The sequence below is a fragment of the Rosa chinensis genome, chromosome 2 (genome assembly GCF_002994745.2).
Source record: "Rosa chinensis cultivar Old Blush chromosome 2, RchiOBHm-V2, whole genome shotgun sequence".
NCBI classification, from domain to species: domain Eukaryota; kingdom Viridiplantae; phylum Streptophyta; class Magnoliopsida; order Rosales; family Rosaceae; genus Rosa; species Rosa chinensis.
The window spans coordinates 60,419,511-60,563,689 of record NC_037089.1 but is presented as its reverse complement, the minus strand read 5'-3'; the positions used below and the strand labels follow the sequence as shown (position 1 = coordinate 60,563,689).

The 144,179-nt window shown below is 38.6% G+C and overlaps 8 protein-coding genes across 16 annotated transcripts; 5 read left to right on the top strand and 3 right to left on the bottom strand.

Annotated features, from left to right (window-relative positions):
* Positions 1 to 2,851: 2,851 nt before the first annotated feature.
* LOC112187972 lies at positions 2,852 to 6,683 on the top strand. Its single transcript, XM_024326958.2, has 3 exons — positions 2,852 to 3,002; positions 3,084 to 3,266; positions 6,183 to 6,683. The coding sequence occupies exons 1-3, from the start codon at positions 2,960 to 2,962 to the stop codon at positions 6,482 to 6,484; spliced, it is 528 nt and encodes a 175-aa protein (XP_024182726.1). The 5' UTR covers positions 2,852 to 2,959; the 3' UTR covers positions 6,485 to 6,683.
* A 1,601-nt stretch (positions 6,684 to 8,284) lies between these two features.
* Positions 8,285 to 14,879, top strand: LOC112187971 (3-epi-6-deoxocathasterone 23-monooxygenase CYP90D1). Of its 2 annotated transcripts, XM_040514029.1 has the most exons (9): positions 8,285 to 8,307; positions 9,312 to 9,470; positions 9,717 to 10,041; positions 10,564 to 10,713; positions 10,890 to 11,135; positions 11,753 to 11,842; positions 11,946 to 12,131; positions 12,242 to 12,363; positions 14,461 to 14,879. In XM_040514029.1, the coding sequence occupies exons 1-9, from the start codon at positions 8,300 to 8,302 to the stop codon at positions 14,558 to 14,560; spliced, it is 1,386 nt and encodes a 461-aa protein (XP_040369963.1). In that variant the 5' UTR covers positions 8,285 to 8,299; the 3' UTR covers positions 14,561 to 14,879. The 2 variants fall into 2 exon arrangements, with proteins under 2 accessions (XP_040369963.1, XP_024182725.1); XM_024326957.2 differs by lacking the exon at positions 8,285 to 8,307 and having other exon boundaries at positions 9,022 to 9,470.
* A 21,738-nt stretch (positions 14,880 to 36,617) lies between these two features.
* Positions 36,618 to 43,066, top strand: LOC112187217 (protein FLX-like 3). Of its 3 annotated transcripts, none has more exons than XR_002931021.2 (6): positions 36,618 to 36,773; positions 37,267 to 37,810; positions 37,939 to 38,084; positions 38,286 to 38,365; positions 38,567 to 38,747; positions 42,331 to 43,066. XR_002931021.2 is itself a non-coding variant. In XM_024325914.2 (5 exons), the coding sequence occupies exons 2-5, from the start codon at positions 37,281 to 37,283 to the stop codon at positions 38,660 to 38,662; spliced, it is 852 nt and encodes a 283-aa protein (XP_024181682.1). In that variant the 5' UTR covers positions 36,618 to 36,773; positions 37,267 to 37,280; the 3' UTR covers positions 38,663 to 38,941. The 3 variants fall into 3 exon arrangements, 1 of the variants encoding a protein (XP_024181682.1); XR_002931020.2 differs by having other exon boundaries at positions 38,567 to 38,830; XM_024325914.2 differs by lacking the exon at positions 42,331 to 43,066 and having other exon boundaries at positions 38,567 to 38,941.
* Positions 43,067 to 44,910: 1,844 nt separating this feature from the next.
* Positions 44,911 to 53,712, bottom strand: LOC112187322 (calcineurin B-like protein 10). 5 transcript variants are annotated; one of them, XM_040514920.1, is made up of 9 exons: positions 53,407 to 53,689; positions 47,822 to 47,862; positions 47,554 to 47,737; positions 47,376 to 47,458; positions 47,217 to 47,276; positions 46,194 to 46,302; positions 46,055 to 46,107; positions 45,551 to 45,855; positions 44,911 to 45,441 (listed from the first exon to the last, which is right to left on the bottom strand). In XM_040514920.1, the coding sequence occupies exons 1-9, from the start codon at positions 53,441 to 53,443 to the stop codon at positions 45,387 to 45,389; spliced, it is 927 nt and encodes a 308-aa protein (XP_040370854.1). In that variant the 5' UTR covers positions 53,444 to 53,689; the 3' UTR covers positions 44,911 to 45,386. The 5 variants fall into 5 exon arrangements, with proteins under 5 accessions (XP_040370854.1, XP_024181840.1, XP_024181839.1 ...); XM_024326072.2 differs by lacking the exon at positions 53,407 to 53,689 and having other exon boundaries at positions 45,551 to 45,663; positions 45,775 to 45,855; positions 47,822 to 48,024; XM_040514921.1 differs by lacking the exons at positions 44,911 to 45,441; positions 45,551 to 45,855; positions 46,055 to 46,107; ... (3 more) ...; positions 47,554 to 47,737; positions 47,822 to 47,862 and adding exons at positions 50,442 to 51,014; positions 51,106 to 51,236; positions 51,351 to 51,431; ... (3 more) ...; positions 52,910 to 52,992; positions 53,093 to 53,276 and having other exon boundaries at positions 53,351 to 53,712.
* An 11,412-nt stretch (positions 53,713 to 65,124) lies between these two features.
* LOC112189772 (phospholipase D alpha 4) lies at positions 65,125 to 68,423 on the bottom strand. Its single transcript, XM_024329123.2, has 4 exons — positions 68,073 to 68,423; positions 67,389 to 67,949; positions 66,105 to 67,299; positions 65,125 to 65,837 (listed from the first exon to the last, which is right to left on the bottom strand). The coding sequence occupies exons 1-4, from the start codon at positions 68,163 to 68,165 to the stop codon at positions 65,383 to 65,385; spliced, it is 2,304 nt and encodes a 767-aa protein (XP_024184891.1). The 5' UTR covers positions 68,166 to 68,423; the 3' UTR covers positions 65,125 to 65,382.
* A 14,609-nt stretch (positions 68,424 to 83,032) lies between these two features.
* Positions 83,033 to 84,054, top strand: LOC112187709 (PRA1 family protein F2). The gene has a single exon (XM_024326599.2). It carries the CDS (start codon positions 83,132 to 83,134, stop codon positions 83,687 to 83,689), a length of 558 nt encoding a protein of 185 aa, XP_024182367.1. The 5' UTR covers positions 83,033 to 83,131; the 3' UTR covers positions 83,690 to 84,054.
* Positions 84,055 to 86,421: 2,367 nt separating this feature from the next.
* LOC112187881 (protein WHI4) lies at positions 86,422 to 89,703 on the top strand. Its single transcript, XM_024326844.2, has 10 exons — positions 86,422 to 86,805; positions 86,905 to 86,967; positions 87,413 to 87,494; positions 87,604 to 87,678; positions 87,913 to 87,991; positions 88,129 to 88,174; positions 88,734 to 88,837; positions 89,012 to 89,081; positions 89,208 to 89,290; positions 89,394 to 89,703. The coding sequence occupies exons 1-10, from the start codon at positions 86,599 to 86,601 to the stop codon at positions 89,422 to 89,424; spliced, it is 840 nt and encodes a 279-aa protein (XP_024182612.1). The 5' UTR covers positions 86,422 to 86,598; the 3' UTR covers positions 89,425 to 89,703.
* Positions 89,704 to 91,816: 2,113 nt separating this feature from the next.
* On the bottom strand, positions 91,817 to 97,517 carry LOC112188684 (inactive protein kinase SELMODRAFT_444075). Of its 2 annotated transcripts, none has more exons than XM_024327853.2 (10): positions 97,364 to 97,517; positions 95,894 to 96,907; positions 95,165 to 95,319; positions 94,981 to 95,075; positions 93,767 to 94,800; positions 93,445 to 93,605; positions 93,101 to 93,177; positions 92,851 to 92,998; positions 92,500 to 92,646; positions 91,817 to 92,250 (listed from the first exon to the last, which is right to left on the bottom strand). In XM_024327853.2, exons 2-10 carry the CDS (start codon positions 96,072 to 96,074, stop codon positions 92,011 to 92,013), a joined length of 2,238 nt encoding a protein of 745 aa, XP_024183621.1. In that variant the 5' UTR covers positions 96,075 to 96,907; positions 97,364 to 97,517; the 3' UTR covers positions 91,817 to 92,010. The 2 variants fall into 2 exon arrangements, with proteins under 2 accessions (XP_024183621.1, XP_024183622.1); XM_024327854.2 differs by having other exon boundaries at positions 95,894 to 96,900; positions 97,364 to 97,483.
* Between the last annotated feature and the right edge of the window lie 46,662 nt (positions 97,518 to 144,179).

Below are 144,179 nucleotides of genomic sequence, written 5' to 3'. Positions count from 1 at the left end.
TTGGATCTTCATCCTGCTGTTTCTTATAATTGGAACTCTTTTTGAATTTCCAATCTTTTTTCTGATTACTCTTTTTGAAATTTTTAGAGTAATATTTTTCTTTCTTCTTTCTGTGGAATTTGGATTCATGACATCCCCAGTTTGTGGGCATATCCAGTATTCCATAACAGAAATTCTCAACTCATTTGAGTTGTTTCTTGGCCATCTTAGCTCTAAGATTGGCTTTGCATTGCTCTTTTAGTAATTGCCTGATTCTGTCGGCAATTCCTCCAACTGAAAATCTTTCAATTGGTTTTTCAGTTATACTTTCTCTCACAACTGTTCTCCATGCATGGTTCAGGGAGTTTTCTGTGCAACAAGTTAACTAGATCAGTATTCTCTAGTTCACCAATTGTACAGTAGTATTCTTGAAATTCATTCAAGTATTCTTCGAAGTATCTCATGTCACAGATTTTGAGAGCATATATATTCGATTTGGCCGTTTCTTTAGCCTTTTCACTCAGATTTGAAATATCTCCATAGAACTTATCGTACAGTGGTACTGCAAAATCATACGAAGACATTGAATTTTTGATTTCTTCTAACCAGTCTCTTCCTCTGGCAGTTTCTTTGAAAGATAGGTAGTACTTTTTTGCTACTCCAGTAAGAGTAGTTTCATAGTACACCTGCAAATGTGGTGCTTCAAATTTTCCAAGGGTAAGTGCAGAAGCCATCATCAGGCTATCTACCAATTGGTCAATGATTTTTCTTTTATCTAGACTCTTGTCTAGATTTAGCCAGATGCCATAGTTCGTGATAGGAACTCTGGGCAAATTGTCCTCTGGGACAAATCTTTGGGAATTTCTTTCCCCTTTTTTACCCCTAGGGGCTTTCTGAACTGGGAGTTTTGTTTCCCTTTTTTCTCTGCTAATGAAAGTTCTGGAGCTATCTCCTTCTTCCATTTCAACATCTTGGTAGGGAAAGACTTTTCTCGTCTTTCTGATTTTGAATTCTTTCATTTCTTCGATTAGTTTTTCTAATCGATCAGGATCTTCACAATTCTCGGCTTCTTCATAAAGATCATAGAGCTTTTCTGCTCTGAACATATTAACTGGTCTGTTCAGATCAGCTTCTAATTCTTCTTCAGATATTGATTCTTCAATAGTGGGTTTTGCACCACTGACACTAGCTTCTCTAGTGTTGTAGCTTCTTCTGAGAAGACTCTTGTTTATCCTGAGGTTCTCAGGACAGACATCACTTTTTCTGTGATTGTCAAAATTGAGACTGATTTCTCCAGTCTTTCTACTTTCATAAATTTTTGCTTTCGCTCTTTCCGGTGACTTTTGTGGACCGGATAATTTCCATTCAAGTGGAAAAGTCACTTCATTCCAAGTAACTTTATGAATCTGTTGTGAATGGTTCTTCTGATTGGTGAGAAAACCAGTAGTAAGACCCGGAATATTTGTTATTCTAGTCTTGGGGGCTACTGTAGTGCTCATCAATTTATAGTATATTCTATATACTATTGCGAGTTCTTGCATATCTTTTTTCATGGATATGCCATCTGTCTTGACTCTCAGTCGTAGACAGTGAGCTGCATCTTTCAAGCTGGTGGTGAAATTTGGGAAGCAGTTGAAATATGTCACTTGATCACATAAAGATGCTTCAAGGGTTCCCAACAGACTAACTTGGAAGTCTGTTAACTTGTTGTCCTGTAGAACACACATAACCGAACAGTTTATGCCTTCACGAGCAAGCAGATTTATGCCTACTTGGACTGCTCCAATATGCATAAATTGATATTTTTTTGCTTGAGCTCTGGCAACTTCTGAAGGAGTGACAAATAGAAGATCAGTCTCTCCTTCTGCTGTAGCGGGGGTTGTAATTTCCTGTAGTTTAAAATAATGGCTATCCATTAAATCAAACTTTCCCCTCTTGTAGATTTGCTTGAAATCTAATTTTGGAATTGAGGAATTTTTTACCTCTTGTTCGATTTCGTTGAATTCGAACTCTTCAGCATTTAGGAGTTGTACTCCTTTTTTTCTTTCCAAAGATGCTTAACATCTTGATATCTCTTCTTTCCGGGTTTTCATACCGGATACTAGTCTGACTAGTAGATGGTTCCAGAAAAATCATGTTTGGAACAAGATTCTTATCTGGTTTTTCTAATGGTTTGAATCCATTAGCTTTCTTTGTTTTTACTGTAGGCACTTTCTTGTCATTCAGTATAGTTTTCATAGAATCTAGAGTTTTTTGCTGTTCATTGATTTTTCTACTGACGACTGTCAGCTTTTCTTCTTCCGTTTTTGGAAGTTCCTTGATATAATCCAGTTTGTTTTCCAATATTTCCAATTGGTGGATTATAGCAGGTAATTTTTCTAGATGATTTTGACATTTAGATAATTCTAGTAACAGCCTTTGATATTTCTCATCAGATGAATTAATATAAAATTTATTTTCTCTAATAACAATTCTGACATTGTCCCCATTAAGGAGGTGTTCTCCTTTGAGCTATTCTTCAAATTTACCTGCCGAGTTCTCTGAACTGATGACTTGATGCACCCAGCGTCCGCAGTCATGTCTAATCCTTGCGCACTATACACCAATGAGGTCTAATTAATGAATAATATTTACCATCCCAACGATGTGTAACAACCAGATTCAAGCAAAATTATTGGTGAAAAATAACTCACCCACTCGTGTGACCTAATTAACTGTCCTACAAATTTTTATTCAATGCTAAAAGAACATAAAAACATCCGCAACAAAGTTGCGAATGACACTCTCTTGGGTGGGCCTTTGATACATGACTAAATTTTTTTTAGAATATAGACCCGGGAAATGAACTAAAACCGGAACCGTTTCCAACCCGGCCCGTTCATAAGTAATAACCCGATTGCCCAGAAAAGTTACTAGACTACAGTAACCAGCAAATAATGTAAATCCAAGTCGGAGTTAACGCAAAGGAGTAGCAGCGACGATGAGCGAAGGTCCGAAGCTCTACACCAACAAACCCAAGAAAGGTACCTCAATTGCAGAATTTTTTTTTTTTTGTTAAATTCCCATCATCTATTCATTGTTTAATTGGGTTTTGGTGGAGACAGCACACCTGAAACAGTTTCAAGATCAACAGATTTTTGCTTCATCACCATCATCAACAATGCCCTCTTCTCAGTCCTCCACTCCACCACCACCGCCTCCGCCGCCGCAGCTCCCCAAAGAGTCGTTTGCTCGCCGCTACAAGTTTCTCTGGCCTTTGCTCTTGACTGTCAATCTCGGCGTCGGAGGTACGTATGTTTCTCTATATTTTACTCAACAGCTGTTTTTGTTCCTTCTTCTGGTATAAGCTTTGATTATCTGTGTTGCTCATGATCCAATTGTTTCGCATGGAAAAGCTTAAATCTTTTGGTGTAGTTTCTTTTTTTATAGGGCCAATTTCTTAGAGCTGTATGTGTGGGATTATAGACAGTTCACTTGTATTAAGTGGTCACCAAACACTAATTACAATCAAAATGTGTAACTACTCTACTGACATTGTTGGTTACGCAGTATTTCCTAGTTCCTACAATGACTTATAGTAGTAAGCAGTTTCTCAATCTAATAGAAAAAGTAAATGAAGAAGAAAACCACTATAAAATGTTTCACCCTATAACGGAGTATATCTACCATTGTAGGCAAGTGCCTCTCGATTGTATTAAGTAAATGGTGTATAAGCATAAACTTCAAATAGCTTAGGCGAATCTGACTTTTCTTAAACCTCTTCCCCTTTTCACATTTTGTACTATATGATAAGAGATGTTTTCAGTACCGTAGTTTATCTTTAACTTGGTATAAATAGGTTACTTTTGGATGTTAAATTTTTTATAATAAACTCTGTACAGTTCCCCCCCTGTATAGTTATTAATGCTCAAAGGGGACTGGGGCTGTTAAAGGGTCTACTTAGATTGTTGCTTATGTGGACAGAACAAAGTGGGCATGATGTTATTGTGTTGCAGTAGGAGTTTAACTTCTCTAGTTCACTACAAGAATTCTTCAAAATTTTTTATTTTTGAAAATATTCTGGAGGGTGAAGTTTAAAATGCCCATACTTGATACTGTGGTAGCTTCCCACTTAAGCTTCAAATTTTCAATAGGAAAAAAGTTATCATTATATGATGGATGATTAATGTTGAACTTATTGGGAAAATGCTACATAAATATATAAACAATTTAAAAGTTGCAAGGTACATATGATACTTGTGGTTGTACTGTTACTGTTGTGCTAGAGATCTCATCATCAATACTCTCTCTCTCTCTCTCTCTCTCTCTCTCTCTCTCTCTCTCTATATATATATATATATATATATATATATATATATATATTTGTGTGTGTGTAAGGGGACAGACTTGAAAGGGAGTGGTAAGAGATATGAGAGAAGTGTCACAGCAAATAAATATGTCAGATCAATTGTTGTGTCCAAAAAGAATACACTAGGTTGTGGAACTAATGTTGGGATTTTGCAAGGGTTAGTTCAAGGAGTTATATTTTGAGTTAGTGCTGGATGTCTATTTTTGTTTTGGAAAAGGGAGGGCTTTCTGTGCCATCCCTGACTTTCACATATGCTCAAGTTTTGTAGATATTACAGCTTCATCCTTTGGCTTTGGGCATCAATTTCTCTTGGGTTCGAGATAATTCTTTGTATGCTATTTCATTGGACTGGATGGCTGTTGCCTCTTAGTTGTCTGTATCCTCTTTTTCAAAGTTTTCTTATGAGATGTTTTGTTTAGCTGTTCTATTGATGAAGCATCAGTGGACACCCCTACTTTGTACCGTCCTACTTGTGTAAGTTGTGTTTAATAAAATTTTGTTTATTTGAAAAAAAAGAATCCAAATATCTTTGTTTGCTCGACCAGCACAGAAGGTCTTGTTGTTAGATCGTAATCTCTGTTGACTTCAAACAAATGTTGAGTTACAGTTCCTTATCTGCTTTTATTCGCAACAGGTTAGGGATGATTGTTTTAACCCTAGAGCTAACAATCTAAATGGGTATATAGAATGTGCATTACCCTAAAACTTGGGGGTTAGGGATTTGTTCCTGGTATTGATGTTAAGGGACATATTCCAAACAAACATTATGACGACAGCTTAGAGAGGAAGATACCTCATCAAAACACGATTGCTGCTTTCCCATTGTTCCTTTTGTATTCAGAAATGTGTATTTGTGTATCAATATGTACACAGAGTAAATGAATGTATTCAGTTCAATATCAGTAGCTTGAAACCGACTTTGATGTTTGTTATGGAAGAATTATTTGGACAATACATTGTTTAATTAAGCCCAACACATTACTTGCAGAGTAAGTAGTGTAATGTGAGTCCGGTAATCCTAATCTAACAATGAATTGTTGTTGAAAGTGGATTGGATGCCTATCTACTTGGCTACCAAGTAAAGCTAGTCTTAGGTCTGCTTTGTCAATCACCAAGCTATCTTGGTTCCATAAAGAGGTTGCATCCATAGATTGATCAAGGGGAAGATCTATAATTACTTCTTAAGGTTAGTCCTTTGGGGTTTATTGTTTATGGTTAAGCATGTTTATGTTGACAAATCAATCATTCTTTGTATCCTTATTTCGAGTATGTATAAGAATTAAGTTTCCAGGCTTCCTATTTCCTGCATTAATTGATATGTGTGGAGGTATACTAGGGAGAATCTTTCTCAATCTGTTCCCCCACTAAACAAGGAAAGAAAGTAGAAGAAAACAACCTGCATCATGAATTTTATCTAAAGGAACCAGTATGAGTGTAGACTTATAATAAATTGGATGAGTATAACTTCTCTTTTCCCCTTTTCATATGTTGTACCATATGACAAAGACGTTGTGATTTGCCAGTATGTTCATGTTTCAGTTGGTAAAATTCTGAACCTGCTGCATTCTCTGCTCCTGTTTGCAACAAATTAGGGATGGTTATCTCGTTTTCTTATAAGTGGGGTTAAGTGGGTACATAGAATTTGCATTACACCAGCACTTGTAGGTATGGACACAGGATGTGTGTCTGGCATAGTTGTTAATGAACAAGTTCAAAAGAAGCATATTTAAGATTTTGTTTAGAAGAATGCTGCCATACCTTATTTGCTTTTTTCTTGCATAATTATAGTAATCAGTGATGGACTCCATCCTGGACAATTTGATTCTTAGTTTGATGTAGTGCACTTAATTTGCAGCTTACTTGTTCATGCGGACGAAAAAGAAAGAGATAGACGTGGAGGAAGAAGTTACTACTGCAGTTTCAACTGTTGCCCAAACAACTCCTACTACTGAGAAACCCCTACCCCTGCCAACCATCACAGAGCCTGTGAAATTGCGAGAACCAATCTCAGAGGATCAACAACGCGAAGTTTTCAAGTGGATTCTGGAAGAAAAAAGAAAGGTTAAACCAAAGGATCCTGAAGAGAAGAAGCAGATTGATGAGGAGAAAGCCCTTCTGAAACAGTTTATCAGAGCAAAATCTCTTCCAAGAATCTAATTGTTAAAGCTTTGTTTTCAAAAAGGAAAACTACCACAAAACAAGGGTTCTCAAGTCATTCTTTGTTTCTACTCATTTTGTGGGATTGTCTTAAAATGGATCATGTCTGCACAAGTTTAGTAGTCGTTATCATTTGATGAAAGTTTGAAACTCTTATTGACCTGGCTATGTGATATTGAAGTCCTCTGATATGCAACTATACTGTTCTCCTTCTGAACCTTGAATGTACAAATATGACTTTCAGATTTGAGACTCGACCATAACAAAATGAGCCAAGAACATTTTAGGAAACCAATTCACTATGATAGAAAGGTGAAGGTAAACAAAACAAACTTATAGTATGCATATACTGTATAGGAAATGAACTATTTTTTTCACTTTGGCAAGTCTTCTTCTGAAGTGAAGCTTACTGCATAATTCTCCCTTCCTTTCTAACAAGGTCAGCTATGGTGACAAATACCATCTCTCTCCTTGTCATTTTTGTTCGTCTCTCATGCTATACAATATTTTCACTGGAGCAAAAGTATAGCATTTTTCTCTGGCCTTTTTTGGTTCTTATTTTTTTCCTTTACAAACATTGGATGCGAACGTCTTTATAACTTAAGGTCGCCTAATGCGTATGAAGACCTTCCAGAAAAGGAGATGGAACCACTAAATGTGCATGGTACGAAAGTAGCCATACAATGCAAGCCTTTCTATACCCAACCAAGTAAATCAAGGATTAAGTTAATACAGTACTTTTCAATCTCCAATCAAATTTTGTTTGCTAGAGGCATACACGTAGACTACTGCAGAATATACAACATACTTCAAAAGATCCCTAAACTGCAAAGCTTTAGAGGATAAACAAACATATCTAAAATATCCTCTTAGATTCTGAAAGATAGAGTGGAAAATTAATGAGGGAGCGGATTATTAGCAGAACAATTTGATCAAATGATTGTCTGTGGCTAAAGTATGCATTAGTTTACATACAGAATGATGATTGAAACCTTACTAAAATATTGAATCTGCAAGATAATCACAAGTTAGGTAGTTTGGACATGGGAAATAAAGCAAGGCTGCATAGAAAACAAGGGCGAGAATAGCCATCATTAGAATTTGATATCGTTAAGCAACAGTCAAGGGAGATTTAGAAAGCTAAAGCCTAAAAGGATGGGTTCATACCAAAAAATGCTTAACAATCCAACTATTATTGAACAATTTTGAAGGTTAGCAGAAAAAAGTAACACCGACAAAACGACTGTTCTATGCATGCATCCTTCAACAAGAGTCATGTACACCTCAAGAAATGCAAGAGAGTTGGAAAAACAATATAGTATCGTATAGCATTTTTTTCCCCTTATGGTCACATGGTTATATGGCTTGTTTGTTCATAAGTTCTGCACCAAAAATAGAGGTCCATCAGCTTTTACTCTCTCATTTTCATCACATTTGAGGACCCTTTCTTGTGTTTAAGACAGTTTAGTCATTACAGAAAAAGACAGCATTGCCTATACTGGCATACTCAACATCTTTCATGAAGAGGCTAGGGATTTATATAATGATTAATGAAAGATTATTTTTGTTAAAGAGACGAGGGCAAAGCACATGTGGCTTCTAGGCCCCTACCATATAAAATGAGAGGAAGGATGGGAATGAATGGGACTTGAGAGGTTGGCCTAGCTAGTTTGTAGTTTTACACAGAGAGAGAATGATGATGATGATGATGGAGTAGTGTGGTTGGAGTTACTAAAGAGTCTCACATGAGCGCACGAGGCCACCCAGCTGAGCCTTCTGCATAGGGGGGCCTGTCTCAAATCTACAAGATCAATCATGGACTTGTGGGGACTTCTCTCCTACTTGATTTCTATATGTACATATATTGTAAGCTTATCATGATAGTCATGAAACAATTTTGAGTTCTTTCTGCTACTTGTGCATCACAGAGAAAACTACTGGTAGAATAAAATAAAGATAAAAATATTTTCTGCTGGCTCCTTGCGTTGGCACCTTGTAAGCCAACCTATAACATTAATGTTCAAGTGGTTCAATCAAAATTGACCACAGCTTAAAGCACTTGGATTAGTTTGAATTAGTGAGGGAGGGTAAGGAAATGAGTTAAGATTGACATAGATTATGAGTCAAAGCTCTATAGGACTTCTCGCATAGTGAGACCTTTCTGATTTAAACAAGTTTGCAACTCTAGTGGTTATGAACTTTTTTTTTTTTTGGTGAAAGGGCGGTGCACAGCCCTCGAGCCTGGGTGGCTTAAATTGAAACTTAAGTGCATTTACATTCCAAGTCTTGAGTTTGAATTTTCCCCATTTTAATATCTTCTTTTAATATCACTAAATATGAAATAGATGTACTTAGAAATAAAAAAATCAAAGCACTTGCTATGATTAGTCAGACCAACTCAGAAAGCTGGCCTGGATAAACTTTCTAACTGGGTGAAGTCTAAAATCAACTCGTGTGAGAAGTCTCCAGGTAACTTTAACAACTTATATAGTTGCCAGAGAAAATCCGTCTTAATTCTTATAGGTTCAAAGCCTAGATTATGCATATCTCCCAAAACAATTTTATTCTTTGTTAAACATTCTCTCTCTCTCTCTCTCTCTCTCTCTCTCCAGCACACGCGTGCACCGTTGCACGTACACATGCACATTCATTCTTCTGCAATCACAACCATGATTAGGAATATTATTTAAGGCAGCAAAGCTAGCTTATATATAGAGAAAAGAGCGTACTTCATTTCCAAAATGGACATTTTGTTGCTGATTGTACTAGTCTGTAGTACTACCATATTCTTGTCCACAGTACTAATTCTCTCCAGGAACTACTTCAGGTTTAGCCCAGTCTGTTTCAATATCAGATCATCAAAACACAGAAGACTCTCACTTCCATTAGGCACTCTTGGATGGCCGTTTCTCGGCGAAACCATTGAGTTTGTGTCTTGTGCTTACTCTGATTGCCCCGAGAGCTTCGTCAATAAACGTCGCCATAGGTAAGTTCTCAAATTATTGATAAAAGCAATTTTACTTTCTCTGTTTCTCATGCAGAGCATATAGCTGAGTTAGCTTCTTTTATTAGCATGCAACTCATGTTTATGGTTGAACTAATGAATATGCTTTATTGGTTTGTTGTATACATAGCAAAGAACAAACCCAATAAGCATTTTTCAGTGATGATTAAATTATCAGCTTCATGTTTCAGCTACTTTACTTTTTGAGCTTATTTCGAGTGTTTCTAGGTATGGAAAGGTGTTTAAATCACACATATTTGGGAGTCCAACTATTGTTTCAACAGATGCAGAAGTGAGTAAGTTTGTTCTGCAAAGTGATGCCAAGGCTTTTGTTCCATCTTACCCAAAATCTCTCACAGAGTTGATGGGGAAGTCTTCTATATTGCTCATCAATGGAAGCTTGCAAAGAAGAATCCATGGACTCATAGGAGCTTTCTTTAAGTCTCCACACCTCAAAGCTCAAATCACCAGAGACATGCAGAAGTATGTCCAAGAATCAATGGCAACTTGGAGAGATGACCTTCCCATTTTCATTCAAGATGAAACCAAAAATGTAAGTACCTCATCTCTCTCTTTCCCAGCTCTACTGGAGAGAATTTTATCTTGAAAGTCTGAAATTTGTTTCATTCATCCAAGTTCAAGTTGACTTTTTGAGAAGAGTTTCAATAGACAGAAGAAAAATCAAAAGATGCCATCTCTCTTGTATGTATGTGGCTTCTTCTATTCTTTTTTTTTTTTTTTTTTTAAAGGATGGCTTCTTCTCTTCTATCTCAAAAAGTTTTATGGTTAAGTAAGTGCTCCATTAAACACTTGGGTTAAAATTTGGACAAGTCTCTTTCTCTCTCTTCCTCTCTTTGTGATCAAAGGAATCATTGATGTTTGAATTTTATCTGTGGCTTATACTTTGGTTAATTATTTGAAGAATATGATTTGCTAATGAGAAAGCTAACCAGTTGTCAAGGGGGTTCATAGTAATTTTGCTTGAATCATATTGTCTGCAGAATGAGATTCATAATCATGATGTTTTTACTTCCTTTACAAAAGTTACCAAGACTCATGTCCTTTTTATCCCCAGATTGCATTTCAAGTACTTGTCAAAGCATTGATTAGTCTGGATCCTGGTGAGGACATGGAGTTTCTAAAGAAACAGTTCCAAGAATTCATTGCTGGCCTCATGTCTATACCCATCAATATTCCTGGAAGTAGACTTTACAGATCATTACAGGCAAGTAAACTATCAACAGGGTCGTTTTTATTCACTCTCTCAAAAAGTCATTACGCACTCCAAATTCTGGATTTTATTATTTTGTATATTTGAGTGTGAATAACATTGCCTGTGGTTAAACTTCTTACTAATTTATAACATTGTTGTAATGATGATTTTTGCCATCCTAATTTCAGGCCAAGAAGAAAATGGTCAAGCTAGTCCAGAAAATTATACAAGCTAAAAAGGAGAGTGGGATCTCCAATGTTTCCCAAGATGTGGTGGATGTTTTGCTCAATGACACAAGTGATCAATTAACAGATGATCTTATAGCAGATAACATGATTGATATGATGATACCAGGAGAGGATTCAGTACCACTTCTTATGACTCTTGCAATCAAATACCTTTCAGATTCCCCCACTGCTCTTCAACAGTTAACGGTACACGAACATCCAGAAGTACTAGTACTTAAAGTTGATTTTCGAACTTTTAGGCCTTACTTAAGTACCATAGATCTTCCCAGTGCATTACATATATCAGATTCAGGAATATCACACTGATACTTTTCAAATGAAATTACAAATTCATGGTCATGAATCAAATATCCTAGTGGTACATTAGTATAAACTTATTTGGGTTGATCAGCCGCATGAATACTACTAAATAAACCAGCCCACTTTTGAACTTTTTGGAACTTTGTGACATTCAAGTCCAACTCTTTGACTACTTTTATCTGTGCCAATTTTGTTTTCGTTGTCGTTTTAGTATATTTACGTTCCACTTGTGGCTGTCATAGCCTCATAGGTTTCTAGGGGAAAGTAGAATTCTAAGATATGTGCTGCTCCATTTTGGTTCGTTTGTCCTCACTATGGTATATGTCTTCATCATGATGATGAAATTAAGAAGCACATATGACAATAATAGTATGCAGAATCATACTTTATGTTCTAATCTGCTAGAGGAAAAATACTAAACAATTCCATACTGATTAGTACCCCAAATTTTGATGATCAAATTGGCTGTGGTCTTTTAACAATTGAAATCTTGATGAACTCAGAAGGAGAACATGGAGTTAAAAACACTCAAAGAGCAGCTTGGAGAGCCATTGTTTTGGAGTGATTACTTATCCTTACCATTTACACATAATGTAAGTAAATTATTTATACACACACCTCAAATGAACAGTCTTCAAAAACTTATCAGAGTCTATTTATGTAATCTGTTCTTTACACTTGTAATTCTGTATTCAGGTGATTACAGAAACTCTAAGGATGGGAAACATCATAAATGGGGTGATGAGGAAGGCCATGAAAGATGTTGAGATAAAAGGCTATCAAATACCAAAGGGGTGGTGTGTCTTCACATACTTTAGATCAGTTCATCTTGATGAGAATAACTATGATGGGGCTTATGACTTCAATCCATGGAGATGGCAAGTAAGGATTAATTGATCACCAGTTCACCGTACTATATATCTTCAACTTGTTCTTACTTTTTTCTCTTTGATTTTTGAGTAATGGATTAATTTGAGGGTACTGATCTTTAGGACAAAGACATAAGCAGCTGTAACTTCACTCCGTTTGGAGGTGGACAAAGACTTTGTCCTGGGCTTGACTTGGCTAGGCTGGAAGCTTCCATCTTCCTACACCACTTTATCACTCAGTTCAGGTATATACAAATGGGAAACTTTTGCAAACAGTACACAAAATAAATGCCACTAATAATTCGTATACATAATGTTTCAAACCGATCATTTTGGTACATGGACTCTCGATACTGACCCACTATGTAGACACGACGTCAATGACGCCGTTAACTCTAATATCATTATGCATTTGTCAAAGGGTAATTTAGTACTATCACACTCTGGCTCATTTTTCTCTCTCTCTCTCTCTCTCTCTCTCTCTCTCCCCCCCCCCCCCCACATGGCCAAACCCAGAAACCTCGACCCCGGCGACGACCGCATCTCCTCCACCCTCCAAATCCATACCCACGAAACTTAACTTCTAATCTCAGCCCCATCCCCACCACCGATCACCACCACAATACCTATGCCCATCTCCGGATCCACCACATCTGCCTTTGTCAACCCAACAGTTCTCACTCCTTGCCTGGCCTTCAACCTCGCCTTCTCTATCACCGGAAACTGATTCCACTATGGTTTTATGTCATGTATGACCAACATATTATCTCCTCTTATTCTTCGAGCAAAGCTTTGGTGCTCTCTTCCCGCACTCTCATCACAACCTCTTAGGACTTTCTAGCAAATTGAGATGTAGAGAGAGAGAGAGAGAGAGAGAGAGAGAGAGAGAGAGAGAGAGAGAGAGAGAGAGAGAGAGAGAGAGAGAGAGAGAGAGAGAGAGAGAATCACTGAGATGAAGGTGAGGAGAGAGAAATTGGGTCTGAGAAGATGGGTATGCGTGTGATTGATTGGTTTTGATGATGAAGAAGAAAGATTCAATTGGAATTGGGGTTTTGGATGATGAGCTACGAGATGGATTACAATCTATTCAGTCGAGGTCTTGGGCGGCTTGGTGGCGGAGCAAGTCGGGTTCTGGTCGGGGAGGACCGGAAGAGGCGGTGAGAACCCAGAGTTGTTGTAGTTGTTGTTGAACACTGGGATTAGGATTATGAAAATGGTTGTTGATTCAACATAGGTCAAAAGTTGTGGTTGTTGATTCAGTAGAGGTGAAAAGTTGTGGATTGATTAGATTGGAATTGCAGAGGTGATCGGGATTGGGAGGGAAGAAGAGAGATGGGTGCCCTTAGTGTGAGAGAGAGAGAGAGAGAGAGAGAGAGAGAGAGCTGGGTGCCCATAGAAAGAAAGCCGGGTGCTTAGAGTAAAAATAAATAAATGAAAAGACCATATTACCCCTCAAATTAACGACGTCATTATTGTCGTGTACTGATAATGGGTCGAGTTTCAGATTTCATGTACCGAAATGCTTGATTTGGAACTTTATGTATAAGAATTATTAGTGACATTTACTTGGTGTACTGTTTGTGAAATTTTCCCTATACAAATATCAGAGTCACTCTTCTAGTCTTCTTGAGTAGTGCCATTAACTAAATTTTAGATGTTTTTGCATCTATGGGAAATTTATTTTCAGCCTTTTTAGTCTTCTTGAGTAGTGCCATTAACTAAATTTTAGATGTTTTTGCATCTATGGGAAATTTATTTTCAGCCTTTTTCTGTCATTCACCTTTACATACTAAAGATACTTCCAACCCTTCTTTGCTATCAGCAAAATGTGATTGGCTTCACATGGGTATCCATGTGTGAGAAAAAGACAGAATGCAGGTGCCCTAATTCTGAGGGAACAGATGATGTTCCCTAGACCTAACTCCCAAGTTTTAGTGCACATGTGATTCACCAGATTGATTAATTTTCAGTCACTCAATTTGAGGTCACCTCTTCCTATGCATAATATATCAAATTCCCCATACCCAAGGGAACTGAGAGATTTCTTATCCCTCAATTTGTCTAGTTCTTTTATCCACCCACTTCACTAGGCTTTGAATTTTGCAAGATTTCTCTACATAAGACTAGTACTTGTTTCCCATATTAATCGTAATAATCAAGGCTTAATTACAGCACCAAGTTTTCTAGTTTCAACATTGCTCTTCTCCCATGAATACCAAGAAAAATCACTTGCTGTTATTTAAATCTGTTCCTTTTTCTTTTCTTCTTTTCCTGCTTCTCACAATATTTTACAAGAGTCAAGAGGCTGGAATATTAAATTTTGTTCTATAATTTATATGCAGTTGGGTGGCTGAGGATGACACAATTGTAAACTTCCCCACTGTAAGAATGAAGAGGAGGATGCCAATCTGGGTCAAAAGGAGAAGGGCCGACCAGTACTAAACAAACAAAAGTTTAGGTAACTTGTACACAAAGGTACAAAACAACCGGACATGAAAAGACAGAAAAAGATCCTTTGTTTGGCCCTAGCTTGTGCCCTCGTGTGGGAGGGCATCACAAGGCCACAAGCTGACTCATTTTTGTCCTCTTCGATAGTGTTGTTACACATGTAGACCAAAATATAAAGCAATATATGACATTTGAAACCCACTTGATTTTTGCACCATTCATTTCCTCTAGCTAGGCAGCTAGCTTTATCACTTTCCTTGTACAATGTGATAAATGAGTTTGATAATTCTGAGGGCTAAATTGCTTGTTTATACATAGTTGAACCAATGACTCTCAACAAGTTCAATTTTCTTGGTGATAGGAGAGTCAGATAAGACGAGATATAGAGAATAAATATTCTGATAATCTATTCATCTTAGAATACAATCGACTTCATTCTTAAAAAAAAAAGAATACAATCGACTTACGTCTCTACTCTCTACCACAAAAAAAATAGGTAAGTATATATAATGGTGGACTACGGGTTACGCTTGTTGCTGTTTAACATGGTATCAGAGCGGGTCTCTCTCCAATTGTGTCTCCAATTGTCATGGGCCGGAATTTGAGTTCCTTATATTGCCATCAGAATATTCCGATTTGATTGTTACCAAGTGTCCAATGTGGGCATTAGATTGTTATATTGGCCAAGTCTTTGATATGAGACTTGTGTCCTAATTTCCAATGTGGGAATTGGATTGTTAATTAATTTCGCACGCAGACCTAGAGTTAGGTTGCACGTGAGGGGGCGTGTTGGAGAAGAAAGATCCCACATTGGAAAAGTGACAAATAAAATATAACTTATAAGTGGGTGGATCACACCCAATTGTACCGAGACATTTTGTAATTAAAACCCAACACCTAACAGGTGGTTAAGTTGAGACAGTATCGGTACAATGGTGGACCAAGGGCCACACTTGTTGCTATTTAACACTAACTACAATATAATTACAATATATTTCATTCCTAATATTATGCAATGACTCACGCTAACACTCTCTTTCAAGTTGGCGCATACACATCAACCATGCCCAACTTGCTTAGTGAGTCATAAAATGCCTTCTTGGAAACTCATTTGGTAAGCATATCTGCAAGTTGCTCTTCAGTTGGGATGAAAGGAAAGCTAATAATTTTGGCATCTAGCTTCTCCTTTATAAAGTGACGATCAATCTCCACATGCTTAGTACGATCATGTTGTACTAGATTTTGTGATATGTCATTGGATGTCTTGTTGTCATAATACAACTGCATAGTACTTTTGAGTTTGAAACTCAAATCACCTAACAGATTTCTCAGCCACAGCAATTCACACACTCTGTGAGCCATACCTCTATACTCAGCCTTAGCACTAGATCGTGCCACAATTTTCTGTTTCTTACTCTTCTATGTAACCAAATTACCTCCCACAAATGTAAAGTAACCCGATGTTGACCTCTTGTCTGTAATATTTCCAGCCCAATATGCATCTGTGAAGCCACAAACCTCAAGAATGTTGTTGGTTTTAGAAAATAACACTCTTCTTCCTGGAGCTGACTTCAAGTACTTCAAAATTCGCATAACAGCATCCATATGACTCTCACTCGGGTTATGCATGAACTGACTCACCACACTCACTGCATATGCAATATTTGGTCTAGTATGAGCCAAATAAATCAAACGCCCAACCAACCTCTGATAGCGAGTTTGATCAGTAGGTACCTGATCTGGATACTCAGCTAAACAATGGTTTTGCTCAGTAGAAGTATCAATAGGTCTGCAATCCAACAAACTTGTCTCTGTCAGAAAGTCAAGAACGTACTTCCTTTGGCACAGGTAGATCCCTTCTCTCCCCCTGGCTACCTCAATTCCTAAGAAGTACTTAAGTTCACCCAAGTCCTCCATCTCAAACTCAGAAGCTAGCTATCTCTGTAGTCTATCTATCTCAACAGTATTATTGCCAATTATTACCATGTCATCCACATAATAATTAGAGATGTTACCTTCCTTGGTTGATACTTGAGGAACAAGGTATCGTCTGAGTTGCTCTGTCTGTAACCTACCTTTCGCATGAACTGTGAAAATCTTCCAAACCAAGCACGAGGTGACTATTTGAGACCATAAAGTGACTTTCTCAATTTGCATACAAAATCACTAGGAGAAATAACTACATACCTAGGTGGAAGGCTCATGTACACCTCCTCAACTAACTCTCCATGAAGGAATGCATTCTTGACATCAAACTGTCGGAGTGGCCAGTTTAAACTAGTAGCAAACGAGAGCAGAACCCAAATAGTGTTCATCTTGGCAACATGAGCAAATGTTTCATCGTAGTCTATACCATACGTCTGAGTAAACCCCTTTGCTACAAGGCGTACTTTGTAGATACTCACTGATCCATCTATATTATGCTTCACAGTATACACCCAATGACAACCTACAGCCTTCTTGCCTTATGGTGGAGGCGCAAGTTGCCAAGTATTGTTCTTCTTCAACGCTTCCATCTCTTCCTCCATTTTGGATCCCCCAATGCATCCTACACTTTGTTAGGAACTGATATAGCAGATAGTTGATTCATATGACTTAGACAACCTCCTAGTGGACATATAATTGGTTATTGGGCACCTTGATTTGGCAGTAAGAGTAGGTTCAAATCTTTTGGCTAGTTGACCCCTAGTAGTCCTATTTGGTAACACATATTACCCAACATTAGACTCACTACTGTTAGTACAAGTGGGCGGACAAACCTTAGATGAATGATCTTCAGTACTAGGAAGCTGTGGGTCAGGGGTAAGAGCCATAACCAGAGGGGTAGTTGTGTCTTCAACTTCATTCTCAGTGATTGAAACTGGTGCCTGGATGTCTGAAGCTTCTACTTCTGGAGGTGACGGGTTAATGGTCTAAACTAGATCCGTTAAAAAACCTCCTACCTGCATGACTTCTCCTCCTCCTTTGGATTCCTCCCCCTCTCCATGATATATCTCTTCAAAATATGAATTCTCCTCCTGAAGAACTGTATCTGAAGAGGAAAAATAGCTCATGTCCTCAAAGAAAGTAACATCCATAGTAACAGAGTATTTTCTTGTAGGTGGATGATAGCACTTGTACCCTTCTGATAGCCTCCGTAGCCAACAAACACACACTTAAGTGCCCTAGCATCCAACTTAGACCTCTGATTTTTAGGGATATGGACAAAACCAACACAACCAAAGACATGAGCTAGAAGATTATGTAGTGAAGGTAAGGAGACAAGAGTTGCAAGAACCTCAAATGGATTTTTTTTCCTTGAAGAACGCTAGATGGAAGATGATTGATAAGATGGGAGGGTGGAAGCATGTACAACATCGCCTCAAAGATACCCAGGCATATGAGCACTAAAGAGAAGGGCACAAGCCATATCAAGTAAATGACGATTTTTCCTTTTAGACACTCCATTTTGTTCTGTTGTTTGTGGATATGTAGTTTGGTGAACAATCCCATGGATTTTGAAAAACTCTTGGACATGATTAACATATTCTCCCCCATTGTTAGAACGAAGGATTTTAATGGGGCTATGGTATTGTGTTTGAACAAGAGTACGAAAAGTTTGAAAAGATGGAAATACTTCATCTTTGGTTTTAAGAAAATCAACCCATGACAATCTCGTACAATCATCAACAAAAAACACAAACTATCTCATACCCTATACAGTAGGCTCTCTAGAAGGTTCCCAAACATCAGAATGAATCAATTCAAAAGGAATAACACTTTTATTAGAAGCACTAGAAGAATAAGTAGAACAATGACTCTTGGCCAAAACACATGTTTCACAATGTAAAACAAACTCATCCACACCAGTAAACAGAGTAGGCATGGTTTTTTCTCATAAGACTAAAAGAGGGATGCCCTAAATAGCGATGCCATAACCAAATTTCACTTAGCTTATCAGAACTCGAAGTCAAAGCGGCCCAGGACTGTGCTTCTAGTTTCTCCCTTGCGTATGTCTGATCCAGATGGAACAATCTGCCCCTCAGATACACCCGACCAATTATCTCCCTGGTGAGAAGATCCTGAAAAATCACATACATATATAGGATAAAATGTTACAGAGCATTTAGACTCAGTATTCAACTGTGGAATAGATATCAAATGATGAGACAAGTTATACACATATAGTACATTATGAAGTTCTAAGGTGGGAGTAATACGAACTGATCTTGACCCTAACATAGGAAGGGCCTCACCATTGGCATTGGTTACATAAGACACTGGTGGGGAAGACAATTCAGTAAAATATGATTTATCATAAGTCATATGATCGAAAGCACCAGAATCAATAATCCATGTATCAGAACCAACAAAGTTAGAAACCTTTAAAGCCATACTAATCTTACGTCGACCAGCTATATAGGCTGTAGGAGTAGCCCCACCTGCCGTACGATGATCTTGTCTCGTCACACCATAGAAGTCTGGTTCTTGGACCAACTGAACCGCAGCTGCCACTACTAGAAAAAATCCATTTGGAGACAAATCATTTCGGGACGGACCAATTTTTCATCCCCTAAACACATAAAAGTTTTGTTTTTCAAAACCCTCCATTTGACGCTACTTAGAGACAAATAAGTTTCAATTAGAGACAAAAAATATTTGTCCCAAAATTTAATTGGGGACGAAATTTAATTTAGTCTCCTAAGTGTTTTAGATTTTTCAAATAATTGATAAAATTTAAATGGTTAGTTGAACTAAATTTCAAATTTTGGAAGAAAAGAATTAGGGACAAAAAATTTAGTCTCTAATTTTGTTGGCAGTATTTTTCTTTTTCAAACTTTTCATCTGGAAGGGATTTGGCAAAAATAAATAGTGTGTAGTAGTAACTTATTGGGATTGAAACGATGTAGTTTCAATTTGCTTCCATTATTTGTTCAAACTATTTGATGATCACTACTCTACGACTTCCCATACAAACCTCCGAACACCAATACCTCCGAACACCAATGTCTTTATCATGCAATCCCTCTCATTTATCTCGTCTCTCTTAGTTTTTTTTCTCCTCATTTAGTACCATAAATCTCAAATTAGGGCTTTGCAATGTTGTATAATTTCAGTTCTTTTTTTTAATTTTGGTACTGCTAATCTTTGATTGTTGATGTCGTAGACTCATGGTAAGGTTAGAGACTCAACTAGAAAACAATTGCATTGCTAACTACTACTAAGAACCTAAGAGAACTTTTTTGAAAATCCGAATTCCAGATCATCTTCTATATGGAAAGAGTTTAGTGTATTAGGATTCTTTTGTTTTGATTATTCTTAATCTTAATAGCTTTTTAGGATTCTTTTATTTAATTATTAAAAGTATTTGTTATCCAAAACATAATTTTTGACATAAATACCCCTTCTATAGATACTAGGAAAACCACGTTAATAGTAAAGGATAAACAAGTAAATTTACAATTAACAAAAAATAAAAAAATAAAGATATATTTGGATTTCTTATAATAAGGCTAGAAATCCGTACAGGGTGCATGCGCTCATAGTCAAGGAACTAGGGAAAATTGGGGCATAGGGTTTTTGATCAAAATCTTCTGGATCTCGTGGGTAGTTAGGTGGCGATCCTTTTGGTCTCATGCTCTCTCTCACAGTGAATAGTATGTAATATCAAAATCTTCTAACCCTTTACCCCTAAATTTCTTTCGTATTTTTCTCAGGGCAAGAAAAAAGAAAGGAAACACCGCCAGGTTCATCACCAGGTCCCAAGCCGTCAAGCAACTTCAAGTCAATCTTCCCCTCTTCATGTATTCAACTATTCGAATTGTTATGGTTCAGTTTGATAGTTGATATTAAATTATTTTTCTTAGAAAGAAGAGTTGTTCATTTTTTTTGTTATTGTTAGATTGTTGCTTTGTTCTCTATTTTGTTGTGCTCTAATGAAGCATTTTGCATAATACAAACGAAGGAATTTTGCTATGCTTTGAGTGTTGTGATATTACTTTAATGGGAAAAATGCACCAACAGTGTCTGGACTCAAAGAGGACTGTCAAAGTGATACCCGGACTTTAAAAAGTATCAATGTGATACCTGAACTTATATTTTCTTGTCAACGTGATACCTATGTCAAATTTCCGTCACAGCACCGTCAAGTCTAACCACGTGTGATGCACGTGACGCCTAAATTAAGGGCAAAAAAGACTTTTTACTCCATCAAACCCTAAATATTGAAAATTAAAAATAAAAATTGAATAAAAATCTTTTTTTATTACAAAAAATTAAATAAATTATTATAATGAAAATAAAAGTTGAATTCTTGAACAACAAAACCGCCGGCATGATCTCCCCTCCTCCGCCCCCACAGCCTCAGTGTTCTCCTCCTCCGCCACCACCATCACGTTAGTAACAACAGCAGCAGCAGCACGAATGAGCAAAATACGAGAGCCCAGATCTGTTCAAAATACCCACCTGATATGGAATTAATCCTCCATCCATAATTTTGAAATCTGAAGATTAAAGACAAGCTTTGATCTTGAGTTTGCTTACCTAGTTCAGATCAGAACAACATACGAAGCAAATTAAGCAAAGATTAAAGTTCAAATCAACTGTTCATCTTTCCTTTATCTGAGTTTCTCTTACAACTTCCAAGTTAGAGCAAACCCATTGATGACATGAACCCAACCAAAGAAAACCCGTTATGTGTTTCATGAGTCAAAACTCAACAAGAAGAAGCTACGAACCCTTGGCATGAACAAACTCACACTATGCTTCATAAGCCCAACTAAGCAGAACAGGTTCAAAAAAGAGAAAAGAACAAAGGGATTCAGAGAATTTATTTTCTTGAAGACCAACTTTTTCTTTCAGGAAACCAAACAAGCAATTGATAGGAAACCAAACAAACAATTATAAACCACACAAACTACACATATGCCAATCACTGTGATCAAGTTTCGATGATGAAGGCGACTCAGCATCTTAATATCTGCCAAAAAATTGATGACCTCGAAGAAAAAATTTCTAAAAAAAAATCTAAGCAACTCTCATCCCCCAAACTTTACCACCACCGCCACCACAACCCAACCTAGTTCCGACTCTGACCAAACCAATTGCCTCAACCCCTACCAAAAACCAACGGCGACTTCATCTCACTATCCTGCAGATCGCCATGGGCTTATTCGTGCTTCGTCGTACCTGCCTTGATCCTCCGCGGTGATCTTAGTAAGATCCCGTTGGCTTTTGCTCATCACGAGTGGGTATTTTGAACAGATCTGGGCTCTCGTATGGGTTGGTACTAACGTATTTTGCTCATCCCCGCCGCTGCCGACGACGACTTAGCCTCCACCATTCTCGTTCTCTCCTTCGACCCCTTCGTATACACCACTGATCAGAACCTCAAGACCCGCCAACCCTCCACTCTCAAATCACAGCTCCAATCCCACCCCACCATCCTCTCCATCGTTCCCGACATGCAACACCACCCGCATCTGCAAGTTCATCGGTCTGGCCGACAGCTTCGGCCTCTGGCCTAACATTAAGAGTAGAGTCGGAGGAGGATCTATTCTGGGTAACTGATGATGAACAGAAAAGAAGAAGAAATTTGTTTAATTCTCTCTCTCTATAAAATCCATTTAAATTAATTATTTTATTTATATTAAATCATAAATCAGATAAAAAAAACAATTTGAGGGGTACATCAGTCATTTAGCTCTTTTTTTCAGCGTCATGTGCATCACACGTGGTCAACTTAACGGCACCATGACGGAAAGTTGATATAGGTACTACGTTGATAAGAAAATATAAGTCTAGGTATCACATTGATACATTTTAAAGTTCAGGTATCATTTTGACAGTCCTCTTTAAGTCCAGACACTGTTGGTGCATTTTTCCCTACTTTAATTCACTTTGATAAGCTGTCTGTAGCAATTTCATGTGCATTTGAATTACAAGCGAAATCAGTTGATGCTACATATTTGTTTATTTTGTTCTCTTGTTCCTTGTATCTTTATTTTCCGAGTGCATATAAGAAACTGATGGTTTGCATGCTTCAGTTACCAAGGTTTTTATGATTTCACCAAATCCCAAGGAATAGACCTTGGTGAACTGGTTGGACGTAAAGTTCTTGTTGATGGAGCATTTCCTATAGGTGAAGTGAAACTATATGCATTATCAATTAAGCTTAATGAGATTTGCTATTGTTTTATCATGTAGAGAGGCAACTGTTTTCTCATGTGGAGGAGTAAACTCCAAGACATTGTTTATTGATTATCTTTGTTTTGTATAGGGTCTGGACTATCAAGCTCTGCAGCATTAGTTTGTTTTGTTATTATGACTGCTTTGAGGAGAATTTTTCTTATTACAAACTATAGACAATGTACTAGGGGTAGCTCCTGAGTCACAATGTAAGTTGTGCTAACATTATATCCTTGTGAACAAAATGGAATTATGCTCAACTTACATGTGCTTGTGAGCGCAACATTGGTACACAATCTGGTAAAATGGATCAGGTGATTGATGATTTGTTTATTTCCAATTATGACTTTCAAATTGGATATCCTTGTATATGTAGTTGTCCTACCTTTTTGTCAAAAATAAGTTCTACTCACAATGTGAGATCTTGTAATTAATTTTAGATTTTGCTTCCTATAAAGTTAGGACAAGACACAATTTCAAATGTCAACAATCTTTTTGATGTTGAAGGGTTGTGCATATCATATGCTAGTACCTGTGGGTCTTCAGATCATCCTAACCTTAAGGTATGTTCTTTTATTTTATGCTCACATTTTTCTTTTTCAACTCGTGGTTGATGCATGTAGATTTGTCACATGCAATTCATAATATCCCTTTTGGCTTTGTTATGGGAATTATTGAAGGAATTAAGAACCTTATACAGTTGACGAAATTGACACTTGTACGTACTTCTGCCAATTCTTCAAGGACAAATGAGTACAAAACAGAGGAGTTGTTGAGCGCAATGGGGAAGACAACATTAGAAGATAGAGGACTGAAAGCCAAGTTTGCGGTCTATGCAGAAGTAAATATGTGTTGTTATGATGGTATTGGTGAGAGTGACCAAGAAATGGATGCTGAAGATGAGGAGGATCATGGTTATATGCATTAAGCTTATTAGGCTTTCGTAAATTAACTACTCAGTAGGATGCTGTTTATCTTATATTAACACATGGATGTTCTTTGTTGTAGAATTTATTTTCAGTTAAAAACCTATGAAGCATATTTATGAAAATGTTTAGTTTGTTTATATTAGTTGGTGTAGTTGGGAAAAAAGAAGTTGATAATATGTCTTTGTTTATCACTAGATTATCCATAATAATAACGTAAAAAAATTGAATTTGTCAAAAACAAATATTCTATTTAATACCTATTATCATTGATGCATTATTGAAAATTAAAATTAAATTTGAAAAAAATTAAAATCTGAAAATAAAATGAGATAGAGTGAGTTCATCCCCTATTTCTCAAATTGGCGCTATTTGTAGTTAATTTTCCCGCCAATCTCAAAAAATAGGGGATGAAATTTCATTGAATATGGGACAATTCTAATTTGTTCTCCAAGTGTATTAGGAGACAGAATTTATCAACTGTTGCCTTTGATAATTGGGGACAATGATTAGGAAACGACTTTAGCCACAAAACGGTTCTGTCTCGAATTTTTTTGGGGGACAAATTTTTAGCTTTTGGAGACAAACTGATTTCGTCCCTGAATGACTTTTCTCTAGTAGTGTGTCTTCGCCTTAGGACGATAACCCTTCTTTTTAGGGTACCCATTCAGTTTCCAACAAGTCTCTCGAACATGTCCAACGTCGTTGCAATAAGAGCATTGAGGACGAGGACGGTTAGTGAAGCCTGGTTGGAAACCTTGATGATGAAGTGAGGCTGAACTCTGCTGCAGAAGGAAAGGTGCTGGTGACTTGGCCTGAATGGCTAGGCTAGATACTTCAACCTATGCATGTTTGACACTTTCCTGCTGAGCCTCATCCTTGCGAATGTATGTAAAAGATGTGTTCAAACTAGGATGGTCTATCATTCTAAGCAATTCTCCCTTGGCACTACTATGCTTCTCATCAAGCCCTCTCAAGAATACATGACCCCTTTCAAGTTCCTTCTCCTTCTAGTACCACACAAGATCTTCTTGATTCTTGATCTTGTAAGGATGCTTCTGATCAATTTCAGCCCATATATTCTTCAGCTTGGAATACACAACTACTGGTTGCCCATTCTGCTGCATACTAGCAGCTTTACACATCAACTCATGAACCTGTATAAAATCAATCTCATTTATATACAGATCCCCCAATGTCTTCCATATTGCTCCAGCAGTCTCACACTCTTCCAGCAACTGTAGCACATCTTCAGTCATGGCTTTGAATAAGATTGCCATCACAGATCCATCATCATCTTCCCACTTAGTGTAGGCATCCACATCCTCCTCACTAGAAGCTTTAGTTGTTCCAGTCACATGCCCCATCTTGTGCATGCCATGAAGATGGACAAACATAATCTTCTTCCATGTTCGAAAATTGGCACCATTGAGTTTCGTACCTCCAAAAGAACCACTATCTGAGTTTCGAACAAAAACCTCAACTTTTTGGACCTCATTGATCTTGGAATTTTCACCTTCATCACCATCCATCGTAACAATATATATAGTAGCAAAATCACAAAATCATAGAGTATGTAGAGGAATAAAAAAGACAAGAGATTCCCAAAAATAACCAAATAGAACAAAACAGACTGTGCAACAATATATATATTTTTTTCCTTTTTTCTTTTTAGATAGGCACGGGTTGAGATGTTGACCTGAGAACTGAAGGTCTGATCTGGGTTCTCCCTAACTGAGAGAAATTAATGGCCTGAAGAGGGACCGAATGGGTTGAGGTTGACGGGTCTGGGCAAAGATGACCGAATGGGGCTGAGTTCGACGGGAAGAGGAACTCGATAACAAGATGCGCGAGACAGGCTAAGGAACTGGATGACACACTACTACAAAAATTGAATCAGACGACGGCTAAAAATCGTCGTCTGATATGGAGTCAAAGCGTCGTCTATCAAGGCGCCGTCTGATGAAGATCGATTGTAGGGAACCGTCGTGTGAAGGGCTCGGCAGCATGGTGCGCAGCATGTCGGCAGCCTGTCGACAGCATTAGCTGTTGCGTGACTATTCTTCAGACGACGGGCGACTTTAGAAACTGTTGTGTGAATGCAATTCAGAGGTCGCTTTATTTTATGCCCGTTGTGTGACTTTCATTCAGACGACAGTTTTTCAAAGTATCCATTATCTATTTTACATTCAGACGACAGTTTTTATTTTTGGGTCATTGTGACTATTGTGCACATACGACAGTTTTTTTGTGGTTATTATTGTCCTAATAGAATGATTCAATGCATTATATTTGCTGGATGTGGAATTTAAAAAGACCAAATTAACTGATCAATATATATATAGAAGAAATTGTTATAATTCACATCATGCACCAAAATGAATTGTGCAAAGTTAATCTTTTATCCCCAAAAGGAGTACATCTAATAGTACTCTCATAGCAAAATACATCTAGAAATTTACTTGTGTCTAGCTTTGCAAGCTTTGCTACTCTCATGGCCTCATTGGAGTCTAGCTTTGGAAGTTTCCAAGCACTAACTCTGTAGGATTGCGAGTAATACCCTAATCCTCTGAGATATCCATAACCCAACGTCTTTAAGTTTCTTGTTTCTTGAAGCATCTTGCTGGTTCACGGATTACAAGCTCTCTAAAAGAAGATCATGTCCTGCTTTCTCAGCAATGTCCATTTTCTGAGTCGTTTTTCAAAGAACTCAAAAAGTCCACCTCGTCCTTTTAAGAAAGAAAGGGGGAATCTGGAATCAAACAATAGTCCACATCGCAACTGGCAAGTGTAGCATACATAGCTATGAAACCTGCAACATGAATATATAGGTTCTATGTACAACTGCGTGCAGTCAACAACAAAATCAGCATGACAGAACCAAATTCATTTAGCATCTAATGTTGTACAAAAATATATTGACGAAGCTGCATACGTACTCTAGTTACTCTAGTTGATAATCCACAAGTTAACAACATATGAGGTTGATATGATTGTCAATTCAATGACATTAAAGCAGCAACTGTGTATTTATAACTAAAGATGTACAGGCCACAACAATTGAAAGACCAAAGAGACAGAAAACTACCATTGCATTTGAAGGAAGTACAAGACCTCCGGGTTTTAGCCAGCGATCTATGGCTGTAATGACACTTCCAACCACACTGTTGAAAAGTAAGCATGTCAACAAAATAATTTCGAACCATATATGCCCATGTATATATTCAGAGACACGGTTATAAACTAGCAGTAATTATACAATCCAATAACCAACATTTTAAGAATATAATATACAAAAATTTTGATAGCTACCTTATACAGAAGCATGTATCCCATCCACTCTGAAATTATAACATCAAAATAGGCTGAAACTATCTTGCCTTGAAACTCATTTTATAATGTGATGAAACAAAAATGGAATGACAATATAACAGTACAGAACCTATTACAGGTTACCACTCATCGATGGTTATTCCAGATGTTCATAAATCATAACATAATTCGAGAGAGAAACAACATTATTAGTTTACTTGATCAAAAAAAGAAAATAAGAAAATGTTGAGTAATATAATCAGGGGCTTCTAGCCATGTGATGCCCACATATCATGGTCAGTAATAGAAAATTATGTGGCAATAGAACATAGCTTGAGCACTATAAGACCATACTATTATCATGGCTGAACGTTAATATTATGCATCAAGCATGATGGTCAGATATGATCAAAGCCTTGCAAAGTTATCAGTTATTTGCTGATATTCTTGAAAGATTTCATAATTCAAAGGATATGCTAGCTGTCAAGTGGCACTCTATATCAACTATCTTAGGCAAAGTAAAGCATATTGAGTAGAATGTAACCAATACTTACCCAACTAAATTAGCTGCAAGAACTGAGCGCAGAAGCTCTGATCATGATGGCAGTGTCCTATGAATTTCAGAGGAAGGATAGGGAGTGTGGAGAAACCAACCGACTTCCATTTTACTGTTATATTCCTTCAAGCATTTTGGAAGAAATATAAGATGGTAGTCATGGCACCAAACAACATCACCCTCTTCATAGTGTGCATTAACTATTGATTTTGTTATAACATCATGCTGTTCTTGTTTCCTATGATCACAAATTACATTAATTATTAAGCAACTGTATGTTTAATCATCACTAAGCACTTTGAATATACTTATTTATTTCAGTTCTTGAGGCAAGGAAGTTCAAACCTTTAATCGGAAACCAAACTTTGATGAATTCCCAAGTGCTGTGAAATCCAAATCACATTTCTTTCAGTTCCAATAGGAAACTGAAATTTCAAGCACACTACTAACTTTTGTGTAGAAGTCTGGCGGGGAGAACAAAGCTAAGTTTGTTTGAACAAAATCCATGTGGCATCTATTCTCCAATTTGAGCAAACCTGTTAGTGTTGCAGGGACTGTAAATTGCATTAAAATCAGAGAATGCAGCATGAACTGAATATCAATCACATACAACAATTATGGGAACAATTATGCCCATGTATATATTCTGAGGCACAATTATAAACTAGCAGTAATTGTACAATCCAATAACTACATATTATAAATTAATGATAAACATAAACCTTGATGAATTCAGCATAATCAAAGTAGACAAAAGGTAGAGTTTGTGTCGGGGGAACAATGAAAATCGAAAACAAAAGCCAGTTGTCTTTTCTACTTCTAACTACATTGGAGAGCTTAAAATTAAATTTTATCTTTTCTAAATGGCCTATAGTATCTCACATAAGCTCCAGCTAGTTATCTCACATATTAAGCTTCAAGAACTAAATCACAAACACCCACACAGAGCAATTACATGCAGTGTCCCACAATCTAAGGTTAACTGTGCATCCGCCACCAAATTAGCACTGATGTTGTCAAACACTGTAGGCACATAATCCTATAACAAAATTTGGAGAAAGAAAACAGAATAAATTTGTCATAAATTAATGAAACAAACTGAATATAATAGTTATCAATTATGACAAAATCAACACCTTGCTTTTTACAGTGGGGACGCTATTGCTGGTATAAGAGATTAGCATGGAATTTTTTCCAATAGCTTCATCCCAATAGTTACACACTTTATGAATCTATCTCTGCAACTTTGCTTCCTTTTACGTTCACCCTTTTAGCTAACTAAGCTCCTCTATGCTCATTCCATGATCTAGTTTGACCCAATTTGCTCTCCCTCCCTCCCTTAGTTTTCTACTCAAATTAGAGCCAAGACAAACACAGTAAGAGCAAACACTAAGTGCTTCAATTACAAATACAAAACCACACACAGACACAGCTAACTGAACTTAAGTAATTCTCAAATGCACAAAACAACATGACAGTTTATCAAAGCTAGCACCTTTGGATAGTGTAGAGGTCCAACTGCTTTTGCCACCCATCAAAGGAACCACCACGATATGAAACCACAATCTCAAATGTCAATCTTGTCCACCTCCAACCCATATTTTGAGAACCTGCAATATTACCATGAAATGAAACAACAATTAAACAATGAAACACTAATACCAGTATTTCTAATGTTCCTTAATACATACGAACCTCATCTTTATAAAGTTGCTTCCTCAACACAACCTGTGTTAAACAATGCACCAATTATACCCCAAGTTTGAGGTGAAGATTCTCAAGATCAAAAGACGTTACACACCATATTCATCAGATTAAGGGACAGATGTGGAGGGGAGCATGTTGCAACTGCTGCTTCAATCAGGTGCTTCCCATGCCATAGGACTAGCCTAACACCAATGAGCCGGCCATTGAATCGGGTTCAACAATAGAGAAGACTGAATTGAGATACCAAAAAGAAAGAAAAATTCCTAACCCAGGTCAACCAAGTGACCACCAAGTTCTTTGAAATGCAATTTGGTGTGTGACATCGAGATCGAAGAAAGAGAGAAAGGGGTTGCGGGAGAAAACAATGGTTTGGGTGAAATAGGGCATTTCAATTAGAAAACAGAGTTAGTACAAGGATGTAGAGGCAGCAGCAATCTTTCATTAATTTAGAATACTAGTGAAAGCAAGCCAACAGAGAATTATGAACCGGTGCCAACAACTGTTTTACCCAGAATCAAAAGCATATAAATCTGGGCAAAAACAAAAAGTGATAGACATATCGAGAACGAGAGAGAATTACCCATAGGTAGTGAATGAATTTGTTTTACCAAAGCTAAAGAATGTGAGCTTCAATATGGATCAGTTCATTCGATGAGGTACAGACGCAGATGAGAGGGGTTTCGCAGAAGGGGGATGGAGGAAGGAGAGGGGTTGCTCCGGCGCGTTTGGGGAGTGCTTGTAGTGCTAAAATCCCTCTTGGTCCCCTTACTACAACAAAGAAAACAATCGCATCAGAAATCAAAATCCCCAAAATTCATAAAATCAAAAAGTTAGGTCAAAATCGAAAGGAAGAGAAATTGGATAAACTGTTTACCCATCGGTGCTGGAAAGTGAGGGCTTAATTTGAGCCAAGAGAGTCATCTTTAGGGTTGGAGAAGCTCCTTGCAGATGTGGAAACTGGTTTGGTTGTTGGAGAGAGGTCTAGGGTTTCAATATGATGGATTTGGGGAATAGGTGTAGAAGATAGAGGGAGAGAGGAGAGAGGTCCAAGTTTGGGATCTGATGGAGAACAGAGAGATGTGGTTGAAGCGAGGCGGTCATGGTTGTAGGATCTGGTTTTGGAGGACGCAGAGAGAGAGAGAGAGAGAGAGAAAGAGAGAGAAAGAGAGTGTGTGTGAGAGAGTTTGGGAGAGTGAGGTCTAGGCTACAGAGTGAGGAATTTCCTTTGGCTTTGGGTATGTTGAGATAGAGAGGATTCCGGTTTTGGATTAGGTGTGTCGAGAGTGAGGCCACTGGGCGATAGCTAGCTAGGTCTTGTTTTTGGATCTGTCGACAGTGAGGTGAGTCAATTAACATAGAGCAAGGGCTAGCTGTCGAAAGAGGGGTACGTTTTGCTATTATTTAGTTTTTTTTGTTATGTTTTTTTCTCCAAGTGTTGGGGTTTCAGCCGGATTTGTGAGGCCCTATCAATTTGGACAAGGAATCACACAATGGGTTTACGTAAGAACGTCGTCTGAATACAACCATTTAAATTTGAGCCTCGTCTCTTATTAATTGGACTTCCCGCCTTGAGGAGCTGGAGAAAGATGGAGGAGGGAACCCTTCTGTCAGACATATTTATTAGACGACAGGTTTTTTGTTTATCGTCGTATGACTGACACATGTTGGGGAAAATTTAGGGCTTCAGATGGGTTTGGCACCACATAACTTGGTGGCAAACTTGGCGCTCAAATTTTTTTAGGGTCATACAACGGTTCTGTCCTTATACGTCTTCTGAATTGATTCATAATTCCATATCAGACGACGGATTTTCTAAAAACAACGTCTAAAAAAATAAAAATCAATCACACGACGGAAAACTCTAATGTGTCGTCTGAGTGGCGTCGTCTGATTCAATTTTTCTAGTAGTGACAGGATGATCGCGACGGGGTTGAGGAACTCGACGACTGGGTGTTGCGAGTCTGACAAAGGTGATTGGGTCTGAGCCGACTAGTCTGATCCCAAATTGCTGATGATGTCACGAGACAGAATAAATGGTCGGACGATGCGATGGAGGAAACTGATCTAAAGAAGATGGAGGTGTTGATTTTCTGGTGCTGGTGCCCAAGCAAAACGTTGGGTCTGAACGAGGAAGACGAGGCCGACCTGGACAGATGATGAAGGCGGCAGGTCTGATGACGTCGAAGTCCAAGAAGAAGACGATCTAGTCATTCTTGGACGGATGTCAACACAAGAGGGATAACGATGAGAGAGTAATGCTGTTAAGGAAACAATAACCCTAATAATAGGGTTTTTTTAATTAATTCCTCGAACTAGGAAAATTAAAAGTAGAAAATAAGAGACAAAGTCTTCTTGGATCTTTGCTCTAATACCAAGTCAGATAAGACGAGATATAGAGAATGAATAGGTAAGAACTAATTACAATATAATTACAATATATTTCATTCCTAATATTATGCAATGACTCACACTAACAAGGAGTTGGCGTGAGCAATGATGATCATCTTTAAGTTTATGTGGATATTTCAAAAGATAAATTAACAATTAGTATATATCTATAAATTTCAGTAGTATGTAACTGCAATGTTCCAAACATTTTGCCCCCTCACTCTTATTTTTATTAATGCTCAATTAATCATCGGTTTCTATTATCTTATCTTTTTTTTTTTGTTTGAAAGGGGTTTGGAACCCAACCTAGCTAGGAGGCTCAGCCCCACGCCCGGTTCCATTTATTATATTAATAGTAGAATTTTGCATCAAAGGGGACATATAACCTAAACCCCGAGCTACATAAAAATACCCACAATAATCCTTGTATCCTGAATGATTTCAGGTGTCTAATCTAACCAAACATCGTCAATAGAACCACTACTAGCAAGGTGAGCAAGCCTATCTGCTACACAATTTGCTTCACGGTAAATATGCCGAATTCTAACTGATTAAAAAGCATCCAAATACTCCTTATAATCATCTAAAACTCGACTTACCTCCAAAAAATTCTTCTCCCTACTATCAAATAGGCATTTACCTGCCTAGTGTATTCTTTAAAAGAAGAATAACACACACACACACACACAGAGAGAGAGAGAGAGAGAGAGAGAGAGAGAGAGAGAGAGAGAGAGAGAGAGAGAGAGAGGGATGGGGTGAAGATTTTGTCTTCCTCAACATTTTCCTTTCATTTCTTAAATTAACTACTTAGTTTCATTTTGAGCTTTATAGAAGCATTTTAACTGCAGGATAGCGAAGATTTCTTGTTGAAAAATAGGAAGTAGTACCAACTAATAATGCAAACCTCCTAATTTGCTTTTTAGACCTCTTTTAATTTTTATAAAAATTTAATTCCCATTATCTCCCTCTCTAACAAACAAAAAAAAAAAAACTGAAGACTAATGGAAGAGGCGCACCACAACAATCTTCCTTCTCTTCCCATTCTCTTTTTGAAACTTAATTTTTCATTGAAAGGTGGAAGTTGATCGGTTGCTAAATACCATTCTTTATGGGATTTCAAACTCAGTGGAAGAAATTTACTATTTTCTTCTTGTTGAAGAGCTTGCATATAAAGTTATAGGCTTCTAGTGCTTAATTGACCTTTGCTAATCATGAGAGGAACTGGGAAAACTTGGCATCTGAGGGTGACTTTGTATGATTAAAGAAGTTTTAGCTTCAGCCTTGAAGAAATAGTTTGCTCGTATGGATTAATATTTCTCTCTTACTTTATTTTTCTTTTGTCTGGGTGGTAGGTTGCAGTGGAATAAATTGAGCTCTTCCATCTATTGATTAAGAATTTACCATCCTCGTTGTTGTTGAAGGTGAGAATTGATTCTTCAGCTCCTACTGTATCAAAGAAATTAACCGGTAAATTGATAGTGGATGGTGAATGGTGTGGGCGTTTGATCGTATGCAGATGTAAATGGTAATATGCATACAAGGGCAAAATAAGAAATTCAATGATTTAAATTAAGAGAGGGGGTCCAAATATAGCAATTCAAGAGATATGAATAGAACTACTCATGCAACAATGTTTAACAGAAAGAAAAGAAAAAAAAAAAAAAAACTTCATAGGGATTTATTTCCTCCTTTGATTGATACTTGTGGTTAGCTAGTACTTATTACGTCCTCCTTAAATTATCACGATGATCCATCTATCAACCAATTTCTGGTAACATTGTACTTTTCTGGTGACTAAATTTAATGTTCTTTCCCTAATAAACAGTGCTTTTAGGGAATGAGCCCAGTATTCATTAACCATGAAAAACAAAGAAATTTAAAAAGTGAGGTCAGTCAATATGTTTCTCTTTTTAGGTGATGAGCCTGGCTGAGAGTCGATCTGAGACCACCGGCCTCAATCATCTGGGAATACTGGTGGCTCATTATTCACATTGCATTGTCAGATTAGTTATATATGGTTGTAGTTAGTCAGTTACTCCAACGATCCGTACTATATATAGACTGATCATGCATGCATGCAGAGAACTCCATAATTGCCTACCCAGATCCTTGTGCATGTATCATCACACCACATGCATGGATTATTATTGCTTTACTTTCTTCCTGTGTCAGCCATGCAGTCACCGTTTTACTATTATGTCTCCACCAGATCGACCAAGTATCATATCATTTACGCCATTCATTGTTTTAGATTTCAGTAAGATCGATGCCAACTTTTTTGCTCTTAATTCTTTCCAGAAATGGATCATTAATTTTGTATAGTCATAACTGAGATTCTTCAGTTGTCGTGTCACCCATATGATATATACTTTTTTTTTTCATGCAACTCACTTTGTTTACATTGTAATTCTTTTTATTATCAACATAAATTGTCAGCCAATCATCGTCCATTCAAAGAAAATATTATGGCAAATGAATAAAATTTATTAGATAAAACAAATAACACTTAAAGGGGACATAAAGCCAAGACTCCGTAGAATAAACAATAAAATCAAAAGGCAACCAAAATCATAAGCAAGATTAAGCATAGCTAAACTAATAAACAAATTAAGATCAAGACACACAATATCAATCTCAATTTTAATTGGATTATTTGTCATTGCCTTACCAATAGACTAAATGCTGACAAAATCTATTGAATTTTTATTTATTTCACTTTTAATAACAAAAGATCCCTCCGTAGCACGGAGATTTATAAAGCTTTTCGTTTCTTCTGAATTTCAGTTGGGAGCTTCACGTCTGTTGCCAAACCAACAACTTCAAGAAACGTAATTATGTATCATAAAATATGAATTTGCCACCACTCCAGGCCTTGCTGAGCTGAGTGTTGAAAAGCATGGTGGTTATTGGCCGGGCCAACCTTCTCCAAATGCTAGCAAACCCAACAACCTAGCAATATAAACCCATTAGTCGATGTAGAAATCTGAAATCATTCTCCTTCAAATAGACATCAATATATTTACATACCAGTTTTCTAGATTGATCACCAATATCCCAAACTTGCTTCCCCCATTTGTGGCAAACCCAGTTTACTGAAAAAGTTGTGTGCAAATAAATACTAGCCGCACACCCTGCCAAGATAAAAAGCTACTTAAGATGAAAAAAAAATATTCCATCAACAGTAATTAAAGAGCAAACAATATTGTCAATTACCAGTCCCCAAACTAGAAAGGGTAATCCTCCTACTACATACAGTACAACTCCATGCAAGAGTAACCGAGTGAAAGAGGTACGTATAATCAAGAAACCTATAGTACCACTGCTTCTTTAACAATATTTTGGGGGAGAGAGAGAGAGAGAGAGAGAGAGAGAGAGAGAGAGAGAGAGAGAGTTGCAAACCGAGAATGATCGATATGCAAAGATCCAACCAATATAACTAAACCAATATCCCCTAATGGGGCTATGAGGGTCGCTCCATGTGTCGCTGACCTGATGATGGATTCTGTGTGTGCTCACCCATTCAAGTGGACTTCCCTACAAACCAAAAACAATATGCATGCTAGATGCATATCAATACGTACAAACGTCCTGCTGGGAAATTATATATAAACTGCCTAGTTGACCTTGTATATATAATAGAGGTGAACTAATTTCTAGTAATTGGATCGATCACAAACCTGAAGGGAGAGAACGGCACAATAGGCAAAAGAGTATTCGAGCCATTTTGGAAGCTTGACGCTTCGGTGAGCAAGTTTCCTATGCAAGGAGAGAGTTACACCCACACCTGTGACATAATAGAGTGCTACGGTCACCCAAAACGCAGACCAGTTGAAATGAAACAGCGCTAGAAGAACAAGGCAATGGATAGCTAGGAGGACAACGATACTAAGTATATCGATGCCATCCCATTTCCTGCCACCAAGACATTGTGCCCGCCACTGCAAGACCCTAACAAGCTCATCAGCTGCCATAATGTTCGAGCTTGTGTATATGGAAATGAATTAATCGAGTTCAATATAAGCTTGTGTTTGGAAAAATGAAAACCTATTGGTGTGTGTGTGCACGCGCGCGATATTATGAAAAGAAATAAGTATATTAAGATATGGATGTACTCATGTTCGTAAGATGCTTATGGTTGAAGCTAGCTAGTATATTAGCAAACGTACTTTCGTACGTGTTACTGATTTTTGGTCTAAATGTAGATATGTGCCTCAATATAAAAATTAAAAAAAAATGAGAAGGGACATAGTTGTTGCGACGAAACTAATTAAGTATCGTTACCGTGATGCTGTTGTCGAATAAATTTCTTCATATGAAAGTCTTTTAGAAAAATAAAAAGAGACATAATTTATCGGCAATGCTTTTGGTGACTAAATTTCATTGTTTTATGGGAGGTTTCATTGTTTGAAAGCCTCTCATAAAATAATAAAATTGGACATTGCTTTAATTTGCCGACAAAAAAAGCTTATACCAACGAAATCGTCGGCAAACATGCTAGACTATAGCCGTGCCGATGAAATAAAAAGGGTCATATATGGCCGTGTCGATGAAAATTTTGTCGCCAGAAAACTCCCATGAGAAATAGAATGTAAACACACATCTCTTTGCTGATGACCATATTGTCCTTAAATGCTACGTATAAATATGTTTAAACACTTTTTGGTATGAAACCTTTAACTAAAAATTGGGAATGGGATGCATGTTTGCCTAGCAATTGTCATCAAAAGCCCCATAAAAACTATTTTAAAAAAAAATGCCAGACTCTTGCTATCTAGGGTGCAAGTGTGCAACACTTTGTATTTTTTTTTTTTTTTGTTGAGAATTCAACACTTTGTGAATACAAAGCTTTATATTGCTAGAATTGTCCAATTAAGTTCCAACTCCCAAAGCTTTATCTATATATATATACTACGAATACGATACATACGTGATACGAAGAGGGTGTGAATTAAAAATGGGGATATTGGTGCAAATAAGCTAAAGCCTGAGGTGGTCACCAGAAACATTAACAGAATCTAACTGCCACGAATACGACGTCGCACTAGGGCTACAAAGCCTCATTAGGCAAAGAAAGACCTTGATAAACAAATCACACACACTCAATTTTGTTCAAGCCCTCAGCTCTTCTTCAAAATTTCGATCCAAGAACAAGGTCTGCATCCTGGTTTTACCCTTTTACGCTCGTTTAGACCAATCAAGTATCGTGCTTTTGGATTTTATTTTATTTTTTGTCGTTTTTAATTTCAGAGAAGATGAATGAAGGAAAATTAAATTAGGGGTTTCCTCTTATCGAATTATATTTCTAATTGATTATAAAACAGTGAAGAGTTGGCTAAAGTACGGTTCTTTGGCCCTGAGAAGTTGAAAATACGATAAAAGAAGTTGTCTTTTGTCCAATTTTTGCTTCAGTTTCTAGAAATTCAAACTAACCCATAAAGATATTGAGTGGGGATTATTAGTTGAATTGAATTGTATGATAGAAACCAAGAATTTGGGTTTGAATTGTGTAGTTGATTAAAACCCCCACTGTGCACATTCTTTGCTGATTTGCAATTGCTATATATGCAGAACTGTTCAGTACTTGATTACTTGCATGCTCAATCTGGAGGGTTGTTTTTTTGGTCTAAAGTTTTGTGGGTTTTCAGGGAAAACATCTCTGATGGCAGGGAGGCACCGCATTCCGCGTGAAGCCATGATTGACCGGCGTGGCTACCCTCTTGAAGGACCTTATGGTAGAGCCCCTCCTGTGCCCCGGCAGCTGCCCCATCCTGCATTGTTGGAGGAAGAACTTGAAATGCAGCATGCTGAGATTCGGAGGCTCTTAGCTGATAACCGGAGGCTGGTGGAGGACCGAATGGCATTGCAGCATGATCTTGGCGCTGCCAAGGAGGAAATTCATCGCATGAATGTTGCCTTTTCTGATATTCGCGCCGAGGAAGAACTGCAGTCGAGGGAGCTCTTTGAGAAAGCAAGAAAATTGGAAGCTGATCTTCGGGGAGCTGAGCCGTTTAAAAATGAGGCTAAACAACTACGCGGTGAAATTCAGAAGCTGAATGGTGTTAGGAAGGAACTTTCCACACAAGTGCAGACTCTCACACAGGACCTCGTAAAGTTGCAATCTGATAATCAACAGATTCCTTTGCTAAAGTCTGAGATTGATGGTCTGCACCAGGAGCTTATGCATGCTAGGTATGCACCTGAATATCTTTGATTTTCTTTATTTCCTTTGTCTTTAAGCAACTTTTTTGGCGCATATATCTATCAGAATTGTATTAGATCAACCTTTAATAGACAAAGGTATCACTTTTGTTTTGTAGAAGTGCAATTGATTATGAAAAGAAGGCAAATATTGAGCTTATGGAACAGAGACAGGCAATGGAGAATAACCTAGTTTCTATGGCTCGTGAAGTTGAGAAACTTCGTGCAGAACTTGCTAGAGTTGATGGTAGACCGTGGAGTGCAGGTAGTCTCCTGTTGTTAACCAGATTATGAAATTGATCTGTACTCCCATCTTTAGGAATTGGGGTTGATATCTTACTTTTCGTATCTATCTAGTACTTTACAATGGAGGAAAAACAGAGTTGTGTTTTCCTTATTTGGGTTACGTTGTTCCATTTTGTTCTATTCATTCATATCTCACTGTTTTCATACTTGTTGTTTTAAGGTGGACAATACGGGATGAGTTTCAGCAGCCCAGATGGAAGCTTTCCTGCTCCATATGGAGATGGATATGGGATGCATATGGTATTTTTCTTGTATAATTGGACTTTTGATTGGGATTTTTGTAATTACTAAATTTCCATGTTTATCTTTTCTCGATAATGTTGTTATCTCACCTTTTCCTTTTCATAAAATGGTTTCCATGGTTTACTTATGAGGGTGATTCTATTTTCATTATATTTCCTTGTTCTCTGAAATGTTATTTATTATTTTTTTCCTTATTAGGGTATGCCTGATAAAGGACCGATGTATGGGCAAGGCCCAGGCCCAGGCCCAACTTTGTGGGGAGGTTCGGAAAAGCTGCGCATGCCTCGTCGTTGAAATGCGGAAGAGTTTATTTGAATGACACAGTTACATGTTACTTTTGATTGCTCGTCGTCTGGAGATTATGGCCAAGAATTTATAGGTTCATCTATGAGCACACTCCTGATCAGTAGCCTTTATATTTATCTTGATACATTGTTAGTCATCATAAACTGATGAATATAGGTAATATGGTTTTACTTGATTGCTATAATATATCCCATGTCTGTGATAGTAATATGGAATTTTCTGTTCTTACATTTGCATCAGCTATGTCTTACATAGGTTGTGACCACATGACTTATAATGAGTTGTCTTGTCTTTCGTAACCGTCTCTTGAGTTCTTCATTGCGGTTATTCCTTTCTTTTCCTGGTGGCTAGAAGTAAACAGCTTTAGGATTATGTGGTTTTTTTATTTATGAACTTGGTATTTTGTCTAAATTTGTCCACGTAATATATATTTCGATACGTTTTGCGGAAGAGCTGGAGCAGGTGTGTTGTGCCGTAGAACTGAAGCAATTTGATGATGCGGGATTGTAATCATTGTATGATTCTAATGTGATCTGCATTGTTGTAGCTGATGTAATTGTTGGAATTTAAGCTATGTGGCTGTTTCTTGCCTCCTGTACAATTTTTTTTTTGAGAATATATCAACGTATGGCATTCAGAATTGGGCATGTGGATTCTTTGTTATGGAATTCCTTGTTGCCGGTTTCGGTCTCTGGATATTATTGGAGATTAAGAGTTAGGCTGGCAGTTCATTTCACAGTATAGGATTTTACGTTAGTAAGATCAGCTGAAATATATTTTGTGATTTTAGATCTGACTTCCATCTTCTGGATACTAGTTAGTATTTAGCTTTTATGGAAGTTTGAGGAAATAGGTCGAGCTGTTGATCAATTTAGAAAATTGCATAAATGAACATATTGTTATAACTAGGAGTCCTGAAAATCTTTTGCTAGGAAGATGTTATGCTTTAGAAGTAAGTTTCAGGCCTTTATATAGGTAGGTATTTTACTAGAAGTTATCTTTCCAGGTAAGATTTGCAGCTGGAATTAGTTTTACAATTTTCTGAAAAGTTCTTGGTAGTACCAATTGCTTTGGATGGCATTAGAAGAATGGATTGTAGAAGTGTTGCCAGCTCAGGCCTTGATTTCATTGAGCAGTACAGCTTGTATCTGTTGCTTTTGTTTGCAATATGTATATGTCTACATGGGACCCTGTTACAATGTTCTTATATGGAGACGATACCGGCAAGTGGTTGGTTAAGCTGAAGTTTTCTGGGTCTTGCTTGAAGATGTTTCATATTCAGAAGTTGATGTATCTTGATGTACTTTAAACCACACTGCTCCTTGTGCTCTAAATGGCCAAGTGAGATTTTTGCAGCCGTTATGTATTAGCCAATACTAGGAATGTGATTGAGTGGGGTGATTGGGAGTTGCTATTTTCGGTGGAACTTCTTCCAAATGCAAGGCTGGAAGTGGAAGCTTTTCTTCCTCTTTTTAGCTTGTTTCTTGGAATTGAGTTGAAGTGTTTGTGTTTCTTTCACCTATATGATTTTTGGTTGGGTTTTGCTGATGTGGAGCTGAGGTGTGAGGCCAGAGGTAAATAGATCGTATTCAAAGAAGAGGAGATGGAAATTCATGGATTAGGAATAACCTTGTATCTATTCAACGTAGTGTATAAAATGCCGGGATTCATCAGAATGCCATCTTGCTACTTCTCATGTCTGCTGGTGTAGTTGTTGTTCCTCTTTGTGAGCTGTGAGTTTGCTGTCTCTGTCACCAAGATATCTCTAGCCATCCGCATAACCTGATAAGGTTGCTCCTTTTGTTGAAATGACACTGGAATATCTCATGAAAGGAATGGTGGCATGCCATTGGACCAGAGGTCAGCTACTGGTTTGGTGTTATAGGCAAGTATCCTGTCTCATTTTTTATGGGTTTCATAGTTTTGGAATTTTCTGTCTTTCTCTAGCTAGACATAGTAGCTTATTTTCTGCTCTTTCATGTTGCCTCTTTAATACCCTTGCCTCTGGTTTAAATTGCTTCTGTTTAAACTAATTGTCTTTTACATCTGGATTCTTACCTATTTCAACTAGTTTACTTTATCAACCATTAGTGAATTATTAATCCGTTACAATGCTGAGCTTATTTCATTATCTTCCTTTTTCTAGGCTTACAGGGTTTTTAGTCTTAGATTATATAGAGAAAACACTCTAGTTGATTGGTCCGTAATTTAGCAGGTCATGTTGAAATTTCTACAGTTTGATTTACTGAAAAAAAGTTGTCAGATAAGCAACCAGAATATCTCAAGGCTAGGATGAGATGAGATCTTGATCTGCTCTCTTTAAAGGATTAGTTGTCAGATAAAGATGCTTATGCAGTTGAGTGAAGGTGAGCATAGTCAAAAGGGCAATAGCAGTATTTCCTTTAGGCGATTCGAGCAGCCTTTGTGCCGGCCTATAAAACTGATAATTTTGCCTATTAGTGGGACAGAGGACCTAGCTTGTTTGGACGGTGTATGGTCTGCTTTATTATTTTGTTACTTTGTCTTCTTTTGGTTAGAATATAGAACAAGAGATGTCTGTAGGTAGACAGAAGACACACCTTCTGTATAACAAGAGATGAGTAATATAACGAGATGTCTGAATGAGAAAAATCTTTCCATTTACCTGCTTCCGTCCAACAGTTAGATCATCAAGGATGTGTAGAGTGCTATCTGAATATATTGACAGACCTGTTCCGGAAGTTTGGTGGATTGTTTAGTTGAAGGTTAAGTGGGATCTGAAAGTGGTAGCTGATTTTGTTGTTTATGTTGGGATAGTAGGATGTAGGATAGAGCTTAACTGAGTTTTTCTACTTCTATTGAAATTATCATTGGGCTAGTTTTGCTTTTTTACCCCAAGTTCCATAAAAGGTCTGAAAAGAATACCTTGTGCAAGGATCCATCAGTTGGGACTGGTTTCATGTACAGCATTGGAATAGAAGTTTCACTTACTGTGTAAGAAGTCGCAGTTCACAAGGAAGAGGAGCAGAATTTACCATCACTTCATACTTAATGGATCCCTGAGTGGTCTTGTTGTGGACTGCTGTGTTTTATTTCATCAAAATAGAAGATGTTGACTATGAGCCTCTCTTTTTTCTATGGTGAGGGGGTAATTGGCTGCTACCTATTCTGTCTATAGACTACTGTAGCTATGTCGTCGATATCAATTAGGATCAGTATATGGTTCAGGCTTATCAAACTTATATTGAAGTTGCTGATTTCTTGTTTGTTTCTTTGTCTGATTTCACACTATCATGGAGAACACTGGTAGATGAACTCATTTCATGTAACTACATCTAAAATACATGATGTGGCAGTTAAACATTGATATGATATGATTTATTATTAGTCTATAGTTCTGCATGCGTATCAAAATTATATTTTTGAAGTTGCTGATTTCTTGTTGTTTTATTATTGTTATTCTTCTAAGCACATGATGTCGACAGTTGATGTGGCAGCCAAGCATTTCTGTGATATGATTTGGTATTTAAAGCACTATCTAATGCTTAACTGCCGTATCATGTGGTTTGATAACTTTGATTATCTTCATTTGATTGTTTTATCTGCCTTGTGTCATTGTTTACACAAAGTATATTTCTATTAACTGTTACCTGATTTTTCATCATATTTTGCTGCAGATGGAAGGCCTGATTTTTCAAGGATGTCTTGTGCAATCTACCGAAAGGAATACATGCCTGATTTGTTTTGCTATTCCAAACAAGAATACGTAACTTTTACAAGAAGTTTATTCAACTTGATTTGTCTTGGTGATTGATAAAAGACGACATCTTACCCAGTTGTTGGAAGTAGTGATTGTGGCGGAGTCCATGAAACATATTAAGTAACTGGACGTGTAAGTAGCTACTTGAATTGGGACTTCTGGACCTCACTTTTAGCAAGCCAAATGAGCTAGTCAAGGATCCACCCTGCAGCTTGTCATTTCCTCTAGTTAGTGTTTGTTGCCATTTCCTTTGCTTTAGTCGAGCTCCACATGCAAGGTAATTGTTACAATGGCAAGCTTCTTTAGATGAAAAATTTGCATTCGACTGACTAGATTCATTGATGTAGCCAAAGTACAGGAATATTATCTCTAGTTGTAGGCTGTGAATATGGAACGCGCCTTTCTTTAACATTCACTTGTTAAATAGGAGAGAGATTGCATCGGTTGTTTATTTGGTGCATCTCACAACCAGAGTAAAATGTTAAAGTTGAAGGGCTTGTATAGCAGAATCAGTGATTACAAAAGAACTGTTGTCACGGAGGGATTTATTGGTGCCACATTATTGAGGTACAGAGGTACTCTTGTATTTTGCTATACAAAAAGAAAAAATGATAGCATGAGTGGCTTTTCACACATGAACTCATCACATATAATTTTCAGATTAGTCTCTTGCTGTTTAAGTCTCGCATTAGTTTGGAAGTAGTTAGAAGGTATCCGTGAGTACATTCAACAGATCATATCTGCAGGTTAAATTACTCTCAAATTTGGCAGTAGTGTTTAAATTCTGTTATTTTTGGTATTGATTTTGGCACTCCATTTCAACACAAGTTAACACTTTACGTAGTGAAAAGTGGATGCTAAAATTCCTCTTTTATTTTTTTTATTTGCCCGGTTGGCAGTCCTGGTTTGCTCTCCTGGTTAGGACCGAAAATGATGAACTCTTGTCTGGTGGCTTTGCCTCCTCAGTCAAGACCTTGTTGTAGAGTCTGTCTCTCTTGAACATCAGCCAAATTAAAAGGTGACAACTTGGCTCAAATAGAGTTCATTTCCTGAAGCCTAGACCTTAACACTTTGCTCTTCCAATTCAACAAGCCAAGCCGTGTACTAGCAATCTTATTCATAAACCGGGACTAATGCAGCCCTGAACGATCCGTAGACCAAGATTGACGCATCACCTCCTCACAAGAAGTCTCCTCGAACCTAAAACACACTCTTTGAACTGGAAAAACCACCGGAGTACAAACTCTAGCCTGGTTACACTACAAATCATAACAGTACTGCTACGTTTGCTAATTAGAAAAGGTCTGATCCGATGCTTGGAATTTTGTATCGAGTAGTGTATGGTTTTTGTAACATAACTTGATCAACTTGGTGATTGATGAAAGAGGATTCATGGAATTGGTAGTGGAGTCCAGGAATTATGGTGTAGATTACCTGGGATGTAAATCATGACTTCTAGATCTCACTTCTCGCAGGTTAAATAATCTAGTACTCAAAGATGACTCTGCAGTTTGTCACTTCCTCTAGTGGCTGTCTATTCTTTGCTTGATTCCAGATGCATATGCAATGTAAATGTTAGGATGGTAAAGCCTGTATAAAAGAACTGGCCATTTTCAGTGAACAAAGTGCTGGAACTTGTCTCCAATTGCAGCTTGTACGGATTTCAACTTCCTTTTACATTCACTTCCTTGCTTCTTTTTTTTCTCTTTCTGAGAAGAGCTTCCTTGTTGAATAGGAGATTGCATAGTCCATTTTTTTTTTGGGTGCATCTTACTGCAACAATGAAGTTTAGGACTCATTGAATCAGTGATGCAGAAACAGAAGGGACCGTGGTATGTATCCACTTTCTATAATTTGCTCAATCTCAAATATGCCTGTGCCACGTTTCAAAAAAAAAAAAATTGCTTGTGCCAGTTGTACTGGGGAATTTTAAGGCTCTACAAATCATAAAAAAGCACAGCTTGTTTGCAAGATACTACCATAGGCATAGCTTAAATTGACAACATCTACAGTCGTCAACTTCAGTGTTTTAGATAAAACTTGGGAAGACGGGTGATGTCCCTGGCATGCATACATTTACAGAGAGTTTATCAACTACTGTGTGAGATTGTTTGAAACCAGAGCAAAGGTGGTCTATCCAACATTAACTACTAAACTAGGTGATTGATGAATACAGATTTGTTAAAATTGGTGATTCTGGCAGTCTCCTTGGAACCTACATGACTTTTAGCATGTCAAATAATCCAGTCAAGGATGCACCCCAAAGCTTGTCATTTCCTCTAGTGAGTGTGTGCATTGCCAATTACTTTACTCCACTCCAGATACGTATGCAAGATAAATTTTAGGATGGTAAATTGCATATATATGCCTCTTTTTTGTTTTTTAGGTGTATATTCTGATATTACAACCGTAGTTAATTTGAGAGTTAAAAGGGCATGTACAGAATCGGTGATTAGTCAAGGAGACGTTGGTAGAACCTTTTATGTTGCTAAACAAATAATAAAATGAACGGGTTCTTCGCTATCCCTTTCGATAGTCTTACAAATTACTCGAACAGATTATATGTGCAAGATAGCATTCAAAATTGACAGTAGCGTACAATCAACCAGTTGATCAGATCGAGATTTTGGAACTGAAATAGAGGTTGACCGATCATTAAAAGAATTTGAGCTGATTTTGATCGATCAGCAGAAATAGAGGTTGATCGATCATTAAAAGAATCAGGCCAAAAACTGAAACACTCTGGAGTAGGGATGCTGTATTTTTCCAGTTGCTAAGGTTGCGGCTGGTTTTCACTAGCTCAATCTCAAAATTGCCTGTGCCAGTTGTACTGGGGAACCTTCAATGCTGTACAAATCAGAACAACACAGCTCTCTTGGTAGCTCAGTCTCATGAAGAATCCTACACTCCAACACAGCATCTGATTTCAGCATCCAGGATGAAATCATAGGCATGGCTTAACTTGCCAGCATTTCAGTCCTCGACTTCAGTGTTGAAAATAAAACTTGGGAAGACTGTGGTGATGTTCCTGGAACAGATACCGTTGGAGTTAATTGCCAGTCAATTACTGAATGAAACAGATTGGAAGCAATAATAAACATAGTATGAGTGCAAATGACAATGATCAAGTAAGGTACTTTAAATATGGAAGTGTCATGTTCTTTACGAGTGTAGGCCGCTGAAATACAAAAGCCTTCCATTCATCGTTGCTAATTTTGCCATCCTTATCAGCATCAGCATCTTCAAATGTCTGAAGAAAAGAAAGATGCCTTTCAGAGTATAAAATTTCAGGGGAAGTTTGGCAAGCACACAGAAAGAAAAACTGAAAAAATAAAAAAGATTGAACACTCATGAGCCTTGCCTTATCCACAATTGTTTCTAGAGTTTCATCTGGCACCTGTATGCCGGATTCCAACAAAGTGGCGACTACCATTTGCCTAACCTGCAAGCAAAAACATATACAAGGAAGAAGAAATACAATTTATAAATTAATAGTGAGCAAAATGATGAAATGAATGAAATCAAACAGTCCCATCTACAAAACGTATCAACACCACCTTCTTAAGTCCTTTTTGTTTATTACGAATCCAGGCAAGAACTTGTTCACAATCTGAAATATAACAAGGATAGGATATACTTACTTCTTCCCGCTCAATATATCCAGTCTGTCTCAAATCATACAACCTGAATGCAACTGCATGAAACCCAGGAATGTCTTTTAACACGAAATGCTTTGAACATAAAGTTAAGCTAACTGAAGTTGGCTTCTTGAGTACTTACAGTCAATCTTCTGTTCAAGAGGAGTGCAGGGATGAAATACACTTAATGCATGGATAAACTCCTCAAATTCAATGACTCCATTTTTCTTTTCGTCAAAAACATCAAATACCTACACCCCCCATTGTGTCATAGAACATTGAAAAGAAACAAATTATGTCTTGGGTCACATCCATGTAGCACATATTGAGCTGAAATATAGGTGGCGTTTAGTCACATGAATCTGGCATTACAGCTATCGAATATTTCCAAAGCCCATAAAATTAAAGTAAAACAGAAAACCAGAAACAAAGAGAAGGCTGTTGCATAAAGGCTATAACTTTAAGAACCCACAAAGAGGATTTGTGTACATACTACATCAGCAATCCTAAACCCTATGAAGCAATCAGCAAACTAGAACATCTCCAAATTCCATTAAAGCTTCAAAACATAAATTTGAGAAAGGAAGGTAAAAATACCAGCAACGAAAAGGAAGGCTATGGTACAAAGGTTATAACTTTGAAGTACCCAGAAAGAGATTTGTTCATGTACTCACTCTGGCAATCCTAAATCTCATCAAGCAATCAAGAAAATAAACTATCTCCAAAATCCATTACGGCTTCAACACGTAAATTTGAGGAAAACAACTAGCAACAAAAAGAAGGGTATGCCAGAAAGAAATTTGTGACATACTCCGAATGGCAGTCCTAAATCACATCAAGCAATCAAGGACCAAGAATATCACATAAAGAGTTTTACTTTACCTAATTCAATTTAGAATCAGACACTAGTTGTCTGAAGGAAAACAGATTGTTTGCACTGTCAAGTTGAGACAAACAAATTAAATATATAGGAGCATCAAAGAGAAGGTTGTGTTATAAAGACTACAACTTGAACTACCCATAAACAGATTTGTTGAGATTCTCACATTGGAAATTCTAAATCCCTTGAAGCAATCAAGATGAGCTAGAATGTCAAATACAAAAGTACACGATAAAATAAATGATTCAACACAGAACTAAGCGTAAATTATGTGAATGAACTCACCCTATCAAGAAAAATATTTTCGCCTGCTTGAGTTTTGAACAGAGCCAACTGAAGCTCCTCCTGAAAATTACAAACCAATTAAGGTAGATAAGTGAAGAATGAATAACCAAATTATAATGATAAACAATAGTTGATATGAACACACATAATTGGACTAACCTTGTGAATTAAGCCATCATCTAGAATCGAACTGCTCAACTTGTTGAACAATTCACGCAATGCTTCCACGTCATTTACACTAACTAACAAACATTATCAAAATTCCATCAATGCTAATATATAAACAATTAATTAATTAATTAATTACATTTCAAACAAACAAATGAATGAGACAAACATGGGGAGGTGGCAGCGAGGCGAACGACGTCGTCGTGGGTGAAAGCGGCTCGGTGGTGACGACGTGGACGGTGTTGTTCGAAGCAGCCGGCTAAGCTGAAGATGAAAGCCTCGATCAGACCAACCACTGGTATGCACAACGCACACAGCTTCTCGCCGATTTGGAGCGAGCTCGTGCTCGAATCCTTGCATTTGCGAAACCAACAACATATTTTCAGGATTGTAATTCGATCCGATAATTGAAATCAAATATGGGAGTGATGAGTTACCAGAAAGCTGAGCCTGGCGTCCATGTCCCTGCGCAACAGAACATCGCGGAGAAGAAGAGCTCTCTGCCTCTCTGTGTTCGTCGTCGTCATTAGCTTTTTCCGGAGAATCAATCGAAGCTCTAATGGATTTTACTCCAGAGAGGAAAGGGAGAGCTGGAAGAAAGACCAGACTACTGAAGGAGAAAAAAGGAGGGAATTATTTATTGTTAATGTTTTATATTACATAAATGACTCAGACAATCAATAGTGTTATAGTGACAAGAACGAGGGTCGGATAACATTAAATATATATTTTGATTTTTTTTTAAATTTAATATAAATATTAAGGGTTGAAATTATCTAATAAGTTATGTATTATTTATACTGTCAGTATATAAAAAAAAGTTTGTATTTAAATAAATTAAAGAATATACAGTAATTTGAGCTTTACTGTTTAGTGTGGAATTTCGACGAATTAAGATGATCACGGAAAGAGATTCAAATCACAGATATGTACTTTGAAGTATAAACTTAGTTTATACTTTATAGAGAAAGAAACATAGGTCAATTTGTACTGATTAACTAGGAGAAGCAATTCTGTGGGTTCCTAATTACCTAATAATAACTTAGGTATGAATATATGTGGCCACTGAACGACCCACAAGTCATTATCCTAGGCACAATTATTGTATGGGACCATAAAATGCCCTAGTACGCATTTGAATAATTAGACTAAGGAACGTAACTATAATTGAATATTTTGTCCTATGATCCATAACTGTGAGCAACATTTTAAGATAAGGATAAGAGAGAGAAAAAATTAGAAAAGGCTCTAGATACTTTAGATTGGCATTTTTCACTCTCAGTTAGTCTTCCATTATCGTGCATGGTTGACTAATTAGTTTAAATCTGAATTACGCATATTGTGTAGAGATAAAATCTTGTAAGTTTCGATTATTAAATTTTTAAGTCCCAATCATTTTTCACTGTCATCTGACTCATCTCGTACTATGGCCGCGTTTGTTTCATTGGATAAGGAGGTTGGATAGGAAAATTTAAATCTAATCTGGTAAGCAATTATGTTTGGCAATCCAGATAACTAACAGACACATTTTTTAAATCTTATCAAATATGGATAACTAATCTTGTTAGAGAGGTGAGATATAATTTATCAAACCAGAAAGCCTCCAAATCTACATCTCCAGCTTTCACCACGATAAAACTCAACCTCTGCCTTCCCCTCCAATTCTCATTGCAACCTCTCACGATCTTCCTCCATCGTCTTCTTCTTCTATTTTTGCAGTTCTCCACCAATTTACCCAGTCTCCTAAATATTCCACCGCCATTATGCAAATTATTCCGATCATCAGAATTATCGAATTTGTGCTGCTCAAATGCTCATGAGTTGGGATTTACCACTGTACGTGGATTTTAGAGCTCTAATTCCGTCGAAGCTTCTATCTAATGGGTCGTGCCTGATGGGTAGATATATCTTCAAGTTCTTGGACTTGAAGATGAATGGAGATGGCCAACGATGGATAAGCACCGACTATGAATAGGATGGCTAGCGGTGAGTCCGAGGCCGAGTAACAGCATTGAGGTCTGAGGCGATGATCGGCGATGATGGGTCTTGAAGCTTCATGGAGATCAATCCACTGAATTTCATCTACTGTTAAATTTCAGATCTATCTAATTTTTTTTATTGTTATTTATTTTTAAATTGAGTTTACCAAATATCCAGTTTGTTACCCAATCTTGTATCAAACAACCAATAAAATTAGGATTAGTTATCTTAACCTGTTGCAATCCAATCCTATTAAGATAGGTTAACCAATCCAATCTTGGCATGTGTACCAAACGTGGTCTATATGTGTAGTGTAGAATGTAGCACGTTTACCTACTTCAAGTGGAGTAAAACAATTACACTAATCGAAGAAATGAATGAAACTCAAAGGATCTGTTGGAAATAAAAGAAATACTAGAATTACACATGTACATTTATCTCCGGAAAAAAAAAAAAAAAGAATCACATTTACATCAAACTATTAATGAAAATGAACATATTTCTGCATGTCGACCACTTGTTCACCGCTGTAAGTCTTCCACATCCTCCCACAGTCTTCTTGGAGCCCCACAAAACTCAGGCGAAGGCTTGAAACTTGAGCAATGAGCATCTTGATAAAGAGTGACATGACTATTAGATCTCTGTGGAAATGTTGCATTCCTCAGCTCTTCGTATTCACCATAACTAATCATTTTGCCCCAAGTTGGTTCAAATTCTGCCGGCTTAAACCATAACATGAACCGGAGCTCAAGTTCTGGATTTGGCTTCCCACTTTCTATTAGGAGAGGGAGATTACCATTAATAAAACTTGCCCAAAGCTAGTCCTTTCCTCTAGTAAGTGTACGTATGTATTGCCAATTACTCTACTCGAACTCCAGAAACGTATGCAAGGTAAATGTTAGGATGGTAAATTGCATATATATGCCTTTTTTTTTTCTTTTTTTTTTTTCTGTTTTGGGTGCATATTCTGATATTACAACAATAGTTCATTTGAGAGTTAAAAGGGCATGTACAGAATCAGTGATTAAAAAAGAAAATTGCTGTCACGGAGACCGGTGGTGCACTATTCAAGTACCATTTTATGTCGCTAAAAAAAAAAACAATAAAATGAATGGGTTCTTCACAATCCCTTTCAATAGTCTTACAATTGTTTCTCATTCAGTCACCTTATTCATAAATGCTCGAACAGATTATATGTGCAAGATGGCATTCAAAATTGACAGTAGTGTACAATCAACCAGTTGATCAGATCCAGCTTTTGGAACTGAAATACACTGGTCAAAGAATTTAAACTGATTTTGATCAATCTGCAGAAATAGAGGTTGATCGATCATTAAAAAAATCAGGCCAAAAACTGAAACACTCTGGAGTAGGGATGCTGTATTTTTCCAGTTGCTTAGGTTGCAACTGATTTTCACTTGCTCAATCTCAAAATTGCCTGTGCCAGTTGTACTGGGAAACCTTCAATGCTGTACAAATTAGAACAACACAGCTCTCTTGGTAGCTCAGTCTCATAAAGAATCCTACACTGCAACACAACATCTGATTTCAGCATCCAGGATGAAATCATAGGCATGGCTTAACTTGCCAGCATTTCAGTCCTCGACTTCAGTGTTGAAAATAAAACTTGGGAAGACTGTGGTGATGTCCCTGGAACAGATACCCTTGGAGTTAATTGCCAGTCAATTACTGAAAGAAATAGATTGGAAGCAATAATAAACATAGTATAAGTGCAGATCACAGTGATCAAGTAAGGTACTTTAAATATGGAAGTGTCATGTTCTTTACGAGTGTAGGCTGCCGAAATACAAAAGCCTTCCATTCATCATTGCTAATTTTGCCATCCTTATCGGCATCAGCGTCTTCAAATGTCTGAAGAATGGAAACATGCCTTCTTTCAGAGTATAAAATTTCAGGAGAAGTTTGGCAAGCACACATAAAGAAAAATAGAACAAATACAAAAGATTGAACGCTCATGAGTCTTGCCTTATCCACAATTGTTTCAAGAGTTTCATCCGGCACCTGTATGCCGGATTCCAACAAAGTGGCGACTACCATTTTCCTAACCTGCAAGCAAAAACAGATACAAGGAAGAATATTCAAAATTATCATCACCACCTTCTCAAGTCCTTTTTGTTTATTTAAGAATCCAGGCAAGAACTTGTTCACAATCAGAATTATCGATCTCAAGGATATACTTACTTCTTCCCACTCAATATATCCAGTCTGTCTCAAATCATACAACCTGAATGCAACTGCATGAAACCCAGAAATGTCTTTTTACACGAAATGCTTCCAACATAAAGTTAAGCTAACTGAAATTGGCTTCTTGAGTACTTACAGTCAATCTTCTGTTCAATAGGAGTGCAGGGATGAAATACACTTAATGCATGGATAAACTCCTCAAATTCAATGACGCCATCTTTCTTTTCGTCAAAAACATCAAATACCTACACCCCCATTGTGTCATAGAACATTGAAAAGAAACAAATTATGTCTTGGGTCACATCCATGTTCCATGGTCACCCATGTAGCACATATTGAGCAGATGAATCTGGCATTACACCTACTGAATATTTCCAAATCCCATGAAATTAAAGTAAAACAGAAAACCAGCAACAAAGAGAAGGCTGTTGAATAAAGGCTATATATAACTTTGTTTTTTTTTTTTAATGGAAAAAATGAAGGCTATAACTTTAAGAACCCACAAAGAGGATTTGTGTACATACTACATCATCAATCCTAAATCCTATGTAGCAAGCAGCAAACTAGAATATCTCCAAATTCCATTAAAGCTTCAAAACATAGGTAAAAAGAATTTGAGAAAGAAAGTTAAAAAGACCGGCTATAACTTTGATACAAAGGCTATAACTTTGAAGTACACAGAAAGAGATTTGTTCATGTACTTACTCTGGCAATCCTAAATCTCAACAAGCAATCAAGAAAATAAAATATCTCCAAAATGCATTACAGCTTCAACACATACATTTGAGTAAAACAAGTAGCACAAAAAGAAGGGTATGCCAGAAAGAAATTTGTCACATACTCCCATTGGCAATCCTAGATCACATCAAGCAATCAAGGACCAAGAATATCGCATAAAACTCTTTACTTTACCTAACTCAATTTAGAATTATACACAAGTTGTCTGAACGAAAACACATTGCCGCACTCTCAAGTTGAGACAAACAAATTAAATAGGAGCATCAAAGAGAAGGTTGTGTTATAAAGACTACAACTTGAACTACCCATAATCAGATCTGTTGACATTCTCACATTGGCAATCCTAAATCCCTTGAAGCAATAAGCAATCAGGATGAGCTAGAATGTCAAATAGAAAAACACACGATAAATTAATGATTCAACATAGAACTAAGCACAAATTATGTGAATGAACTCACCCTATCAAGAAAAAGATTTTCGCCTGATTGAGTTTTGAACAGAGCCAATCTAAGATCCTCCTGAAAATTTAGAAACTAAGGTAGATATATGAAGAATGAATAAACGAATAGTTGATATATATAAACACACATAATTGGACTAACCTTGTGAATTAAGCCATCATCTAGAATCGAACTGCTCAACTTGTTGAACAATTCACGCAATGCTTCCACCTCATTTACACCAACTGATCGAGAGAAACACTATCAATTCCATCAATGCTAAATTGCTAACAAACAGTTAATTACATTTCAAACAAACAAAAATTCCAAATCAAGGAGACAGACATGGGGAGGTGGCAGCGAGGCGAACGACGTCGTCGTGGGTGAAAGCGGCTCGGTGTTGATGACGTGGAAGGTGGTGATCGAAGCACCCAACTAAGCTGAAGATGAAAGCCTGAATGAGACCAACCACTGGTACGCACAACGCACACAGCTTCTCGCGGATTCGGAGCGAGCTCGTGCTCGAATTCTTCGGTTTGCAAAAAACAACATTTTCATTTTGGTAATTCGATCCGAAAATTGAGAACAAATATGAGACGTTACCTGTAGAAAGGTGAGGCTGGCATCCATGTCCCTGCGCAACAGAACATCGCGGAGAAGAAGAGCTCTCTGCCTCTCTGTGTTCGTCGTCGTCATTAGCTTTTTCAGGAGAATCAATCTGCTCTCCGACTCAAATGGATTTTACTCCACACAGGGAAAGGGAGAGTTGGAAGATAGACCAGATCGACGTACTATACTGGAGGAAGGAGGGAGGGCATGCATTGGCGCCTGCCTATAAACCTAGTTTGTACTTTATAGAGAGAAAGAAACATTGAGGTTGTACTGATTAACTAAAGAAGGATTCATTTGATTTGTTGGTTCCTAATTTACCTAATTTGAACTTGAGTATGAAATATATGTAGCCATGGTATTATGGTAGCTAGGTAATGAACATGAACGGCCCACATATCATTATCCTTATCCTAGCTAGGCAGAATTATTGTATGGGATCATATAATGCTCGATGACGCATTTGAATGATTACACTAAGGGACGTAATTATAATTGAATAATTCGTCCTGTAATCAATAATTGTGAGCAACAAAATATATATATATATATATATTTTTTAGAGGGAGGGTGTCAATCCATTATAATGAAACGGTAAGCAACATTACACAATGATCCACTCCAGGAGAGCTACGTCAATATTGAATCATTGCCTAGACTAGCCTAGATGAATGTCACTTTAAGAATAAGCACAAATAAAGTAACCAAACCAATAGAGTTGCAATCCAAAGACAATGCACCCTACATTATTCTACAAGAAGAAAGTAGAAAACTTAGTTGGGGGAAGACCCCATCTCCACCCCAGCATTTAACACAGCCTCTTGATGTCCATCCTTTCCTTCGGTATCCATAATCTCCTCAACTGGGATCGAGGTCATCATCGACCAGCTCCAAAGCTCGCTTCACCTCACCCCCCAAAGGTTTGGGCACCCTCTTCTTTCGTGGTGGTTTATCAGACCCCAAGCTAGCCCAAACTCTAAGTTATTTGACCTAGTGGTAATAGGATTTAATTAGAAGGATCTAGAATCCTAATCAATGTAGAATTACTTTCCTTGTATGATTGAGATTCTATGCATTGTAATCCTCTATATAAAGAGGCCCCTATTATCAATGAGAATACACAGAAAATTCCTCTCAAATTCAGTTCCTCTACAACATATATATATATATATATATATATATATTTTTTTTTTGAGAGGGAGGGCATCAATCCATTCTAATGAAACGGTAAGCGACATTACATAATAACCCACTCCAGGAGGGCTACGTCAATATTGAATCATTGCCAAGACTAGACTAGCCTAGATGAATGTCACTTTAAGAATAAGCACAAATAAAGTAACCAAACTAATAGAGTTGCAATCCAAAGACAATGCATCCTACATTATTCTACATGAAGAAAGTAGAAAACTTAGTCGGGGGAAGAACCCATCTCCACCCCAGCATTTAACATAGCCTCTTGTTGTCCATCCTTTCCTTCGGTATCTATAATCTCCTCAACTGGGAGGTCATCATCGACCAGCTCCAAAGCTCGCTTCACCTCACCCCCCAAAGGTTTGGGCACCCTCTTCTTTCGTGGTGGTTTATCAGACCCCAAGCTAGCTTTGATCATCTTCCAAGGTTTCACGTCTTCTAAACGGGTTTTGTTACAACTCCCAGCCAGCCAGCCTACCTTCCTCTTCTTCGAAGGCGACACCAACAAAGTTCCTTCCTTTTGGGGAAGATCTAAGAGCGGCTCAAAGTCCAGTGCAACAGGAGCCATAGTAGGAGCTAGTTGTTTGGTCCGCTTACTGTAAGTCACCATAGCCATAGACGCAAAACGCTTCACTTCCATAATGTTAGACTCCAGGAGTTGTGAGCCAATAGTCACTCCCTTCGCCGCTGCCCCTATAGGACGCTCGACCTAGCGCACAATGCCTTAGCATGGAAACTAGTGAGAGAACCCAGCAGAGAGGATGGCTTAAGCATGAAAGGTACTTGTCCCACACCCGAGCTACTCCCCACACCAAAAACAAGACTCGGACCCGCACCATGATACAAAAGAGAGATCCCTGGAGTCAAAGGGCTAGGGTTAGGGTTAGCCTAACCATCCATGAAAGCTACCGCAGCAGAGAAATCCGGAGGCCCAGCACAACCCTCTTTTGGGTGTTCTAACAAACCACAAACCGTACAGAAACCCACCACACGTTCATATTTGAACCTGAGCGTTGCCGAAACCCTTTCATCAAAGTCGAAGACCAGCGGAGGGTAGGCTTGCTTGATGGGATTAGCGAGCATATGTGTGATCCGGACCCGAGCTTTCGTCCCACGTCCGATTCCCATCTTATCAAGCTACATAATTTTTCCCAGCGTCGCACCCACCATAGCCATCGCCTTCTCAGTTATTAAGGCCAGCGGAAGTCCAAGAATCTCCACCCAGGTAGGGAACGAAAGAATAGGAACCTGGATAGCATCCTCCAACCCATCATAGTCTGACATAGCAAACATCACTTTGCCAAAAAACCATGGGCCGCCGGAGATGATCTTGTTTTTCTCTTCCATCATAGTAAAACGCAAGACAAAGTGGTTGGCATGCTCCTTGATAGACAAGCGTTGTTTGAGACCCCATACAGTGGATATGGTTCCCATGAAAGCCTTTGGATCAACCCTCTTCATACCCAAAAGACTACCATCATCATAGTGGTGGGATGATATGGCCGATTTTTCGACCTCCCCAAATGACACCCAACCCTTATCGGAGATAGCAAGAGCAGCAGAAACGTCGTTGACCATCGTTGGGCGGCGAGGGTGCTGAGAAAGTGTGGGGAAAAACCTAGGGTTTCTACGGTTTGCTCCTGTTTTCTCTCTTTGAAGCAGTTATTCTACATGAATAGAATGTTAGATACTTTGGTGAGCAACGATATTTAAGATAAGGATAAGAGAGAGAAAATTAGAAAAGGCTTTTCTCACATAGATACTTTAGATTGGCTTTTTTCATTCTCAATCTTCTATTAATTAGTCTTTACCTAACATATTAACTCGGGAGACCAACTCAAGCTTAGCTTAAATCTGAATGCATATTAGAACAAAATTTGTGATATATGGATTATGAGAGAGTTTATGCTTCTAAGGCACATTGTAGCAATGCTTTCCTTAAGAATTTATTTGCCCCACTATTAAGTGTGCAAAGGAGTTGGATCAAATAAGCCTTTAGGATACAATGAAACCTATGAATTCTGCTATTGTTGATCGGCGTCTTGCGCGCTCTTGAGAAGATCAACCCAACACTCGATCAAAGGTTTTCAAGAGGCTCAAGGTTGTTAGAAACTATATCTGTAGTTTTATAATTTCTAGATTTTATTTGTGTAAGAGGGAGGAAGATTGATTGAATGGCTTGAAAGAAAGAAGTAGAGAAGAGAGAAAACAAGGTTGCTTGATATGCAAATCTACAGAGAACTATCCCCTATATATAGGAGTAGTCATGCCTTTTGAAATGATATCATATCTCTTCACCAAAAATTATGTATAATTGCCAACATATATATTTTGCATTGAGTTCAAAATCAGCATATACAATAATTAATCTGAAACACCTTCTCAATATACACACACCTCTTGGTTGTATATATATCATACTACTTCTCTTTTCTTTAATAATTGAGTGCTTCTCTTCATACATCTAACATTGGCAATTAGACCTCCTCTTATTTTTAAACATTAATTTTAAAATCTTATTTTACCCCTCCTATAAATTTGTTTTTTTTTTTAAAGGGTTCTTTCTAGTTTCTCCACTCTTCCTGTGCGAGTTTGCAATATCATATATATCCACCCTTATTGAGCATTTACATCTTCGAAGACTCATTCTCATTGTCGTCATTGAGAGAGATGAATTGCATCTTATAGATCTCCATCAATACATAAATGATTTATTGAATCTCAATTTCTTAAATTAATATTAATTGATGAAATGCAGTCATCAAACTTATGATAAAGGTTTTCTCTTTAGTGTAGATCTTCAATACTTGTCTTAATAAATGAATAGATAGTAAGATTTATGGAGGTGACTTTAATTGCCAGGCGATTGATGCTCATCTAGTTATGAGTGCATGCTAATGGTTATAATGATTCGAAGATTTGAAGCTTTTTGTGGAGATGAGAGATCGACATGAAAGAAGAGGTAGAGAAGATGTGTGAAGTTAAAAAAGGAAGGTGAGAGAAAATAATTATAGGGGCGAAATTGGAAGTTGGATGGTTAAAAATATGGTAGGAGGTTCAAATGACAATTTGAAAATCTTTCTAACGATGCATACTGTGTAGAGATAAAAAAAATTTAAGTTTCTATTACTAAAACTATGAGTACCGATATTTTCCAATATCCTCCCTTACTATATATGCACTGTAGAATGTGATACTTCAAGTGGAGTAAAACAAACTAATCAAAGAAACCAACGAAACTCGAAGGACCTGTTTGGAAATAAAAGAAGTATTATATAGAATTGCATTTACATTTTCACCCGAAAAAAAAAATTCAAAAAATAAAAAACAAGACAATGTTGTAGAGAAACTGAATTTGGGAGAAATTTTCTGTGTATTCTCATTGATAATAGGGGCCTCTTTATATAGAGGATTACAATGCATAGAATCTCAATCATACAAGGAAAGTAATTCTACATTGATTAGGATTCTAGATCCTTCTAATTAAATCCTATTACCACTAGGTCAAGTAACCTAGAGTTTGGGCTAAACACAAATTAGGTTTTCCTTCAACACTCCCCCTTGTGTTGCCCAAATGCGGTGCTTCTCTCGTTGCCTCGTTAAAAACCTTGCCGAGTAACAAAAACCCAGTGGGACAAAAATAACCTCGGTCGAAGGGGAAAAAGAGCACAACACACCCTTCATGATTCGAGACGAACATGTAGACATCTCCCCCTGATGTCTGCACCTCCCCCTGATGACTACGATCATGGGAGTTCATATAATTTCCGCAAGCCAATTCTTGCCACATGTTTCTCGAACGTGGATTTGGGCAATGACTTAGTAAACAAGTCTGCCACATTGTCCTCAGATCGAACCTGGTTCACCTTGATCTTGAGGAGCTTCTGTTGTTGCTGATTGTAGAAGAATTTTGGCGATATATGCTTGGTGTTGTTGCCTTTGATGTAGCCTTGCTTCATTTGTTCAATGCAAGCAGCATTATCCTCATAAATGCTCGTTGGCTCATCTGTGGTAGACTTCAAACCACAATTGCTTCGAACATGCGTAACTATGGATCGAAGCCATATACATTCACGGACTGCTTCGTGAAGAGCAATAATCTCTGCATGATTCGAAGAAGTAGCGACTAAGGTCTGCTTTGTAGACCTCCAAGATATTGCGGTATTTCCCATGGTGAAAACATAACCAGTTTGGGAGCGACCTTTGTGTGGGTCAGAGAGGTACCCAGCATCAGCAAAACCTTCCAAAACACTTATATTGTTTTGGGTTGGGGATAGGGAACGCGGTCCACCGTGTGTGGCGTTCCTGGCACTTGATGGGTCCGAATCCATCATTTCTCTATAGGGATAGAACAAGCCCATATCGATCGTACCACTTAGGTATCGAAAGATATCTTTAACACCAGTCCAATGACGTCGTGTTGGCGCAGAGCTGTATCTAGCTAGCAAGTTCACTGCGAATGAGATATCCGGTCTTGTGCATTGTGCCAAGTACAATAATGCGCCTATTGCACTTAGGTAGGGCACTTCCGCCTCTAGCACATCTTCATCGTCATCTTTTGGACGAAATTGATCCTTCTTTGGATCAAGACTACGGACGACCATTGGGGTGCTTGAAGGCTTAATCTTATCAGTGTTGAAACGCCTAAGCATCTTTTGGGTATAAGCTGATTGATGAACCAGGATACCATCTCTACGGTGCTCTAGTTCCAAACCGAGGCAAAACCGTGTTTTCCCAAGATCTTTCATCTCAAACTCGGATTTCAAGTGTTCAGCGGTTTCCCTTAACTCTTTAAGGGTGCCAATTATGTTCATGTCATCAACATAAACCGCTACTATTGCAAATCCGGAACTTGTCCTTTTTATGAACACACATGGGCATAGTTCATTGTTGACATATCCCTTTCCAATCAAGTAGTCACTTAGACGGTTATACCACATCCGTCCGGATTGTTTCAATCCATATAGTGAGCGTCTCAATCTAATCGCAAACGCGCTCCGTGGTTTAGAGCCACTTGATTTGGGTAATTGAATTCCGTCTGGAATCTTCATGTATATCTCTGTATCTAGATCCCCATATAGATACGCAGTAACCACATCCATAAGCTGCATATTCAGTTTTTCGGAAACTACCAAACTGACAAGGTAGCGAAACGTAATGACGTCCATTACGGGAGAATAGGTCTCCTCGTAGTCGATTCCAGGGCGTTGTGAGAAACCTTGTGCCACAAGGCGAGCTTTGTACCTTACAATCTCGTTTTTCTCATTACGCTTTCTAACGAATACCCATTTATGGCCAACTGGTTTGGTGTTGGGTGGTATTGGCACAACTGGTCCGAATACCTTTCTTTTCGCTAGAGAATCAAGTTCTGCCTGGATCGCATCTTTCCACTTTGGCCAATTGGCTCTACGTTGGCATTCATAACGAAGCATGGTTCGATGTCATCGGTCTCAATAATCTCACGCGCCACTAAATACGCGAATACATCATCTATGATGATGGAGTTTCTTTCCCACTTTCCATGTACACTAGTGTAATTAACAGAGATCTCTACGTTCTTAGGGATAGGTTCTGACATTGAGGCGTCCCCCAATGATGTCTCATGGACATAACCATAATCCGAAACATTCTCATGGGACGGATTTTGAGTATCGATGATCAAAGGATTTGTTTGTGCCTCATTCGCTTTCTTTCTAGGGCGAGTATCCTTCGAACCAATTGGTCTACTGCTCTTTCTTGCGGGACCTGCGGCCATAGATGCCACATCATTTCCATGTTGGGCAATGGCGCCATCTCCTGGTGTGACAGGAGTGGCGTGATGTCCAGTATTTGAGACATCGATCCTTGCAGGCACGTTTGCAGCAGGTATGTGTGATCTCGTCACTTTGGCAACATCAGAAAACGCATCAGGCATTGTGTCTGCTACGTTCTGGAGCTCGATTATTCTTCGCACTTCAAGTTCGGACTGTGCGGTACGGGGATCGAGATGAGACATAGTGGGGACAAACCACGACAATTCCTGTCGTTCCTGTTGAACATCTGTGTTCTTATCTCCCCCTAACGACGGGAAGACTGTCTCATCAAAGTGACAATCCGCAAATCTAGCGGTAAAGATATCGCCTGTCAAGGGTTCAAGGTAGCGGACGATCGTTGGAGATTCATATCCAACATAAATGCCCATTCGTCATTGTGGACGCTGTGGCGGCGTAATAGGCACATAAATGGCACACCCAAAAATGAGTAAGTGCGAGATATCAGGCTCGTACCCAGTCACTAGCTGTAACGCAGAGTAAGATTGAGTGGCAGTGGGTCGTAGACGAATTAGCGTCGCTGCATGCAATATTGCATATCCCCAAGCAGAAACAGGGAGATTGGTGCGCATAACCAATGTCCGTGCTATCATCTGTAGTCGTTTGATAGCGGCTTCTGCGAGACCATTTTGGGTATGAACATGGGGAACTGGATGCTCTACATCAATCCCCAGTGACATGCAATAGTCATCGAATGTTTTCGATGTAAACTCCCCAGCATTATCAAGTCGAATCGACTTAATAGGGTGGTCTGGGTAATGAGCCCGTAGACGGATAATCTGGGCGAGGAGTTTAGCATAAGCAGCATTCCGAGTGGACAGTAACGCGACATGTGACCAGCGTGTCGACGCATCAACCAATACCATAAAGTATTTAAAAGGTCCGCATGATGGTTGAATTGGTCCACACATATCCCCTTGGATTCTTTGTAAGAACGGAATAAGTATTTTGGGATCCTTTGCGTAGGACGGTCTCGGTCCTAATTTCCCGAAGGAACAGGCTTTGCAGAAAGAGCGAGGGGCCTTAGAAGCAACCAATGAGGATTTTGGTTGGGCCTGAGCGTCCGTAGCGCTATTAGAAGCAAAGTGTGTGACTACATCTCCCATTATGGCGTTAGAGTCATGGAAAGCGGTGTGTGTAACGTCATGGCTACTAGGAGGAACAACCATGGCGTCATGCTCATGGTTGGAGCCATTAATGGCGTCATCACATGGGACGTGGGCGGTCTTGTGGCGCCCCAAGACAGCTGCAGTTCCAGATGCTGTAATGGTTGCAGTCTTGCTAAGTCCTGGAATCAATTTTCGATTCTTGCTTCTTCTCACTCTGAAGAATGGATGTCCGTGTGAAGTCTTTAGTATACGGAGCATCATATCACGACCAGGATGTCCTAGTCGGTCATGCCAAAGCCAATATACGGAGCATCATATCACGACCAAGATATTATTGGATTCAATAGGTCGAATTGTAGTGACATAAAGTCCACTAGATTGACACATAAGCTTCTCTAAGATGCGCTTTCTTCCGCAATGATTAGAGGTAATGCAAAGGAATTCTATTCCGTTCTCACTATGCGTTTCCGCATGGAATCCGTTGGCTCTAATATCTTTAAAACTCAATAAGGTCTGATTTGCCTTAGAAGCGTAGAGAGCTTCAGTGACTTTAATCAAGGTGCCATTAGGCAAAAGGAATTGGGCCATTCCATGTCCTTGAACTAAACTTGATGGCCCAGCCATCGTAGTCAGAGATGAATATGTAGGCAACATCTCTAAGAATAGTTGCCTATGTCGTAGAATGGTGTGCGTAGTTGCACTATCCGCAAGACATTGAAGTTCATCCATTCCTAAAAGACAAAGCTCGTAATTAAAAAGGAGTCATAAAGAAAAGAACTCAACTTTTATTAATAAGCCAAACGGAATTACATCAACGTTTCTCATAACCAAAGGAAATCTAATCCAATAAACTAGTTAATGCAAAACAATGGTAGTTGCCTATCTTCTTTCGGTAAGTTCAATGTAAAAGTGACCAGTTAAGTAGAGAGATGTCGGTGGAGCAAAGCTCGCTTAAGGACCACTTATCTCAAAACCTTTCTAGACATCACTTTTACATTAAGTACGCCTACTTTGAAGAAAGACTAATATCATTGGCATCTACTATAAAAGTAATATGGCAATTGCCTACATCTCTTGGAAAATAAAAAGACTTAATCAAAATCGCCAGTTTCTGGTTCTTGATCCTTGTAGTCTTCCACCCTTAGATCGAGATCTCCATCTTGATCTTCTTGTTCCATGTAATGTGCCTCCCTTGCTTCACGATACATCTTGTATGTGTTTGCAACATTCTGGGATGCAGTACACTTCTTTGCCCAATGTCCATTTAATCCACATCTAAGACAAGCATCATTATGGTCAGATTCCCTTGATCGAGACGCTCTGGGGGCGTTTGGTAGACGGTTATTACCTTTGGTGGCGTTACCACCATAACCAGAGGCTTGGCCTCTCTCTCTCTTCACACGTTTACCTCCACGGTCCGGTGTAGGCCTATCTTGGCGATTTCCTTCCTCTTTAGGACGAGAATATGGACCAGAACGTCCAGAATTATCCCTACTCTTAGGGTTTCGCTCCTTGCGTCCTCCCTTGGGGGCGCGACTATAATTAGACTCCGGAATTGACTTGGTTCCCACGGGTCTACAGTTATAGTTCTTCACAAGTATGTTGTCGTGCTTTTCAGCTACATTCATGGCACCAATGAGCTCATGAAATCTTGTGATGCGTCTAGCATTGACATCAATCCGATAGTTTTTGGCTATCATCAACGCAGAGACGGGGAAGGTGGAGAGAGTCTTCTCGATCAACATCGTATCAGTGATGTTTTGTCCACAAAATTCCATCATAGACTTGATACGAAGTGCTTCCGAATTGTAGTCAAGTACAGACTTGAAATCACAGAAGCGAAGGCTATGCCATTTCACTTCTAAGTCTGGAAGCAGGGAATCACGGACGTTGCCAAAACGCTGCTCGAGTTCCACCCATAGCCTTCTTGGGTCTTCCTCATTGAGGTACTCATTTTGGAGCGCGTCATTCATGTGCCTTGTCATGAGAATGATGGCTTTTGCTTCATTAGCCTCTCTCGTAGATCTATTTGCTTCAAAAGCAGCAGCTTGTTGAGGAGTAAGCACGTCCTCACTTGGCTCTTGGATCGTACTCAGGATCCCATCAGCCTTCAGATGCTGGCGCACATCACGGACCCACTTATGGTATCCTGCGCCTGTTGTCTCAAGTGGAGTGAAGCTCAACTTGTTCAGGTTACTCATCCTGAAAAACAACAAGAAAATAGGGTTAGTTTCGGAGCGAAGAAGGCTACCACGAAAAACTATATAATTTCTGAGCGTAGTCGCTTCCAAGAAATTAGGGATTTTTCTGAGCGTAGTCGCTTCCAAGAAAATCCAGTTCCAAGAGGGGTTTTGAATTAGATCGAAACGACGATGTATGTGGTCGATCGTTTTCTTCTCAACAAACTCTAAGTTTGGAGGACTCTACAAGCTCCAAGCTTGGAGTGAGCACGAACCCCCACAGTTCGGCTATTGGTCTCCCCTATGAATAAGAAAGGGGGGTAGAAGAAGGGATGTTGGAAGTCCCTGAGAAAAGAAGAAGAAATTGAAAAAAAACTTCAAAAACGGGAACTTTTAGAAAAAAAATACCTTAAAAGATGGTCGGAAAAGTCGTCGCTGGAAAATTACTGTAGCTGCCGGAGTTATTGTAGCTGACCGGAAGTCGCCGGAAAGTCGCCTGAAAAATGGCCGGAAAAGTCGCCGGAAGTTGGATGGAAAGTTGCCAGAAGTCGGCCGGAAAAGTCGCCGGAAGTCGGCCGGAAAAGTCGCCGGAAGTCGGCCGGAAAAGTTGCCGGAAGTCGGCCGGAAAGTGGCCGGCGGTGGTTTACCGGCGTTGACTCAGGTTGACCGGTCTGCTGACGTGGCACAGGTGGCTGACGTGGCTAGCTGACTGGTGCTGACTGGATGCCTGCGTGGTGCTGACGTGGCAGAATGATTATGGCTTGGCGACTAGGTGGCTCGGCTTGGTCTTCTCCCTTTTTTTTTTTTTTTTTTTCTCTCTGCCGGTTCGGTTTTAACCTTTTCTGGTGGCCGGTTCGGGTGATTTTTGGCTGGTTCCGGTTCCGGGTTTCTGTGGTGGAGATGCTGCAGGAGGTCAAGTATGGCTGCAGGAGGTGTTGAGGAAGGCTTTGAACCGGACAGGAGAACTTTTTGCTTCTTCCGGTGGCCGGTTTGGTGGTTTTCCGGCCGGTTCTGGGGATGGGGCCGCCGGTTTCGGACTCCTGGGGTTGAGATCTTCGAGTTTGGCGGCTGAGGTTTCTGGGATTTGAAGGCTACGAATTTAGGGTTTCAGAGTTAGGGCTCGTGCTGATAACGTGTTGTAGAGAAACTGAATTTGGGAGAAATTTTCTGTGTATTCTCATTGATAATAGGGGCCTCTTTATATAGAGGATTACAATGCATAGAATCTCAATCATACAAGGAAAGTAATTCTACATTGATTAGGATTCTAGATCCTTCTAATTAAATCCTATTACCACTAGGTCAAGTAACCTAGAGTTTGGGCTAAACACAAATTAGGTTTTCCTTCAACAGACAAAAAATAACATTTATGTTGAAGGATGTCGACACCATGTGTGCCTCTACAAACTAGGGTTTAGAGTTGTAATAGGAGAAGGTTCTAGATATTCAATGTATTCGGATTGTATTGCTTTTTGTGTACTTTGTAACTCCCTATATAAAGGACTCTTATTATCAATAATAAACATATAATTACAATTCTCTACAACAATTTACATCAAACAGTTAATGAAAATGAACACATTTCTCCTTGTTGGTTTTTCTACCTTAAGTAAGTCAAGGTTAAAAAAGAATTAATTGTTACATCAACTAATTTGACCAAAATATAAATTTGGAGTGCATCGGAAACGTTAGCTTCGTACAGCCGGTGTACTTTGTCAGTAAACAGTACCTGACTAGGTAGTAAATATTGGCAGTAGAACTTTTGATCTCTTGCCCTTAACCAAACTCTTTGTATCAGGAAAAAGACCACCTCCTTCCACAAGCTCCTCAACAAAACCATCCTCTGTTACACTCACAGGGTATGTCACAAGGTGAACACCTTCCATGTCGACCACTTCTTCACCGCTGTAAGTTTTCCACATCTGGTCTCCGATATAACGCACCGTCTTCACGCATTCTAAGCTTTCGGGGTGTTCGTACAACTCTTCAGCGCGGCCTGTGTGCTCGTACCATAATGACATTCGGTATGCTCCAATGTCCCCTGTAGAGCTCATCCTTAAAGTCTTGCTGTTATGATCATCGTCTCTGATTGTCTGGTAGCATCCGATGGCAATCTCGGTGTCTCGTTTTCCATCCATTGATCTTTGGTTTATGTTTGCAGATCCTATGATAAGGTATGCATCGTCCACTGAAAGGAGAAGACGCCAAAACAAAGAGAAACCACATTAATGGAGGAAAATAAAAGGAGATATTGCAATGTAACATTTACCATATGAGGTAATGATGACAATATTGTGATTACATCTCTCACGCGATGTCTTATGTAGCGGGACGTACTCAATTTTACTAGACATATGATCTATAATTTAAAATAAAAGTAATTTTGCTAATGTTGAGTAGTTTAAAGTTGAGACACATACTATTCTCAAAAAAAAAAAAAAGTTGAGACACATACCTATCATGAGCTTGGAGTGAACATACACCATGAACCTCCTATGCTTCTGTGCATTCCAGTATTGTGTTCCACTGTGAGGAGAATGTGGAGGGACAAAGTCTCCTTGTGTCTCTACTTCTCTATTGGCAAGGCAATAGAAGTTCAAATAGTCTCTTGGGTGCTGCTGAGTCCCACTTTCTTTTATAGCTTCTCCAATCATCTTGTACATCATTGACATTGTTTCCCTAGTCAAATGAAGTATATCCTGAACTGATTCACTCTCAGGTAGACCTTCTGGCCACATTGGTATTACTATGTACACTCCAAACCGCTCCTTTGCTTTTATCTTATTGGCCACCTTGAGTGCAATCTCAATTGGAATCAAGTTTATACACCCACAATGTTGGTCCCTCGCCCACAAATGACACCCTCCTATGAAATATTGGTTCTCAATGTAGATAAACCTATCCGCACCTCTAATTGCTTTCACATAAGCCTCGTGAATGCTTTGCTCCACAGTCAAGTTTCGGAACAATTGGGATGCCGAAACGTGGTCAATTGATCTGAGCACTTGAACATTCCAACCCCGTTCAGAGGGTTTACTTGCATAAGTCTGCCGAATCAAGCTTGTTAAGGTGCTAGCAGGAACCAATACAGAAGGATCACATTGTTTACTCCATCGTTGCTCGAAATTCGTTAGCACATCCCAAGCAGCCTCCCCGGTTATACAAGCATGAACATCGTGCCATGGTGTTCTTGGCCCTCCTTTTTGGAGGCTAGACCCCGCAATGTTCGTCTGGTAGAAATCATAGCAATGTGATTCTGTGTTGAGTGTGTGGAACAATGAATGTTGCTCGGTGTCATAGCGGCCATCACATAGATCCAGCCCACCAATGAAGCTCATAATTTCTCTCTCCCTTGGACAAATGCAACATTTAGTGTCTACGGTTATTGTTTTCTGATGGTGAGAGAAGATTGTGGGGAACTTACGGTGCAACCTTGGGCACAATTTGCACACTACTTGGGTGTGTGAAAAGTAGGCAAATGCATCTTCATCATGTGTTCTCATAATTCCTTCATTCTTGATAAGTGGTAAAGATGTTTCATCATCCCAAAGCATAATTCTCACCGCCACGCCTTCCTCAGCTTTCTGTTTCAAAAGTTCACCAAGCTTCACTCCTCTTGCATGTGGGATTGCTGTTTGAGGATCCCTGACCTGGTTAAGATCATGCAAATTAGGTTCCGAAAACAATATAAATGAGACTATTTTGTAGCTAAGAAATAGTAGGGTTGCGAATTCATTACCAGGACCATTTTTGGATTAAAAGACCAGCCTGCAATGTAAATCAAATGTTCTGCACCCTCAATAGCTTTGTATACATCCTCCCATAGTCTTCTTGGAGTCCCACAAAACTCAGGCGAAGGCTTGAAACTTGAGCAATGATGAGCATCTTGATAAAGAATGACATGACTATTGGATCTCTGTGGAAATGTTGCATTCCTCAGCCCTTGGAATTCACCATAGCTAATCATTTTCCCCCAACTTGGTTCAAATTCCGCCGGCTTAAACCATAACATGAACCGGAGCTTAAGTTCTGGATTTGGCTTCCCACTTTCTGTTAGGAGAGGGAGATTACCATTAATAAAGCTTGCTTTACTTAGTATCTGATGAGCATGGATTTGAAATTTCCCCAAGATGGTGCATTTTGTTTTCATTGTAATGGTAATGGTTGAATCTGATGAATGAGCACATAGGATTTGAAAGGTTTGGTTCCAAACGCGGTCGCGTTCTTGGGTTGTTTTTGCTACTTTCTTGTTGTCTATCTTGATGGTCACATACGCTGGCTTCCCATTTCCAAATATACACTGCAAATTAAAATACAAGTTTTTGTTAATTAGAACAAAAATTGAATCCTTTTACGCAATATTCGAGTTTGATCAAAATCGTTTACTTCAATATTTCTAATTCATAGATCAATTAGTACTTACATTGAAGGGGAATGGTGGTGGTATGTAAGGTGTGGCATGGAAGATGGTAGCTTCAAGTGTTCCATGGAGAAACCTATGTACTTTTCCCTCCATAGCTCAAACCTTCAAATTCTGAACAAAAAACAAAAATCTGTAGCCTTCAAATAACTAATCCAAGCAGACACAGACAGGTATGATATGGATTTCGTTTTGTCTTGGATTGGCTCATCGTTCATGCTATATAAAGGTGTTTTGCTATGTTTGATGTTTTAATTGAAAATTGGGAAGGGAAACTTAAAATGCAAAAGAAAAGGTAGGCAGTAGGAAAAACTTATGAAACTATCAATGTCTAGTCTTAGAGGCAACCTTCAACTCCATCACAAGTTTTCACGTCAAGTTGAAGTGTCTTAAACTCAAATGAACATACTTCCTTGCCCTAAAAACCTAAATTCAAAGAGTACCATTTGTTTGTTCTTCTTTAAAATTATGAGTCATCCAAAAATAAGCTGACCTTTACAGTGATTAACTAAGATAAACTTGACAAACCAACAAGCAAGAGAGCTTTAGGAATTAGATATTGACCAATTTGGGTTTGACTTGCTAAACAAAATTTGCCAAACTCAAAAGTCATTAGTTTTCAATACATTTCTGGGTAGCCCCAAGTTGAACAATTGGAAAAGAAGCTCAGAAATGTCTACTGGAACGATTAGGCACAACTCATCTTTGGATCACTAACAGTCGTCTCCCTACTATGTGATGTCAACAAAATGGGAGATTTATATGTCACAGAAACAAGGCTGTAAAGCAATCTCCATATAATAGATACTGGAGAGAAACTTTTTGTTGAAGAATCTGGTTTAGATAATGATGTAGATAATGATGTATGACACGTTGTTGTACTTATCAATGTCAACATTGCAGGCCCAATTCAAAAGTGAAAAGAACATTTTTGAACAAGAAAGGTTCCTAGAAAGGGCAATTACAAAGCTAAGTGCCAACTAGTGGGATTTAGTTTGGAAAAGGAAATTCCTTAGGTAATGATCAAATAATAATGTAAGATATAAAAAAATTCTCATGCAATGTACTTGCGTAGTTTATGATTAGATATCTGATGAGCTCGAAATGAGTTCTCAAAATTAACCCTGTTGACAGTTGTTAGTATATAGCAAGTATGGATCGTTCTATTCGGGGATTGAAGGTGCTCCTGTCATTTATACGTCAAGAAAAGAATATTAATTATAGAAATACAATATCTACGAAAATTACAAAGAATTAAGAGGGGATTTCGAAAGTTTGTGTCTAAATCTAACTACTAAATATTATACAAGTCATCAAACAAATCTGAATCAAAGTAGAAGTAGATGAATGGAGGAAGTAGAGATATAATTAACAACCATTAACACATTAAGCAGATTATCAAACATAATTTCGAATCAAACATATCATAGAAAAAAATCAATCACGAACAAACCATGAACGCATGCATAAGTTCTTATTACTTCCCTTAATTAGATTAACTAGATCAACGCACCATAATTAACCCTATTAATCATGCAAAGCTAGTGAGTGATCAATTCCCCAACAAAACACAATTAACGCATTAAGAACATGTAGAAGTTTGATTGATTTAAGCAAAGACGACAAGTTAGAACGCTAATCTTATCATGCAAAGCTCATTGTTGATTTACCTAACGAATTATAGGTTTTCCACTTAGCAATTAAGATCTAGAACACTAGCATATCTTAATTTGGATGCAATTACATGCTTATAATTCTAAGTTGCGCACCAAAGAACATAATCACATAAAAGGTGGGATTGAAGCACAAAATCAACAAACAATCATGACATATATGAAACTGAAAATTATAATCTGAAAAACCTAAAACAAAACATGCTTCATGGTTATTGAAAATCAATCTTTAACATCCAAACTTTAATCTAACAAGAATTCGAAACATCCAAAATAACGAAACAAAAATCTGTTTTGAATTACAAGAAAAGAAAACCGAAATTAAACTAGAAAATGACATGGTTACACTTTTGAAGATCTCAAGAACACAAGAAAGCTTCAAAGGTGGTGGAGGCAAGATGAGGACCACGGCAAGGAGATGTTGATGGAGCTTGATCACGACTTCTTGACTTGAAGAGAGGATGATGAAATTTTGAGAGAGAAAAGGGGAGCATTGCGTATTTGATTCAGGGTTTGATGATATTTTGAATGAGAGAATGTGTCAAGTGGTCGTTGTTGATGCTCCTATTTATAGGAGGATGGAAACTTAGTCTCCAAGTCTTCAAGATTGATCCACACAGCATTAACCAATCAAATAATGTCACGTGAGTTCTGCCATGTCACTCAACCAATGAGAAGCCTCCAATTTAACACCTTGATTTAGGGAGATTATTTTTGCATGATTATTTTCTGATTTTTCTCTTAATTTTCGGCCAAATATCTAGGCATGAAACTAGACAATGTATCTTGATGCATTTTGGATCTTTTCTCCCTTAAATCTCTCCATGTTTTTATCCTTAATGTTCTCTCCTTGATTTTCTCTTGATTTTCACATTAAAATTGTAGATTTTATTCTCTAATTTCAGCCAACATATCTTGAGGGAATTAAGGAATGAATCTGGACTTGTTTTGAGTCTTTTCTTGTTGCACAATCCCATGAAACTCTCCCAAGATTTTCTCAATGTAATCTCCTTGATTATCACCTTGATTTTCACATTATCTCCATCATTTCCCATGCAAAAATCAGATTTAATCTCCCATAATATCTCCCACGTCATCTTCAAGCCATGTGGTCTCCTAATGCCTTCAAGTTTCCTAGCCTCATCAGGATTCCTGCGTTGACTGGGATTCCTAGTTGGACCAGGAAAACTCCATTTCCTCATTTCTGCATTTTTTAGCTCATTTCCTGCGTTTGAAGTTCATTTCTGCCTAAATACAACAAAGTAAGTTAGAAATGACATTGTTAAAGGGATAACTAAGTAAAATGTAGGGAAAATGATACTAAAAACATAGAAAATATTACTCCGATCAATATCTGAAATGAGAATGAGGGATCTCCGCACTCATTTTCTAATCATTCTCAAATTTCTCTGTCATTGGATTAAAGATTTAGTGAAGAACTACTCCGATGAAGATTTTTGTCTTTCCTATACTCTAATAAGAAGATGTTTTAAAACACAAAACTCGTTCTTAATCCAAAAATAGAGGGGTCGATATCCGTTAGGAACCTCCCGCCTCTCACCGCCAATTTGGGGGGGGGGGGGGGGGGGGGGTTGGGGAATATCTACACTTACAATTTTTTTTGTAATTATTTATTTTTGTATGACATTTTAATTGCTCAAAACACTTTTTTTTTTTTAGAATAGAACAAGTGTAAGTATATTGGGTTATTACCACTCAACACATAACTTTCCCACAGCTACTAGGACAGTGCAAGTTGCAGAAAACCAGGATAAGAACTCCTCCAAGTTTCCTGGTGACTCAAGAAGTCAAAGAAGCATGCAACATCTAAAGAGGAAAATCTGGCAAAATCGCTTTCACTGATCTTGTATTCATTCCATCATTATCTTTGATATGCATATCAACTAAATGATTTATTTTTGTTATGTGCATTAATTGGATTAATGATGCATATCAAATAAACGATTGATTTACTAAAAGTTAGGGAGTTTTGGGTTTTGAATATTTATCAAATCAGTTTTAAAAGCTTTCCTTATTTTTCATCTTGATTGATATGAAAAAGAGATTTGATTGAGGGGGAGCCTTGCTTCTCTATAAAAAGCTTTGAAAACTAAATTCTTGGTAGAGTTTTTGAGTGTCAAAATTGTTCTTCCATGTACTACACATGTTTACTCAAAGCGTTTACTGAAAAACTCTCTTTGCTTGTTTCATGTATTCTCTTGCATACTTTAACATTTTCATAATTCATTCTCAAGGTTAGTGAGACGATTGATTGCAAGGAAGATTGAAGATTGAATTGTTTACTTGTTGAGTTGTTTGAGTTAGGAGTTAGAACAATTGTAAAACAAGTTAGCAGTTGGCTAATTGAAAGTGATTGTTATGAACAACACTACTTGTATACTGTAAACTCGATTGTTTCATATTGGATTGATTTTTCGTGTTGGCTACGTCAAAAGCCACGCAGTGAAGTTTCCTCAATTGAGAGGTTTACACTGCGTTTGCAATTCCTATGTACTTCTTAATACCTTTTCAAACAGTTCTATCGATCATATCGCAATATTGTTCTGTTTGATATTTTCAAATTTGTATCTTTTAAATCCCATCTCCCATATAGGCAAGGCTTTTCTCTCTTTTTATGAGTTTTTTTTTTTTTTTTAACCTCATCCCTCCCCACTCTTGTCATAAAGTAATCTGGGGGCACATCCAAAACCAATTGGCAATGGATGGAGTGGCCCAAATCCTTATAAACATATAGGCAATGTCCCATTTTTTCCATGTGGGATGTATATATTCTCAACACACCCCCGCACGTGAGGTGAATTTTCAAGCCATATACGTGGACAACTTTTGGGTGACATGGAGCCCGTGTGGCCGTTAGGTATGCACACGTGGGTAACCCGCTCTGATACCATGATAAAGTCATCTGAGGGCACATCCAAAAACAATTGGCAATGGATGAAGTGACCCAAACCCTTATAAACCTATAGGCAAGGTCCCATTTTTCCCATGTGGGATGTATATATTCTCAACATCTTGATGGGGCTCAAACACATGACCTCTCAAATAACAAGCTATTGTTTCACTCGCTTTATGAGTTCTGTTTATCAAACAAGTTTGATTTTCATAAATTCATATGAACCTAGACACGTATGGGGATACATAAACGATATCTGGTCTTGTAGTTCATAAAAAGATGAAATTAGATTGGTTCGCCTCATTCATCTTAGTCATAGTTCTCTTTATACTTCTAGAGAACAATAGGACTAGCATAATGAAAGGTTAGAGAAAAACAAACCTGACGTTAGTTGAATTGTTGAAATAGCCATACCCATGATTTGCTTTAATAATGTGATTTGTGTTTGAACATTTGTGTTTGAACCCTGTTACTTCATTATCAATCTCTTTATTAGAATTTCACGTCTCTCGAATGTTTTATGATTTTGTAGAAAATTCTATGTTCACTGCTCCGGCTCTTAGCTCTAACACTTTGATTTCAAATTTCAATATGAGGATCGAGAACAGATTGGAAATTTATGGGTAATAAATGAAAAATGATATAGAAAAAAAATATTTAATATGGTTGCTTTGGCATGAATAATTATAAATATCTTGAAAATTTTAGATTGCAATAATTACACTGCAAAATCAGAAAGAATAAAAGAAAAGCTGACTAAAAAGATTGAAATCAAAGGTTCTCGCAATTTCTTTTATAAATCTATAGATTATGTTTTAGTTTGATCATTAAATCTATCTTTTATATTGGCTAAAAAACAGCCATGCGCTCCGGTCTTCTCCGAATTCTAGCGAACCCTAGCCGCCATGGTTGGGGATCTAAGCAACGTCGGTCGGCGTTACCACCAAGCGGAATCTTCTCCGCCTCTCTATGCCTCCTTGCGGTGACTTAACCTCAGTCTCTTTTGACGAGCTCCCAACCAACTGCTCGGAAGAAGGATGGTTTTGCCACTGTCAGAATCTCACGTTGGAGAACATTGACCAGAGAGGTTTTTAGTCGTGATTCTGGTAGAATCCGACCAAATCTAGCGCAGCTCAAGGCTGGGGATGTGCAACTATCGCTATGGAGGTCTGGGCAAGGAGATCTAGCCGGAATTGTGTGGAGCGACTTGAAGGCCAAGCAAGCGGTGCTTACAATTCTAAGGCCAGTGGCCACCGACCCTGTATGGTGGCTGACGGCGGCAGCCCAATTTGCTGGAGGTGCAATGATGATGAATCGATCATGGCAACGGAGGGGTTCCCAAGCCCATAGCATAGCAACTATGGAGTTACGATCTACACAGATCAAATTTCGATCTGATGGTGAGGCCTCGACGACAATGACGGTGGTTGCGGACAGTCTAAAGGGAGCGGCGGTGGTCCTGATGAAAGCTGAGAGTGCGAGGGTCTAGAATGGGGGGCTTCTCTCTCATGGACGGGTGCCCAATTTGAACTGGAAGCCCAAAACTGGCTGGGTGCCCAAATTAGTCTGGCGGTCCAAACTGTTTGGAGAGTTTTGGGTGTCCAAAATAATTGGGATGGATATGAGATTTTTTCCCTAGGTTTAGACCCAACTGATGGCCTCTGGTGCTCTGGGGTTTCGTATTTGGGATTCCGGAGTATTATTCCAAATAACTACGCTTGGATGGTTTTTTAACCTGCAGATTATGATGTTTCTTTTACATCTTGATAGTGGAAGCTTCTGGAGCACCGCAATTGAGCGCATTAGCAAAAGAAGTTTTCACACAAAATTATCTCTTTGTAGGAAATGTTGTAGTTTGTTAGGCTCCTTGTTTTTAAGAGAGCTTCAATGTCTTAAGCGAATGGTGCATGATTCCCATTTTCTGGGAAAGTTGTAAGTGTCGTTCAGGCCTGCGATTATTAATACAATATTCATTTACTCAAAAAAAAAAAAAAATCTAACTTTTATCCAATTTATTTTCATTGGATATGATCAAGTAGAAAGCACCGTATACCTCACCATAATCTTGTAAATCAACTTGGCAACAAAAGTTAACCATCAAGGAAAGTCTTAGCTCCAATTGCAATATGTATACAACTCGATGGCGAAGCTAACAAGTTTACATGAATAGACGAGTTACAAAAAGAATTTTGGCATAAAAACTTTGTGTTGAAGGAAAACCTAATTTGTGTTTAACCCAAATTCTAGGTTACTTGACCTAGTGGTAATATGATTTAATTAGAAGGATCTAGAATCCTAATCAATGTAGAATTACTTTCCTTGTATGATTGAGATTCTATGCATTGTAATCCTCTATATAAAGAGGCCCCTATTATCAATGAGAATACACAGCAAATTCCTCTCAAATTCAGTTTCTCTACAACACGTTATCAGCACGAGCCCTAACCCTGAAACCCTAAATTCGTAGCCTTCAAATCCCAGAAACCTCAGCCGCCCAACTCGAAGATCTCAACTCCAGGAGTCCGAAACCGGCGGCCCCATCCCCAGAACCGGCCGGAAAACCACCGAACCGGCCACCTGAAGAAGCCAAAGTTCACCTGCCCGGTTCAAAGCTTTCCTCACCACCTCCTGTAGCCATACTGGTCACCCTACAGCACCTCCATCCCAGAAACCCGGAACTGGAAAATCCTCCACCGGAACCGGCCTAGAATCGTCCGAACCGGCCACCAGAAAAGCTTGATACCGAACCGGCAGAAAGAAAAGAAAAGAAAAAAAAAAAGGGGAAAGAAACCTGCTGAAGCCCAAGCCCAGCCCACGTGCAGCAAAGCCCAAGTGAAGCAGCCGAGCTGCCGAGCGCCGAGCCGCCAAGCCGCAAACTCTCTGCCACGTCAGCACCACGCAGGCATCCAGTCAGCAGCCACGTCAGCCACCTGTGCCACGTCACCAGGCCGGTCAACCACAGTCAACGCCGGTCAACCCTCCGGTCAACCACCGCAGGAGACTTTTCCGGCCACTTTTTCAAGCCATTTTCCGGCGACTTTTCCTGTCAGCTACAGTAACTTCTAGCGACGATTTTTCCGACCATCTTTTAAGGTAATTTTTTCTAAAAGTTCTCGTTTTTGTGAAGTTTTTCAATTTCTTCTTCTTTTCTCGGGGACTTCCAAAATCCCTTCTTCTACCCCCCTTTCTCTACATAGGGGAGACCAAAAGCCGAACTGTGGGGGTTCGTGCTCACTCCAAGCTTGGAGCTTGTAGAGTCCTCCAAACTTAGAGTTTGTTGAGAAGAAAACGATCGACCACATACATCGTTATTTCGATCTAATCCAAAACCCCTCTTGGAATCGGATTTTCTTGGAAGCGACTACGCTCAGAAAATTCCTAATTTCTTGGAAGCGACTACGCTCAGAAATTTAATAGTTTTTCGTGGTAGCCTTTTTCGCTCCTAAACTAACCCTAATCTTGTGTTATTTTTCAGGATGAGTTACCTGAACAAGTTGAGCTTTATCCCACTCGAGACAACTGGCGCAGGATACCATAGGTGGGTCCGAGATGTGCGCCAACATCTTAAGGCTGATGGAATTCTGGAAACCATCCAAGAGCCTGGTCAGAACGTGCTCTCAATCGAGCAAGCTACTGCTTTTGAAGCAAAACAAGCTAAGGCCATAATTCTCATGACAAGGCACATGAATGACGCGCTCCAAAATGAATACCTCAATGAGGAAGACCCAAGAAAGCTATGGGTAGAACTAGAGCAGCGATTTGGCAACGCTCGTGACTCCCTGCTTCCTGATTTAGAAGTGCGATGGCATAGCCTCCGCTTTTGTGATTTCAAGTCTGTGCTTGATTATAACTCGGAAGCTCTTCGTATCAAGTCTCTGATGGAGTATTGTGGCCAAGCCATAACTGATACGATGTTGATCGAGAAGACTCTCTCTACCTTCCCCGTCTCTGCACTGATGATTTCAAAGAATTATCGGATTGATGTAAATGCAAGACGTATCACAAGGTTTCATGAGCTCATTGGCGCCATGAACGTAGCTGAAAAGCACGATAATATCCTTGTGAAGAACTATAATGATAGACCCGTGAGAACTAAGCCTATTCCGGAGTCTAACTATAGTCGCGCCCCCAATGGAGGACGCAAGGAGCGAAACCCTAAGGATAGGGACAATTCTGGACGTTCTGGTCCATATATTCTCCCTAAAGAGGAAGGAAATGGCCAAGAGAGGCGTGCACGGAACCGTGGAGGTCAACGTGTGAAGAGAGAGAGAGGCGGAGCCTCCGACCATGGTGGTAACGCCACCAAAAGGATAGGTCGTCCAAATCGCGCCCCAATGGCGCCTCGATCAAGGGAGCCTGACCATAATGATGTTTGTTTTCGATGTGGATCAACTGAACATTGGGCCAAAACATGTACCGCACCCCAGAATGTTGCAAACGCATACAAGACGTATCGTGAAGCAAGGGAAGCAAATTACATGGCACAAGAAGATCAAGATGGTGATCTAGATCTAAGGGTGGAAGACTACAAGGATCAAGACCCAGAAACTGGCGATTTTGATTAAGTCTTTTTATTTTCAAGAGATGTAGGCGATTGCCATATTCCTTTTTATTGGATTAGATTTTCTTTGATCATAGAAACAATGATGTATTTCGTTGGCTTATGAATAAAATTTCGAGTTCTTTTCATTATAACTCAATTTTGATTTTGAGCATATGACTTTGTGACTACGATGGCTAGACCATCAGTATTAATTTAAGGACATGGAATAGCCCAAGTTCCACTTGCCAAATGGCACCTTGATTACAGTTGTCACAGAAACTCTCTACGCTCTTAGGGCAAATAGTACCCTATGAATAGCCAACGAATTCCATGCGAAAATGCATGTAGAGAACGGAAATGAGTTCCTTTGCATTACCTCTAATGATTGCGAACAAAGACGCATCTTAGAGACGTTTATGTGTCCCTCTAGTGGACTTTATGTCACTATTCGAGCTCTTAAATCCAATAAACTTATGAGAGAATATCTCTTGGATTTAGACACATATTGGCTTTGTCACGACAGGATAGATCATCCTAGTCATGATATGATGATCCGTCTACAAAAGACTTCACATGGACATCATTTCTTTTGAGCAAAATGAAGCAAGATGCTGCCATAAAAGGCGCCAACCGTGGGCATAACGCCATGGTTGTTCCTCCTAGTGGCCATGACGCCATACATGCTAATTTCCATGGCTCCCAAGCCATGATGGGAGATGTAGTCACACATTTTGCTTCTAATAGCGCTACAGACGCTTAGGCTTAACCAAAATCCTCATTGGTTGCTCCTAAGGCCTCTCGCTCGTTTTACTAAGCCCGTTCCTTAGGGAAATTAGGACTGAGACCGTCCTATGCAAAGGATATGACAATAATCATTCTGTTCTTACAAAGAATCCGTAGGGATTTTGTGGATTGATTCAACCAACTTGCGGACGCTTAAATATTTCATGATGTTGGTTGACACGCAAACACGCCGGTCACGTGTTGTGTCATTGTCCACCTATAAATGCTACTTATGCTACACTCCTAGCACATATCATGTGACAACGGGCTCACTCCCCGAATCATCCTATTCAGTCCATTGGATTTGACTATGCTAGAGAGTTTACATCTAAAGACTTTCGATGGATATTGCAATGGGTTTGATGTTGGACATCACATTCCCATGTACACACCCAATTGGTCTCGCGGAAACGACTATGATGGTAGCCCGAACATTGGTAATGCGCACCAATTTTCTTACATCCGCTTGGGGTGATGCGTTATCGCATGCAGCCATGCTAATTCGTCTACGACCTACCGCCACTCAATGTACCTATGCGTTACAGCTAGTGACTGGGTACACGTATTTTGTACTTACGCACATTTGAGTGAGCTATTTATGTGCCAATTGCGCCGCCACAACGCTCTATGATGGGTCCTTACAGACGAATGGGCAACTACGTTGGATTTGCACTTCCAACAATCGTCCGCCACTTAAATGCCCTTGCTAGGCGATCTCCTTACCACTAGATTTGCTGATGTCACTTTGATGAGACAGTCTTCCCGTCGTTAGGGGGAGATATGAACAAGAATGTTCAACAGGGACGACAGGAATTGTCGTAGTCTGTCCCCACTATGTCTCATCTTGATCCCTATTAAAGTGACGAGATCACACAATTATACTGCAAACATGCCTGCAAGGAAGGACGTCCCTACGAGAGGACGTACGCGCCACCCTACACGGAGGTAGGCATGGCGCCAATGCCAAAGAGAGTGGCACTCTGGCGTTACAGGCCCTGGCCCCAGCTAGGATGCGTGGGAGGCCCGTGGATTCGAAGGATACTTTGGCACATTCCAATCCTTTAATCATCAAGACTCAAAATCTGTCTCATGAGTATCTTCCGGGTTATGGTTATCGTTGGGGGACGCCTCAACGTCAAACCCTATTCCTGAGAATATAGAGCTCTATGAAACTTACACTAGTGTACATGAGACGTGGGATAGAAACTCCATCATAATTGATGATGTAGTTGCGCATTTTGTTGCGCATGAGTTTGTCAGATGATATCGAACCACGCTCCGTTGATGAATAAATGCCAACGTAGAGAGTTTTTGGCCTAAATGGAAAGATGCGATCCAGGTTAAAATGGATTCTCTAACGAAGAGGAAGGTTTTCGAGCTAGAGATGCCAACACCTCCTAATATAAAACCTGTTGACTAATGGGTCTTCGTTAGAAAGCGTAGTGAGAAAAAGAGATGGTAATCTCGCCTTATGGCGCAAGGCTTCTCACAAAACGCCCTGGAATCGACTACGATGAGACATATTCTCTCGTAATGGATGTCATTGCACTCCACTACCCTGTCAGTTTGGTAGTTTCCGAATAACTGAACATGCATCTTACAAATGTGGTCACTACGTATCTCTATAGGGATCTAGATACGGAATATACATGAAGGTTCATGGTGAACTTCATTTACTTAAGTCAAGTGGCTCTAGACCATGGAGCGCGTTTACAAAGAGGTTGAAACGCTCACTAAAGTGACTACTTGATTGGGAAGGGATATGCCCACGCGTTTCTATGACAAGTTTCAGATTCTATCGCGGTTCATGTTGGACATGATCTTCATTAGAAGCCCTTAAAGAGTTAAGGGAAACCGCTGAACACTTGAAATCTGAGTTTGAGATGAAGGATTTTGGGAGAACACGATTATGTCACGGTTTGGAACTTGAGCATCGTGTCGATAGATGCTTAGGCATTTTGACAAGGTCAAGCTTTCAAGAACCCCCATGATCGTCCGTAGTCTTGATCCTGAAAAGGATCCTTTTCGTCGAAAGGATGATGACGAAGATGTGCTAGAGGCAAAAGTGTCTTACTTAGTACAATAGGCGCATTATTGTACTTATCCCAATGCACAAGACCGGACATCTCATATGTTGTGAACTTGTTAGCTAGAGATAGCTCTGCGCCACGCGACGCCATTGGATTGGTGTAAAAGATATCTTTCGATACTTGAGATGTATGAATGATATGGGCTTGTTCTATCCCTATAGAGAGATGATGGATTCGGACCCATCACACACCAGGTACGCCGCCAACCCTATCCCCATCCCAAAACGACATGTGTTTTGGAAGGTTTTGCTGATGTTGGGTATCTCTTTGACCCACACAAAGGTCATTCCCAATCCGGTTAAGTGTTCACCATGGGAAAAGACCGTGACATCTTGGAGGTCTACAGAATAGACCCTAGTCGCTATATCTTCGAACAATGCAGAGATCATTGCTCTTCACGAAGTGGTTCGTGAATGTAAATGGATTGGATCCATAATTACGCATGTTCGAGCAGTTGTGGTTTGAAGTCTACCACAGATGAGCCTACGAGCATTTAGGATAATGCTACTTGTTTTGAACAAATGCGGCAAGACTACATCAAAAGCGACAACACCAAGCATAATCAGCAACAACAGACACTCCTCGAGATCAAAGTGAACTAGGTTCGATCTGAGGACAGTGAGGCATACTTGTTTACTAAGTCATTGCCTAATACCACGTTCGAGAAACATGTGGCAAGAATTGGCTTGCGGAAATTATCTGAACTCCCATGATCGTAGTCATCAGGGGGAGGTGCAGACATCAGGGGGAGATGTCTACATGTTCGTCTCGAATCGTGAAGGGTGTGTTGTGCTCTTTTTCCCCTTCGACCGAGGTTATTTTTGTCCCACTGGGTTTTTGTTACTCGGCAAGGTTTTTAACGAGGCAACGAGAGAAGCACCGCGTTTGGGCAACACAAGGGGGAGTGTTGAAGGAAAACCTAATTTGTGTTTAGCCCAAACTCTAGGTTACCTGACCTAGTGGTAATAGGATTTAATTAGAATGATCTAGAATCCTAATCAATGTAGAATTACTTTCCTTGTATGATTAAGATTCTATGCATTGTAATCCTCTATATAAAGAGGCCCCTATTATCAATGAGAATACACAGCAAATTCCTCTCAAATTCAGTTTCTCTACAACACTTTGATCTCTTTCAAAAAATATTTATCAATCGCATTCACAACTTTTTATGCATTCAAAATCGACTGTATTTAACATTTGAGATATATCTCGAACATCATATCGAAGATAAAAAATTATGATAAAATTTTCAAAAATTCAATCCCTAATTTTCTCGATCAATAATCACCATCAATCATATTACAATAGTAACAAGTGGACAAACACATAGGGATGCATAGATTTCTCCACCACCATAACCAACACGATCACTTCATTGTCCACACGACCACACCCTAACATGCTCTCTCCTCTGTGGCAGCGACGTTTTCCCCTCTGACCTCTTGTTAGGGCAATCACCCAATGAGGCGCAACTGCAGTAACAGATCCTCATTATGCACACGTGGCTTCCTCTGATTGACCACAACTACCACTGCACAGCATTCCCTCCACTCACCTTCCGCCGCGTGTTTCAAGATTCCGGCTTCTAATTATAGCAAGACCGCCCTAGATAATTAGGTCCAAAAGGAAGAGTTTTGAGGACTCGACTTTCGAGCATGCCACGTGGTGTGCGGGCCGGCCTCCCTCGTTGGTAGCTTTCCGTTTCTATATCGTCGCCGTCCCCACCATGCTTAGTGTGGTCCTTTCCGCAGATGATTCCCGACTTATCTGTATGGAAGGGTAGTTGAAAGTGATGGGCCCTCTGACAACTGCCATCACTTTTTTTAACCAAAATATTCCATTGTTTCACACCACATTGTAATTCAGTGCTCCTCCTTATTCTCCCTCGTACATCTAGCCGATTCTTTGATGATGTAGACTGGCCAAGTGCCCGAGTGCATTCCTGTTAATTGTTATATACCTCAAATATTTTGTACTTCTATCTATGTGATCAGTACTACTTTCTGTCCCAAAAAAAAAAAGGTTTTTATTTTTATTTTTATTTTTATTACGATTCACTTTGTATCAGTCACGAGAAATTATAATTTTTATGTTTTGAATTCAAAATTTATCATTCAATTATGTAATCAGTATGTTAAACAGACTTGCATTAATAACTACAAAGTAAGATATTTTTCAATTTTTCTTGACAATGCACTTTTGTTAAAGAAAATAATTGAGCTATGCATTTCAAAGTTATGTGAACATATATTGTGGTTTAACCCTTACTTGCATCGAATTTTTTCTTTATTTGAAGGGTTCGGGGTGAGAATCAATTTATTCTATAGAGATAAGTCAAAGATTAAGTTTAAGTCAAATTTGAATATGATTACATCATGGGCTTTGTACCACCAGTATAGAATGCTTGCCTAACGGCTAAAATTAGAGCTTCGATTATCTCTATCTTTTTCATGTCAATTATATTCCGTTTAATCCACAAATAATTAAATTATAACCACATTGTTATGACTATTTTTGATTTGACATTGTGCACTTCAAAATTTTCAAATCAAAGTAGTATTTTCATGTCCATCATATTCTTTTTAATCCACAAATAATTAAATTATAACCACAATGTTATGACTATTTTCGACTTTACATTGTGCACTTCAAATCAAAGTAGTAATTTTTTTGACAAAGAATCAAAGTAGTAATTGATACCAAATGACAAACTAAACCTGACAATTAAATATAATTTATGAGCAAAATCCAATCCCTTTGTAATTTCTTTTTCGGTCACTACAATGAAATGCAGACAAAACCAAGAAATAATAGCCCATAATTGATTCCTAAACAAAAAAAAGTTGTCCATACTTTCACAAACATCACAACCAAGCACAAACCACATCATCACTCAACACTGTGCACCTCATCCACACCATATAAAAGCCCTCCACACCCACATAATTTATTCTCCCGAACCATCCTAAGTTCCTAAAATAACTCTTAATCACAGGAGTCTCTCCTCCTCCTCAAAATTTCCCTCCGGAAAGTCAACGAGTCAAAACCCTAGCGAAATGACGACGTACGGCACGATCCCGACCTCGTCGTCGCCGGGCGGGTCGTCCTCCGTCTCCGGCGAGTACATCTCCCGCGCCAAGGACCGCATCAAGGCCGGCCTCGGCGCCCGCCGCCCCTGGAAGGTCATGTTCGACTTCCGCTCCCTAAACTTCGCCCACGGCTTCGGCGACGCGCTGACGCGCCTCCGCTACAACGCCGCCTACTTCCGCATGAACTACGCCATCATCGTCCTCCTGATCCTCTTCCTCAGCCTGCTCTGGCACCCGATCTCGCTGATCGTCCTCATCATCATGCTCGCCGCGTGGCTCTTCCTCTACTTCCTCCGCGACGAGCCGCTCGTCCTGTTCGGCCGGACCGTCGACGACCGCATCGTGCTGATCGTGTTGGGCGTGGTGACGATTGTGCTTCTGTTTCTGACTTCGGCGACGACGAACATCCTGGTGGCGCTGCTGATTGCGGTGGTGGTGGTGGCGGTGCACGCGATGCTGAGGAAGACGGACGATTTGCACGTGGATGAGGAGAATGCCGGATTGATGACCGGATCTTCATCTTAGTTAACTATTCCATCCCTCTGTATTTTTTTTTTCTTTTTCGAAATTTTTTTTTGGGTTTGAATTGAATGAAGTTTGTTGTATCTACCTCCAATTGGTTGGGTTTTGTGGTCGATGATCCAATAGTGAAGATTTGTTTTTGGCTTTGGTGTGGACAAATGTCAGTGAAATCTCGTCAGTTCTTCGGAGAGTACCGAATTTGGGGTGGGCTTTTGCATTTTTTACTGGAATTGTTACCGGAGAGATTGCAGAATTGGGGTTGAAGTAGTTGATGGATTGGGATGGAAAAATTAGGAAAGTTTGGACCGTTGAGAACAATGTTACTATTTTAGTAGTATGATACTGGGAACTCTCGAGTGTACAGCCAATTTCATTTTCATACTTGAGAGTTTCTTTTATAGCATTTTGATATTTAAGTTTAGGCGTTTAGCGATTGGTTCACGTTCCATCTATTATTGCTAGTTCACTTTTACCTTTTTATAGCAAGTAGACCATTTGACCAAAAAAAAGAAATAAAAAGAGTAGTCCACTAATCTAGTTGTGAGTGGGGTATATTGGAATAGAGATAGAGAGAGATCTTTGTGGTGTTTTTAGGGTTATCACTCGGTCAGTTTGAATCGGTTATAGGTACTATCAACTTTAAAACCAAAGCTTTCGGTTTCAAAATTGAGCTATTAATTACCAATCAAAATTTTCGGTTTTTAATCATATCTACTAAATTCAGTATTTTAGTTTTCGATATTACCAACTTTAAAACAACTAATTCTTTTTAATATAAATTAGAATAAACAAAATTAAGTTTTTCAATTTTATAATTGTAAACTTCGTATTCATCTACTAATCATAGCTTTCTTTTGTATATATGACTTCAAATTTTAGCCATTTTCAATAAAACTAAGTTATTTAATCATTTTGGACTAAGTTACTCAAAATACATATACTGTTAATCAATGTAGTATATTGAGTAATGTTCATACTATTATGAAAACTTTTATATTTATTTCTTAATATACATGTATGTGTATTGAAAATCATAGTATATAAAGCTAATATTACGTTCAATCTATTATTGCTAGTGCACTTTTACCTTGTATAGCAAGTTGACTGTTTGACCAAAAAGAAAAGAAAACAGTAGACCACTAATCTAGTTTTTTTTTTTTGAGAGAGATCCTTGTGGTGTGCCCCATAAATATATATATATATATATATATATTTTTTTTTTTTTTGAAGCGTATGCCCCCCAATTTTTTGGGATGCCACAAAAATTATACAATAATTCATTCAATCATATAAGGGTTCTTACTTCCTAGGATAATCACTCAATCACCTTCACCTTGCCGAAGATGGGTGGTTCATAGGTACATTTTCATAAAAGGAAAAATTGAAGGAAGTTTATTGTTGGTTTTTTCGTCGCCATTATTTTCTGCAAGTATTGTTAAAGTGAAAGGGAAAAAAAAAAAGATGCAAATGATAACTTTATCCAATGTCATCTTCATTTCTAATTTTTTTTTTTCAAGTGTTTATCACAATGAATAATAAAGAAATCCTAACCCTATCTAGACTCTAGGCCGTCATCTATGGCGCCCCTAACCCTATATCTCTCATAGGGTTACTGAGTGAGTCTTTTCATAATTTGTAGAATTGCTCTAAGCTAACTTCCTAGTTATTTGCTAAGAGCGACTTCCTAACCTAAAAGACTAGAACCGGTGCTTAGTTTTGGATATTATAACCCTTCATATTAATGATTGACTTTGCCTTCAAAAAAAGAAAAAATCCTCTGAATTTTGTCTATAAATTTGTTCAAGAGAAACCTCATCCTTCCAAAGTCCTATTAGCAGCTGCAATATTTGGTTCTTCTTATTGAAAAGAGAATCCAAGTCTTCTGTACAAAGTTCATGACAGTTCTAAGTTAATAGTTGGCACCCATCCAATTCTCATTGTGTCAAGTTGGATTTTGATGGGTCTCTTGTCTCCAATTCTGAAGTTGTTGTTGGCGTTGTTAGCAGAAATTCCCAATATTTTTCTTTTCTAGCAGGTTCTAGAAATCTTAGATCAAGCAACATTCTTCTAGTTGAAAGTTTAGCGCTTAGAGAACATTCAACTATTCAAGTGAAACTTGAAAATTCATCAATTGATTCCTTTGTTACTCCTCTTAGAATTAGAGTTACTGTTGAAAATTCATCAATTGCTTTTACTTCCTTTCAGTCATATTTATCAAGAAGTTTTAGTCATATTTATCAAGAAGTTAATTTCACTGCCCCGATGGTGCCAAGTTGGGACTTTCTAGTAATTCAAGCTTTGTTTGGAACCAATGTCTTCCACGTAGTGTCTCTCATACTTGAGTGTTTAATAGATTAGAAGTCACTTGGCTATTTCTTGTAAGAGAAGATCTTCTTCTTGTAAGTGAAGATCTTTTGTACGGCAATCATGTCACGTGTGTGATACAGTCGGTTAATTAAAGGTCTTTAGACAACGGTGCATTTCTTTGTAGTTTATATCTTCAACAAAGGTTCTTTTTATAAATTTTAGAAAGAGAATATCTTATGTACGGCAATCATGTCACGTGTGTGATACGGTCGGTCAATTAAAGATTTTTGGATAACGGTGCATTTCTTTGTAGTTTATATCTTCTACAAAAAATTCTTTTTATAAATTTTAGAAATAAAAATCGGATAACAAACATACTTTACCATTTTTTCAATACAAGATAATATATCAATCTATAAACACTTCTTCGTGTGTTAATTTACGGTAATGAGAAAAATATACGAGTATTGAAATTGAAAATTTGAAACCCCCATAAAAGCCTCTGTTCGGAGTTCAGAGCACAACCTCCAGTCCTCCACCTCCACCACTACCACCGCCAACTTCCTCTTCAATCTCAACCGTCCATTCTCGCCGTGCGCAACCAAATGGCTCATCCGCCCTACGACCCCTACTACCTGCCGCAACCACAGCAACCGCCGCCACTACCGGATTACAGCGACCGGAGCGTGATTAACACGCTTTTCGTCTCGGGCCTCCCCGACGACGTCAAGGCGCGTGAAATTCACAACCTCTTCCGCCGGCGACCTGGCTTCGACTCTTGCCAGCTCAAGTACACCGGCCGCGGCAACCAGGTACAAGCTGATCCTCCTCTCCCCTCATTTTCTATTGCGCATAGAAATATTTGAAATTTCTGATCGGAATGTGTCAACCTGCTTGTGTTTTGGTTCCAGGTCGTTGCTTTTGCTACGTTTTTCAATCACCAATCGGCAATTGCAGCTCTACATGCGTTAAATGTGAGGAAAATTTAGCTTCAATTTGTTAGTGTACATATTTTGATTCTTCCTCAAGTGATTGAGCTTCCAATTACATTTTATTATTGCCTTTTGGTTTGGTTAATAAGTAAGGAATTTATCCCAAGGAATAATGCTCTGTTTCGGCGCAATTTCGAACAAATAAGTGTTTGTACTTTGTACCTATTGTTAGAAGAGAATTTTGAGCAAAAAGGAGGATAGGCATACGTCAATTAGGTGCTTAGCGTTCCCTTTTCAATTAGTGGAATTCTAATGAAGTCATTTAGGAGTTAGTTCTGGTTTTGTTTCGATTTGGATATTGCTGCTGAATGACAAAGTTTGGGAGTTTGGAGGACTTTGTTTTAGCTTTCAGTGATGACAATGTGTGAAACTTTGGTTATATTGCTGTTCTTTCTAAGTTTGTTTTTCCTTTGATGGTCGTGACCAGGGTGTCAAATTTGATCCTCAAACTGGGTCCTTGCTGCATATTGAACTTGCTAGATCAAACTCAAGAAGGAAGCGTAAACCAGGTTGATATATGCATGTCATACGAGTGAATCTACAGTTTTATATTGTTTGATCTGAATCAGTAAAGATTTGTTACCCGTGTGGAAGGTTTTTAACATGTTACTCGCACAGGTAGTGGAGCCTATGTGGTTATAGATAAAAGGAGTAAAAAAGAGGATGATAACCAAGGAACGTCAAGCGATGATGGTAATGTGTTTCACACTTATAGTTTTGACTATCAACTACTTCTATAGCAGTATGATAACCTTTTTCTTTTCCTTGTAGAATATAACTGTATTAGATCTGTTACATCTCTTTTTATGCACTCTTTCCTTGTTCTTGAGTCCAGTGCATAAATAATGTTTCATTAGAGGGAGGCACTGCCACCTGAACATGATTGTGTGACTCACTTTTGTGAATGAAACTCTTTTGCACATTCAGGAGACAGTGAATCTGAAGAACCATCTGAAACTGACAATCATGATTCTGGCGAGAAGAGTGATTTAGCAAACACAAAGAGGTTGAAAGAGCTTGAAAAGTGCATAAAGTTTAATAGATTATTCATTTGGTGCCCTTTACAAAAGAAGTGCATATATCAGACTTAACTTTATTCTTTGGATATCTGCTAAGCTTGTTTTCTTGTCTTGGTGTTTGCAGTAGTGAGGCAGTGGTGGATTCTGATATTGCTGTAGCTGCCGTAAATGTAAGTATTCCGTGCTATATTTCAAATGAAAAGACTTATGCTATGTTAATGATTAGTATTGTAAATTTTCTTTTATTTTGCCCTGGCAGAAAAAGAAAAACAACAACTTCTGGGTCTTTGGGATATTTCTCCTTTTTACTTCCCAGCTTCTTCTTTCCTTTCTACCCTCCTTTTTGTATTAAGATTAAGTGGAAAAACAGACTATAGTGTTCTATAGTATTTGATTTATATAGTGCAAGATAAACAAGCATGAAACACAGATACTACATATATTTTATGTGAACAAGATACTATTGTTATATTAAGGATGTTCGTCTTATTGTATATTTCCTAGAATTTTCTGAAAGTCTGCACTCAAGTAGTGTAGAGTTTAAGGATTTGCAAAAAGAAAGTCTTTGACTCTGTATAATATTTATTTTGGACTTTTACTGACTTCAAAAGAGTTTAACTTGACTATACAGAAGTTTATATGAGTGAGATGTAAATATAGAGAGGAATTTCATATGTATGATTCTACATGTATCTTTTCCAATCTCTTGTCTCTGTATTGGTTGTGCAGGAGCAATCCGAAAAGCATGTTGATAGAGGACAATGTTCCACTCTGTTCATTGCAAATCTAGGTCCTAATTGCACCGAAGATGAACTGAAGCAAGTTTTGTGTCAGTGAGTAACTATCCTAAGTTCTTTAGGTGGACAAGTTCACATTTGTATTGAAAAGGGAGAGGGAGGCTTGGTCCAACCCTTGTCCATATTTCTACTACATAATCAGTTGATAAGCCTTATGCTTTTGAAGTTTGAATAGATTATTGTAAAATTGATGGCCTCAATTGGTGCCAGGTATCCCGGATTTAATGTGATCAAATTGCGAGCTAAAGGTGGGATGCCAGTTGCTTTTGCTGATTTTGAGGTACCTCAAGCTTAGTACTGGAATTTGTTTGGTTATTACATTAGAGGGTGTTATTTTTTTAGTGATGTGTGTGTTAAAAGCTGGAGCATGATTTTCTGAGTTCTTTAATATGTTTTTCTCTGGCAGGAAATTGAACAAGCTAATAAAGCCATGGATGAACTTCGTGGCACCATGTTACCATCTTCAGACCGGGGTGGCATGCATATAGAGTACTTCCTCCCTTCTTTTGTTTTCAGATATCCATTTCTCAATCACATTTCAATCCTAGTGTTTTGCTTTACATATGTTTTCTGATGAATTATTGCCCCCCAGATATGCAAGGTCTAAAATGAGGAAGTCGTAGAAGAAAAGAGACTCAGGTGACAATTTTCAAGCAGTTCATGCACAAGTCGATTCGAATTGTTGGTGTTTTCTAACCAACCATGGCCTTGGTGCCTGTGTAAGCTGTGCGGTTCTTAGACTAGGTTTTCGACGTAACCATTCAATTTGTAGGTTAATGTCATTGATGATTAATTAAAGTTGAATGCTGTTATTTGGGAGAGCTATAAATTCCTCTCTTGCATATACATCAGAAACAAAGACGATGAAATTGCCCAAGAAATGCAAAAGTTTGATGATTAAACTTGGCTCTAATTGATACCAGCAGCAATACAGGGTTGAATGCTTGCTAGTTTATAAGTTTGATTGAGAGTGGAGTTGTGTCATTTACATTTGATTGAGGCCTTTCTAACAGAGAAGGATTCCTTCTCCTTCTCCTAATTCTTGTCTGAATAAATTCACCGTGTTGCTTTCTTGAAACAGCCATGTTCTCTTGTATTCAAATTGCCTTGGTATTTTCAATGCTACCTCAGCCAAAACCAGATCAGCTACAGCTAGTAATTTGAATCTCTCAGGGAATCACAGACATAACGCTATACCCAAAGACTAGTTTCAAGACTCTAGGGCTGTCTCACAAAGGTGATCTTAGTTTGAAATAACCCACAAGAAATTAATTGGAGGCATCAAAGAAGTACGTTTTGGAGCTTGAGACGAGTTACTTATCATATGATATGGTATCTGAAGTTACTTATCATATAAATTGTAAGTAGCTAAGATGAAGTTATTTGCCGAATAGTAAAGCAGACAAGCAACAATTTGTTGGAATAGATAGAAGTTAAAGATCACATGCCAGGGGAAGCATACCGGAGTCTACGGCTACAAAGGTTATTTTCACAAAGAATGACCGTTGCGATACCTGAGTCTATAGCTACAAAGGTTATTTTCACAAAGAATGAGAGGCTACAATAACTGTTGCGACGCATGTCAATGTGAGAGTAGGAGCCCTCCGAACAGCCTGCCTTGCAATGTAAGAAAATTGATCAAGATTTATTCAATCATTCCCATGTACATTTCACTGGCTTAACAAGATAGAGGCCATGTATATTATCAAGTTCTTTTTAGGTAGAGATATAGAACGGCATGGCATTTAGGAACCCGGCTGCATCAGCAGCCATGATTGATAAAACTGGGAGTAGGAACATGGAGATCCCATACCATCAAGAAAAACAGCTCTGTTCAGTAAACAATGAGAGGGACAACTATCACAAATCTCGTAAGAACTAGATCAACCAACCCTTTTGAATCACACTCCAGTTGAAGATCAAGAATATTAGACTGCATAGTGAAGTGTAACCCATAGAATAAGCCTCAAACCTCAGCAACCAAACTTGTGACAAAAACAAAAAAAACCTCAGCATCCAAAACCAATCTAGTCCCAACATTTTCTGTCAACTCTTTGAACTATAATCACCCCCCAGCACAGATAGTTGCACTAGACAGCCCACTCCCATCATTATTTATGATTGAAGACTCCAAAAACAAGAGGATGACAGTGTAAAGTTACAACAATCCTTTGAGGTTAGAGAAGGAGGCACAATTTGCATTGAACCAGCTATCCACAAGTTCCATAGTTACAGTTTGAGGCCATTGGGAAAGGTAAAGCAGTAACCAATAGTCTTTCATTAGAAGTTAACTGCCGAATGAAACTATCAATGGTATTCCCAGAGTAGTCCACATGAATACTATCAATTTTAAACACTGTCCTTTGGGAGAGTCTGAAATAATCCATGAAGATTGCAACCATCAACACCATAGTAATCATTAACAGATGAGTGCACCCTGAAGATTTAAGGAAAATCTTCAGCTTCAACTCCTTCAAGTAAGCTATCAAATACTTCCATTTCAATACAACTAGGCAGGAGACAGCTGATCGACCGAAGATGATGCTACTACTTACTCAAGTAAAGGTTCGTAATAAATTGTATAGATTTATAGACTTTACCTTATCTACCAGTCGCAGTGGCCACGATAACAAGTTCATGGTAAGGCACTCTTATCCCCGTTAGAAATTGTTGAAACCTCATTGTCAAAGACTCAAAGTCTTTTATTTATTTTTTTATTTTTTATTTTTTAAAAAAAACTTGACCACGCGAGAAAAATTTATTAAAGAAAAAAAGGTTACAAAGAGAAAGGAGATAAAACAAACATAAGAAACGCCGCTAACCTCCTATCAAAAGAAAAAGACTCGGAGCATATTCTGTGACGCAATTTGTTCTTCTTCAACGTTAAAAGAAAATGACAACTTGACAAATTTCAAATTTGTTCTCACAAAGCACATGTTTGCTACTTCTCGTTTCATTGAAAACAAAAAAGATGGCAACAGCCGCGCTTTGCTACTTCTTGATTTGGACAAGGAGTTCTGAGCACGATTAACGTGGTTTTCCTTAGATTTCAAAAAAATTACAAAGCCTGGCTATCCTCTTCCATTACTATACAGAAGAAAAATGCAGGTGGCATTGTAAGAAGACTAAAGGAACATGGATTACCTTACAAAAAGGAGCGCATAATAGTCAGTCTACCATATATGTAAAATTCTAAAAGGGTGAGCTCTTTACAAATGGTCTTCACATGAAGAAGTCCTCCTTGCCTTGTCCCTCTCCCAGAAAGAAGACCTCGAATTTTCAAGAGAGAGCTTTCCATACCCATCCAATGCCTCGTCCAGGGGTCCACTATAATGTTCCTTCTGCTGGTGCTCCGACCAAATCCGACCACTCCGGCACCCGACATCATACCCAGGAGTTGGCATGTAATTTGAGTCCATTACCATGTCGCCTTCTAGTATACGCAGAACCTTACAGAAGTAAATTGTAAAATCCATTAGCCAAATTAAGAAATGTTTTCAGACTTGTAATACCTACTCATGTCACCACATTGGGTAGCACACAACGGGTAGGTTCAAAATTTAACTTTGATGTAGGAGCTATTTGTAATGTATTTAGCAGCTTGTTCTTTCTTCATTTAATGGAATTATAAAGATTAAAGAGCAAGTCCAATTATACTAAAGTACTGAGCTGTCTTCATTCAAAAATTTGTCTTTTACCTGTGACATGCGAGGCCTAGTTTGAGGATCACGCCGTATGCATAGAGAGGCAGCTTGAAGCATGCAATAAACCTCGTGTTCTGAAAAGCTTTCCAGGCTAGGGTCAACCAGTTCATCAATGGCATATTCTTCTAATAATGGGCGTGCCTGTTTACATCAACAACTTATAAGCAACAAAATTATGCAACAGAATAAGAGAAAGCCTTAATGATTGGTTGTATTGTCAGTAGAAGTCAGTATAACCATAGTTTTCATGTTTATCAACAATTGTAATAGGCACATTTCTTCTCTTACTAGACTAAAATGGCAAATGACTGGTAAAAAGATATATTACACTTTGCTTGTTCATACCCATTCAGTGAGACATTGCTGCCCTTTTGGCCGGTTAAGGTCCACTGCTTTTCGCCCGGTAACAAGTTCCACCAATACCACCCCAAAGGAATAAACATCAGCTTTTTCCGTGATTTGACCACTTTGAGCATATTCAGGTGCCAAATATCTACATAACATAACAGTTTATTAGATAATTACTAGCCATGTAAACATATGTTCATATGAAAGATGAGACGCATAAAGCTTGATAATCATATTAAAGATTTACCCGAATGTTCCAATTACTCTCGTGTCCACAGCCAGGTCTCCATCAGGTTGCCACCTTGCGAGGCCAAAATCCCCAACCTAGCAAGAAACGTGAATTAGGTTCTCTGTACTTCTATCTACTAACTAGCAAGTGAAATACAAAATTCAAGGATCTGAAAATACTGCATACATGATAACTTGTAATGGACATTTTGTATATATACAGTATTGTCGGTCCAAAGGAGAATCCCCAGTAGTATTTTTGAAAAGAAAAGGAACATAGAGGATCACACTGACTATTGTCTAGATTTACTTCCAAATTCAAACTCTTCAACTATGAAAATCAGAATATAAGGTATGAAGTACCAGTGGCTCAAAATCATGAGTGATGAGGATGTTGTTGGGCCGCATGTCACGGTGCACAATGCAACCCACTCTACATTCTTCATGAAGATAACGCAGCCCTCGAGCAGCTCCCACAGCAATTTTTTGCCGTGCAGACCATTCTAAAGGCTCACGATTTCGTCCTGAAAAGCACCCAAATCAATTGTTAACCGACAACGTAGTTGATAGCCAAAAGTTAAAAGTAGATCACATTGCATATGTATTACTATATAGATGAGAATCTAAACCTAAACCCTAAACAAATACAGAAAAAACTTATGAGTATCGGGAAAAGAAATATTACTATATAGATGAGAATCTAATGACCCATTGCATATGTATTCATAAACCAGCAATCTTCTTTTGTCCTCAATACAGAAGCCAATCAACATGACAACATTTCGGTGCTGAGCACAGCTCAGGACTTCGACTTCTGAACAGAACTCTTGATCCCCTTGAGAACTAGCCAATTTGTGTTGCTTAACAGCAACAGCCTGGCCATCTGGTAGCACCCCTCTATGAACAGAACCGAACCCTCCTTCAGCCAAGAAGTTGGCCTGTGAAAATCCCCCAGTAGCAAGCTCCAGCTCTGCATAGCTGAACCACCTTGGAGGTTTTCCAAACACAGGTGCCTTGTGTTGGCATATCGAGCACAATGGAGGTGGCCCTGGAGGCGCGTTCCTAGACAATGAAATTGCTTCTCTCAGATTTCCACTGAAGTCCATGTCACCTCTATAATTTGACATTCCAATTCCAGCATCTCTTTCAAGTTTTGAAATTTTCTCAAGCAAGTCTTTGGTAGTAGGTGCTTTAGGATTATCATTAGTTCTGTGTGAACTTTCTTCTATCTGTTGTGAGGATTGATGATGAGAATTTAGAAACTCTGCTATCCATGGTTGGAACCTCACACTTGCTGAAGATGTAGATAAACATTCACTATCTGTATCCGAACTGCTGTCATCAAGGACCTGATTTTCTTTACCAACCAATGATTCCACTATCTTTTTATCTCCATTTACTCCAGAAATGAAAAAAGGTGAAGTTCCTGGATCTGAACTTGACACGGATGAAGTTCCAGCCTCAGTAGCTGTAAATGGTGTCCCTAGCTCCGGACTACTAGTTGGAGTCACATCCGGTCCTCGAATGGAAGAATTATTCTTCTTTTTGGTATGCTTTTCAGATCCTTCAAGCTCAGAAGCTACTTGACAGACAGACTCAGCATCCTTTTTAGGTGAATTATTCAAATTTAAGCGAAGAACTTTTGGCTGGGAACGCTTCATAACCACAATGTTACACTGCAGCTCTTCCATACACCGTTTTTCTTCATGTTTAAGGTGTCTGTAAAAATCAACACGAACTTATGAGTTATGAATAGAGAGGGAGAGAGAGAGAGAGAGCATGTAATTTCAAACCAAGAACATACATCTGGGTGCAGAAATCAAAATAAAAGAGCACTGAATAATCCTATACTACAGGCCTGTGTTTGGAAAAGAAAAGAAAAAAGAAATAGTGCATTACTTGTCTAACACAACCCAACTAGCTAGAGCTCTCTTGGCCTCCACAGCCACAGACCCGGAAGGTGATCCAGATATAATCTTTATCTTCACGTTTATCTGCAAAAGAGGGCATGATGAATTAACAAAAATGCAAACGAAGTATCATCAATAAGGACACACACACACACACAAAACAGTGCAGTTACCTTATTTGGATCATAAACTTCATGAAGCTGAAGGATCATCTGAGAGCAGGAATCTGAGATGTCACCTTTCAGCTCTGAGGTTGTTCCTGACTGAGACTTCTTGTTACCACTTGCACAGTCCCCTGCAAATCTTGGGAAGCCCCATAATTTTCTACCTGAAAATTAGGACAAATAACTTTTGAGTTGAGAAATTGTGTAAATGGAAAGGGTTGCAGGAATAAAGCTCAAAAGAGTAGGTCATCTTCAGTTAGTCCACTAAAACTCAAGTGTATCATGGTAGTCACGGGTAGATGAGGACCCAGAGTTCACATGACTGCCATGAAGTTGAATCACATAGCAACATACATATATCTAACTTCAAGAACCAGAACACGGAGAAACTTAACTCACCATTAAATGAGAGGCAACAGGAATTCAAGTAATCATATTCAAGCAGTATATACTGGTAGGTACATGAATTACATCAAACAACAAAAGTGCAAGAGGAGCAAACAAACTGTTAGGTACATGAATTACATCAAACAACAAAAGTGCAAGAGGAGCAAACAAATTGTCAATCCCCTTAAAAGCAGGAGAAGTAAAGGAACAAACAGGTAAGGCATCTTTTGCAAGGAAGCAGAATTAAGAGGAATAATTCCAAACTAGGCATATTTAGCAAAATACACAGATTTATCTATCAATATCACTGAACATGAAAATAGGCATAAATCAACTGCACAGTGAAAATACCTGAACTTTGAGATGGGACAACTACAAGCAGTGTAATGCAATCTCCAGGTTGAACGACATGAGTCAATGCCCACACCAGAGCAGTCTTGGGAATCTCCTTGGACGCCTTAACCGCAACCACCACCTTCTCGGCGTCATCCGATCCCTTCTCCTGCTTCATCCTCTTCTGTTCTCGACTCATTGGAAAATTATCACCAAATTTTTTTAGCCACCTTGCTCAAAACCCTCAACGATCAAATGCTGCCCTCAATGATTCCCATATGCACAAAAACAAGAACAAAAGCAAATTTCCAAAAGTAGTTTGCCTCCACAGTGCTAGATTGGCAGGCATGTACTAGCAGACACGCTAACTCTACCCTGTAGCCGCCTAGCAGTAGCCACCGCCCCAATGGAAAAGGCCCTCCCTTGTTACCAATTCACCTATACTCCTCAAGAATTTGAAACCCACTTGAGGTCCTCGCTTGCTCTGCTTTCAGTCACTTCAGCCAGTTAAAACAAGCATGAATGCTCCCAAATTGGTAACAATATTGATATTTCCAGGTACCCTTTTGGCCCTGAAAGCAAGATACAGATTCCCTCCTGATAAAAGCACTGTAGTGATTTCACACTTTTCTGACCCTTAGAGAAAAAGGAGTGTAGTCATAATATGGTGTTTTTGGCTGGAGATGCAGGCTATGCAAAACGACACACAGGTATAGTTGCCCTCACTACACTGTCCCTGCTCTTGATCCTTCAAATCACTGGGTCAATATGGTGAAATAAATAGCTCGAAAAGGTAAAACCAACCGAAATCATCGAGTCAATTTGGATCCAATGAATAATTGCCCATCCCCTTTAGCCCTTCAGAATCCCACAACATGATGATGTTGTACCACCACTACTACAGAGAACAATCAAATCAAATCAGCAACATATGACCAAAGAGGTGGAAGCTGCATAACTGTTTTGCTGCAGCAGATGAACTGAACTCTCATTTCAAACCCCACAAACACCACCTCATATGAAACCTGCAATCTGTAGAGACCAAATTTGATGAGACTCAACCGTTACACAACTGGGAAAAACAAACAGTGTGTGGATGGATTGTAGGAAAAATCAAGGGAAGAAGAAGCAAATATACACATAACCAACATCGTGATCCCAACATTTTCCTATTTCTCTTTTGGGCTCTTCCCAGCAACCAAAACACATTGCAACAAAATCAAAGAACAATACTTATTAAAATTAACACCACCTGAAACCACCAATAAACTAAACCCATAACTCCACACCAAGCTTAATGCTGAAACAACCACACCATTTTCAAATCCCACATTTCACACCCACCACGTGAAAACCATTCAAAAAGACAAAACCAAAAAAAAAAACCGAACAAATCTTCAAAATGCAGGAACAGAAACAAGACCACAACCACGACAATAGTTACAAAATACAACCATTGAAGCTTAAACCCAGAAGCAGGAGCATTACCGAGTAGCAAATCTTGGGTTTGGTCCCTATGCTCTGTTTTGGGGTTTGTTTCACTTGAAAGCCGTCAACGCAAGCAAAACAACTGGTGCGAGAGAGAGAGGGTAAAATTGAAAGGGGGAGAAGAAGCGCCAAAAAAAGTGAGACTAGTAATAATAATAATAGGGTTTTTTGGGTATCCGGGAAGAGTTAGATTCACAGCATTGATGGCAGTTAGCAAAGTTTCTGTGATTGAAACAAAAGTTACAAACCCAATACAAAATTACTTTTACTGCAATGCCAGTTTCTTGCGGTACAACGCAGACCTTTCAGACAAGGAGTAGACTGGGTCAGGGACCCGAGGAAGGGGAGGTAAATTTTGGCAGTGAATCGCCGTCGTCGAGGACTGGGCTCTATAGAAACCACCCTGGTTTTCTAGCTTTATTACCACTTTGCAGGGTCTCAAACGGCGTCGTGTTTATAGCCGCGGTTACTTTTATGGATTTTGAATTAAAGGAAATTTGTTTGAATTAAAGGGTTATTAAAGGAAATTTGTTTGAAATAAAGGTGATTAGTCATTTAGTGAGATTTGAGGAAACGTAAAGAGAAAGTGTTTGATATTTCCCTCATTTATATTATAGCTAATAGTTAAACTTATCTACAAGTTCACATCAATGTCTTAATCTTCAATTCAATGTAATTAGTTTTCTTGCTATCCTCTAGTTTTTTTTTTTTTATATTAAAAAGATAAGGACTTCAACTTCAAGATTTCTTAACTTAATGAGACTAATTGTTTGGGAAATTAATAAATAGTGTCATGAACTAGCATGCGTGTCTGAATGGATAAAATATGATTACTCCACTAATTTACACTTCATTTTTCTGGTAAAATTTTGGGTCATTTTTTTATTTGATTGACTTATTGATTAAAATTATGAAGACGTGGTATTCTAAGTGCGAGACTATTGCAGAATTACTCTGATTATTTACTCGGAGCATTTAGCACTTGATTCGTCGAGTGTATTCTTGCCATTAGTCAAACTCCAAACCTACATACATAATTACACTAATTAGGATTATTGAACAGTAAAAAAAAGAAGTGTGTCCTACTGACACGTGTCAAGCCAGGATTACAAAGAGGTAAAATCCCATGAGCCGTAAATAAGTGACAAAGCCATGCCCTATTTGTAACTCTCACCACCATCACCCTTCCCTATTCAAGCTCGCCATAACTTCGCCAGAAAAAAAAAAAAAAAAAAAAAAAAAAAAAAACCTCTCGCCATAAATGCCACAGCGTGACGACCTCAAAGTCACAGTGGCACGTACCCACAGGTGACAGGTCACGTCCGTGGTGGGGGCCCACTCTCGCCCCTTCCCCCCGCCCAGTTTGTCACTGTTGCCCGGTGACCCATCATATCCACCGCGCCCCACGTACCCATCATGATTTCGTTTCCTGTCACCCTCGGGTGACGGACCCACTTCCCCATGAACCCGATTAACGATAACTCCGCGGTCCCACTGTCCTAGTCCTCCCTGCATCTGCATGAGACGGCGGCGAAGCGACGGCGTTTCTGCGGCGGCTGACGTCCCCCTCCTCCTCCTCCTCCGGCGCCTCCGGTGGCCTCGGCAAGTGGTGCCACGTAATCCGGATCCTGTCTCTCACAGCTTTCGAACCTCCGAAATTGTTAATTATTTGTTTCGAGGCGGGTTAATTGTTAATTAATATTTTTTGAGCAAACGTCTTCGTTTCATGTTATTGTATTTCTGGACTCCGTGTGGGTTGATTCTGGAATGGGACAAATGATCTGGGGCGGTACGAGACAAGCAGCAACGTGCTGGCCTAAATATTCTTGTTCCTGAAGTTTGTCTATAAATATCAACGGTTGGAATCTGCTGTTTCACTTACACAGTCGGTCGATGTATTAAAAAAAATTTCTACAATTTTTCAGCCTTTAATATTCAACTAGAAAATGTCCACACACCCGATGTATGTGAGAGTAGTGGGGAGTTATAATTCTGAGAGTGGAGAGTTTAAAATAGTTATTATTATTTTTTTATTTTGCTTTTTACATTTTTATCCCTAATGTTAAAATGTAATCCATGATATTTTAATATTTGAGGGTTATAAAGATAAAAAGAATCAGTTTTGGCTAACAACACCTCTTCTCTTAATAATAGTATAGATTATCTTTTAGTGTTTACGAATTAAAACGCTCAACTAAAAATCTAAAGACGGTTCTTCCCATTAGGGTTTATCAAGGTTTGCGAGTTTAGCTCTAAGGTTGGCATTGGCCTACGACACACACATTGTAAGATTTACAATCTTAGAAAAGAAGTTTATTTTATGAAATGACGGGTTTATGGTTTGTCGTAGACTCATAGTTATTGTCATGTTGTTTTGTCTCTGCGAAAAACATGAATTACGTGGGCAAGTCTTAATAATTGGTGTGGTTTGACTCCGTGAGCAAGATTGACAGTCAATTCGTGATTTGATTTTCATAAGTAAATTCTTGAGATAGGGTCCTCGGTGGTGGTGGGTCTGGTGGCCGGAAAGTGTAATGCGTTTATCCGACATCTGTTATGGTCTGTAACATTTGGAGTCCAAAGAGGCTAAGGGGAAAGAAGAGTGTTCAGTAATATATAGTTTGTTTTTGTGGTGCCTGTTATGCACTCAAACACATGTCACATGTGACTACCAGCATCACCTGTAGTTATCAACATCAATGCCATGTTGCAAATACGATTTATAATCACTACCACTATTCATTTCCATGATAAAAGTTGTACGTTGTAATGCTCATTGACTAGTTACCAATCAGGTAATATAATTCAACACTAGTGCAGTAGTGCATTACCGGTCATATGGCGGATTTGAGAGAGATGCTAGTTGCTCAGTTGCTCTTATTATGTAGAAGATTTCGTTAGTAACCCCCTCCTATATGTCAATAATATTCTAATGCATGTCTATAAATAAACAACATGTCACTACTCATCTCACTGATATTCTTCCAATGTTCAAATTAAAGATGGAGATTATTTACCTGTTTCTCTGTCTAACATCTCACTGATATTCTTCCACCATTTTTATCTTCTCGGACTTCCAAACTCGATGTGGTCATAAGACTATACTTAACTTACATATCTTTCGAGCGTAAGCTGAGTTTTTATTGGCTTAAACTTTGAGGATTTACAGCATTATAATTAATGTGCTCAATTTGATGAGGTGCAAATAGAGCGTTAAAGTATGAGTCTCGATTATCAATCCCCCTTATGCATGTAGGCTTGCTAACAATTTGAAAATAGGAGTGCAACTCGATTGTTGAATGGCTAAGCCTGTTTATTTGAATTTCTTGTCGACCATTGAAATTCTTGATGGGCTAGTCGTGGCGGGTTGGTGGTGGCTGTTTTCTACACTATTGCTTAATTTTCACAAATGTAATTGCGTATGTTGGTTAATTTGATCTCCAAGGATGCCACTTATCGGTGCTATCAAAGCTCTTAATAGACAGAGGCGGAGCCACATAGGGGCACAGTGGGTCCCGTGACCCACTGACTTTTTAACATAAATATAAAATTTAGTTACCTAAAATAATAGATTGCGAGCATGGTGCAGTGATTGGGCTTCTTTATGCTACTAAAGAGGTTCAGGATTCAATTCTCCTTAACAACATTCCACCATTTTTTTTATTGGTATGTTGTGTGTTGTGTTGTTGAAATTATGAATGGATCACTTCACCTCCTTGAAGTAACTTTTCGTTTTTGTGTTGCTGTTTATTTTTAGTTTGTGCTGTTTATGTTTAATTAATTATAAAAGTTTTTTTTTTAACTAATATAGATGTTTTTCTTTACTTAACATATTAAAAGAAAATCAGATATTGTTGCGATCTGTCAAATGATTGCTTGATTTTATTTATTGATAAAAATATTTTACTAATATAGATGAAGAGACTGTTTTGAAATGATTTTAAAATATGAAATCACATATGGCAATAACCAATTTAATACATAGGAATTTCATTTACAAATTTTGTATGTTGTGATATATCCATTTGTGCCCCAGGGAACTTAAAGTTCTGGATCAGCCACTGTTAATAGATATAAGGCCATAAGGGGATAGCAACTAGGGTCCGAGTCTTTTGAGTTGAATTTCAGAATTTGTATGTGCTTGTTTGGGTGGGCTTCATGTCATGAAAATGTGTTTTATACTCCAGTAATAACTTTTAAGAGGCGGATCATTATGTATAGTTTAATTAAAAATATGAGTCAATTTGTTAAAGTCAATATAATTAAAACCAATGAATACCGAACTAACCCTGAAATATTGATTAGTTGATCATTTCAATTCTCAAAACTTATTAATTTTGAATATAGAAAAACCGATGTCATGGATTTTGTTAGCGATTAGGGACTTAAGAACAAAAAACTAAATCCATAAAACTGAGTTTCTTTTTACCTAACCTATATCTAATTGAAGAATGCTTTGCACACACTTCTAAAACAATAGATATATACAGCCTACCTAAGTTGGTATACTCTTTGTTGGGCTCATACTTCAGAGTACATACACAAATTGTTAAATCAAGCACTTGCAGTAGAAGTTACATGCACCATGCATGTCCAAAAGGTGTTTTTGTATCTTTCTCTGAATTCTATAAACAAACACCCTATTCTATATGCAACTGGGAATAGGGAATAGGGACTAGGGACAAAGACCCTCAATCTACATGAAGATTGCATATCTTATTGCCAAAAGATACAACAAGTTAAAGACTTTGGGATAGCAAGTTTTTTAAAATTTGAAATGCATTGTATTCTGTGAATTTGGGACCATTTGATTATTCAATATAGTACTGGGTTTTCCTTTCCCTATTCTCTGATAAAAAAAGAAGGGGACCATATTAATCATATCAAGCATTGGATATTTTAGGAGCAGCTTGTTTGATCTTCTGGATCTTTCATCTCTATAAGTTATCACTCATAAACTAATTAAGCACGTACGAGCTAATATAGTAGGCATGAGTCCATTCTTTTTGTTTTTCCAAGTTTTGAACTTCATCTTCACTAGCTAGTCCATGTAGAAGTCGATGTGGTTAGAAGCTGAGGAAAAACAAATGTGATCAAATACAGATTTAGGTTAGGTTATAATTGAGTATGTTATTGTGATATCCTATCCTCTGAATTTGATCATATTCGTTTGATTAAATTCAAGTTTAGCTCAAGTCATGATTTAATCATGTACATGTAGTCTTTTAAGAAATTTCTCAATTAAAATTCATAACTTTAGAGTGACTATATTATTAACTAACTAGCCTATCATTTTCAAAAAAAAAATTATTTCTTCATATTTTTCGAAAGGTAAACTTTGTTGTTAATTTTTTCTCAAGAATCGGATTAAACTTGCCAAACCCATATCTTAATCGCGGGATATTCAAGTACCCGTTATTGTATTCAGAAAATCCTTAAAATTCAAAATTTCAAACTAGTTCCAAATGCAAACAAAATCAATAACTGAAGATGGAGTGATGGACAAACCAAGGGGAAAAGCAGTAACCAATGCAGATCATTAAACGCAGCTGGGCCTTTCTTGTCTCAAAACCCTAAACCCTACCACCATCTCCAGCTAGCTAGCTCAGCCAGCCATGCCCAATCGACAACAAGTACAGCATTGCTGCTGTGCTGAATGCTCTGCAAGCCAAACCCTCCTGGGAATTTGATATTGTTTTCAAAACCAGCAACATGTATCTGATTCTTAATATTACTACTGAACATTTGTTTTTTTCTCACCTCTGAAATAAATAATCCGTTATTCTTGTTTTGTTTTACTTCGTTGCTTGCCTTTGAGGCTTTGATGCCGATGATGTAAATTGCTGTGGTTTTGAGCAAACAGGGTGACGCAAATGGCACCAAAGTATGAAGCAATATGTGCTGCAATGGTGGTTATGGTGACCTACATAATGACATTTCTAGTCTGTCTTGTTTTTGGTCAAGATTATTATTGTTATCCACAAGTACTGTGGATTCAAATTCATATACTCTGCATGATCACTAAAACAAGGGTAAGATATTTTCGTTCAAAAAATTTGAGATTCGTATGTGAATACTATAGCTCAATTACAGCGATGTAGATTGCACAGTGAACTTATTTTCTTATATATATAGTGATGTGGTTTATACAAAACTAATTAAACTACTAGTGAGTAAACAACATACAAAAAGCTAGCAAAGTAGGTCAATAGAAAAAACCTAGTTTGAGCCGTCAACTCTCTCTCTAAAAACTTAGGGTTAGGGTTTTGGTTCAGTGCTTCTCCTTGTCAACAAGATGTCTTCTGTTAATGCAATGGCTGCTAGACTAGCCTCCTCTCTTGCTATCGCTGAAGGCAAGAGGCAAATTGATTTGCGACCTACGCAGGGCAAGGGTTTGCGCCAGGAAAATGTATTCTTGGTGGGCAAGCTCCTCACCGCTCGGGATTTCAAGGTCAAGTCTTTTATGGGGATGTTTCGCAACACCTGGAGGGTTAATGGGTCGTTGCAGGTGGAGGAAGCAGAAGGGCAGAGAGTGTTATTCACGCTGTCGGATCTGTCTGATCGAGTTCGGATATGGCGGGGTGCCCCATGGGGGTATAATCACGCGCCGGTGGCTCTAGCTTTGTATGATGGTATCATGCCGGTGGAGAAAGTGCCCCTAGCCATGGCATCATATTGGATAACTCTTCAGGGAATACCACCAGCGTTCTGGTCTGAATGTGTCATGACCATGATCGGCTACACGCTGGGGGATTTGCAGGAAATTGATAAGAATGCTAAGAAGACTGGGAAACTCCGGATTACGGTTGAGATACCGCTGAATAAACCATTGCCTTTCAAGCGGTGGTATTTGGTGGAAGATGAAGTCGAGTTTCGCTGTCAATTCCGTTATGACAAGCTTTTCGGGAGATTCTCTGTATGTGGATTAGTCACACATGTGGGTTTGCCATGCTCCGGACCGGCGCTGGTTGAAGACGATGATGAAGCCGAGAGAATTGTTTTGGGGTCCCAGAACACGGTGTTGGAGATGAACGGTGGGGGCTCGCTGGGAGTTTGGGCGGGGTCAACATCCGGGCATGCTAGTAGCAGTGGGCTCAATACTGGTGTAAGAGATAGCGTTACCACCCGGTGTCCACCGTTGGTATTTCGGACTCCATATCCTGGTCCGAGTGGGGAGCCATGTTTGAATGCTTTGTTTCCAAAGCAGAAGGGACAGCGGAAACTCCAGAACACATCACTGGCAAGCGTCGAGACAGAGAAGAAAGCCTGACTATCTCCCCTAAGAAACTGAAATTGAGTTTGGAGGTAGGTAAGAGAAACCTCATTCTTGATTCTGAAAATCTTGGCCTGGACCTTATACAGGAGGAGACTCATCATGGGAGTATGAAGCAGAAGCGAGGACGACCTTTTGGCAGTAGAAATAAGTCGTCGTCTGGTGGCAAGTAGCAAACCTCAAAGCATGGTGAGGGTAAGGAGAAGAATAAGTCTCCAAAGAAGAAGCAGTCTGTAGGGAAACACTCCAACCCGAAAGGGAAGGAGTTGGCTCTTTTTTAGTTTCTGTTACTTGGGGTAAAGCTTATGTGAGAGTGTATGGACTTCTATGAGTCTTGTATGACGTTTCAAGTTTCTTGCTTGTACCACAATTGCGTGATTGGCAAAAAAGGGCTAGTTGAATGATTTCCTTTCCGTAGAGGGTGAGGTTTATACATTCTTAGATAAGTTTGCTTAAAAGCGAGCGTCCCAAAAATTTTAATGATGTACTCTAGCTTAGATAGTTTAGTTCGGATTTTCTTGCCGAGTTTTGCTTTTGTAAGTTATGGTAGACTCTAGCCTATTAGCTGTTGATCTAATGAAATCAACTTCTATTTCAAACAAAAAAAAACATACAAAAAGCTAGCATGGTCGGAAAAATATGAGAACTGTTCCTCATATTTGAAGTCTACATTCTACCAGTACCGAATGCTTCTGACTCCAAACCCCACAATGAACTCACAAGAGTGTACATAAAGAAAACCAAGGCATATAATTGAGCAGAGCTAAGAAATTGCTCCATGAAGTACTAAGGGGGGGTCATTTTCCTCCCATAGGAGCTTTGCCCTACATCTCCAACCAATTCATGTTTTCTCATCTCTCGTGATGCCATTCAGGTCATCCTTATCTTGTTGGACATACATGTGATAGTACTATCACATATTCACATAGTAGTATAGTACATCACATTATTCACACTCAATGCAGGAAAAAAGGCTGATTTCCATTCAAGTTCAATCATATTCCTGTTAGCCCAGGTGAAATTTTTGTACAGAAGCCAATTATATATGCAGGTCCTGATGGACAACAGATCAAGGCTTAGGACATAATATCCACTTATTGAGAAGAAGCTATTGGGCCTACGGTCTGCCTGCTCAACCATTAAATTTGTCCGACATTCTAATAGAGTCGCGACACAAAATTAAGGATATTTTTGGTAATTAAAAAAAAAAAAAATATATATATATATATATACACACACACACTGAACATGCTGCCCTACTCAAAATATTTCTTCTTATTGAGCATTTGGGTTCTTTCTTATTGAAATCATCAACTTAAGGAAGCAAAAGGAAAAGTGAAATTTGAGTTATTTCCATAATCATATTGCAGCTTTGTGCTTGTCTTGATTGAGGAAAGAGCTCAGTGATTTCATTTTTGTATGAAAAGCTTAACAAGTGATTGGGCAATGGGCCATTAATAGGTTTGACAGTCTTGCTGCAGCACATTCAGAAAATGGAAATTTGAGCAGAAATACAGGCAGTTTTGTCTCTTGTAATAGACTTCATCATTATTGATTGTAAGATGTTTTGCATGCATTGCAGATTTTGCAGTTCTATAATTATAACATGCATCTATCACTCACAGAGTGGCTCTAGCTCCTTCCTGTTCTGGCCATTTATTGGCTATTCTATTCCTTTTAACTCTTGATTTGTTCTAATGCAGGTAATTTGGAGAGTAGATAGTTGCATATATTGAGTGCTTGATATTCTGCACCTATGACTTAAAAAAGAAAACATTTTTTTTAGAATGTAGAAATTAGAATTAAGCGCCCTCTGGGACTTATCCAAGAAATTATGTACTCCAAGTCACACGAGCGAGATTTATTGTTCGGTAAAATTATAGCGTTATGTTCGACTTATTAGTTTTTTTTTTTTTGAAGTGGAATGAGACGTATTAGTTACTTAATGAGTGCTTCTATCCATACATCTATATTTGGTAGTTGGACCTCTTTCAATTTTTGTAATTTTTTTATTCCCATTGTGCCCTCTAACGAAACAGAAACATGGATTGAAACCCAACACTCGGCTTCCATGACTTCTATCTCAACCCCCTCACGTCTCTATCTCTCTCAAGATCAGATCAACTTTATTTTATGAATATGGTTTTATTTAAACTGGGCTAATTAAAATACAACCGTCATGAATCTTCACTCTAAGAGAAAGAAGGGGTTGAAATTTTTCGCGCAAAACTGCACCCTTGAAAGCTACCATCTTTGATTCTAGCGTAGGTTTGAAGATTTACCAATTCCTAGCTCATCTTCAATTATTCCTGAACTTCTTCGAAAACTCAAAACCCAAAAAGATGGTTTCTTGATTTCTATGAAGAGAAAGAGTTTCTACTGTGAAATTTTATCACCCAAAAAGACCACCAATAGCTCATACCTAGTCTTATTCCAATTTCATTACTAGTCTTTTAAAGAAGCGAATGTTAGTTTGTTAAAGCAGTTGCATTAAGACCTAGTACTCTCTCACGTTTACTTCAAGAAAACTTACGAATCCGATTTTTGTCGACAAGTAAATGAACGAACAAAATTAATCTCACATGTGCATTCATCAATAATCTTTCATGAGTTTAGGAGAAGAGAAACATAGAGAGAGAAAGAGAGAGAGTGCCGAAAAAGATCGAAGACATAGCAGAGTTCTTATATTCCCAATTTTTTCGGATTTTTTAGAGGGGCATAATGGACATAAAATTTGTACAAAAACTAGAGGAGGTCCATATACCAAATGTGGAGGTATGAATAGAAGCACTCTTATTTAATAGTAAAGTGGAATGAGACGTAATTTTTAGAGTTTTGCAAACTAATTGCAAGAATAATTTGATATAGTGTTATAATTAAATAAAGAGTTATGATTAATGATTTAGAACCGCCAATTAATATATTTTCGTTCAACAGATCAGCCCCAAATTTGGTTTAGAGAGGGGGAAGGGGTTTGACGTTTCTGTTCCATAATTCATAACATACCCTGCAGCATTAGATTGGAACTTTGAAGATGTTGAAAGTGGAGAAATCCTCAAACGTTCCCTTCTCTCTTTATAGAGGAAAATGTCACAAACAGTATCCGAACTTTAGGTTATTCGACACTTTAGTACCTCAATTATTAAACTATCACTTTGGTACCTCAATTTCTTATCCACCTTTCACATTGGTGCCTTCCGTCAATCCCTCCGTTAAAAAACATAATGGCGTTTTTTTTTCAGGGATAATTTTGTAAAATAGCATTTATTAAACTAAAAAAAATAAAATATTTTCCAGAATTTTGTTTTTGTTCGGTCTCTCTCTCTCTCTCTCTATCATTCTATCAACATCAACACCTCTCTCTGTTGCTAATCTTCCTTCTTCTTTCTAGGGAGATTTTATTTTCGGCGAAGTCTTTTTAAGGGATTATTTTACACGGGCTTGAGGTATTCGAAATACCTCTCTCTCTCTCGCTCTCTGTCTCACCCACACACAATTCATAATTCAATTCAACACTACCCCTCTGATTATATCATATCCAAACTAACAAAGTCCTCATTGTACTGTAATTTGATATCTTGAGTATTATTGGGCATCATTTGATTTGATATCTATATATCCATGAATGAAATTGAACAATTGAAGGTTTAGATTTTGTCGACGGAGGAATTGCTCACAGAATGAAAGAGAGAGTTTGATATCTATTTATATTGAATAGAATTGAATAACTGCATTCTCAAAAAACATAGAATTGAATAACTGAAGGTTTAGATCTTGTACTTTTGTTGACGGATGAATTGCAGAGAGAGAGAGAGAGAGAGAGAGTTTTGTTCATGGAGAAATAGAGAGAGAGAGGGGCAAATAAATGGGTGAGGAAAAAAAAAAATTCACGAATCTATATTATTATTAAGAGAAGAGGCTTTGTTAGCCAAAACTGAAAATTTTGACAGATTTAACCCTGAAAGATTAAAAAACTTTGACAACAAATTAAATCACAAGGGTAAATAGGACAATTATAAAATAGATTTTATTAAGAAAATTGAAAAGAAATTATCCCAAAACCTCTCATTTTCTCTCCCACTATTTTCTCTCTGCAATAACTACCCACTAAATCTATTTTCTTTTGCAGATAACTTTTTTTTTTTACAATTAAATTTTTTCTTACACATGCAGAGCATGTGATTGCAGACTAGTTGTAAGAGGGAGAGGGTAAGACGAAAATATCTTTGTAAAATTAGTTTAGTTGACGTTGTTATGTATGGTGGGTAGTGGGTACTAAAGTTAATTAGTAAAATTAAATTAAGGTATTAAAGTGATAGTTTTGAAAATTGAGGTACTAAAACACCCGAGCCACTAGGACAATGTTTTGCTTTAGTTTCTCTTGTAATACGGAATAATTCTTAGAACCTTGTAATTAACACATTTTTATTTTCAGTTTTACGATTATTATAACATAATATAGAGATTTCATCTTAAAAAAAAATCAATTAAATTGAATATTTTTTGATTGATTTTTAGTTTGTCTAATTACAATAAATTTCTTGTATTAGGAAGCTAAGCACCGTTTTTTGGCCTACAGAATGTTGGTATTCTACATCCAAAGAGGAAGAGTTTCTTGATGCACCGCAATTGAGCACATTAGCTTCGGAAGCTTTTCTTTGCTATTATTCCTAGCTAGGATATTCTTGTTCTGATAGGCTCCTGAATAGAGGAGTGGAAATGTTTCAAGTGTAATGACACCTATCATCCCTTGTGGGAACTATGTACCTGTGCCATAAATGCCTATCACCCCTGGTGGCCGGGAACTATGTACCTGTGCCATTCTGACTTGTGTTTTGCTATTAATGAAATCATTATATTTACCTATAAAAAAATTGAATATTTTTTGGTAAGTCATTAATTTATTATATTTTTTTTTTACTATGGACTTCTTACAAATTAGGTTGGCATAATTTATTACAGATCATCAAAAATGAGATTATTTTGATTAGTTATCCAAAATCGTTGAGGTCTTGAGGACATTATTTCAAAGGGAAATGATGGAAAATGTCATATTAGAGTGTGAAATGATAAAAATGTCACTTAGTTTCCCACTTGATAATAAGGTTCATAATGAATTGTTAATAATATTAATTTAGTCCTTATAAATAATAATTTGATGTTAAAAAAAGTCAGTTTTTAATTTTTTTGATTCCAATTATGCCCTTAAAGCCAACTCTCGCTCAACCTTCTTCTTCTTGAGACACATACCTCGAGAGAGTGTGAATGGCGAAGAACGACGCGTCTTTGGAATCGGTGTATGAGTTCTTGAAGCGGTGACGACTCGCCGGTAATCGGATCCCTCCAGATCGTTCAGGTCGATCGGGCGTCGTACGACGCCTCTTTGTCTCTTGACGTACTTGTCGAGATAGGAGAACGCGACGTTGAATTGAACGCCACTTTGCGCTCGGCGAACCCGAGGCCGATGAAGGCTTGCTTGCTGGTGCCATCCTCGATCTTGAGGACGAAGTAGCGCGACGAGTCGAGCACGGTCTTGACGGGGGTCACTGGAGTTTGGATCCTCCAGTCGGATCTCGCACCGGTCCCTGCACAACCTTCTCCGCTCTCGGCGAGCTTCTCGTCGCTACTGGCAACGTCACTGACTTTGATGGGTGCCGCTCGGTGAGTTTATCTTCCCCGGTTGTTTTGATTCGTTTGCTTAGTTTCTTCGAATTGTTAGCTTAGTTTCTACAATTAGCTTATTGCATTGGAACTGTGGGGCTTAGTTTTGTTAAAGTTAATAATTTTTTGGTGAAATTTAGGTAGGCAATTGTTATTTTTTGATGAACTGTACTCTATGAGTTATTGAATTGTAGGCTTTATGATGTCAGAGTTGTTTAGTACTTACAATTAGGCATGGTTGAGATGACATTGCTTCTGAAATTAGTATTTTTGATTGTGATGTTGATTCGATGAACCGAGTTTTTTTTATTGTGATTTGTGTTTTTCTTGACATTTGATAGGTTTACAGTACGTTAACCGAAAAGTTTGGGAAGCATGATTTGGTTAAAGCCAAACAGGCTGTGCGGAGTCTTGTGGCGTCAGTGAGAATGGATGATGGAATGGATGAGGGACATGCACCAAAGAAGAAGCAGGAGTTGATTGATAGCCCCGTGCTAACTGAACGTGATAAGGCAAAGCTAGATAGGTGAAAGAGGAAGGATAAGCGCTAAAGAGAGGTAAGGTTTCTTTGTAACATATGATAGCTTAATCATATCTTACATTCGTACTGCTTAGATATGGTGTATGTTGTTGGTGAACCATATAATTTGGGAATGTTGAGTGCGGATGTAATTGGATTGAGGTTATGTCTGAGCTAGGTTGTATTCCTTTTGATGATTTACATGGTTGTAGGAGTAGTTTTGTTTTGTTTTCTAAAATTTAGCTTTTCGTTTATGCAACAATAATATGAAATGCATTTAGCTGAAATGGAAACAGGTAGGGCAGGTGTGATGACCTGGATTTTCATTATGTAATTTTGGTAATTAATAATGGACCAGTTGTACGAATAATTGTTAGTATGCTTTATTCGTAGGTTTTATGTGGAGTGGAATGATTTTCGTACGTATAAATATTTGAATTTCACAGTTTAGGGGGTCGTGTGAAGTTTGACTTTTTATATGTTGGGATTCTCGGAAAATTTCCTTCACGAAAGTTGTAGAGCGCGTCGATGGGAGTTCGTGGACATGCGGAACGCGTAAATCGGAGTTCGTATGAGGAAGTTATGGCTATCGGAAGAAGTTTCCATTTTAGTATAAATAGGGAAAATCAGAAATTATTTTCATTTTTCCTCATTTCCTTTTCCGGAAATTCCTTCTTCTCTCTCTACTCTCTCGGTCGACTCCTTCAGAAACGAAGTTTTCCTTCAGACCCGACCCGGACCCGGTATTCCGACCCTGTCGGAACTTGCATCTCCGGCGATCTCTTCCGGTGAAACCAGCCCAGAACGACTCGCCTCCTTGCTCCGGTCGTCTCTGTGGTGGTCTTTTACGACGATTCTTCGTCTCGGTGGCAGTTAAAGGCGGCACAGTTTGTGGATTTCGGACCCGGCCGGAAATCCTTATTCCGACGTCGGCAAGGCTTCAAGTTTCCTTGGTTGAGTTCAGAATAGCCTCGCCGATCGATCCTTGGTGGTTGTTTGGATCGATTCACGTGAAACTTCGATCAACTCGGATTGGATTACTGTTCATGGCTTGTGAGGTAGTTTTCGATCTCTTAGGCTTGTTTTCTGACTTCGATCCAGTTATGAAAGTTCACAAGCATGCTTATATGAAGCTTTTTGATGTTGGGAGTTTTGTGAAATATTGAGTTTTGGCCGGCGGCGGTGCGCCACCGCCTGTGGCGGCGTTCCGGCTGTCTTCCGGCCATGTATGGGACTGTTTCTGGTATTATATGTCTTCTACTCGTCGATACGAGCGTTTCAATATATAATATGCAAATTTTGGAGTTCGAATGAATTTGTTATGATTTTTGCAGTTTCATACCGATCGATTTATTTGATCCGTGAGGATTCGAGCGTCCGATCGACTTGTGGTTTGGTCACATCGATCGTGGACGTATTCCGAAGACTTTGGGAGGTCTCGGATGTGGTTTTGCCTCGATTGGCGCCACTTTGGGGATTTTAGTTCAAAACAGGGGTTTCAGACTTAATTCAATTTCGAATCGTTACTAAGTGGGAACCGTTTGTGATTAGGTACTTGACGAAGTATTTGGACGATTATTCTGTAGTTTGACTACTTATTCTGCATTGAAGACGCAGCAGGAGTTTCGAGGTGAGTAAATCTCACAAGGATCTTTATGAACAGAAGTACCATTATTGTTTTGGCGTTAATTAATTAACTGCAAACTATAGTTGGTATTAGTAGGCATTCCTGAGCGAATGACTACATATATATATTTAGATGAAATATATATATCCTTGTGAATGATTGTGATGAATAATAATATGCATGATGGTGTTCATATTATTGTTCAATGCGACTTTTCAGGAAACAATATTATAGAAAAAGATGTTTTCTATTATTTGAAAAGTATTGAGCTTGATGTTACATTTTGAGTCAAGCGTGACTCATTTTAGATGTATTGGTTTTTGTATCAAGGGTCACAGATGGTGAGCAGGGATTAGGAAAACCGAAATTAGATGTTGTGACGTTTTTAAGTCGGATGCGACTTACTTAACGTTGACCTTAAGACCAGATAGGGTCTAAGAAGATCTTATGTCACAGATGATGATAGATCATAGATAGTAACAGGTTGCAGACAGTAACCTTGATGTTTGATTTCATGACCAGATGGGGTCTGAAGATCATAAGTCACAGATGGTGACAGATGGTGATCAATGGTTGAGCTGAGACCAGATGGGGTCTAAAGATCATATGTCACAGATGGTGACAGGTTGCAGATGGCGACCTTGATGTTGATTTCATGACCAGACGGAGTCTGAAATCATATGTCACAGATGGTGACAGGTCACAGATGGTGACAGATCACAGATGGTGATCAAGGCAGGAAATAGGTAATCACGTGCTTGGTAGGACGAGTGATTACAATTTCAATAGAGTTCTAGTTTATCTGCCATGATAGCTTATGGGAGTAACGGTCGAGGTTGCTTAGACTCATAGGTATGAAGCTTAAAGGAGAGTTCCGATGGTATTCTTCTTTAATTGTCTAGATGAGACTTGAATTGCTACTTGATGGTTAAGTTAGCAAATAGGACATGGTCATAGCGGTGACTCATGTTGTCCTTTCTGTGGAAAGGATATAGAATGTTAGAAGGATTCATGGCTGCATGTTTCCTTAAGTAGATTGATGTGAGTTGTTGATTGATGTTCATGAGTTACTCATACGAGCTTGCAGAAGCTTACCGGGTTTGTTGTTTGGCAACCCCGGTGCACCATTCAAACGGTGTAGGGGCTAATCCTGCAGGTCAGGAAAATCGTGGCTGAAGCTGAGGTAGCTTGTTGGCAGCAGGACGGGTAGGAAGCAAATTTTGTTGGCTTTGCCAGTATATGACTTCCGCTATGCAGTAAGCTCTGAGGAGCATTTACGTTTTATTTTGTGATGACAATTTAATTCGTAAATTTGTGTAATATATAACTCTGTGGAGCGAGTGTATGTTATCTTGGATGGTTCAGTTCCTCAGTAAGTACTTGTTTAAAGGAAAGATGTTCCAGGTATTTGTATTGACGACTGAACATTCACGCATGTATAATTATGGGATTATATATATCGATTTTTATTGTTGTTAAAAATCAGGGGCGTGACAGCAGGATTGCCTGTTGTCACTATAAATAATGATGGTGGTGGCAGCTCAAATGTCAAGGATCTCCATCTGGAAGGCTTCAATGTTTCTGTGGGTGGACGTGATCTAATTATGGATGGTGCAGTAAGACTTGGCATTATGGTAAGTTTGCTTTTCAGTGGATTAGGATCCTCTTGATTTGGTTTTCAAATTGATAGGAATCATTTGTTAAATTGTCCAATAGCATCTGATGGTACATGTGGTTTCTAAATATAAAAAGTTGTTGACCAATATTATTGTAGCTTTAATGATGCATTTTCAATTGCATTTGACATAATAATTGCTTTGCGATTTATGCAGGACTTATTGGAAGAAATGCTACTGGAAAAACAACGTTTCTTAGGCACTTGGCTATGCATGCCATTGATAGCATTCGCCAAGTATTGCACGTGGAGCAAGAAGTGGCAGGTGATGATACATCAGCCTTGCAATGTGTTGTTAAAACTGATAGTGAAAGAACCCAGCTTTTGGAAGAAGAAGATCGTCTCCTTGCTCAATAGGTTGAATTCTTATTTACTCATGTATTTATTCTAAATTCTTGATGGATGTGATGCTTATGCTCTTCATGAACTATATAACCTGAAGAGAGAACTGGAGCTGGAGAAAGAAGCGGGAAAGAGCAATGGAGAAATTGACAAAGATGCCATTAGATTGAGGCTTCAGATGCCAATGGAGAAATTCTTGATAGATGTCTTTTTCTTACTTGTTCTGGTTTTTGTATGTATATTTGTTAAATCAGAGGAGTATAGTTAAGATTTTCGTATCCAAGCCTTCTTTGATTCGCATTAAGCCCTCTTGTAGTCTTTCCAGTAATACCTATTGCTTTGTTTGTCCATTTTAATACCTCTTGTAGTTACTTTCTTCCCTCTGCTTTCTTTTACTCCAGACCATGTGCCATGTTTGTATATCCTGTACAAAATTCTGAAAATGAGAAGAACAGTGCTTTTGATAGTTACGTGGTCAGTGACATGGTCAGTTACTTAGTTAGTGACATGTGATTAATAGTGACTTGGCTAGCGCTATCAACTTGTGACTTGGCTACTGACAGTTACTTGGTTAGTGACATGTAATGTGACATGGTCAGTTACTTAGTTAGTGACATGTGATTAATAGTGACTTTGGCAGTTACATGATCAGTGACTTGGCTACTGACAGTTACTTAGTTAGTGACATGTGATTAACAGTGACTTTGGCAGTTACATGATCAATGACTTGGCTACTGACAGTTACTTGGTTAGTGACATGGTCAGTTACTTAGTCAGTGACATGTGATTAACAGTGACTTGGCTACTGACAGTTACTTGGTTAGTGACATGGTCAGTTACTTAGTTAGTGACATGTGATTAACAGTGACTTTGACAGTTACATGATCAGTGACTTAGTTAGTTACTTGAGGTTAATAGTTACCCAGACAGTGACTTAAAAATTCCAAAATATATAAGTGACATGCAGTGTGACTTGGGTCAGTGACATGGATATAATAATGACTTGACAAGTGACATGTTATTGACAATGACTTGGCCGGTGATTGACAGTGACATGGTCAGTTACTTGAGATTAACAGTGACTTTGGCAGTTACATGATCAGTGACTTAGTTAGTTACTTGAAGTTAATAGTTACCCAGACAATTACTTGAAAATTCCAAAATATGTAAGTGACATGCAGTGTGACTTGAATTAGTGACATGGATAAATAATGACTTGACAAGTGACATGTTATTGACAGTTGGCCATTAACAAATCAATCACCATACTAATGAATTGTATATACAACTTTCATTACTAAACATCACACAAAGATTAGCTAGCTAGGTAAACATCAGTAACAAATCAATTACCATACTAAGTGAAAGACAATTAACAAAGTCGTCTAACAAAAGTATTATCTCTCATACTAGCTACAAGAACAACATCAAAAGGACTAGTTGGACCCCAAGAAAGTTCCCATAGCAAACTTCTTCTTGTGCTGGCCATTCGCCTCTTGTGGCCTAGACTACACCGCTTCCATGCCGCATCCACTCATTCTGATTTTCTTGTTGATCTAGCTAGCTCCTTTGCTTCTCTACTTCTCTCTGTAACTTTGCAACCCACAATGCTTTCAAGCTACTCAATAGCTTGAAATTGCCTCCCGGCTGCTAAATTTATCAAATGTAGCAATTAAGAATGGAATAATTCAGTTTTGCTGACAAGTACACAATGTTAGGTGACATTAACAAATAGGAATAAAAGAAAAGCTCCATTACAGACAAATAGGCAAGTAAACCTACATTTAAGTAAAGCAATAGCACTACTACCTCAACCAAGTCTATTATAGAAGAGGCAATGTTGCTTATTCAAATTTTATGGACTCGTATTATTCAGGTACCTGAATTCATCATATGTAAAGAACATGATAATACCCACGGAAACATTCAAGCATAATCGAAAGTCTTATTACCTAGCATAATCAAAGAATCAAAGACATTTTTAATATTTCATTTACAGAAAACAAGATATGAAACGGGAAGGAAAAGATATATAGAGGAGTTTTGTCACAACGTATTGGTATCAAAGCATAGTTTCCCCCACAAATCAACAATTGCAAGTAAACCTAAATCTGCAGACTATTTAGTCCAATTAGAGTCAACTCCACTTTAGCACGAGAATAATACCACGGCCACTTAATTGATGACCGAACTTACCGGAAGAGGCAAAATTGCCTTCCCTATGGTCACTAACACTTGAGCTCTGTTTTCTCACCTTAGCGGCCGAACATTTCCTCCTTTCTTCTTCTATCAACCTAGCTTGTTCTTCATCCTCCTATCTTGCAATTTTTGCACTACAGCACAGGAATACATAATCACAAGTTCAACTAAAATTGCAATTGGAAAATGGTGGTTCCTTTTTAAAATGAAAAGGAGGAATAAAATTATTAACAGGAACAAGCTGCTTATCTTCTCATCTCCTCCCACTGAATATCTTCAAATCCTACCTCCATGTCACTAACATCATCGTCGTCAGCAAATTTATTTGGATTGTAATATGACACAATAACTCCTCAACAACCAAAGTTTCAACCTAAGATCAATGACATCATCCTCTTTGCCAAATTCTTAGAGAACAAATCAATCCTAGGGTATGTTATTTTCTGAGGTGGAGTTAAATTACCGGAATGCTTTTAGGAGTGGAGGTTGTAGAGGTTGTTAGGCTACTTGTTGAAACGGACGCCGGCGTGGCTCTGACCGAACTGCTTGACCAAGGAGTTGTTCTTCTTGACAATCTCCCAGATCAACTGTCCTGGAACGGTGGCCATTGGAACCTAGCAAAAGTTGTACCAACCGATCCAAATGGATTATTATATAAATACAAGACTAGAATCAGAGTTTGATTTGTTAGAAATCGAATCGAAATCCTAGCTACAAAAATCACAAAGCAGGAATAACTCTCGAAAAGCTCAAGAATGAAATCGGACCTCCGAAGCAATTCTAGGAAATCAGTGCCGCCTCTACCAGATCTTTCCATCTCTACAGAGTCGATTTGAAGCTCCCGCTCCGGCGAAGAAGCGCAGAAACGACGGCGTAGGGAGACCGGGCGTACTGGACGCCATTGGAGAGAGCGAGAGAGAGAGAGAGAGAGAGAGAGAGAGAGAGAGAGAGAGAGAGAGAGAGAGAGAGAGATGAATGAGTCCGAAAGGATACGGGTTCAGTGAACCCGGGAGGAAGAGAGAGAGCTGTCAGTGGCAGTTTTTGTAATTATTGTTACTTTCAGTGGCAGGTTGTGAAGAGGTGACCTTAATTATCATGGGGACATTTGTGTGTCCTAGATTATAATAAGGCACTTCAAAATGACCTCTTTTATCATTGGCCCTTATTTCAATCTCCTTCTTCTCCGTTCCATCATCATTCACGTCAAACCAAAACTCAAGTTTCCAAATTCTCAAATAAATCTAGGTTCTGTTTTAAAAAAAAAAAAAAAACAACTTATAAGGTTATTTTCAGTAATTTTATTATTTTTTTAGTCACTAAATAAACTTTTCTCTCACAAGACCACTAAAATATAATATTTACGAAAATGCCACATTATCTGAACAACTATTGTGATTTACTAAAAACCTACTACCAATGGATAGAAAAGCTATTGACAACGAACAAAAAATACTACTATCATTGTTCAAAAAAGTTACTATCATTCTCTCAAAAAGTTATTGTCATTTTTCGAAATACTACTACTCCGACCAAAAAAACTATTGCCTACGAACTAAAAAGTAGTCATGTTCCATAAAAGTTACTGTCATTCACAATAATAGTTAATGTAATATTTTGAAAAACTTTTGACATCTTTTGAAAAGCTACTGTGAACGAACCAAATAGGTACTGTTAGAAAAAAGTTTAAACTATTGTCAACAAATCATAAAGCTAATGTTGGAAAAATGAAAGATTATTGTTGACGAACCAAAAAACTACTATTAAAAAACCTTGTTGGAAACCACAATTTGTGGCGTAGTGGTTGAGCGCCAATGTTGGGAAACCCCTAAACCTCATTTGATCCACGACGTTGTTGTTTGTGCCCAGGAGGGAGGAAGTATATATTTTGACATGCCTCCTGATTGCGGTTGGTTGAAAATTTTGGGACACCACATGAATCAGTCAAAAAAATAAAAATAAGGTTTTACTAGTACTATTAGAGAAAAAAAAAGAGCAAGTAGTAGATCAATTAATAATTTAAGTCTAAAAAAGCATGCTAATTTGCTAATAATTTAATGAATATATATCTGGACAAAAACTTTTCAAATTTGTTTTGGTATTCTTTTTGGCACAATCAAAGCTCTTTACTTCTCAAATTCTCTTGTCAAGTTTCCTGGGGAGACGATGGTTTTCAAAGAATTCTTCAGACAATCTGAAATTTTTTAAAATGAAATGAAAAAAGAAGAAAACAAAGAAGAAAGAGAGAAGAGAAGTAGTCATGGAGATGTAATCGATTAGATGCCAGAAATGTCATTTCACCAAGAAAATGTTAGCATTTAATAGCCTTGGGAAACTCCTTGTTGATGCCCAAAAATCCAGCTATCAGGCCCAATTCATTTCTCGAGCCCAATAAGCAAATCATACCGACAATCATCATGCCACACATGTGGACCCCAGCCACATTCATGCATTTGGGGCTTGCAAGAACGGGTGTGGCGTGGAAGGTAACGAAAATGCATGAGGCCTATTATTAGTTTTAGGCTTGTTGGTAATTTCAGACTTGGGGACCGAAATTCAAGCCCCACAGCCCAATTCTGATTATGGGCAAGTGAAGAAGAAAGAACCCAAAAACCACTCAATTACAACAACACTTCTCTTTACCCAACATATTCAATTATTTTCCTTAAAACTAGACATCTCAAGTACTATATCACATTCTTTCACACAAAGCCAATTCTCTACCTTTGACTTCCCTTTTTCCAGCATCAAATCTTGGAATCACGATACTTAGGATCACAACAGCGGGAATCCTGGGATCACAGCAGCAAGATTCCTAGGATTACAGCAACAGGATTCATGGGAACATAGAAACAGCAACAGCCCTAAACTTAAGCCACCACCACTCTATAAATTAAGAGTTATATTTGCTGTGGAGGGGAGAACAACACAAGCTAACCATTAAACAACCAAGCAATTCCTCCATTAGAATCACAGAAACCATTCCCAAACCCAGAAACTCCTTTACCACCAAGTAGATTTAAACTTATCATGCTTCATCGTATCAAGATCTTCTCTGCCATGCTTCTTCTCTCCCAAATCCATCCTTAGTCCTCTACCTTCCCAACTCCTATCCCTTATGCTGAATACCTTAACCAATCCACCAATCACTGTCAGAATCTCTTCTTCCGAAACTTATGCTTTCTAGCTCCCACGCCACACACATCTTGCCAAGCTTTTACTAAAATTGCACACTAATTCACTGTCATGAACATAGAGAAGAGTTGCTTGGAGGGACACAACAGCATACTTCCTAGGATTTTCAGTCCTTCGAAGTTTGCTGGGCCTAATCTTCGCTAAATCAAACAAAGGGGACGAGATTTTGAGCGTGATTCCACTGCCGTACAACTCCGATCAAAAGTGCCCATACACCCCTAAACCTCATTTGATCCACAACGTGCATTAAATGTGTGCCATGAATGAGTATTATTTATGATGTGCATTAAATGCATGTCGTAAATCTTGCACTTTTTTTTTATACAAAAATAAAGGAGTATTTGCAATGTTCGCCGTAAAACTCTTAGTTTTAATACAATTTAAGGTGTACTTGTAGTGCACGCCGTGGAATTCTAGTGCGCCATTTTTTTTTGGCCGAAAATTAGACTTTCCTCGTGAAAAATGAAGCTAATCAATCTCAAAGGACCTCTCTCTCTCTCTCTCTCTCTCACACACACACACTCTCAATCTTCACTACAAAATTCCAAAACCAATCTCATCATAGTCTCACTTCTCGTTCCCTCTGGTCTAGTGTCAGTCCACAAATTTCAGTCCCGGAGAAAATAAAGGCGAAGAAAAAGAAGGAAATCTTCATCGTTGCCACCTCCGCCAAGGCCACGGTCCATCCAGAATGAAATCTACCGCCACCTCAGTCAAGGCCATTGTAAATCCGCTCAGTGTTGCCTATGAGAACAAGAGGTACGCTTTTTCTGTGTTGCTACCTCTCTCTCCTTCCTCTACTCGTTCGTTAGGTTTTGTAATTAGTTGTTATCTGCTTCGATCATAGTGAATTTGCTTAAGGTCAGTTAGGGTTTGAGATCGGAGCTGTTTGGTGTGGTTTTACGGTGCTCGTTTGGTTGTGAATGTGCCGAATGCGGTGTCGTTTGGAGTAGATTAGAATTGCGATGAGTTGATTGTGCTTCGGGGTTGAAGAACCTGATTGGCTAGTTTTAGTTTATTGTGTAGTTTGGTAGAATTTTTGTGTTTATCTACTTGTGAATGTGCATTGAGGAATTTTGTTTTAGATTGGTTTGCTCACAATTTTATGATTAGTAAATTTCAAGCGAAAATTGCTTCATAAGTGCCTAAATCGGAGCTCTTATGGAGCGATGAGTTTTGTGTGTAGTAATTTCTCACGGAATCAATGTTGAAGATGTTAATAAGCTTTAGGACGTAAGGATCTACACTTGCAATGGCTTGATGATGCACACCAAGAAGGTATAGCGAATTTTACCTCCAGTTGTTTTGAAATTGTAAATGTTCAAGTTGGATTTCCTTACTGTGATTGTTATCTGGTAGAAATTGACCAGAATTAAAGGTTTATCTAAGGCCAAACTTGATAAGTATTTGTGAAGCTGCCAAGAAGATGGTGGTTAGTGCTCAAACTTGCCATAATCTGAAATGTTCATCCCGATTTTCTGAAGTTTTTCAAGTGATAAGTTACTTCTCAGTTTTCATTGTCGTTTTTTATTTTTCAGAACGTTGGATATATTACTGGAAGTGATGCTCGAACCAGAGTAAGTTTAAAGTTGTTTGTGGTTTTAAGTTGGCTTAAGTAAATGTAGTCTTAAAAGTTTGTTTTCATTTTCTTTTGTGTTAATAAATTGCAGGTGAGATTGAAACTCTAGCAATCACAAAAGCCTTTGGGGGATCTAGGTGAGTACTGTTTCTTTGAGTATCAATATGTGCAGTAACCTTAGATGAGCTCTAAGCAATAACCATAGATGAATTAACAATTTAGGTGAGCTCTGAGCAGTAATGTTACGTCATGTATCTCAATTACCGGCAATACTCTTAGTGGCCCTAAAAGTTAACTTTTTGTTTGGGTCAAAATTTGAGAAAATTTCCTTCATGAAAGTCGTAGAGGACGTTAAACCGAGTCCGTACATATATGGTACGTAAAAATCGGAGTTCATATGTGAAAGTTATGACCAAAATACTAACGTTATTGTTTATGGTAACTTTCTATATATAGGGAAAGTTACTAGAGTAAGTTTCTATTTCAGAAACTTACCGTCAGTCTCTCTCTCCTCCCTCTTTCTCTCTCCCTGATTCCCTCTCCCTCTCCGACCTCTTCACCGTCTTCCGGCCATAACTCTTTCATTCGGTGATGAATTTTGACGCATAAGTTATCATTGGAAAGCTCTCTCCCTCCTCTTCATTTCTATGGTGGTTTGGTGATTTATTATGGACTGTGGAGAGTGCAGAAACTAGAAGAAGAGGACAGTTTCATGTTTTCCGGCCACTTCTTCCAATTCCGTTCATCTCTGGACGCCAAACCAAGTCCAATTGGAGCGCCTCAAGCCATGGAACACTTTCCATCAAGCTTCTAGCTCTAATTTTCAGTGTAGAGGAAGAATCAAGGAAAAACCTGATCCTATGGTTTGAAAATTTCTGGACCAGCGAATCTCGAGCACTGCAAGGTAAAATTGGAATTTGTTGTAGTTGAGAAAAAGCGTTGAGCTTGTTGAGTAGTTGTTGCTGCCAAAATTTGGTGGCCATCAGAGGTGGTGGCCAGCCCACGCACTGCCACTGTAGGTGGCGCGTGGAGGGGCGTAAGGCAGGTTTCTGACTTCGATTTTTAGCTAGTTAAATCCTATATTTGATGTAGAGCTTGTAAATGTGATTTTGGTAGAAATCGGAGAAGTTGAGTATTTATTTATGGAGTTCTGAAAATTTAGAATTTCGGTTATCGATTTATGAGAATCCGACCGTCGAATTTCTCTTGAATCTACCCTAGAACTTGTAAATTAATGAAATGGTGTTAGTGGTAAAGTCTGGGTTGAATCAGAGAAGGAAATAGAGATGTTGACTTAAGATGATTGATTTTGGAATCGTATTTAATTGCCGAATTGTTATTCACGGAATATAATTGTGTACAGGGTGCTACACCGAGTTACCGCTCGATGAAGAAACTCGAATGTGTGGTCTCCTAAATAGTACTATGAGTGGACTTTTATTTTCAAAGAATGATGCATGCAATTATTTTTTCCCGAAATAATAATTTATTTATCATTTTATTTATCGAGCATAATATTTTGCTTTGGATTATAATTTTGGGATTGTTTTTCCATATGAATTTTGGATACGAATTTATTATGCTCGGATTTGGAGTTATGATTTATTTTCGGGAATATGATTTCATTTTCAGAGATTAATTATGATTTATTTCAATTATGTTTCGGAAATGGATTTTAAGCCTTGGATAGGTTATCTCCAATATATGATTTTAATTGAAATCATGATTCATGTGATTCTCGACGAATTATTTTCCGAGGTGATTTCCGGAATTTAGTAATATATTTTATTCGTCGATTATGAGATTTCTGCCATATTATCGGACTTGTGGTTTTTGGAAGGATTGTTATATTTATTATTTCTTGCCTATTTGTTTATGTTTTTGAGAATGTTTTGGTGTGCGGGGCCGCGTTATTGGAATATATTTATTTTCTCTTGAGAAATTGGGGAAGCCTTATGGATTTATGAATTTATTGGATTTGAATGTTTTCTGCACCATACCGGGGTCGTTCTGGTAGTTCTCCTCCTCACATACTCTGTGTGTGTGAGTGGCAGTCGAGATTGTTAGTTCTCCTCCTCACATACTCTGTGTGTGTGAGTGGCAGTCGAGGTTGTTAGTTCTCCTCCTCACATACTTTGTGTGTGTGGGTGGCAGTCGAGGGTAGAGCCTAAGGGGCACCTTTACTTGTATGGTGATCATTTCTTCCCCATATTTTACTGTTATTTGACTAGCGAGGCTAGTTCGATTTCTTCTGACTAGTGAGGCTGGTATGGTTTCACGAGTTTTCGAGTGGCGAGAAATATATATATATTTTTTAAAATGTTGCATGCATCGGGTTTTGTAAATGTGGGAAAGTATTAAAGCTTTGCTTTTTCTGTCAAATTATTTATTTAGTTATTTATTTATTTTTTTATCCACTCACACTAACGTGTTTTCAATACTTTTCTCCTGGGCCATTCGGTTTCAAATGCCCAGTTTGCAGGCGAGATTAGTTGAGGTCGGGCGTACATGGAGTTGAGGCATAGTTGTCACTGCTTCTGCATTGTAGGATTTATCAATCATTTACCCTCTTTACTTTTTTATTTTATTACACCTTTTGTTTTAGAATTGCTCTGATAACCGTGGAATTAATGTTATTAAGTTGAGTTTTGTGTAATGTGAATTGGAAGATGTTGTGATTTGGGGAGCAGGGTGGCTCCAGGAGAATAAGGATGGATGGTTTGGAAGTGTAAATGTCTTTCTACAGGTTTTGGGTAGTCCATTTTTAGGGGAAGTTTCACCAAATTTTTTGTAGAATTTCTTTTAAGGTGGGTCATGCATGGCCACTTCTGATTTCAGGGTGAAATCTGGGGCGGGTCCTGTCAAGTAACCTTAGATGCTCTGAGCAGTAACAATTTGTTGTTTTAAAAGCCGTCACGTCTTCTTATTCGTAGGTTATACTAACTAACAGTTTATATGTTCTGTACCAACTCCATCTTGTGGAGTTGTTGAGTGGAGCAAGTGGATAAGATGATGAGTTTTCTAGTTCCTGTCAACTGGACAATTAGACACCAACTTGGTTTCCAAGTGTTTCAGCAACTTACATTCAAAGATTATATAAAACTAATAATTTGTATTATAAACTATAAACACGCAAGTAGAAGCAGTATTAGGAATACTTAGGACATAATCAAGATTCAAGAACTAACCGAGATTTGGTCTTGTTGTGGCAGTATTATGAATTTGACTGCTTCTCAAACTTGACTCTTGTAGTGTCAACCAGTTTCTTATATTGACTGCCTTTCAAAATATCAAATTGCAATGTTTTAGTTTTGATTTCTTTAACTCTGATTCATATATATATATATATATATATATATATATACACACACACACACAGTCCTTCTATACTAAGGAGGTCCTTAACTTAGCTTACGGTACGGATTTCTATATTTTGACCACTTTTTGATCACATATTCACATCTTAACAGTTCAGTGTTTAGGTCCTAATGTATACATCATCTCTGCAAATTTTCAGCCAAATTGATGATCGTTAAGACATCTAAAACTGCAATTTACACTAACGAACCAAATCTGTCCAACCTAAATTGTCCGTGTAAATTGCAGTTTTGAATGCTTTAACGATCATGAATTTGGCTGAAAATTTACAGAAGTGATCTACTCATATATACCTAAAAACTAAACGGTTGTTTAAGGATATCTCTATTTGTGTTTAATCCAAACTCTAGGTTACTTGATCTAGTGGTAATAGGGTTCAATTAGAAGAATCTAGAGATTCTCTTTCCTTGTATGATTCTAACTCTATGCATTGTAATCCTCTATATAAAGAGGCCCCTATTATCAATGAGAATACACAGCGAATTTCTCTCAATTTCTGATTCCCTAAAACACGTTATCAGCACGAGCCCTAACCCTAGCCCTTGTTAGCCATGCCCTATGCTTCCCCTGCAGCCCTTGCGCACCCGTGTGCCGCCCACTACCCCTGCAGCATTGCCGCACGCCTGCTGCCCCCTGCAACACAGCAGCACGCTCGTTTCTGTGCAGATCAGTCTGTTTTCACGCACCGAAACGTCTTGTTCGGAACTTCTGATCAAAATACTTTCTTCATCAAAATTCTTCATCTCTGTCTCTTCTATCTGACCTCCAAATTTCAGCCCTATTGGAGTGGTTTTGAGACATGTACACCATTCGAGGTGGGAGATGTTCAGCATGCTCGTTCCTGTGCATATCAGTCAGTTTGCAAGCCCCGAAACGCCTAGTTCAGAACTTCAGATAAAAATTCTTCCTTCATGAAAGTTGTTCAAGTATGTCTCTTCTATCTAACCTCAAAATTTCAGCCCTATTGGAGTCGTTTTGAGATCTGTACACCAATCGGAGTGGGAGCTGTTCAGAAGCGAATTTGCTCCGAATTTCAACAAGTTTGATTCGTCTAGGACTGAAGCTCGTCTGCAATCCTACTACGAGGATCGAATACGCTCTGCAATCCTAAGAGGTATGGTTTACTAAAAGTTCCCATTTTTGAAGTTTTTTATTCTTTTTCGCTTCTTTTTCTCGGGGACTTGCAACCTCCATTCTTCTACCCCCCTTTCTTTATCATAGGGGAGACCAAATTAAGCCGAACTGTGGGGGTTCGTGCTCACTCCAAACTTGGAGCTTGTAGAGTTCTCCAAACTTAGAGTTTGTTGAGATAAAACGATCGACCGCAAACATCATTGTTTCGATCTAATCCAACCCCTCTTGGAATCGAATTTCTTGGAAGCGACTACGCTCAGAAATTTTATTTGTTTTCGTGGTAGCATTTTTTCGCTCCGAAACTAACCCTAATTTCTTGTTCTCTTTCAGGATGAGTAACCTGAACATATTGGACTTTGCTCCATTGGGAACAACTGGCTCTGAATATCACAGGTGGGTTCGTGACATCCGCCAGCATCTCAAGGCCGATAGAATCTTGGAAACGATTCTCGAGCCTAGCCAGGACATGCTAATTGTTGAGCAACCTCAAGCTTTGGAAGCAAATAGAGTAGCCTTAGAGGCAAATAAGGCGAAAGCCATCATCCTAATGACTCGTCATATGGATGATTCGCTCCAGTACGAGTGTATGAATGAAGAAGACCCCAGAAGGCTGTGGGTCTCACTCGAAGATAGATTTGGCAACGTCCGTGACTCCCTGCTTCCTGACCTAGAAGTGAGATGGCATAGCCTCCGCTTCTGTGATTTCAAGTCAGTTCTTGACTATAACTCGGAAGCACTTCACATTAAATCCTTAATGGAATTCTGTGGTAAAGAGATCACAAATGCGATGTTGATTGAGAAGACTCTCTCTACCTTCCCCGTCTCTGCATTGATGGTTGCTAAGAACTATCGAATCAATGTAAATGCAAGACGGATCACAAGGTTTCATGAGCTCATTGGAGCTATGAATGTCGCTGAAAAGCATGACAATATCCTTGTGAAGAACTATAATTTGAGATCCGTGGAAACAGAGCATATTCCGGAATCCAATTATAGTCGCACCCCTAAGAGAGGGCGCCAAGAGCGAAACCCTAATCTTAGATATACTTCTGGACATTCTGATCCATTTTAATCGCTCTACTTGGGAAGGTAACCGCCAAAATAGGGTAACACGGAACCGAAGAGGTAAACGTGGAAACAAAGAGGGAGGCAACGCCTCTGGCCATGTTGGTGGCACCACCAACACTAAGAACCATCTAAATGACGCTTTCAAAGCGCCTCAATCAATGGAGTTAGAGCAAAGAGATGTATGTCTCGATGTGGAGTGTCTGAGCATTGGGCACACATTTGTAGAGCTCATGAAGAACTTGTCACTGCCTACAAAGCATATTGTGAAGCAAAAGAAGCTCACTATATGGGACAAGAAGATCAAGAAGATGATCTAGAGTGAAGGGTTGAAGACTACAAATCTGGCTGGGATCAATAGATCGCCAATTCTGTTTAAGTCTTTATTTTTCCAAGACATGTAATTGGCAATTGCCATATACTTTGTAGTAAATGCCAATGGTTTAGTCTTTCTTCAAAGTAGGCTCACCCAAAGTAAGTGTGATGTCTAGGAAGGTTCTGAGATTAGTGGTACTTAAGCGAGCCTTGCTCCACTGACATCTCTCTACTCACCTGGTCACATTTATTTTGGAATTACCGAAAGAAGTTAGACGACTACCATTGTTTTGCATTAGCTAGCATTTGGATTTTATTCTCCTAATGGTTAAGAGACAACGATGTACTTTGTTGGCTTATGAATAAAATTTCGAGTTCTTTTCATTATGACTCAATTTTGATTCTGAGCATATGACTTTGTGACTACGAAGGCTGGGCCATCAGTATTAAGTCAAGGACATGGAATAGCCCAAGTTCCACTTGCCAAATGGCACCTTGATTACAGCTGTCACAGAAACTCTCTATGCTCTTAGGGCAAATCGTACCCTATGAATAGCCAACGAATTCCATGAGAAAATGCATGTAGAGAACGGAAATGAGTTCCTTTGCAATACCTTTAATGATTGCGAATAAAGACGATCTTAGAGAAGTTTATGTGTCTCTCTAGTGGACTCTATGTCACTATTCAAGCTATTAATCCAATAAAAGTTATGAGAGAAGATCTCTTGGATTTAGACACATATTGGCTTTGTCACGACATGATAGATCATCCTAGTCATGATATGATGATCCGTCTACAAAGACTTCACATGGACATCCTTTCTCTCGAGCAAAATGAAGCATGAATCAAAAGTTGATTCCTGGACTAAGTGTGACCGATGCTGCTGCCTAGGGCACTGCCTCCGTCCACCACCAGCCTAGGGCTGGCGCAGTCCCTATCCATGACGCCAAAGATGACGTCCATCATGGTGATGGTGCCCCAGGTGATGCTGCAATCACCAACTTGCTTCAAATAGCGTTTTAGACGCCCAGGCCTAACCAAAATACTCCATGGTTGCTTCTAAGGCCTCTCGCTCGTTTTACAAAGCCCGTTCCTTAGGGAAATTAGGACTGAGACCGTCCTATGCAAAGGATATGACAATACTCATTCTGTCGTTCTTACAAAGAATCCGTAGGGATTTTGTGGATTGATTCAACCAACTTGCGGACGCTTAAATATTTCATGCTATTGGTTGACACGCAAACACGCTGGTCACGTGTTGTGCCATTGTCCACCTATAAATGCTGCTTACGCTACACTCCTAGCACATATCATATGACAACGGGCTCACTCCCTAGATCATCCTATTCAGTCAATTGGATTTGACTATGCTAGAGAGTTTACATCAAAAGACTTTCGATGGATATTGCAATGGGCTTGATGTTGGACATCACATTCCCATGCACACACCCAAATGGTCTTGGAAACGACTACGATGATAGTTCGGACATTGGTAATGCACACCAATCTTCTTATATCCGCTTGGGGTAATGCAATATCGCATAAAGCTATGCTAATTCGTCTACAACCCACCGCCACTCAATGTACCTCTGCGTTACAGCTAGTGACTAGGTACAAATATCGTACTTACGCATATTTGAGTGAGCCATTTATGTGCCAATTGCGCTGCCACAGCGCTCTATGATGGGTCCTTACAGACGAATGGGAAACTACGTTGGATTTGAGACTCCAACAATCATCCGCCACTTAATGCCCTTGCAAGGCGATCTCCTTACCGCTAGATTTGCGGGTTGTCACTTTGATGAGACAATCTTCCCGTCGTTAGGGGGAGATAAGAACAAGGATGTTCAGTAGGAACGACAGGAATTGTCGTGGCCTGTCCCCACTGTGTCTCATCTTGATCCCTATTAAAGTGACTAAATCACACAAATATGCTGCAAACATGCCTGCAAGGAAGAACGTCCCTACGAGAGGACGTAGCGCCACCCTACACGGAGGTAGGCATGGCGCCAATGCCAAAGAGAGTGGCACTCTGGCGTTACAGGCCATGGCCCCAGCTAGGATGCGTGGGAGGCCCGTGGGTTTGAAGGATACATTGACACAAACCAATCCTTGATCATCGACACTCAAAAATCCGTCTCATGATTATCTTCCGGGTTATGGTTATCGTTGGGGGACGCCTCAACGTCAGAACCTATTCCTAAGAATATAGAGCTCTATGAAAATTACACTAGTGTACATGAGACGTGGGATAGAAACTCCATCATAATTGATGATGTAGTTGCGTATTTCATTGAGCAGGAGTTTGTTGAGTCAGATGATATCGAACCACGCTCCGTTGATGAATGAATGCCAATGTAGAGAGATTTGGCCTAAATGGAAAGATGCGATCCAGGTTAAGCTGGATTCTCTAACGAAGAGGAAGATTTTTGAACCAGTGATGCCAACATCTCCTAACATAAAACCTGTTGACTAATGGGGTCTTCGTTAGAAAGCGTAGTGAGAAAAAGAGATGGTAACCTCGCCTTATGGAGCAAGGCTTCTCACAAAACGCCCTGGAATCGACTACGATGAGACATATTCTCTCGTAATGGATGTCATTGCACTCCACTACCCTGTCAGTTTGGTAGTTTCCGAATAACTGAACATGCAGCTTACAAATGTGGTCACTACGTATCTCTATAGGGATCTAGATACAGAATATACATGAAGGTTCATGGTGAACTTCATTTACCCAAGTCAAGTGGCTCTAGACCATGGAGCGCGTTTACAAAGAGGTTGAAACGCTCACTAAAGTGACTACTTGATTGGGAAGGGATATGCCCACGCGTTTCTATGGCAAGTTTCGGATTCTATCGCAGTTCATGTTGGACATGATCTTCATTAGAAGCCCTTAAAGAGTTAAGGGAAACTGCTGAATACTTGAAATCCGTAGTTTGAGATGAAGGATTTTGGGAGAACACGATTATGTCTCGGTTTAGAACTTGAGCATCGTGTCGATAGATGCTTAGGCATTTTGACAAGGTCAAGCCTTCAAGCACCCCCACGATCGTCCATAGTCTTGATCCTGAAAAGGATCCTATTCGTCGAAAGGATGATGACGAAGATGTGCTAGAGGCAGAAGTGCCTTACTTAGTACAATAGGCGCATTATTGTACTTATCCCAATGCACAAGACCGGACATCTCATATGTTGTGAACTTGTTAGCTAGATATAGCTCTGCGCCAACGCGACACCATTGGATTGGTGTAAAAGATATCTTTCGATATTTGAGATGTACGATTGATATGGGCTTGTTTTATCCCTACAAAGAGATGATGGATTCGGACCCATCACACGCTAGGTACGCCGCCAACACTGGCCTGCGTCCACTATCCCCATCCCAAAACGACATGTGTTTTAGAAGGTTTTGCTGATGTTGGGTATCTCTCTGACCCACACAAAGGTCATTCCCAATCCTGTTAAGTGTTCACCATGGGAAAAGACCGTGACATCTTGGAGGTCTACAGAATAGACCCTAGTCGCTATATCTTCGAACAATGCAGAGATCATTGCTCTTCATGAAGTGATTCATGAATGAATATGGATTGGATTCATAGTTACGCATGTTCGAACAATTGTGGTTTGAAGTCTATCACAGATGAGCCTACGAGCATTTAGGATAATGCTGCTTGTTTTGAACAAATGAGGCAAGGCTACATCAAAAGCTATAACACCAAGCATAATCAGCAACAACAGACTCTCCTCGAGATCAAAGTGAATTAGGTTCGATATGAGGACAGTGAGGCAGACTTGTTTACTAAGTCATTGCCCAAATCCACGTTCGAGAAACATGTGGCAAGAATTGACTTGCGGAAATTATTTGAACTCCCATGTTCGTAGTCATCAGGGGGAGGCTTAGACATCAGGGGGAGATGTCTACATGTTCACCTCGAATCGTAAAGGGTGTGTTGTGCTCTTTTTCCTCTTTGACTGAGGTTATTTTTGTCCCACTGGGTTTTTGTTACTCGGCAAAGTTTTTAACGAGGCAACGAGAGAAGCACCGCGTTTGGACAACACAAGGGGGAGTGTTTAAGGATATCTCTATTTGTGTTTAATCCAAACTCTAGGTTACTTGATCTAGTGGTAATAGGGTTCAATTAGAAGAATCTAGAGATTCTCTTTCCTTGTATGATTCTAACTCTATGCATTGTAATCCTCTATATAAAGAGGCCCCTATTATCAATGAGAATACACAGCGAATTTCTCTCAATTTCTGATTCCCTAAAACAACGGTTAAGATGTGAATATGTGATTGAAAAATGGTCAAAATATGGAAATCCATACCGTAAGCTAAGTTAAAGATATCCTTAGCAGAGAAGGCTTGTACACACACACACACACACACACACACACACACACACACACATACATATATAAGAAGGCATGTATATATATAATTAATTACTGCTTACTCCCTATACTTATAGGGTTTCGTCGTTTCAGTCCCTGACGTTCAAATTTCACCTAAAAACTCCTCGAACTCTCAATTTCCTCCCAATTCGTCCCTGCCGTCAAGCTCCGTCCAAATTGTCCTTTAAGACCATCTCCAACAGATGGGTCTTTTGCCAGATGGACATCTAACGGTTACTTTTGACCAACCAATCTATACTCCAACCCATACGCCTTTTACACGTGGATTTGACAAAAGGCTCTCATCTGTCAAATTTGACAGCTTCTTCTCCTTCTGTCTTTTATTTTTTTATTATTTCTCTCTTTTCTCTCTCACTCTCTTTCTTCCTCTCCTCTCACCCAGAACTTCAAGCTTCCTCTCTTCAAGTTTCTTTTCTCTTCTTGAATATCAGGAACATGGATCAAAAAATTTCGACTTTGGAGAGAGAATCAACGCCGAGAAGACCCGACTGCTCCGGTGACTTCGTGTTAGTTTCCGGCCACCGATTGACTTGCATGAGGTGGGAAAATTAATCCTCTTGTCGTGCTCTACTCGTACTATCATTAGTTTTTGATTTTGCTGGAGTTTTGAACAATTGATGTTTTGGGTATGACGTCAGTCACCGTGTTCGTGATTTCCGGCGGCTTAATACCAAAACAGAATAAAAAACTTTACGAATGGAGAAGAGAAATTGAATAATGGTTTGTCAAACAACCCAAGGCCACCAAGCATGAATATATTGATCGAAAGCATTTACAGGTGCATAGGCTGGTATAAATTGAATGGGTTGTGAAGTTTGGAGGTGGGTCAAATAGTGATTGGGTGCCCTTAGTGTTTGCAGGTATTTGATCAAATGCCTCACTGAGCTCTTTTGATTTTTCAGATTTTGTTTTGTGGTTCTGTTGTGCATACTATGATTGATAGAATGTAAACAACATGAGTGTATTGGCAATAGATAACTATAAGGTGGACTCATTCATCACTAGTGTAACATTCAAACTATTTTCATATACTCTAATGTGGGGAAATTGAGATTTTAAATTGATGTATTGGCAATAGATAACTATAAGGTGGATTTGTATACTATTCACCCATTTGTTGAATTCAGTATATTTATTGCGTGATATATTTGGTCCCAGACGATAGGTGATGCAGCAGGACAGACCACCAAAGTAATTCAAGATGCCAAGCCCATTGCTTCATCAACTGTCAAGACCATTTCATTTCATCAGCGGATCCTGTTGTGATTACTGGAACTGTTGGAGTAATATTCCTCACATACTTCCTTCTTCCTCCAATTTGGTCTGCTTTTTCTTTTAACCTCAGAGGATACAAAGGTAGTACAACCTTATTGTGATATGATATTGCTTCAAGAAAATCCATAAATAAACAATTCAAGTACCTAGTCTTTGGAAGATATAAATAAACCAGTTTAAAGATTGCATGTTTTCGGCTACATATTTTATCATCATATGATAAAATATGTACCTAGTCTTTGGCTTAACATACATAATTTTATCATCATTTGAGGCTACATATTTGTTCTGAAGTTGTCTGTATAACATGGATGTACTAATAGCTAATGTGCTATGGTTGTACTACTCAGGTGCCCTCACTCCTGCTCAAACCCTTGAAGATTTTGTTTTGTGGTTCTGTTGTGCATACTGTGATTAATAGAATGTAGACAACATGAGTGTTTTGAGAGAATTTCTTGTGTATTTCTTCTCTGAGTTCAATATCACATTTACATTAAACACCTTGTAATCTCATTTTGATATTAGTGGAATCTCCTCACCGTTTCCGCCCGTGGATGCAACCCTTTGATTTTGGGGTGAACCACTTAAATCTTTGGTCTTCTGAATTTTTTCTATTAATTTATCTTTTCATATTTCTGATACTTCATACCTGTTTGATGCTTCCGCACAACAAGTGGTATCAGAGCTCAGGCTACGCTTGGGCTATTTGATTCAATGATGAAGTCTGCTTCTTCGATGAAATATGAGATTGATAAATTTAACGAGAGGAATGATTTCAACCTTTGGTGTTTGAAGATGCGAGCCCTATTAGTTCAGCAAGGGTTATTAAAGGCGCTGAAAGGTGTGAATGCTTTGCCAACTACTTTTTCAGAAGAAGAAAAAGGAGACATGTTAGAATGAGCACATAGTGCAATTTTGTTGTGTCTATCTGATGAGGTTTTGCGTGAAGTTGGTGATGAGACAACTGCACTTGGATTGTGGCTAAAGATGGAGAAATTATATATGACCAAATCCTTGACCAATCGACTATATTTGAAGCAACGACTATACACTCTTCATATGTCTGAAGGTACACCTGTTCAAAGCCATATTGATGAATTTAATAAGCTTAATTTGTTACGTCCTGTACCTCAATTTACCAGTTTACGAGTCATTTGGATGGTAAACGGCAATTACTTTCACTTTTTACTCTGTTTCGATACTTTTGGTGGCCCTAAAAGTTGACTTTTTGTTTGGGTCAAAATTTGACAAAGTTTCTTTCATGGAAGTCATAGAGAACATTAAACTGAGTCCGTGCATATATGGTACTTAAAAATCGGAGTTCGTATGTGAAACTTATGGCCTAAAATATAGAAGTTACTGTGATAGGTTTTCATTTCCGGAAACCTACCCCGACTTTCTCTCTCCTCCTCCCCGAGCTCTTTCTTCCCTTTCGGCCTCCTTTTGTTTTCCAGCCAAATCGGCTCTTTCTGGCCACCCCACGATGAACTCCCGGCATTGGAAGACTCTCCTCCTCCTCCTTGACACGCCTACGGTGGTAGTTCATGACAATTTGGCCGGAATTTCACAAATCAAGCTCCCAAACTTTACTGTAGCAATCGGCTTCAATTGTCGATTTCTTCCAATTCTGGTCATCTCTGACCACAAAACCAGGCATAGTGAAGCGCCTCAAGCCAAGGATCATTACCCCTCAAGCTTCTAGCTTCAATTCGCAGTGTGGAGAGTGAATCGAAGAAATTTCAAAACTAGGGTTTTGAAATTTCTGGGATTGTGTTCATCAGCCAAATTAGAGCTCTTCAAGGTAAAATTGAAATTTGTTGTAGTTAAGAATAATGTTGGGTTTGTTGAATAGGTGGTGTTGCCAAATTTTGGTGGCCATCGGAGGTGGTTGACGGTGGCGAGTGAACCACACGCGCCGCCACTGTAGGTCGCGCGTAGGGCAGCTTTTTCATTTCAATTTTTAGCCTATTAAATCCTATAAATGTTTTATAGCTTATATATGAAGTTTGGTAAAGATTGGAGAAGTTTTGAATCGATTTCTAATTTTCGAAGATTTAGAATTTTGATTATCGATTTATAAGAATCTGACTGTCAGATTTCTCTCGAATTTACTTTAGAATTTGTAAATCGACAAATAGAAATTATTGATGAAGTTTGGATGGAATCCTAAGTGAATTGAAGGAAATGGAGATGTTGATTTAAGAGGATTGATTTTGGAATCGTATTTAATTGTTGAATTGTTGTTCACGGAATATAATTGTGTACAGGGCGCTATACCGAGTTACCGCTCGAAGAAGAAACCCGTATGCGTGGTCACCTATATAGTACTGTGAGTGGACTTTTGTTTTAAATGTTGATGCATGCGTTGTTTTTTGAATTAATGCTTTATTTAATTATCATAATATTTTGTTGAGCATATTATTTTTTTGTTTCGGATATTATTTGGTTTTGGAATATATATTTGGAATATTGATCGGATTTTCCATCATGATTTTAGAACAAAAGTTTTCTACGCTCGAATTTGAATTTACGATTTATAATGATTTTTCGATGAATTATTTTCCGATGTGATTTCTGAAATTATATATTATATTTCTATTCATCGATTTGAGATTTTTAAAAGATTTTCGAAATGGGATTTCGATGGAGATATTTTTCTTATTTACTCATCGACTTTCGGTTTTGACATTGGGAATGCCTTATTGATGATTGTGGATTTAGTTTTGTTTCTGAGTTACGATTTATAATTTGATCTCGCCTATTTGTTATGATTTTGAGAATATTTTGGCGTGCGGGGCCACGTCATTGGAATATACTTATTTTTCTCGTGAGATATTGGGAAAGCATTATGGATTTATGAATTTACTGGTTTTACTGGTTTTCGATTGTTTTCCTCACCATACTCAGGTCGTTCGGATTGTGTCTCCTCCTCACTTACTATGTGTTTGTGAGTGGCATTCGAGGTGATTTATTCTCCTCCTCAGGTGAGTGGTAGTCGAGGTTATTAGTTCTCCTCCTCACACAATCTATGTGTGAGTGGCAATCGAGGGTAGGTAGAGCCTAAGGGGCTCCTTTACCCGTATGGTTATATCTTCCCCATATCCTATTATTACTTAACTAGCGGGGCTAGTCCAATTTCTCTTAACCAGCGGGGCTAGTATGTTTTCAAGGGATTTTTTTGAGTTTAAAGAAATATGTTTTTATAAATGTTGCATGCATCGAGGTTTTATAAATTTAAATAAGTGGGAAAGTATTCAAGTTTGCTTTATTTAAATTATCTTAATTATTTATTTTTGTCCACTTACACTAACGTGTTTTTTAATACTTTTCTCCTGGGCCCTTCGGTTTCAAATGCCTAGTTTGCAGGCTAGATTAGTTGAGGTCGGGCGTACATGGATTTGAGGCATAATTGTCACTGCTTCCGCATTGTAGGATTTATTGATCATTTACCCTCTTTACTTTTTATTATGTTATACCTTTTGTTTTAGAATTGCTCTGATAACCGTGGAATTAACGTTATTAAGTTGGGAATTGCGTAATGTGAATTGGAGAATATTGTGATTTGGAGAGCAGGGTGGCTCCAGGAGAATAAGGATGGATGATTTAGAAGTGTAAAAGTCTTTCTACAGGTTTTGGGTAGTCTATTTTTAAAGGAAGTTCTGCCAAATTTTTGGTATAATTTCTTTTACGGTGGGTCCTGACGCGCTCAAAGCAAGCGCGCAATTTAACCCTGAAATATCGTTAGTAGTATAAGCAAATAGGGATCGTTCTATTCCGGGGATTGAGGGTACACCTGTCATTGTCAAACAATTAAACAATTAAAATTAAAACAAAGTATAATATTCACAAAGATATTCACAAGTATAAACATTATTTACGAAAAAGGGGGGATTTTGTTTTTGGTTTTTTCGAAAATAAAACTAAGTTAACAAAATAATTAAAATGCAAAAACATAAAAATACAAATGGAGTGAGAGAACAAAGATCAAAACCACATCCATATGCAAGAAATCCAATTACAATTCCTATAGTTGATTTTAAATGTCATGAGAGAGGAGTTGATCATGTGAAACATTCGAAAGCAAATGATTTCCCATATTTTACTTTTCAATGCTAATTAACCTAAGCGAAAGCACCTAGATTAATCCTATTAAACATGCAATCAAACCCTAGAAAGCTAGTCAATCATGTCAAGTTTAATGCATTACACATAGAGAAAGGCTATCAACTCAAGTGTACAACTTAGTATGGAAAAGTCCACCTAATTGCAATCCCCTTTAATTAAATTCGGTCTTTGCACAAAACCTTTACTACTTTGATTCAAGTTTACACAAAACGAAAAGTCGATTTCATGTTCTTAAACCTAGCACCATTCATATCAAAACCCTACGTGTTTGCAACCACATAAGATTAAAATACAAAAGTTATCTATAACGCAAATTTAATTAAACAAACTCACATAAGCAACTCTCGAATCACAATATATGAATCTGAAAATTCTCAATTAATCATAAAGCAACATAAAAATCAACATAAAGAAATTACAACTTTATTTCAAAACATATAAACGGGCTTTAAACTTTGCCCTTAACATTATTTGTTAACTAGAATTCATAGTCTTACAAAATCAAACAAAGAAAACAAGAGAAAGGATATAATACACCTTGAAAGATGAATGATAAAGCCTTGAGACGAAGAACTTGAAGATCCTTGAAAGCAAGCAATCTTCTAGGGACGACACAAGGGTGGATGGCGGTTAGGAAATTGATGTATTGCATGGCTTCTCTTTCTCTTGGCTTGAAAATGAAGAACAAGAAACTAGAGAATGAAAAGAAAAATGGAAAGGAAATGGAGAGACAAAGAAGATGAAATGGATGAAGGAATGTGTTTTAGAATGAGAGGAGAAGGTGTTTATATAGGGAAGAAAAGAAGAGTGAAATGATGAGTGGAAGAAAAATAATGAAAGTGGAGTATGAAAGTGATTTGTAAAATATGGAAAAGAAAGAGAAATGATGAAATGAAAGCAAAGCATGAAGGTGCAGCAACATGGAAGTGATGATGATCTATTAAAGAGATTGTAGAAAAAATATATCCAAGGAAAAAGAGAAAAGCATCTAGCTTTCTTCATGTGGGTGGGAAACATGAATATGTGGTGTTGAGCTGTTTTCAGGTCAGTTTCTTCCCCTTTATTCCTTCAATTATTTCTCCAACAAGACTTCATTATATGCCTTCGACTTCTTCATATGAAATGTTCCACTATGAGTGTAGATCATCCTGACAAATTTTCAGAGCTTCAATCCATGTGGTTGGGCCGGAAATGCTGCTGGACCTCTTACAGGTCCAGTTTTCCGGTTTTGCTTCTGTAGAAAATTGGGCTGATTGTTTGAAGGCCTTCCACTCATATTTTTCTCTGGTACTCTGCATAAGAAATGATCTTTTGGGTGTCTAGAATGGATCTGGAGAGTTTCAGCTCATTTCGAGTTCATTTGGTCAGGTGGCCGCTCCTTCTTCCTTGCTTGGCTCTGATTCTCCTAGCCGGAGTAAGAAAATATTCAAGGTTGACTTTTTAGTGCATTTTCATTCTTCTCCATCATTTCTAGGTAATTATGGACGTAACACTCATTTCTTCTTCATCTACTCCAATGTACCTAAAAATAGAAATTAAGTTAAAAATCGATTCGTTAAGGAATAACTAAGCAAAATGTGAGGAATTAACATTTAAAATATCACATTAAAATGCGCCTATCAGGTCCCGTATGGCTACTTTGGATTTCAGGGTGAAATCTGGGGCGGGTCCTGTTATAATTATATCTTATTTGAGAAGTATGGATGTGAAAATTGATGATGAAGATCAGACTTTGATTTTGCTATGCTCTTTCCCTCTTTCTTTTGATAATTTTGTTGACACCGTGTTGTATGGAAGAGAGGCTATCTCTTTAGAAGATGTCAAAGCAGGTTTGAGTTCTAGAGAATCGAAGAAGAAAGTGTCAGAGAATTTGAATGATAATCAAGATCATAGTTTGGTTGTCGTTCGAGGTAGAGAAGAAAACAGTAATAGAGGAAATTCGAGATCTAAGTCTCGTATTAGAAAAGGTACATGCCACTATTGTCACAAAGAAGGTCATTGAAAACCTAAATGCCCTAAACTCAAACATAGAGGTAAGTCTTCTGAAAAATCTTCTGGTGATGATGCGAATTATGTGGATAATGCGTCTACTATTTTTGATTTTGCCTTATTTGTTGGTGATTCTTATGTTAATGTTTGGTTGCTTGATTCGGGTTGCTCGCACCATATGTGCTTCAATCGAGATTGGTTTGACAATTATCAGTCTATTGATGGAAGGTTTGTCTTTATGGGGGATAATACTCATAATAAAATAATGGGGATTGGAACAGTTCGAATTAAGATGCATGATGGAATTATCAGGACTTTGACAAAGGTTAGGCATGTCCAAGATTTGAAGAACAATTTGATATCTTTGGGTAATCTTGACTCACAAGGCTATAAGTATTTGTCTCAAGGTGGAGTTTTAAGAGTTAGTAAGGGTGCTCATGTTGTGATTCAGGGAAAGTTGATTTGCCATAACCTCTACGTACTTCAGGGTAGCACAATTATTGGTGCTTCATTGGTTGCCTGTTCATCAAGTCTATATTCAGATTTTGGTACAGGTGTATTTGTTGATAGCCAATTTGATCAATTCTGTGAAGACCTGATAGTGAGACACCACACTATTTTGAAGACACCACGTATAAAAATTGCAGAACATATTTGTGGATCCCTCATAGAGAAAGCGCTTTGCATGCTTTCTAACTTGGATAAGTCTAAGGACTTTGGTGCTGAATCTGTTAGTTCCTACTACTTGATTAATTGGTCTCCATCGTCTGCATTTTGTATAAAGACTCCAACTAAGGTATGGTTTGGTACTCATCCTGATAATTCTGATATTACTTGTCCTGTTGGTGCTCATGTGAGTGATGATAAACTTGAGTGGAGGGAAAAATTTAAATTCCATGGATTTGCATATGGGGTGAATAATTATGACTTGTGCTGTGTTCAATCTAAGTCACCCAAATTTGTAATCGGCCAAGTTAAGAACTTTGAAGAGTATGCCATGCTATTTGGAGGAGAGTCTATTGATGCAAGTTCGGGCCACGGTGTTAGTAAGCAGGTGGAGCTTGTTCAAGCTTCAGAGAAAGTGTTAGACTGCACTTTTATTTAGCCTAGTCAGGAGATGCTTGTTTTTGTTGGTGATATTGAAGAGAAGCAACTTCAGTTCTACAAGGTTACTTTTTATGAAGAAATTCAGTCTCTTCGTCAGAGTCATTAAATTTTTATCAAGCCAGTTCCTGATGCAAGTTCAAGCTTGGCTTGGGCTTGATTGCTATTCACATTTAGTACCCCTTTAGGGTTTGATGGAGGAGACATTCGGAGGAGATTTTTACTTTGGAGATTTTAGTTAATTTAAGCCAAGGTGGAGATTGTTGGTTTGTGGCTTAAATTAATAAGCCCATCAATTATCTTTTGGACTAAGCCCACATGATTAACCTAATTCTATTAGGTTTTGGAGTATGCCTCATGCACATATAAATATATGCTTTCTGTCACCAATTAAGGTGTGAGAGAGAAAAGAAAAAGCTGCAACTTAGGGTTATTGAGAAGTAATCGCAGTTTTAGGGTTCTATAGAAAATTACCTTTTGCCTTGTTGCTTTTGTTCTTGTGAGTGACAATATATATTTGAGGTAGTTGTTCTTCTATTTGGTCTTTCTCTTTCCGTGAGTGTATTCGGGTGTAATCGGGTTCTGGGTTTGAGTGCTAATTAACACCTTGTAATCTCACTTTGATATTAGTGGAATCTCCTCACCGTTTCCGCCCGTGAATGTAACCCTTTTATTTTTGGGTGAACTACGTAAATCTTTGGTCTTCTGGATTTTTTTTGTTAGTTTATCTTTTCATATTTTTGATACTTCATACCTGTTTGACGCTTCCGCACAACAATATAGTGTGCAGGAGGTTCAAAAGTCATGTTATGCAGCTTGAAGCCCTATTGAGAGGAGTGGCACCAATGTTGACAGCAATAGGTTTGGTTCCATCATTTCTAGCAACAGATTGAGTTCATATGCTTGTTTTAGTGAATAGATTGAAAGCTAGAATGCAGTTTTCTGTAGATTATGATTAATAGGTATTGTGATTATGTATGTATCCTTATACTTCAAATGATTTTGTAATTGAAGCGGATTATTAACATTCAATGAAATGTTCATTTCTTTGTTCTACTCTTAGTTTTGTTATACATGTTTTCTTGGCCATAAATAAATTGTTATATAGACACACACACACACACTTGTTCTACTCTTATGACACGTTTACTTACTTGGAATGGAAAATAATCATGAATCGGAGACAAGTGGAATGGGAGAAGAAAGGAATCGGTATTGATTCCGGAGGAATGATTCCTAAACCCATCTCTCCCCTTCGTAATCGAATTCCTGAGTATTCAGGAATCGATTCCTGATAAATAGGTGGAACCTACACCAATTCCGATTCCTTCATGTGTTAGTAAACACAAGAATTCTTTTACCTAGAATCATTCTGATTCCTTTATGTGTTAGTAAACACAGGGGTGTTTTTACTCCGTAATCATTCCATTACATTCCATTCCAAGTAAGTAAACATGCCCTTGGTTTTGTTATACATGTTTTCTTGGCCATAAATAAATTGACACACACACACACACACACACACACACACACACACAGAATCAAGCTAAGGTGCGGACGTCCGAACCGTCCGCACGGTACGAATTTCCCTTTTCCCCCACTTTCCGATCACATTTTCACATCTTAACTGTTCAGTTTTTAGGTCCTAATGTATAGATCACCTTTACAAAATTTCATCCAATTTGGTGATCGTTAAGGCATCCAAAACTGCAAATTACAACAATGTACACGAATGGTTCCAGTTCTGCATATTCGGTTTGTTCGTGCAAATTGCAGTTTTGGATACCTTAACGATCACCAAATTGGCTGAAATTTTGTAGAGATGATCTATACATTAGGAACTAAAAATTGAACGGTTAAGATCAAAATATGTGATCGGAAAGTGGGTGAAAACTGGAAATCCGTACTGAAATTTTGGTACGGACATCCACACCTGAGAAAAATACTATATAAATATATATATATATATATATATATATATATATATATAAATCAAAATGACATTTACAGCGTGCAATGCAAGCCGTAAATTCAAATTATTCATAACGTTCAAAATGCACGCCGTAAATTTCTGCACGTCGTAAATTAAAAGTTCCATTAACAACGCAATCTTTAAGGCCCTGTTTTTGCACGCCCTATTAAAAGTTCCATGAATGACGCAGGCTTTAAGGGCCTATTTTTGCACGTCGTAAAAAGTCATTTTCGACATATTTTGCGCGCCGTAAACGACCGTTTAAGTAGTGTGTTAGGGGCCGCACTTGTAATGCCGCAAGCAACCTTGTCCAGGGTCATTAGTTAAGCCTTTGGTTGGTTTGCTTGCGTGCTAGGGTTGTTTTGGTAATTTACAAATTATGTAATTTATTTTATTTAGCAATTAGTCTCCTCGGACTTTTTCATGTTTCCTCCTGCCAAGTTCATGTAAGGCCGATATGCTCTATAGGGAGGGGTTCCTAGTCGGCATAGTTTGGACTACGGAACTAGTATAGGTAAGCACATGTACTTTTGCCTCCCTTACCGTCTTACCATCAATAAAAGAGGAATTATTCAATCATCTGTGCCCCGTGAGATTGCTCTTTGATCTTTCCTTTCGATTATTCATTGTTCTTCGTGGTTGCCCCAACATTCATATAATTGTGTTCTTGCTTGTCACTAGCACTATTTTAATATCGTGTGGCTTTCATTGTTCCTTGCAAGGTACTCACTTGGCTGACTTGCTTGCTAGCAAGTGCCGCACGGTCCGCTTTGCGCATTGCAGAGTTCGGCCCGTGACAGTTGGTATCAGAGCCAACTCGGCTCAAGAAGCTCACTACGATGACGGGGAAGATGACAAACCAACAAAGATTCGATTGGTATGACCAACAACTCGGAGAACTTGCGGGAGTGCCGGATAGGTTGATTGATATCACTAATGTGTTGGACCGCGTCGACCTAGATGAGTTGGCGGCGCGGATGATAGAGGTGGAGAACCTGAAGGACCGAGTTGTGGCCCTTGAAAATTGGAAAGCTCGAGGTAGCGGAAGGGAGAGAAATGAGGAAGAAGCTCCTGTTCCGAACGAGCAAATGGGGGCGATGAGTGATGCCCTTGACACACTCCAGGTGGCCGTGGACAATATGGCAGAAGATGTCCGAGTCACCATTGATGCTTTTAGAAACGAGCTGGTGGAGATGAATACCAAGCTCAACCTAACCATCCGTGCGATGGGAAACCAACCTGTGACGGACTACAGGAAGGTAAAGATACCAGAACCTCAAGCTTTTGGAGGGGCGCGAGACGCCAAGGAGCTTGAGAATTACTTATTTGATATGGAGCAATACTTCCGAGCAGTGAAGCCAGACTCGGAAGAAGTGAAGGTGAACATGGCGACAATGTATTTGTCAGGAGATGCTAAACTATGGTGGAGGACCAAGTATAATGACATACAAAGAGGGGTATGCACCATTGACACCTGGGAGGATCTTAAGAAGGAGCTCAGAGCTCAATTCTTCCCCGAGAATGTAGAGTACATTGCTAGAAGGCAGCTAAGGGAGCTCAAGCACACCAACAACATCCGAGACTTTGTAAACAAGTTCTCGGGGCTCATGCTTGACATCCCGGACATGTCAGAGAAGGATCGGCTATTTTATTTCCTGGAAGGCTTAAAGCCATGGGCGAGGACCGAACTTCAGCGGCAGAGAGTCCAAGATTTGGCCTCCGCACAGGCTGCTGCTGAAAGGCTGACTGACTACACATTCGAAGAGAACTCTACTAAGAAGACTCAGCCGTTTTCGAATGTGAATGTCAACAGAAATGTAAGGCCTGGACCGAGTAGAAGTGGGGGAGCGGAGTCCAAGTTTTCCAACTCAGGAGGAGGGGACAGGAGAGTAGTGAATACGAGGGACACGGCAACGTCCAAGCCTGTTGCCTCGACATGGGTCCTCACCCCTCGACCCTTTAATCCCTCAGGCTATG

Coding starts and splice junctions, on each gene's coding strand:
- LOC112189772 (XM_024329123.2), bottom strand. CDS start 68,165: ATGGAGGGAAAAGTACATAGGTTTCTCCATGGAACACTTGAAGCTACC. Junction 67,300..67,388: donor TTAATCCAAAAATGGTCCTG/GTAATGAATTCG, acceptor GATCTTAACCAG/GTCAGGGATCCTCAAACAGC. Junction 65,838..66,104: donor TCACTCCAAGCTCATGATAG/GTATGTGTCTCA, acceptor TTCTCCTTTCAG/TGGACGATGCATACCTTATC.
- LOC112187881 (XM_024326844.2), top strand. CDS start 86,599: ATGGCTCATCCGCCCTACGACCCCTACTACCTGCCGCAACCACAGCAA. Junction 88,175..88,733: donor TTGCTGTAGCTGCCGTAAAT/GTAAGTATTCCG, acceptor TTGGTTGTGCAG/GAGCAATCCGAAAAGCATGT. Junction 88,838..89,011: donor CTGAAGCAAGTTTTGTGTCA/GTGAGTAACTAT, acceptor AATTGGTGCCAG/GTATCCCGGATTTAATGTGA.
- LOC112187709 (XM_024326599.2), top strand. CDS start 83,132: ATGACGACGTACGGCACGATCCCGACCTCGTCGTCGCCGGGCGGGTCG.
- LOC112187322 (XM_024326071.2), bottom strand. CDS start 47,911: ATGACGACGACGAACACAGAGAGGCAGAGAGCTCTTCTTCTCCGCGAT. Junction 47,459..47,553: donor CCTCGCTGCCACCTCCCCAT/GTTTGTCTCATT, acceptor AATGTTTGTTAG/TTAGTGTAAATGACGTGGAA. Junction 46,108..46,193: donor TCTTGAACAGAAGATTGACT/GTAAGTACTCAA, acceptor GGTTTCATGCAG/TTGCATTCAGGTTGTATGAT.
- LOC112187217 (XM_024325914.2), top strand. CDS start 37,281: ATGGCAGGGAGGCACCGCATTCCGCGTGAAGCCATGATTGACCGGCGT. Junction 38,085..38,285: donor TGGTAGACCGTGGAGTGCAG/GTAGTCTCCTGT, acceptor TGTTGTTTTAAG/GTGGACAATACGGGATGAGT. Junction 38,366..38,566: donor ATGGATATGGGATGCATATG/GTATTTTTCTTG, acceptor TTTCCTTATTAG/GGTATGCCTGATAAAGGACC.
- LOC112188684 (XM_024327853.2), bottom strand. CDS start 96,074: ATGAGTCGAGAACAGAAGAGGATGAAGCAGGAGAAGGGATCGGATGAC. Junction 95,320..95,893: donor TGTCCCATCTCAAAGTTCAG/GTATTTTCACTG, acceptor CCTAATTTTCAG/GTAGAAAATTATGGGGCTTC. Junction 93,606..93,766: donor ATTAGATTCTCATCTATATA/GTAATATTTCTT, acceptor GGTGCTTTTCAG/GACGAAATCGTGAGCCTTTA.
- LOC112187972 (XM_024326958.2), top strand. CDS start 2,960: ATGAGCGAAGGTCCGAAGCTCTACACCAACAAACCCAAGAAAG. Junction 3,003..3,083: donor CACCAACAAACCCAAGAAAG/GTACCTCAATTG, acceptor TGGTGGAGACAG/CACACCTGAAACAGTTTCAA. Junction 3,267..6,182: donor TGTCAATCTCGGCGTCGGAG/GTACGTATGTTT, acceptor CTTAATTTGCAG/CTTACTTGTTCATGCGGACG.
- LOC112187971 (XM_024326957.2), top strand. CDS start 9,226: ATGGACATTTTGTTGCTGATTGTACTAGTCTGTAGTACTACCATATTC. Junction 12,132..12,241: donor TCAATCCATGGAGATGGCAA/GTAAGGATTAAT, acceptor ACTGATCTTTAG/GACAAAGACATAAGCAGCTG. Junction 12,364..14,460: donor CACTTTATCACTCAGTTCAG/GTATATACAAAT, acceptor ATTTATATGCAG/TTGGGTGGCTGAGGATGACA.